At 42.0% G+C, this 130,160-nt stretch overlaps 5 protein-coding genes and 1 non-coding gene across 6 annotated transcripts; 5 read left to right on the top strand and 1 right to left on the bottom strand.

Moving 5' to 3' along the window:
• Positions 1 to 11,320: 11,320 nt before the first annotated feature.
• LHX8 (LIM homeobox 8) lies at positions 11,321 to 21,687 on the top strand. Its single transcript, XM_056497697.1, has 8 exons — positions 11,321 to 11,505; positions 11,636 to 11,794; positions 14,372 to 14,493; positions 16,151 to 16,371; positions 16,907 to 17,010; positions 19,037 to 19,132; positions 20,212 to 20,395; positions 21,092 to 21,687. Exons 1-8 carry the CDS (start codon positions 11,425 to 11,427, stop codon positions 21,166 to 21,168), a joined length of 1,044 nt encoding a protein of 347 aa, XP_056353672.1. The 5' UTR covers positions 11,321 to 11,424; the 3' UTR covers positions 21,169 to 21,687.
• Positions 21,688 to 26,368: 4,681 nt separating this feature from the next.
• Positions 26,369 to 88,725, bottom strand: SLC44A5 (solute carrier family 44 member 5). Its single transcript, XM_056497651.1, has 22 exons — positions 88,511 to 88,725; positions 61,606 to 61,654; positions 60,454 to 60,527; positions 58,003 to 58,087; positions 54,061 to 54,145; positions 51,561 to 51,689; positions 50,731 to 50,791; positions 49,085 to 49,208; positions 48,116 to 48,199; positions 45,467 to 45,579; positions 44,907 to 45,038; positions 44,101 to 44,200; positions 41,432 to 41,524; positions 40,385 to 40,472; positions 38,717 to 38,979; positions 37,642 to 37,736; positions 37,106 to 37,209; positions 35,789 to 35,862; positions 33,872 to 33,942; positions 32,894 to 32,982; positions 32,195 to 32,279; positions 26,369 to 31,226 (listed from the first exon to the last, which is right to left on the bottom strand). The coding sequence occupies exons 1-22, from the start codon at positions 88,545 to 88,547 to the stop codon at positions 31,111 to 31,113; spliced, it is 2,151 nt and encodes a 716-aa protein (XP_056353626.1). The 5' UTR covers positions 88,548 to 88,725; the 3' UTR covers positions 26,369 to 31,110.
• A 5,446-nt stretch (positions 88,726 to 94,171) lies between these two features.
• On the top strand, positions 94,172 to 107,385 carry ACADM (acyl-CoA dehydrogenase medium chain). The gene is made up of 12 exons (XM_056497650.1): positions 94,172 to 94,349; positions 97,499 to 97,598; positions 98,380 to 98,477; positions 98,593 to 98,662; positions 100,597 to 100,697; positions 100,784 to 100,864; positions 101,703 to 101,833; positions 102,941 to 103,049; positions 103,914 to 104,054; positions 104,132 to 104,227; positions 104,929 to 105,177; positions 107,083 to 107,385. Exons 1-12 carry the CDS (start codon positions 94,326 to 94,328, stop codon positions 107,152 to 107,154), a joined length of 1,272 nt encoding a protein of 423 aa, XP_056353625.1. The 5' UTR covers positions 94,172 to 94,325; the 3' UTR covers positions 107,155 to 107,385.
• Positions 107,386 to 109,980: 2,595 nt separating this feature from the next.
• On the top strand, positions 109,981 to 119,312 carry RABGGTB (Rab geranylgeranyltransferase subunit beta). Its single transcript, XM_056497648.1, is given in 10 exon segments — positions 109,981 to 110,286; positions 110,787 to 110,894; positions 111,890 to 112,087; positions 113,067 to 113,172; positions 114,618 to 114,670; positions 114,798 to 114,908; positions 115,403 to 115,528; positions 116,293 to 116,404; positions 116,407 to 116,441; positions 118,338 to 119,312. Coding segments are annotated over 10 exon segments (993 nt in total). The 5' UTR covers positions 109,981 to 110,283; the 3' UTR covers positions 118,479 to 119,312.
• Positions 111,051 to 111,133, top strand: LOC130256524 (small nucleolar RNA SNORD45). Its single transcript, XR_008841139.1, has one exon. It is a non-coding gene; the product is annotated as a small nucleolar RNA SNORD45 (small nucleolar RNA).
• A 1,768-nt stretch (positions 119,313 to 121,080) lies between the features above and the next one.
• On the top strand, positions 121,081 to 125,725 carry NAA20 (N-alpha-acetyltransferase 20, NatB catalytic subunit). Its single transcript, XM_056497649.1, has 6 exons — positions 121,081 to 121,349; positions 121,488 to 121,512; positions 121,601 to 121,691; positions 122,894 to 123,029; positions 124,012 to 124,157; positions 125,402 to 125,725. Exons 1-6 carry the CDS (start codon positions 121,297 to 121,299, stop codon positions 125,485 to 125,487), a joined length of 537 nt encoding a protein of 178 aa, XP_056353624.1. The 5' UTR covers positions 121,081 to 121,296; the 3' UTR covers positions 125,488 to 125,725.
• Positions 125,726 to 130,160: the final 4,435 nt, after the last annotated feature.

Here is a 130,160-nt window from a genome sequence, read left to right as displayed (position 1 = left end):
TATACATATATAAAGCCCCAGTGAACCCCAGCCCTGCCACTGCAGAAAGCTGGAAGGTGGAGGTGAGAGTAGCCTCAAAGGGTTAAGCCCAGACAATACTTTCCTGTCCTGGGGGCATCAGCCACAGCCTGGGAGAGCCTGTCAGCCTTCATTGGCCACAGGTAATGATACAGGGCAATTTCTCCTGATAATGTCACCGGAAGAGGAAATCCTGCAGACTAAACTCATTAAGGTCTGAGGGGAGCACTGAGGGGCTCTTTCTGCAGGAAGAAGGGCTGTAGGCTGGGCTTGTCTGCCTGGGAGAGCATCTCTTGTGGTGTGTGGTTGGAAAGCTCTCAGGGATTTTCTTTGGCATATGCCAGCCTTCAAGTCCAAATTTTCACTTCGAAGGCAAAACTCATCCCTCTTTTCAAAATGCAGCCCTGCAGGGAAAACAAAAATTCCACAGCACATGGTAGATGGATGCTCAGTTTAGAGGCATTTAAACCACTGTCATTCATTTACACTCTTCTATCAAGCAGCAAATAGACACTACACTGCTGTAAGTGCTTGTTCCAGTAAGGGTTGGAATCGACTGGTAATGCCTTGAGCTGCTGAAGGGCAGCATCATCTGCCAAAAACAAGCGCTGCTTTCCTTGGAGGCACCTGAGGCACACACAGGATTTGGCACAAGCTGTGCCCTGCTGTGTGATGCCAGGTCTGGGGAGTCCCTTGTGGCACGGGCAGGAGGGGCTCCAGGACACAGGGCTGTTCATTGGGAGCACCCGTGGTGTGGGCAGCCCTGGCAGCCATGCAGCCCTGCTGCTCTCCCAACAAACTGCACACCCTGGCTGCTGAACCTTGGCCCATCCTGCTCTCTGACACTGAGGTGCTGCCCTCACATCAGCAACAGGCTTGAGAAAATGTGAAGCTCCTTCTCTTCTGAGAAGCTTGGGACAGGTTATCTACTCAGCTCGACAGAAAATGCCCTTGATTTCAGGATCAGGGCAGCCTGGTCCCTGGTCTTTGACAGGAAAATATTTTGACAGTGTAACAGATGAAATTAGCTAAAGCTAGGATGATCGGCACTTAATCTGATAATCCCTCCAGAAGCAATTACCTCGAAAAGATCTGATAAAATTTGTTCAGTGTGTTTGTTCAGTGTGGAGGCACAGCCCAGCTGGTGTGCAGCTCTGACCTGGCCATCTGGGGATGGGACAGTGTCCTGCTCACCATCCTCTCCTGCACTGGCACAACCCTCCCACCCCTCCCTCCACAGCACAGGTGGTTTCCACACCTCTCGAGAAACATGGGACCTGATACAGGCAAAATTCTGTTAACTGGTTAGAGAACTTCAGCTTCATCTCAACACAAAAAACAATTGTCATTTTATATCAGCACCAGTCAGGAAACATCTGATGGACAAGTACTTTAAAATTAAAATTTAACTAATTAAAAATTAACTAATTAAAAATTTAAGTAATTAAAAATTAATTTGTCACAAGTGAAACAATTTAGAGAAACAATATGCAGAGGAAGATATTACACCCCTAACTGCATCCATCATTCTTCCAAAGCCTTCCTAAAATAACTGTTTTTATTTGGGAAATTAAATGGAAGGAGGCATACATAAGTAGTGCAAAATTTATTTAATTCATCACTTCTAGGCACTGAGCTGGTCTAATTCTGTTTCCTTCTTCATTCCTGACCAGGGACTTTGAAGCCTTTTGCTGCAGATCCACAAGCCTGTGCTTTTGCCCAGGTATTACCTCACACCTCAAATGACAGAAAGAGAGTTGCAGACAGACAAATCAGCAATGTGACCCATGGGCACTCAGTGCAGGAGGACAGTTCCTCAGGTGAAGGAAGTGAGAGCTGCTCTCTGCTGGCCCAAGCTGAAAGGAGCTCCTGGTCTGCACCTGGCCACAGACTGACACAAACCCTGAAAAACGCATTTTGTGCGAGCAGATGATCTCAGCTGAGCCTCAAGATGATGAACTTTTTGTTGCCTGATGGTGTTAAACTGTTCTCTGAAAGTGAGAAGGAATCTCTTGCCTCATCCCCAGTGAGAGAATGAGAAGTGTTGTGGGCAATGAAACCACAGAGATGTTCTTGGAGAGCAGGCTGCCCTCCCTTAACTATCAAAATGCAACTGGTGCTTACACACAGTGGGCAAAAGTACCTTCATTGGCCAAATCAAACTGGTGAAAACACACTTGGTTCTTGATTTTCTCTTGTAGTAAAGTTTCTACAAACCCTGAAAGACAGCAGAGCTAGAAAAAAGGGATGCTTTAGCTGCAGCAAGCAGAACTCTTCAGTGATATGAACTTCAAATAAAACAGGTTCCAGGAATATGTATAATACAATTTATTAAGACTGAAAATAAATTCTATTTCTCTTATATACCTATTTTAAGGCATATTTTTTTCTACTCAAATAAAAGTGTTTCTGTATTTGAGGTCTTAATTATATAATTAGTAACAACAACAAATTAAAATGAATTAATTCCATTCTGATTTATTTTGCTTGCAGTGTTAAATAAAAGGTACACAAAACACAATTAAGTAATTTTAAGTCCTCTCTTTAAACCCTAATCAGAAATTGCCACATCTAGATAAAGCCAAACTAAAACAAAGCTTTTCATTTGTTATGAGCTGAGAATTGTGTAAAGTGCACAGTGCCCACTGACTCCAGGATAAATATTTCCACTTCTTCTTAGGATTTCTGGCTAAAAATGTTGCTCAACAATTTCAGGACTGTGCAAAGATGATTACACAGGATCTGCTACTCAGAATGAGCCCCCCTGTGCACACAGACAGACAGACAGACACCAGCTACCTGCCTCAGACATACACATCCCACCAATGCCCTGACACCCACGGGGAACTCCTGGTGCAGCAGCTGTAACCCTGCCCCAAAGCAGAAAATAAATACCACATGGAGCAGATGATTGTTTGGATGGCCCAGCTGTTCTCCAGTTACCTTGTGCAGTTTGTGGGTCCCCTTCTCATCTTGTTTTTCTCCAAGTGGTGGCCAGACTTTTCCCCTGCATGGTGGACAAACCTCTCCCCTGACGATGGCAAATGTGACCCTGCACTGATGGGCTGCTCCTAAAGCCTGATGACAGCCAGAGCTCAGCTGTGTGCAGCACAAATGAGAAGTTTGGGAAAGGAAATCTCCATAGCTGCTGCTTTTCAGGCAGCCTGAGCACCTGAGAGAAGTGTTGTTCCCCTGGAATGCACCAAAGATACAACCAATGCTAACCACAAATCCTCTGCATGGCAAAAACCAGCATAAATTAAACACTGCAGAGAAAGCTCTCAGCTATTCCCAGGGCAGCAGGCAATGAGGAAAGTTCCTTGTCTGTCACTTTGGCTCTGTCAGTGAACTGTGTCACCTCCAGAGCTGTCATCATAGACCACACCCAGTCCCTCTGACTGCAGGGATGAGCCCTCCCTAGTGCCTCTGTCTGCTCCAGAAGATGTGTTTGTGGTTAGACAGGCACTGCACATTTGACATTTTCATTTCTCTGCTGTGCCAATCAACATTCTTAACCTCCATTCCCTATTCACTCAAAAAGGAAAGGAGTCCATTGTACCAACACCTTACCTTCTTTGGTCTTTAGATGTAGTAGCTGTCTGGTCAAACTCCTTTCTTCTCATACATATCATCTAGTCACATGTATCATAGCTGAATAGCACATTCACTGCCTCTAGCACTGAATAGAATCCATATGTTCTCCGTTTGTACTCCTGCAGAGATTTAGCTGTCTGAAATACTTGCCATTTTACACCAACATTTAGACATAAAGCAGCATCATGAGAACGTGGGGAATAATCAAACATCAGTATGAAAATCCCCCAAAACACTGGCATGAACTTCAGTGAACACAGGATAAATGTAACTTTTATTTCTGAGCTCTCTATTATTTTGGCTCACCAGAAAGTGCAGATTTCCATGGTAACATAAATATAGCAAAAAATGCTGCAGAGTACAACAGTAAACAAGGCAGAGAGGGGCCATGCCTCCCACTCTGCTTGCAGCTATCCAGGAGGCAAAAGCAGACAGACCCTGATGACCTCACACTGCTGCTGTGACGAGCACAAAGCCAGCAGGCATTCACAGACTTGTCTCTCCTCTTACCAAAATCCTGGGCTCCAGCCTGACTGGGCTCCACACACTGGGAGACTTTCAGTGGGCAGGAGCATGGCAGTGCAGGGGCTTCACCTTTCTGACACTTTGAGCCACAAAACGCTGGGCAGGGGCCCATTGCATCCTTTGTTTTGTAAATCTGCCTCTCAGTGTCACCACAGGCTGATTGAAGGGGTTGTAGTGTTTGGATATTTATTATAGAGCAGTAGAATCACAACAATATTATAGTCTCTATAACCCTAAAGGTAAGTCAGTGTTTCACTCAGTTCTAAGGTTTTTTTCATCCATCAAACCTTCCTGAGAGTTGGTGAAATAATTTTTCTCCTGCTCAAGCACCAATATTCAGATTGGAACAGCAAAACATTAAACAAGTGCTGTTGTATGTAAATCCTTTTTTCAGGTAATCAGCCAGAACTGGCTCCTCTTTGGGTGTTTCCTTGTATATATTAAAACAAAGTTGCTTTTAAAATTAGTGGTTCCTTCTGTTACTCTCTTCTCCTTCTGCAATCTCAAGCTGAAGTAACAAACAGAAGCTTCTCTTAGACGACCAGTAGAAGAGTTCATTTTCTGTGGACTTTGGTTGTGGAGTATGAAGAGTACTGAGAGTGTATAATGAGAGCACAGTATCTCCTGAGCCCCAAAAATGGAATGAGTAGCTTTGTGTAGAGCAGTGGGGTGAACAAGACTCTGATGTTAACGTGCTGTTTAAGTAATCAACCTTTTTCTTTTTTATGTGTGCTCAGTGAAACTTATCCTTGCTGTCCTTCAAAAGCAAAGACATAAGAGCTGGGCACTGCTGACTGCAGCAGGACTGCGACTGGATTCCATAATTATAACCAAGGTACCATGGAACAATGATTTTTCCTACGGCCACCATGTGCTCACAGATCAAAGATGTATTTTAAATCCTAACCAGTGTCTTTTCCTGTGTGAGCAGGCAGTTAAACTCAGAAAACAGCTCAAACCAAGAAGGCTGACAAAGGGAAGTGTGCTGAAATTAATATGACATTTTCCCCATTTTGTCACCTGCCCAAAAGCACTGGACTGCTTTCAGGCACTAAACTCAACGAAAGATGTCTGAACAAAAACGAATCGTTCAGGCACTTCATTCTCCTCCAGATCAACATCACTCTGGCACCAGCTAAAATTTCCCCACTCAGTTCTGTAAGTGTCAGTCAAGATTTAATGTTTCCAGATCAGTTTAAAAATTATAAGCACCAAGAAGAACAAGATTTCTCATTTCTATTTAGAACTCTGCACTTCTTGCTACTTAAAACCTGCAGGCTCTGCACTTTCCAAATAAACGTGTTTTATTTCGGAGCATTACTGTAGCACTTTGTAAACATCAGTTACAAAAACTGTAAATCTTGATTTACTTGTAGACACATGCAAGCATTTCGTCAGTTGTAACCTGTGGGCAGCAAACCAGGATCTCTCTTCTGGAGGCTCTCTGTGTTTTTCAGACCTGGTATGAATGGATCACCTTTCGTTCATGAGTTGCCCTCCCAACCTGCCCACTTACTAAACAAAACATCTCTAGCTCGCTAATCCCAAATCTGCTCGATTTTTAACAGATATTTTCACTTTAACACACACACTTAACACTGTATGAACACGCAGTCACAAATTGGCTGGGGAAAAATGTGAAAGATGAATCTGCCGTGAAGCGCTGATTTTTCTCTGAAAAGGATTCGCTGTGCTGTGGGGAAGGGAGCTGTGGTTCCTCACCCCGGTGCCCGCTCGGCGGGGGCTGCACCGAGCCGGGCGTCTCGGAGCCCAGGGCAGCCTCGTCCGAGGGGACTCGCTGCCCGGCCAGCGCTCGTCTTTGTCAAATCCCGGCCGGCTCGAGTCCTTCCTCTCGGGGCAATCGCCAGGAGCGGGCTGCGGTCCGGTCCGGCCCCGCTCTGCCCGGACAGCCCAGCGCCCACGGAGCCGCTCCGGCAGCCGCCGCGGGTCCCGGCCCGGCCCCGCTCGCCCGGAGCTCTCCTTGCCGGCCGCGGGCTCTCGCCTCAGCCGCTCCGCACATCCTTCCCCGCCGCCTCCGTCCTCGCACCGCCGAGCGCCGACAGCCACCGACAGGGCTCGGCCGAGTCCCGGGGCGTGGGCGCTGCGGGACGGGGCCCTGAGAGCCCGCAGCGGCGCGGGGCTCCCGGTGCTGGCGATGCTGGCGGTGCTGGCGGTGCCCCCGGTGCTGTCGATGCTCACGGTGCCCGCGGTGCTCCCGGTGCTGGCGGTGCTCACGGTGCACCCCGGTGCCGGGCAGAGCGCCCGCCGCGGGGATCGCGCTCGGCCGGACTCGCTGACCGCGCCGCCGTCGGGCGCGACCCCGGGCCCACCGGGAAAGGGCTCCGAGGAGCAGCTGGGAGAGCTGAGGGTTTCCACAATACCCGCGCGGGTCGCGGCGCAGCCTCCCCCTGCCCCTGCTGTGCCGTGTCCTGCACAGCAAGCTGCGGGACGAGCACGACCGCCCTCGGCTCAGGCCCAGGACAGCCTGCGGGGGCAGAGGTGACTCCTAGGGAAGCTCTCCTACTGCCGCACCCCTCGGGTGTTTCCCGTCCAGGGAGGGGCTTCCCGCAGTGCCCTGTCGGCACGGACGGCGGCCGAAGGAGCCTAAAACCTCTCGAGGCTCCTGCAGCCCCCGCCTCTCCGCACGGGCTGTCCCGCCTGACGGCCCCGGTCTCCTGCCAGACAGTGATTGTTCACCGTGAACAGAAGCGAAAGCAATCGGGCAGGCAGACCCGGTATCTTTCGGGCCCTCCAGCGTGGAGTTACCGTGCTCACCGAAGCCAGGACATCCTGGTTGCGCCTATCTATTCATAAACAACGGGCCATGGTTTCCACTTGGCTTTGCCTTCCATTACGTTAGGGGCAAAATGCTCTTTTACATAATCTGATCGCTGCTCTAATTTTTCTCTGTCCCCAGCACTTTCCCTGAGTGACGGTGTGACACAATTAGTATAGATGCTTATAAAGTCAACTTCCACATCAAGTGTTCACCACGATTTCAGGAACGCAGAGATGCAGCACTTGATTTGAACAGGTACCGCTTTCGTCTCCAGATTGTATGTTCAGAGTGCAGAGACCAAGAGTTGAAATAAATGAAGAAGTTCCACGCCGGGATGTCAAAATTACTCCCTGCAATTCTGCTCGCAGTGCAAGGGCCAGCACTCTAAAAACATGCAAGGCTGCATCTCACTGACTCCCCTCTGCCTCCCCACCCCAAGCTCCCTCTTGAAGGGAAGGGAAAAAAATGCTAAAAAATAAACAAAACAAAACAAAAAAGCCCAACAGAACAAAACAAAAATCCAGCAAATTGCATCAAATTCTTGGTCTTGATAGGGGAAAAACAGCCTCAGGAATCCCCTTAGGAAATAGGAAATTTTCCTTTTACTGATCTTGCCACTGACAACTAAGCAACACAGAGCTCTACACTGGAAGAGCCGTGAACGAAAGCCACATGTCTGCAGCCCTAAAAGATTCTAGACCCGTAAACCGGAGACAGACAGCCTGACCCAAGGGAAGTGCATCGCATTGATTCGGAAAAGGAGTCATTGGTAAGAGGCTGGGTTCGTTTCCTTCCCGTTAAATCAGCCCGGAGTCAATTACTCAGGGCTAGTCCAAACCCTGCATCTGTTACCACTGTCTGGGATCAGTGGGCGTGCAAACTCACAGATAGCAAGTCTGAGGGCGCTGGCTGGGTTCTTTCTTCCACAGCCCACGGAGGCTCCACAGCCCAAGACACTGCGATCTACAGATGAAAAACCTCTGGATAATTGCGGGTGTACAAACACGCAAGTAGTGCAAAGAGATGGTAGACACAAGAGGAGAGTTTCCCGGGAAGTGAACCTTGTCCCTCACGGGTGTCGGGCTTCCCTCCCCGCGCCGTCCCACCTCTCCGAGCTCTCCTGCCTGCCGCTGCTGAGGGAGAATGCGGTGGCTCTCGGCTGGAGGGACGGCGCCTCCCGCGGTTCCCCTGCCCCGGAGGGAGCCGCTGGTGAGCGCCCCTCGGGCACCGGCAGCGCCGCGCCCAGCGGGACCCGCTTCCCCGCTGCCCTGCTCCCCGTGCCCGTTTTTCGTGAGCTGACCACAGTGGCCGTGTTCAATTCTTACAGAACTCGTTTTAACGGGACAGCCGGTGTCGCTGAGGAAGACTCCAGAGAGAAGCGCCCTGCCGCATGCACTTGCAGCACGGTGCAGTCTCTGATGAAGGAGTCAGTATGCTTACACCCTCTCGTTAAAACAGCCTTAATTCTCCGCGTTCAGTATTTTCTTCGCGCTATATCGTATCGTCAAATATTTTAGAGATCTCTTCTGCGTGTAACTGGTAAGCGCTCCCACCTACATACATCTTGGTATAACTCCTGAGAGAGAGGAATCAGAACCAGACAGTCCCCGTCGGAGGGTCCTGCCGGAGTTCCCCGCTCTTCTCCGCTCTCAGCCTCAGCAGGATGAGGCCAGGGCCACCCTGCCCGCCCCCGGCAGGTTCTCGTTCCCTCCCGTCTCTGTTGAGAGCGCGACGACACTCTGCGGGGTCCTACCGGGCGCCCCAAAAGGGGACATATCCTTTCGATGTGCACAGAGACGGCAGTGGAAGAGCAGGGTGCGCAAGAGTCGGGAGTTCTCTAGAGCCTGCGTTTCTGGCCGTTTCCATCTCTCCAGAAAACCATTCAGGGAATATTCACTTAAATATCGAGGGAGTATAATTTAAGCGATGAAGTTCAGACTGGACTTTGGAGAGATGAGTGATAAAGGTGCACGGGCCAAGGTGTATCCCGGATAACCAAGCTCATATACTTCCCACGTCCACCCTCTACACATTATCGCGTTTCTGACCTCTTCTCAGAAATAGCGTCTCTCTCCCAATAGCTCGGAAAAACCGCTCACCTCTTGCGAAGCCCCTCCGGCCACAACAACAACCCGGATCTGCTGACGGACTGTTCTCTGGGCGCGTTTTCCTCCTGGCTCGCCAAACGCCCCGCTCCCCGGAGCGGCCGACCCAGCGTGCGGCTCCGCGCAGCCACCGGCGAGGCCGCGGGTGAGCCCCGCCGAGCCCGCACCCCGCGGCGCGGCCCCTGCCCCGCCTCCGCTGAGACCCCCGCTCTGCGGGGCCGCTGCGGGGCCTCGGGGCGGGCGGAGAGACCGGGGCGGCCGGAGCGGCCGAGCCCGCCCGTCACCTGCAGAGCCGGCTCCCGACTAGCTACGAAACGTGGGCTTTTCCTCCAGCACCGCAGTATCAACTACCGCTGCTCGTAATATCCCGATCGCCGAGGCAAACAACGCTCAGATTGACTTTGTTGACTCCTACCGCGGTATTTCCCGGGAGAAAAAGCGCATAGGAACGGGGTTATTTCATAGAAATCTAACCCACAGCCCTCCTCGCAGCGCTCACCAACCTTATTAACAATCCCCTCGAAGGCGTAAGAAAAGCACCGACGATCAACAGCCTCGGATTGCTCCCGGCCGTGCCCGGTCCGCCCCGTCCGGGCTCACCGCACTACGGCGGCCCGACCCCGCCACAACGCTTCCCTCGGAGCCCCCTGCCAGGTGCTCACTTTCTGTCGTGCTACCTGCGACAGACGACAGTGGTGCTGTCGTGCCTCTGTCGGTCACGGATGGGGAGATCGCGTGGGGGGCAGGATGCGGGCTCGGCAGGATCCGCGCCGGTCCCGCTCCGAGCCGAACGTTCCGCTCCGCCCGGCCCGCGGCGCCGCTGGCGCTCCGAGCTGCGGAGGGCCGAGAGCGCGGCGGAGAGGACCGGGTACTGTGCGCCTGCGGCGCGGGTGCTCGGGCCGGTCGGGGCCCGTATTTGGGTCGGGGGTTGGCTAAGCCCGCGCCGTGTCTTCTGGGGAGGCGGCAGAAAGCCGGCTCCGGGCCAGCATGGGTGTTGGTTGGGCTGGGGCTCGCAGGGGCCGGTGATGTCCGCGCTCCCTGCCGCCGCTCGGAGCTCCGGACCCGGACCCGTGGCTGGTCGCAGTGCCCCGGGCCACGCCGCGGCCGCGGCTCCCCAAAGCCCGGCTTGCCTCGCAGAGGCGGCGGTGTCAGGGACACCGAGACTGGATGTCAGGGGGATTCTCCCCACGGTTAGGTCTGTTGAAATCGCTGGACAAACGAGTAATTGACGGGACATCCCGGCTTTACCGGGGTTCGGCACGGCTGAGTTACTGTTCCGCAGGATCGGGTCCTGGGATTTGAAACAACGATCATTCTTTTTAGACGGAGAACAATAAGGGACTTCTCTTTTCACACAGCTCCTCAAGCGCGGTATTCTCTTTTATCAAATCCATCGTGTTTATAAACTTAGGGGCAATTCTCTCAGATCGCTTTACCGAGGCTCTACAACATCGGTGGTGAGGAGAGGCTGAACCATAGAAGTGAGAGAAAAGATGGAAACTAACGACAAGTTTAATTAAAAGCAGCTGGCTTGTTTAAGCACGTGCCTAGAAGCAGATACCCTGTTATTCACCTCACGTGCGAAGGACAAGCTACTGCTTTATTCCCCGCTAATGTTCCGAGAGCACCATCAGTGTTTGGTGAGAGGGAGCTCTGAAGACAAGATTTGTGATCGTGGAGAAAGGGTGCCCACAACCCACAGCGTCTCCGCGGAGAGACGCCGGCTGGTTTTGCAGGTAGTGAGGGGCAGCCAGGCTCTGCTCTGCTCGTGGTGCCACCGGGATACCGGTGTTAACCAGCAGCACCTGTGGGAGCTGAGAGCCGGAGGAACTCCCGCAGCTCAGGTCCTTCTATTTTAGCTAATGAGAAAGGTTTTATTACGGGATTTCAGAGGTGCAAGCAGCAGGTGAGGTAGTGAGATGGGCGTAGGAGCTGTGAGTTTGAGTTACAGCATTCTCTTGGGCTTTGGGATTCAGGAGTGTGGGAAAATCCTCTCGTCACACGGGCTCTCGCTTTCCTCCGTGTTTGTTTTCTCCGCTCATAGGGAGGTGTAACTGGAACGAGTGCTTAGACTGGAGTGGTGGGGGAAATCTGTGGCAAAAGATGTGACAAATGAGGGGGTTCTCGGGGCGGGGGGGGTTGCTTTTTTTGTTGTTGTTGTTGTTGGGGTTGGGGGGTTTCCGTGCCTCCTCCCCTCACTAAGCCCACACGGGCTCGCTGGTGGAGGTAACGGCCCCGCCGCTCTGGAAGGCGGGTTCTGTGCAGGAGGTGAGGCCAGCGGGGCAGGTCCACCCACTTGAAAACAAAACTTTTTTCCTGCAGGCGCTGAGAGCAGAGAGCGGCGCGGGGTCCCCGGAGCCGGCTCGCCGCCCGCCTAGGGCTGGTATGTGCTAGGGTAGGGCCATGTATTGGAAGAGCGACCCGATGTTCGTCTGCAGGCTGGAGGACAAGGACCTGCCCGCGCTCGGCGGCCCGACGGAGAAGGTGTGCGGGCGGGGGGGCGGCGCACAGCTCGGCGGCTCCGGCGGGACCCGCAGGTGTCGGTGGGGCGGGCCGGGCCCGGGAGGCTCCTGGCGCGGCCGGGCGCTGACCGCCTCTCCCCGCGCTCCCGCAGGCCAGCCCCGCAGCGGCTGACGAGGACTCCTGCTCTTCCTCCGCTGCCCTGTCGCCCTCCTCATCGCCGCGGTCCATGGCCTCGGGCCCGGGCTGCGCCCCCGGCAAGTGCGTGTGCAGCAGCTGCGGCCTGGAGATTGTGGACAAGTACCTACTCAAGGTAAGGGCGCCCGAGCCGGAGCCCCCTTCGCCTGGCTGCTTCCCTCACCGCTGAGGCGGAGGGCGGCCCGTTCGCGGAGAGCCCGCCCGGGCCGCGGGCAGTGCCCGGAGAGCCTCGGGGAGCCGGCCCGGTGGGACCGGAGGGTGCAGCCCTCCAGCCACCTCATCCTGGGCTCGGCCCTCCCCGGGCGGTGCGGAGCCTCCGCGGCGGTTTGTTGGCGGTATTCGGGCCGGAGAGGAGCCCGGGCTGCTGTCGGTGTTTCGGGTGATGCTGCTTGCGCCGGGAGAAGCGGGGACGGGAATGGGAACGGGCGGCACCGGCGGCGGAGCGACCTGCATTGCACTGAAGTAGGTCCGGGGAGAACGTCGTGAGTCTCAAAGCCAGGAGTGCCTCTTGAGAAACGTGGAAATAAGTTATTTCTGCGAAAGGTGGTCAACTAGCACATCTGAAAGAAACGAGCTGCCGGCTCTCGGAGCAGTTCTCTTGTCTTAGCAATCAGGACCGAGTAAGATAATTTGAATACAAGCAAACAAAACCAAGTGGCTTTAAACATGAAGCGTTACTGCAGGGAGAGGGAGGGGTGTGGGGAGTTTATTTGCCTTTTGTATTAGAGCCGTTATAATTATTCAGATTTTTTTCCGTCTTTCCTTACAAAAGTGAGAGTAACAATCATGGCAGAAGTCGGTCGGTTCCATCAGCCTCAAACAAAGTTGCGTACTTGCAAAGTGATAGTGGCTGACAGCCCTGGAAGCATAACTGGTGTTACTAAATCATCTGCTTAGGTCTTGGTTGAGGTGAGGAGGTCCAAGGAAAATGTCTACTGCCACGCACCCCTGGATCCGGAGACCCCGTCCCCTTTGCAGTGGCCTGGGCTGGCACAGAACGGGTGGACCAGCGACAGAACTGACTCGAACTCAATTTCAGTTCTGTTAGCTCCCGTGACGTTTTGGAAGCTCGTTTATGGTTTACTGATCGCTGCTGTCTCCTATTTGAACACCCAGGATAACGGGACTTGGAGCAGAAGACTTCTAAACTATTTAGCCTTGAGTTCAAGCTAGCTGTTACTGCTTTGTGTAGGCAGAGAGGAATTGATGCCGGTGTGCTACTGTCCAGCATCAGCACACCTTTCCGTTTCAGCCCTGTCGATGGACGAGCAGGAGCACGGACAAACGGCCCCAAACGGGACGGGGCGGGGGCTGCTGCTGTTCCCCCCTGGAAGAGCGCTGATCTCCGCAGGAGGGGCGGCGGGCTCTCGCTGGCCGCGATGCCAGCTCACGTCGTGCCGGGGCTTGGCGAGGCCCGGGGAGCCTTGGCGCGGCAGGACTGTGGAGGGCAGGCTCAGTCTGGCTCAGCGCTGCCCCTCTGCTCGTCCTAATGGATGGTTGGGAGGGTTTGGTGACAGCTCTCATCTGCTGTCAACAGCTTCATATATTGTGGTGTAAACTTGTCAGCATATGGGAAGGCGCTTGCCAACAAGGATAAGGGTTAGGAAAGCGTTGGGCAAACTGCAATATTGCAGCCTGAGGAATAACTGACTGAAATGGGGGATCCCAGCAGGAGTGTTGCAGTCCACGCCTTGCCTTCTCTGTGGTTTGTCTGGCCGTGCTCTGATGAAAGGCATGTCCTGGGTTACCTCAAATCTGCTTTCCCATAGGTAATATATGGGCTGTTTGGTATGAGATTAGTAATTGGTTCAGTGGGGAAAAAAATTTATACTTCATCATTGGTTTTCAGAATTCCTCCTGTACAGTATGGGATTATCCAGAGGGTTATTACTTAATTTTTGTGGTCACTGGGAGTCTTGGGTTTTCAAATTATTTATTTAGGTGATTCACAATGTTTGCACAATTAAGATTTTCTTTTATAGGAAAGCAGAAATTAAAATAATTGCTTTAATTTTATTTATTTTATATGCCCCAAAATTATATGTAGGTTTTCAAAAATGCTGATTTCCACTGCATTCTGTGACTAGGTTTAGTTTTGCTGTGGACATATTAAAGAAATGTCAAATGCACTATTAAAACACCTGCTGCTGTTTTGAAACTAGGATGCTATTCACCAATTTTGCTTTTACAGAAACGTGGCAAATGGAGGAGTGGTTTGTGGTGTGTTTCTATCTGACAGGCTTATTTTTTCCCTTCAATACATGTTTTAAAATTTTAAAGAACTTTGCAATGTTTGGTTTTTTTGTTAGGCAGGAATTTATGCAGACTAGGAAATAGGCAATTGTCAGTTAGTTGTCTTCCCAAGGTCACATAAGGCCAAAACTTGCTCTCTTACTCTAATGCTATCAGAACAGAACTGGGCACGAAATACCTGCATGGAACTTGTATCTCTTGCTGCCTCTTCTACTGTTTTTAATTACAAACCAAAGAAAGCTTATTTTGAAGACCTGAATCAGATTAATTAACCTTCAATATGCAAGCAGTTCTGTAAAGAAAATGTTTTGCGTTCAAGATCATTTTTCTGTGAATCAAAATTTCTGACCATTTCTGGAAAAAAAGCAGTGTTTGTAAATACAGAATGCCATCTTGGTAGCACAAGTATTGAGGGGTATTTTTTGTTGGGTTTTTGCAGGTAAATGACCTCTGCTGGCACGTGCGCTGCCTTTCATGTAGCGTTTGCAGGACATCCCTGGGAAGGCACACCAGCTGCTACATCAAAGATAAAGATATCTTCTGCAAACTCGATTATTTCAGGTATATCATCCAGGGATGTAATTTATCAGATAACTTTTTATACTTGCTTGTAACTTTTCACAGCAGCCACAACTGAAATTCACTTGAGGCTCTTCCTTTTTCATTTGTTAGGTTTATATTCAACAGTTTAAGCTCTGACTTTTCTTCAGGAGGGAGCCCTAAGTCTGTGTAATGTGCCTGCTAAGTCTCCCGTCTGCCCTTCCCCTGGTGTGCACAGCTGCTGTATTTATACCATTACTTGTGTATGCACTGAGGGGAAAAAGTCCCAGTCCTTGCCACGGTTGCAAAGCCATTGTATGTGCAAGGAATCGTCCTTGGGAAATGCTGGCTGAGGATGCAATGTAAACTTGAGATGATCTGTTTGGAGTAGTGCTTCACTGCTGTGGGGCTTAAGGCATCACAAGGAGCTGCAAAATCAATCCAGAATAAAACCCATCATATCTAAAAGAAGCTTTCAGCAGATGTACCTTTCTATCATCAGTTTGATTTAGAATGTGATTCTTTCAAAATTACATTATAATCTTGCGATGAAGGATATTGTTTGTGTTGTCAATGTAGTGCTCTGGATGCAATGCCTTGGATCCAGAAAGCAGCAAGTATTGTTGCTGGTACTTCTCTAGTCGGATTGCTAGACCAAACTGTTTCTGGGATTCTCAGCTGGGCAGTGAACCGATTGCATCCAGCTAGTCAAGTTTGACACAGAGTGGGAGGGGGAAAGCTGAGTGCTGTATACTTCTGGAAAAACTGAATTTTGTGGGATTTGAGAAAAAATTGGGTCTGCAATGATCTTCAGGACAAATTCTTATCTAAACAATCAACATATTTTGGTGGCTAGTTTCCTTTTCAAAGAAAAATTTTCTAGTGTAATAATGTAAATTCAGATATATTTTTTTTAGTTTACTTAAAAATCATAATGTGATGCGAATTGGGGAAATAACTATGAAGGTTTCCCCCCTTCTGCTGAAGATGCTGGAAGATTAGTAAAGGGGTAACGTAGCTAAATATGTTAGCTCAGACTACCACTTGAGTAATGTGGAATACATTTGAAAAATTGAAAGAGTTGTGAACAATCTGTTGTTTCTATCTTCCAGCTTTTAACAGTAATTATCATTATAAAAGGAATGATGAGGAGCTATGAATTCATGTTGCAGTTAAAAAATACTAGCCTCTGTATTTCAGTAGTGCCTTCCCTTAAGCTATCATATGGAAACTTGCCGATTTGCCTTTTTTTTTTTTTTTTTTTTTAATCTTCAATGTCAGGGCTTGAGTTTCAGCCGCGCTGCCGCAGCCCGGTGCCCGCGGGCCATTCCCGGGGTTGCCCGGTGTAGTTCCCGGTACGATTCCCGGGGTGTCCCGGGGGTACCGTGCCCGGTGCAGCTCCCGGGGTGGCGGGGTGCCGTGCCCCGGGAGTGCAGTGCCCGGGGGTTGCCCGGTGCCGTGCTCGGTGCGATTCCCGGGGGTTGCCCGGTACAATGCCCAGGGTGGCCCGGTGCGATGGCCGGTGCCGTGCCCGGTGCGATGGCCGGTGCCGTGCCCGGTGCGATGGCCGGTGCCGTGCCCGGTGCGATGGCCGGTGCCGTGCCCGGTGCCGTGCCCGGTGCCATGGCCGGTGCCGTGCCCCGTGCCCGGTGCCATGGCCGGTGCCGTTCTCTTGCAGGCGGTACGGCACACGCTGCTCGCGCTGCGGGCGACACATCCACTCCACGGACTGGGTGCGGCGGGCCAAGGGCAATGTCTATCACCTGGCGTGCTTCGCCTGCTTCTCCTGCAAGAGACAGCTCTCCACGGGAGAGGAGTTCGCTCTGGTTGAGGAGAAAGTCCTCTGCAGAGTCCATTACGACTGCATGTTGGACAACCTGAAAAGAGAAGTTGAAAATGGTAATGCACTGCTTGTGTTAAGAGCTATGCTGGTGGTTCAGGTTTAATTAAATTGTTGGGGTTTACTTCATTTTCCTTTCAGAGAGATATTTGCTTAGCTTTTGCTAAGACTGGAAGCACAGGTTCTTGAAGCAAAATAATGGTAAATTATTTCACATTTGGGGGATTTTGTTTGTTTTGGTTTTGTTGCTTCTGGGAGTGGGTTGTTGTGGTGGTTTGTTTTTTTTTGTTTGTTTGTTTGTTTTTGTTTTTTTTTTTGTTTTTTTGTTTTAATCTGTAGAAATTCTTTTGTATCCTAAAGACAAGACAGCAACAGCATATCCTGTTTTTAAAATATCATGTTAGATTTATTTCTTCCTTCACTTGCAAGGGAGTTGTTTAGGGCATAATGTTTTGTGGTGCTAGATCAATTTAACTTCGAATAGAACATGGTTTTTTTAAAGCTGAAATGCAGCAGACCAGCTGCTGTTGGTTACTGTCTGACTTACATCATTGTGAATGTTTAGAAGGTGGTGTTTTCTTTTCAATGTTTCAGGTAATGGGATTAGTGTGGAAGGAGCATTACTAACGGAACAAGATGTTAATCACCCAAAACCAGCAAAAAGAGCTCGGACCAGCTTCACAGCAGATCAGCTCCAGGTAGAGACAGTGCTAAAAACTTGTGTAGGTCAGGTTTATGCAGGGCATGGGTGCTGAACCAACAGAAAATTTTATACATACGGGGGAAAGAAAAGCTTGAATGCTTTAAATTATTTCATAAACTATCAAGACACAGCATGTTTCTGGAAGTTTAACATGAAATAGTACTCCTCAAGGTTTTTATTTCCCTGGGGCAGATTGTAATTCTGAAGAGTGGAAACAAAAAGTGGTTCTATTTTGATTGCTTGATGAAATCTATTTAATCAGCCATTTACATCACTAAACACAATAAAGACAAAATAGTTTTTAGATTATGTAATGTGAATAGTTGTACTAAAGATGGGTTACTGTATGTGACTTCAAGATATTAATAGGATGGATGTTGGAATTGTTGTAATGCATCTCTTCTGCTTTCCAGACTTCTTGTCTTTTTGTTGCCTTGACAAGGGTTAACTCCTATTGAGACAGTCCAGAGCTATTTCAAACTCTACATAACCACTTCACTTAAATTAGCTTTCTAGGGAAAAACATGAAGATAGGGCCAGCTTCCAATGAAAGAGGGGATGGGAGACAAGATTTAGAGGTTTTAACTTGTAGTGAGAAGGAAGATGTGACTTTCTACTTAATCCTGGTTGTACATCCTTGCCTTGAGTTTAACAGGAATTGGAATTTCTGGTCACAGTGTGAGTTCTGTTTTGTTGGCCTGTCATCTTATCCATAGTGAAAGCAGTTGAGAAACTCATGTTGAGGTGTAATAACACGTGAGGTGTTAAAGAGAAGGGGTTGTTCGAAGCTTGGGTTCCTGTTACAGTCATGACTGGAGACAAAGTGGTGTTAACACACCCCAGGCACATAATCCAGCCAGGTGCACAGGGCTCTGGGCATGGAGCCTGAACTTCTGCAAAAGGGAACTTTTCTCCCCAGTGGAAGCTGAAAGGGAGATGGGAGCTGTATTCAGGGCTTCTTCCTAGCTGCTGCCATTGAAACTTCCAGCTTCCCTTCTTCCCTGCTTAAAGTAGATTGTAGCATACTTCAGCAGGTGTTTGAGGTCTTTGGCATCTTGTTATTTAATGATACTTTCTGTCTGCTTGTTGCCCTCGGTACTTTCCACCAGGCTGCTCTAAGGTTCCATCCAACCCAAACCAGTCTGTGATTCTATGAAAAATTGCAGATGTAAATAGTTTCTGAATATGGTAAGTAGCAGCCTGAATCTTCAAAGATGAAGCCAGGAAAAGTTTGGTGGGTCAGAAATCCAAAAGAGAAAATAATTCTTTGAAATTGCTGAAGATACCCTGCAGAAATCCATGAAGCCCTTTCATGAACAGGGCAAATCCTTAAAGCCTGTGAAAGTCCTCAGTATGCAGGCCAAATGGACATTTACTTCCTCAAAAACGGGGTAATTTATTTCCTGAAGACAAGTGCTGACTTCAATTTTCTGTCCAAAGATGAGTAACCAAATCATCAAAAAGGTCAGGTCAGCCAAGGTGGAGCTTCTGTTTCTTGGGTTGGTGAAAGGCAAAGGAAGCACAGAGCATCCAAGCATCCTCCATGGAGAGGAAAGATCAGTTACTCCATAAATGTATGATGCAGAGAGTGATTGACAAGTTCACAGTGCTGGATCATGACTCCTGCCTTTTTTATGCTGTGTTCTGCTACTGTAGCTGTTTATTGAGCATATCTGAGTTGCTTTGCAGTAAGTTTTCTTCTAGAGTTCTTTTAATGCAATCTTACAGAGGACCTCTTCCAGCTTTTATTAGTGCCAAGCTGATTCCATTTCTTCAATTTCTGGTAAATGTCATAGCTCAGTCTAGCATAGCAAGGACTTGTACTTCAGCTTTGGGGTTGTTCTTTGGTGGTTTCTTTTTTTTGTTTGTTTGTTTGTTTGTTTTTTATGTATTGAGTATGCTCTAAAGACTAATGATCACAAAAAAATCCCAGTTTCCTGAAGACAGGCAAGGAGTAGTCTGAGAAGACATCTAGTCTTTCAACATAAATGCTCCTGCAATCTCCTATCTTGCCTTTTCAGGTTATGCAAGCACAGTTTGCTCAGGACAACAATCCAGATGCACAAACACTTCAGAAACTGGCAGAAAGAACAGGCTTGAGCAGGCGTGTTATACAGGTAACAGTGTGAAGTTCCTTGGCTCACAGTCTGGTACTCGTCCATTGGAAATGCTCGGTCACAATTTTCTCTGAGATTATTCTAATGTGGGAAAAGATCTTAATCCTTTTTAACTTCAGACAACATCCTTAGTCAGGAATAGGCCTAGAACAAGCATCATAATTTGGAAAACTTGCTGCATTCCTCTTGCACTTTGTGGAGGATTAACTGTTCCAGGAAGAAACATCTCAGCCTAAACAGCATAGAAATTGGCACTAAGTTATTCCAAATATGTATTTCTGACTATTGTAGTATATTCCTAAGACCTGAATTCTTTTTGAAAGTGTGTTGTGGTATGACATTAGGAGCAAGTGAATATCTAGGATATTATTCTAGGGAGCAGAGTTAAAATGTATGCACATGCCAACCAAAACTGAAACACAAACTTGGAATCTTTGCTTGACGATGTCTCTCAGCAGAGACATTGATGCATTTTTATATGTAAATATGATTTTAAAAATATAATACAAGTTAAATATTTATACATTAATATAAATAAAAATAAATTTTGAGTTGCCTTGGCTCATTTTAGCCTGGAAGATTGACAGAGTGTTTCTACAGAAATGAGGTATCTGGCTGCTGCAATCAGTCCTTAAAAAATAAGGAAACTTGTGTGCTTTTCCATGTGAAAAGGCAAGCAGGTAGCATATGAAAAATATGCTTTGCTGTCAGTAGTTCCAGGCAGGGAGAGGATTGTGTCTGGGATGTGCTGGGTGGGGCTGCAGGTGATGCTGCTGGGCCTGGGGGGGCACTGGCCCAGCCCTCACTGTGCCTGTTCCTGTCCTTGGTGGGCTGCTGGCTACTAAAGATGCATTCCTGACTATAGAATGGTATTATAGAAAATATATATATATATATATATATAATGGTAGGTTTAGAATGGGTATTTCTCCATTTGGACTGTCAGCATTGTCAAAGGCCCAATTAACAATGCAAACTCAGCCTAAGATAAGGTTGTTGTTGTGCTGGTATTGAATGTAATCTGTCAATGTGATGGGTTGATGACATGTGATCGATTGATATGCTTCCCTTCTCTTCAGGTGTGGTTTCAGAACTGCAGAGCACGCCATAAGAAACACGTTAGTCCTAATCATTCATCTACTGCTCCTGTGACAGCAGTTCAGCCCTCCAGGTTGTCTCCACCCATGTTAGAGGAAATGGCATACTCTGCATACGTCCCCCAGGATGGCACTATGCTCACTGCTCTGCATAGCTACATGGATGGTAGGTACAACAGCTTTGCTCTCTTTCTCCTCATAAAAACATTTTCAGCTGTAGCAAGAACAGTTTACCCAGTTCTGATTAAAGAAACCTAATGGGTATATCAACACCATACATGCTCTCTACACCTCATTAATATTGCACCTTCACTGCAATAGCATGGCTGAAGATCTGAGTATGAAGACAGCCATTTGTGCTTTTTAGACCATTAAAACAAGAATAAAAAAAATCCTGATTTAAATATCTACTTCACATATTTTAGTAATACATACTTTTAATGAAAACTGTTTGCCACCTGCTCCCTAGCTTTTATCCCATGGACTGTGAGTGCACTCAACCCAGCAAATTCTCTGAGAGCTTCAGCTTCCCTTGCAGTGACATACAAGGGGAGGGAGGGGGAGAGCCTGGTGGCCAAAAGTGCTTCAGTCTTTGGTTATCTTATGACCCAGCAGGTCAACAGCTTTGGCTCCTGTTTGTTTGGGAGGGACTGTGGCAGTTTTGGGAGAACCAGGCTGAGCCACATGAGCTTGTTTTCCTCCAGAGCAGTGGTGCTGTGGGTGGAGGAGCACAGGGGCTGGGTTAGGAAAAACAACACGCTGCAGGGCTGGGGCAGTGAACTGCCACTACCCGCTGGAATTTACTGACTTATCTTTTGCTTCTTTCAGTGAAGCTGACTGGTAAATGTTTCTGTTTTTGTAGCTCATTCACCTACAGCTCTTGGACTTCAGCCTTTGCTACCCCATTCAATGACACAACTGCCACTAAGTCACACCTAATTCCTTTTCATCAGGGATTGGAACTATTAAAGATGTAACCTTAAGTCATAGTGTATTGAAAATATAATTGGAAAGATATTAATGTTAACTTTTTATTTAACGCCCAAAGCATTTTCAAGATAATTTTTGCCCAGGTATGTACGTCTATTTAGCCTGCAAGACACTTTTATGGATTCTGCCTAAGTAACTATTCCATTGTTTACAAGCCTTATTAAACACCTTTTTGTATAGTCTGGAAGTAGTCCACTCTAGTTATGTGTGTGTTAATTTATTTGTCATCAAAAGAGCACTTTGCCTAAAAGAAAGGACTGACAATTGTGCAAAATGTTTACAATTCTTTGTGAAATTGTAGTTTATCATTAGTTTGTATCTGTAAGTTATTGCTAAAAGTATTACCTGTATTTGAGTTGTCTACAGCCTATATGTTAAAGCTTATTTCTGTGAGTTTACAAAAATAAATTTTGGTTGCAAATATTTTCAGAAATAACTGAATAAAGTTTCTGCTGTAGCATGCCAAGCAAGAATGTTGCTGTGTCTATGGCTGAACTGTAATAATTTGTCAAGTGCTTGAGTCTTCAGTTTTAAGAGAAGAAGGTCCCTGGTATACTGAGGAACATTACACTGAAGTCTTCAGGAGGGCTCATGTCTATTTCCATTGATAGTAAAAATCATTTAATGGACTTGGATGGGTCTTGAAATGCTCCAAATATTGATATACAAGTGGGTACAGTGCTGCTCGTGAGGGTGCACCTGGTAAGAGGGAAACTGGGGACGTGCAGGACAGTTTAAACTCTGACTTGGTAAGTGGAGAGCCTGAAGTCGCATCTGCTTTAACATTTTGAATTTTTCTTACTTCAGCTTTTGTTTTCTTCTGTGTTTTTTATCTTGTGATTTTGTTAAGCAGGGCGATAAAATAGGAGGCAATACTTAACCAGTCTGCTTTTCAAAAGTAACTTTTAGTTTGGCATTTTAACTGACCAGTATCAAACTGCACATGAACAATGGCTGGAATTCAGTCAAATGCACTACAGTCTACTGGGTGTTTAAAGCTGCTAAGGTGCTAGGACTTATTAGTAGAGCATGTTTTGATACACCAATTTGAAGCACAGAAGTTACTGTAAATTCAGCTGATTTTTGTCTTCAGAGGTTAGTTTCCTTCAATGCTTTAAGAGTTAGATTCCCCCTTGTTCACTAAAACTTTATTTGCATCAGAAGGAAACCTACTTTGTAAGGGTGTTTGTGTCCATATCCCTTTTTTTCTCTTCCAACTATGCATTAGTGTCTGCTGTGAAACTCCTTAACAGTGCTGGTCAAACCCCTTCAATTTGGAAAAGGTAGTGTTCTCTGTTGAAGACTTGTGAGCAGAACTTTGAGGGCAAGCTCTGAATTAAGTTCTATAAGTTAAATGCTGGCACTGTTATAAGTGCTGTTTACAGATGTCTGAGCTAATATGAGTAGCCAAAGCAATCTCACTGGCACAGTGGTTTATCCAGGCTTTTATTACCCATTTTATGCCTTTTTTTTCCTCAAAACACTCAAGATGGGGGCTGTGCTGGAACTTGACTGACCTTACTTTTTATTTGAGCATGCACAGCTTCCAAGTTAAATGCCCTGGGTAGAACACTGAATTCCAAACGATATTTTCAGTGCCTAAGCTAGCTCCAAATATCTGCATGCAGCCACAGTGCATGGGTAGCAGTAGACAAACTAGTTTTTGCTCATTTGTTTGATATGCTGAAGTTTTACCAGTTAAATGATAAACAACGCTAATTTAGATGTTAATGTAAATTGGTAATTGAGCCCCTTTAAAGAAAAGCAATTACTCACTCTTATTTGAAGAACTGAGTCGCTTTGGGTTGCCCAAAACAAAAGCAAGTTTAAGCTTATTTATGAACACCTCTTTCTGTTCAGCTTCAGGGTGAGAAAAGGGTTAAAGTATAGGGGGAGCAATTTACCTCTTCCCCTATGAACGTAGGCAGCAGGAGCTTCCTCCTCTGCCACTTTTGAGTGTCTGAGCAGATGGGTGGGGCTGGGAAAATAGGAGACTGCAGCAGAGTGCCTGGGCTTCGAGTCTTCCTTTGCCAGACCTGGCAGCAGCTGGTGTTGGGCTGAGAGAGTTTTTTAAAACTCTGCCATACTGCAACAGAAACCAATCCCCTTCCTGAATGAGAAAACAGCTGCCATCACAAACTGCACCAATATTATTTCCTGAGTTAATCTCACGGGAGAAAGATGTCTCCTGCTCCAAGCTTGCCAAGAACAAAGGTTATCACCAAAACAAGGGAAACTTAGGACAAGTAACAGTATGCTGTATATAAAAAATTTGCATGTTTCTTGTTTTAAAATTAGGCCATTGCATTTTTAAGATAGCTACTGTATTAAAAAAAAGAATCACACAGGAAAACACTTGAGTTTTTTTAATACAAGTTAGCAGGTCATACAAGAAAGTTAATCATAAAAATATCATTGAAACATTATGTAAGCTGAAATATGCTGAACACAGGAATCACTAGCAGCTACTTTTTCTTACTATTTTCAGAAAATACCAGCAGAATTACCAACATTCCTATAATGTGGATCCAGGCACTTAGCCAAACTATGATTTTAAGATCAAAGGAGCGTGTATCTATGTTATGCATAGTTAAATGCATAAAAATGTTACCTTTTTGCACTTTGATCTCCAGTGTCTCTGCAGGAATTTGGGCAGGAGACTGGGTATTGGCTGAGATGCTCGCACATGCTCCATTGATACAGTCCAATGTGCCAGTGCAGGTTTATCACAACATCAGTTCAGAAAGAGTTGCAACTGCAATATAAGAGCTACTAATATAAAGCTCACAAGGAGTTCAACAATTTTTTAAAGCCCTGGCGACCCAGAACCACTGCAGCTGACTGTTACACTATGACTTGTTAATCTGTTTTGGAACATTGTTAGCATTCTCACAAAAACAACCCACTTGTGAGTTTAAACATACCAATGTAATGACTGTTCAAACTGTCAGTATTTCTATAAGAAAGTGAACTTTATAAACTAAAGCAGAAAGTAAAATAAAAACTACAAAACCCTTTTGACATTATCATTTGGAGTAAAATAAGTACAGACCCTTCTCCTGGGAGGACTTTGATTCTTTTCCAAACTTAGCCTCTTTCAGACTCCAAAATTAAAACAGATTGCCCGCAGAGCCCAGCCAGACCAACAGAAATGAGAACCTGGGACTTAATGAAATGAAAGTTGATTCAAGACAGGAAATTGAGTTGGTCAGATGTGTTGAAAATGATGGCAACCAGAAACTACATTATGAAGCTCTGTATAAAACAATCCTTTCCTTCTCCAAGCCATCTGCAGATGTGTGGATTTGCAAAGGAACATGCCAGGTTTTTGCAGAAAATGCACCAAAAGCAACATTCATCTGCAAAGTCCAACCACAAAGATGGTACGCATCAGATGCTGGCTGAGACAAAACCAGAAATATTTTCATCCCATATTTATGACCAAAGTCTGTTTGACTGTAACAGGCCAGTTATGTTACCATTTCATTCTTTAGCAGAAATTTCGGTCAGAGCACACCACCGCTGTTACTGTGGTGCTGTAACTGCAGCACAATGACAGCCTGCTCTTCCCTCTCCCTGAGCAGCAGAGCCAGGAGGACACCCCCATGGGCAGGGTGCTCCAAGCACGGTGCTTCCCAAACCAACCTGCTCCTGCAAACGAGCAGCCCTGTGTTCCATCAGGTGGTGTCGTGGGTCACTGCTCCAGGGCTGCAGGGAGACCTGCGCAGCACGGCATTGCTCTTGGCTAACCAAAGAGAAAAAACTGCAAAATAGGATCCCCAGAAAAGACTGCAGAGCAGACTGGTACGTGAGAAAAAGATCCAGATAGGCTTTGAATTGATCTGGTTGTGGATTAAAGTTTCTGTGGTCTGCAGCCAACATTAGATTTAAATGTAATGTGACTAGCAAGAAAACCATGTGAGAGAAGAAACACATCAGCCTGAAAACAAATTTTAAAAGAGGCAAGAAAGCAATTTTGTTAGTAAACATGATGTTTTCTGAAGGAGGACAACATAACTAATAGCTGCAGTCAGTTCCAACAGGCTGCACGTGTTAACGGGAGATACTGATGTTAGTTTAAGAAATAAAAAACATCCAGATTTTAATCAAAATAACAACATATATATGAGACACATAGTAAAGGTCCTTTATGCTCCAGAATCCCCTTAAAGTAACTTCTATATTGCAATTGTACCTTCCAGTGTCTGGGTGCACTATGTTACATCCTGAATGGCTATACATGATCACTTGAACTCAAAAAATGTTCTTTAACCTACACAATGCTTTACTGCTGTTTTTACCTTCTGGCATGAAAGAAAAAAAATTGAGCTTTACAGCAAAGCTTTACAGTACAAAAAGCATGCAGGTTTTATTTGCATCTGATTAAATGTTAAAAAGAAAAAAACCCAAAACAAATAAAAGGTAAACAAAAGCAAGTATGGTTTCATGGAGATTTTCCATACTCCAGAAGTGTCTTTGATCCCTTCTGAGCCACTGTGACGTACCTGGTCCCGTGTGGGGTGGCCTCAGTCAGCCCAGCAGCCGGCCTGGCTCGGGAAGCCGCAATGTTCCTCTGAAGGTCCCTCCTGTGGCTCACCGCTCACTGTCGGGTTGGACGGGACTGGCCACACCGGAATCTCCCGGGCTGCGTCACTCTCCTCTCCATGAGCATTTGCTTTCATTGAATCACAGAATATTCTGGGTTGGAAGGGATCTTCCCCGCGGTACCGAACCGCACCCCATGGTACCGAACCACACCCCGTGGTACCGAACTGTGCCCTGTGGTACGGAACTGTGCCCGGCCAGTACTGAACTGTGCCCTGCGGTACCGAACTGTGCCCTGTGGTACCGAACTGCACCCCGGGGTATCGAATTGTGCCCTGCGGTACCGAACTGTGCCCCGTGGTACCGAACTGCACCCTGTGGTACCGAACCGCACCCTGTGGTACCGAACCGTGCCCCACCGGTGCCAAACTGTGCCCCACCGGTACCGAACCACGCTGTGCCTGTACCGAACCGTGCCCTGTGGTACCGAACCGAACCGCGCCGTGCCCTGTGGTACCGAATCGAACCGAACCGAACCGCGCCGTGCCCGCCCCGCCGCTGCCGCGCTCCGCAGCGTGCCGGGTCCCGCAGAACGCACTCCGGCTTACATCGAAATTTTTATTAGAACAATCCCCAAGAACTGTAAAACGGTGAAGTAACAACAAAATTAAGCTCTTCCGTTATCAAAGATATTTAAACAATGGGATTATATTTCTGCATAGCAGAAGCAAACAGGGTTTAGAGCTCAAATCACCATTCTCGTGTTAATTCGGTTTCAGCAAAACAATACAATCTTAAGAATCATATTAATGAAACAGTAACCTACCTCTCATTTCTTAAACCTCAAAGAGCCATTTTTATGGTTTTAAAATTCATTATTTGGAACACATGCATGTAGACATTTTGTAGCATAGAGTAACAGACAATTTTAATATTAGTAGCACTAGTGTTACTTGAACATGAAGAAACACTCATTTTCTAATTGCTTACAGTGAAGTACAAATTACATACTACCCCAAAAATCATTGCCTGTATCAAAAGTTAAAAAAATTTAGAACAATTTATAAAACAGTTCCAGAGTAGGAAATTATCAGTCTTGAAATGGAGAAGGATCTTAATGCTTATAAACAGGCAGATAGATATATTACAGTAATATATATGTAATTTTCAGCTTTACTCCTTCTGTTGTAAGTAGCAAGAGCCCAGTTCTACCACAGTTACATAGGTACAACACACATGATCATTGTAAAGAAAGCAGAACGGGCCCTACTCAGAAGTCCACTATACCACAAATTAAAGCTATTTAAAAAAAATCTGTAAAAAAATGGAACAGTCTTGCAACACTATTGTCATGTTTTCTTCCAGACCACACCATCAACTTTCCTAATCTGACAATAGCAACAGGGAAGTGATGGATGCTGCATCACACAGTGCAAACACATCCGACATCCTCGCTACAGTTTTTCTGTTAGTCAATTTGAAATAAAATGTTTGTTTTCCTCTCCAGCCTTTTCTGTTTTGTAGTCTACATGATATAAATGAATTTCAAAATGTAAGCCAGGTAAAGTAACAGCCAGTAAGGCACTTTGTCTGCAAGGACACAGCTGTCCAGGCTGAGCAACTGGTCAAAGGGAGACATTCTGGGTTACCCAAAAACCAGTCAGTTTATTCCTCACAATCACTTCTCTGACAGCCTATTTGTGGAAGAACACTTCCTGACTATTCCAGAATCAGCCTGACGTTGCATCCACTAAAATATTTTTCTTGTTCTACAGCAGAACATGCAATAGTAAAATATTTCATTAAATTCTAACATTTAAAAGAATACTCAGCATTCTTGGACCACCCAAGAATCATCTGCTGAATACTGTTTGGAAAAAAAAAACACCTCAGCAGAAGAAGTTATCCTATCTTCTCGTTTCTGTGTTTAGTTTCCATGGGGTTATTTGTTTGTTTGTTTTGCTGGGTTTGTTTTTTGGTTTTTGGTTTATTTTTTACAAAATTTGAAGGCTTGACATTAAAACTTTGGTATAAAACATGTAAATGAAAGCCATTCAGTAATTTGTAGGGAGAGACAGTGACTCCAAACCAAACTAAACAAAGGCGATTTCATGGAAGTGATAGCAGGTGCATTCTACTGCCTTGGTTTCTACATTCTGCTTGTTCCTGATCTTGACAATGTTCTTTTTTTTTCTGCTCATGCAAAAGGGTCTTTCCTCAGCCCCACGGGCTTTTCCCAGCTCCTCCCTGGGAGCAGGAGCCCCGGGAGCCTGTGGGCACCGAGCACAGCACGTCTGACCTGCTCCACCCCGGAATTCTGGATTTTATACTAAACCAAGCAACAAAGTCAAAGTCCAAATCCATAAATGTCAATATCAGTACCTCCACTGTGGTGCACATCTGCAGACTCTGGCCCACAGGACTAATTAGTAACCATTATAATAAGATAGCCTTGTAACATCTTAGGTGAATCTTTCCCAAGTAAACATTTTCATTAATTTTGACTTAGTAATTATTAGCAAATTATTTTTATAAAGCCAATTTTAATATTAAATAATTACTACTTACTTATTGAATTTATTAATTACAAAATCTACATGATATTGCTTTGTATTTTCACAGTTCTCATAATTACATCATAAGATAATGGCTTTTAAATTTTCTTCTCAGAAAAGATGATCAGTTACATTCTAAATACTTTCACAAAATAGTGAGAGGAGCAAATTTATCCATATATATTTTTTTACCATATATAAATAATAATACAATTTAAAACTTTCACTTTTAGAAATTACTTTAGTAAATGCATAGGTTTGTTACAAAAGTTTTCTAATCAAATAACTGTATACTATTTCTGTTATGTTTTATTCCTAGTGAACTCTGGTTACATTCATATGATTAAAAAAACAAGCTATATTCAGAAATATGCTTTTTCAGTTGAGCTCCCAGTAAGACACTCAAGTCCAGTAGAAATATAGATTATGTAATGCAGTTTCTTTAGCTGAAAATTAATCAGTAGTATTAAAAAAAAAAAAAAAAAAAAAAAGCTTTGGAATATGGATTGTAATGACACCAACAGCTTTTTTAATCACAGAATGGTTACACATACCCCCAAAAGTTACTGACTTAATTTTCAGAAAATATTAGAATTATGAGGGGGGGGTGTAATCCATGCCATGTACATAATGAGAAAGGAATGATGATGATGATGATGATGATGATGATGATGATGATGATGATTATGATGATAATGAAAAACTTCATCCCTCAAAAGTCCTTTTTTTTTTTTCCCAAAGGTGGGATTCTCAGTCCTTTCCAAAAGTCAAGTGTATCTAGGGTATCTCAGGAGGGGTTACTGAAATTGAAAGGTGCCTACAGTCAGTAGCTACATTTGGAGCTGTATGCCTTTATTTTACCTTCTTTGAGTCTTAAACTGAATCCCTCATTTTTGCTTCAGGGAAAAGGCTCCACCACCACTGCACCACAGAGAAAGCTTACAAGGACACTCCCACTTGCACCTCAGGTCACTGAATTTCAAGATCTTGCCATGGCCACGACTGCAAGCATGTGGATGGTGGTCACTTGTGCATCAACATGACCCCAGATCCATGGCATGAAGGACAGTGTCACTGCCTTTGCAGTGACCACAGCCAACACAAACCAGAGAGCAAAGTTAGAAAGAGAGCAAGTTAGAGAGTAAAATCCCATTGGGATGTGGATGGTCAGTTTCCCCAGAAACTTGGCTTCAAGTCATTAGGAAAAGAATTTGTATTTCTTTTTGTGACATCAGTGGACTTCTAGGGTTAGCAAAGTATTTCCAGGTGCTGACCTCCCATCACAGAACTGGCAAATGTATGGCACATGCCACTCCTGGAAAGTGGACTGTAGTGGAATAACTTTTCAGTATACTGGAATGCATGAAAACTAGGGGCAGGTCTCAGTATGCCTGAACCCTTGGCTCACCCAGGAGGCTAATAAATTAATAAATTAAAATCTTTTTAGCTCAGCCTTGGCAGTAACAGACTTGAGAAACTCCCCAGTGTTAAGACTTTTTCCATCAGCAGAGCAGTGACAGTTCCACCTCTGGGAGGGTCATAAACCACACCAAATGTTAATGTGCTTTCTACCAGCAGGTCTATCAATGACTTCATACTAATGACTGGGCAAATTTAACAATCAAAAAGCAAACTAAATCTTCTGGAGCATCTCTCAGTAATTGAATAATTCATCCTGTTCCATGAGAAGACTTGAGTTTGGGGTCCCAGTGCCTTACTGTGTGAGCCACCGGGAGCCACTGGGACCACGTGCAGGAGGCACAGCCCTGGCCCTGGGCACCTGCACAGTCACTCCAGTGTCTTGGGAGGAGCCCTCCTAAGCCAGGCAGGGTCAATGGAACTCCTTGTGCACATACACAGAGCAAAGACTTTCAATGAAAAAGAGACTGCATTTAGTTTTGCTTTCAGTGAGGATCAACTTTCTTGTAACACAGAATGCAATCAGAGACTTGCCAGAGATAGGGGGATACTAACACATGTGCATCTCTCTTAGACATCAGCTAAAAACTATACATTCACCATCTTGTACCAGATGAAACCTCATTTGTGTGAACCACAAATCACTCCAGCTGCAGTGGGACCTTCTCTCAGTTATATCATCTTTTAGGCACAACTCCCAGAAAACTTCACTTTAAGCAGTATCAACTAAAGTCTTTTCTGATTACCTTCTTTGGGACCTGCAGGGTACCATCATGTCTTAAAAGATGCAATTGTGGATGTGATTAAAATATCACTACATTTTTTAGTTTAGGGAATCATTAATGCATGTATAATCACAGTTTAAATAGCCGTGAAATAGCTTGTACAAAAAATACAATCATAGCACCATATTTACAAATTTAGTACCATCTCCTCATTAACTAGAGTCTCAAACTATCTTTTTTATGGCTAATTAGGTTATACATTAGTGCTTTTAAAAATTGCCTGAATTTCTTTTACAAATATACACTTATAAGAAGAAACATTATATCAAAACTGCTGTCATCTAAGGCAGCAACTTGTATTACAAAAGTTATTAAAACATCATTATACACTTATAAAAGTTTCAAATTTACATTTTGCTTTTCATAGGCACTCTATAAACTAAAATGTGGCCATGTTTTCACAGCTGTTAGTTTAAGCATTTAAACTAGATAAACATTACCAATGTTGCTCTTTTTTTTTTTTTTTTATATAAGCAAAAGGAAAAAAGAATCACCCATTAACCAAAAGCATCATTTACAGGTTTTACTTTTGCCTACTTTATACACGTTTTGCTTAGAAAACACTTTTTGATGTTGAGGTTTAGCATTCATGATTCCACTGACTTCTTAGGGCTTAGTTTCTTCTTCCCTAGAATTCGGTGGAGGCTAGCTGACATGAAGTAGGGTTTTGCTGTAGATCCATCATTTCTTTCCAGGTCTTCACCTGAAAAGCAAAACCAGTCAGAAAAGAAAACAGTACAACCACACACAGTAAAAGAAACAAACCAACAGCAAAAGAAACTCAATCAAGGTAATTTAGCTTTATTATTAAGTTGATGACGGACATTATAAAATTTCTATTTTCTTAGACCACAAGAGTGTTTACATGATGCAGAGACACAAATATCTTGCTATTTTTTAACTATAGCAATATATTCTTTTTATTCTCCAGGTCTTTGGTTTGGCAGTATAGCTGGAAATTTTCAGACACTGACATTCCTCCACTGAACTCTGGCATCTTGGAAACCTCTTGCTAGAAAATGTGTCAGAAAGACAGCCATGGAACCAAGCACTTTCTAAAACTGGACCATTTTTCACTGCCTAAAATAAAGTTCATTTGAAAACTTGTTGCTGTGGACGAATAATATTCTATCTGATCTATTGTTCATTACTTAATGGGAGCATGGGAAGCAGAACAGAATATGAATTTAAAACAGCAAGGCAGACATTACTTTTTTCCCTGCAGAAGGTCATGACTCAATCACCAGTCAGGGCTCAGCCCAGCTGGTGCCATGCAGCAGTGACAGACCAGGGAACAGTTACACACCAGTGGACAGCTGGGAGGGAGGGTCACTGAAGCACAGTCATTGTGACTGCAACCCTGAAGAGGCAGACAGCTGGATCTGCAGAGCCAAACCCAGAGCCTGAGCTGTAAGGAGCAGCCAGAGAAGCTAGAGGAGGCAAATCTTAATAGATCTCCATGGCAACACATACCATATGTCTCTGGAATAAACTAACAAGAAAATATTTTGGTTTTTGAGTGCACCAACAAACTTGCTATAGTCCAGTTCATTGTAAATAACAAAGTAAATGACCATATCACAGAGCCAATATGAAAAGAAGAAGCTGCTAATTTTTCTAGGCCTCCTTCCATGAATTGCAGGTATGACTGAAAGAAAACACAGTACTTACAAAAGCAGAGGAAGAGCGTGTCAACACACATTGCATAGACGCTGAAGAACCCGTGTGCAACTAGGTAGGAGCCAATGATGACTGTCTACAAAAAACAAACCACAATAAACTCCCAAATTTCCTTCAGCACCACTGTGGTAGTATTAACACAGGTCAGAAGCCTGCTCTGCTAAGCAGATTTAGAAGAATTTAATGTCAGCTCTGTATTTCTGCTAAAGGTTACTACTGCTGTGGACAGGGATCACAGGTTCAAGGCACTGCATTCTAACATGCACTAGCTTCTAGTTTTCCAGCTGGAAATAGTTCCAAACTGGAACTATTTCAACCTCAGAGGAGAATATCTGCCAAGAATATTCTGAACTCCTTCAAGAACCACTCAGCCTAGCAATGTTCTGAAGCTTAAGGGGTTGGGGGGGCTACAAAAGGAGAAAGAGATGCATTGCATCCCCTCCCTTCCCTTAGAAGCCATACTGCCATCAGTGCCTTGCTGTCTTGGAAGCCTGAGGAGATGTGAAACCCAATTTTTCTGAGGATTCAGAGTCAGTGCAGTGCCACTTCTGCCAGAAGGATCCCAGGGACTGGAGTGCAGCAGCTCAGTCCTCCCTTGAGTGGACCAGAGAAGCTGTCAGCAGAACATGCCCTGAGTAGCCTGAACCTCCAACTGCCCCAAGCATTCAGGAGATTAAATGGTTGCCTTACCAACAATGGCACCCAGTAGTAATTTAGTGTTGGCACTTCCTGTGCAAAGACTGGTATTCTGTGTGTGAAGAAAAAGAATGCAAGAACACCTGCAAGAAGCACAGGCAGTTAGTGATTCCTTGCTAGCTCTGATTTCCAAGAATCTAAAGAATGGATAAGACAGACAACAGATCCAAGGCTGGTTTCAATAAAAGCTTGTAAACAATACATTCTTCTGTACTAATTATCTAACAGAAGAGGTATGCATATTAATCAATTACCATAAAGATATAAATGGGCCTGGAAAGACTTTAATGAGTTATTTTGTTTCACCATTCTACTGAACTTAACAGCAAAATTAATAAATAATGTAATTCTACAGTGATGACAAAATACTTTAGATCAGCTCTTGATACTAGCTTTACTTTTGACTAAAATATAATTAGTTAACTTTGCAAGTATACAGAATGCAAAATGCAGTTATTTGTAAAATAGCTTTTTGAAACTGTTTTGAAACAATTTGGAAAAACCAAACCACAACAGAACACTGCCAACCTGAATTTCTAAAAGTGCTTCATTTAAAAAAATAGAAAATCACTTTTCTGTCACAGAAAACCTTGTCTGCAATTTTGTTCAGTTCTTGCAAAAGGAGAACTGACTGTGGCTGACTTACTGGACATGAATTTGGTCTGATTCAACTACGATGCTGTGGCTGTACAAGTCCTTGCACCAGCCACACATTCAAGAGCTGTAAAAGCAATTAAGGAAAAGATACTGTCAAGGCAAACCAGGTGATGGGCAAGGGGGAGAAAAGGGGGAAAAAAAGAAAAAAGGTTTTAGTTCAATCTAGCAAATCCTAGAAACACAGAAACAGATTTCCAAATAGTCAGACTAATGAGAACCTCCAGCTGCTAACTAAACATATAGGAATATGGCAGGCATGCTTGTGGGTACCAGAAAATAGAGCATACAATTTAGAGAAAAAACCAACCAGCTTACCTACACCACCAGCAACAAGGATTTTCCCCAGAAACAGAAGGAAGTCTGTAACTTTGTCGAGAACTGCAACCCTGTTCAGCAAAGGACAAATGATACATAATCATCACAAACCCAACATTTTTATTCTTTCTCCTTAAATCCACGGATAATTGCAAAACATGACCAGAAGCTGTCTTCTGCTGGTTGTACAGGCTGACAACACAGCAGCACAGACAGGCAGTGCTGAGATGGGCGTTGCTACAGCATCATCTAAGCAGGAAAAAAGCACTGAGCCTTTGTTAAGGCCTTAAGGTAGCAATGCTGCTACAGGACTGACATGAAGACTGCTCATTCCTCAAGCTGGTTTAAAAAATCAACCCAAAACTTCAAAATATTTTTATTTCAGCCTTACTTCTAGGGCACAGATAAGCCAGGCCAGAAGAGGGGAAGTACACATTAGAACAAAAAGCAATATTTATGTATGTAGGCCTCCTTTTCACTTGGTCCTACCTGGCCATCTTTCATGACCCCACCCATAACATGCCACATCTGCTGTTTTAAGACATCATGGTACAACACAGAAGGCAGGAGACCTCAAAGCAGGAAGGTAATCACAGATGAAAGAAGGTCACAGAAAAGCTGACAATAAATCTGCAGCTCTCATTGAAGCACAGCAGGGAGTTTCTGCTCAATGTCCAGCCTGTCTAATCAGAAACTACAGATAAATAATGAGATGAAAAATGAACTCTGTATCATGAACCTCGTGACAGCACCGAGGGTTATATTCCCATTATGGATATGGTAATATACAGAACTGTGAAAAATAAATGTCAAGAGCTACTAAAGAGACAAATCATCAGTAACCTGTCAGAATTCGGATTTAGCAAAATACACAAGATATAAACATCTTTATTTGAAACAACAGAATTATATGTCTAGCTTTTAACTATTGTTCTTCCTGACTAGGAGCAAAGTCATAAAGGGTAGAGAGGTGATAATTCTGTAAGGAAATTAAGGCAGCTTCTCTTTTCTATTCTTTTTCTATTTTCATATTTCTATTTCATACAGGCATTACACAGTATGGACATCACTGTCCTGATACCACTGCAGGTAACACAGTGAATGCATTCCATCTCCCAACTCCAGTCCTCTCCTTTCCTTTCTTAAGCATCCTTTCCACTTTCCTCTTTCAGCCTTCCCCTCCATTTCTCTCCTCCCAGTCCTTCATTTAATGCCTCACACCCCTCACCAGTTTTACTGAGTCTCTTGCTTGGCAATTAGATTGTGTGCTATTGCATCCATACAGCCTTCTCCTAAGTTATTCTCCTATTATTTTTTGATGTTACAGTAGCAAAGAGGAGCCAGAAGCAATGAAGGAATGTACTGATGAGGACAGGGAGTTTGGTGACATGCTTGGTAGTGGTGAAAAGGGCCAGGAGATTTCCAAGCATCAGAGGAGATCTGGTTATGTTAAAGACAATCTTTTTGAAGGCAAAGTATTCTGCCTTCTATACTTCCACTCCCTGACACCTTGTAAGATTTCTGAATGACTCTGAAGACTTAGGTTTTTCTGCTTTCCCTTTCTCAGACCAAGTGGACAAAAGCTCAAAAAACAAGCAAATGGCAAATGATGAGCACCCCATTCCCATTCCCAGATCTCCTCTCAGGGGCTGCACTTGTTTCTTGGAGGCATTATTACAATGTACTGGGTACTGAGGAATTCAAAGGACCAATCTTGAAAGCCCATGAGATTACACCAGCTCTGCAGAGGTTACTGCCCTGGACAGCCTGCTGTTTTACACTGAGTGTAAGGAGTGAGGCCATGTCTGAGGACAGAAGCAGCACTTGGAGGAGACAGGGGAGAGGCAGGAAGCGTGCCCACAGAGTGCAGCAGCAGGAACTCCTGACATTTCCAAGGACTGGGAGACAGGCCCTTACCTCACCACATTCCTCATGAGCAAATAGAATGCATCCTTAGCCGAGGTGCAGAAGTTTTTACCATATATGGCAATCTGCAAAATAAGAGTAGCTGTTAAGTATTTTCAATAATTAGGATACCTTCTTGTATGCCAGGATCTACCTGCATGTAATGCATAATTCTCCCAAATATGTGGCCTTGAAACTCAGATGGACATAAATCACTTTCTTCAGTCAGCTGCTACTTCTCAATGCTTCCCATCAGGCTGGGACAGAATATTACCAATCTTTCCCCTTCAAATCACCTGGTGATGAGCATGCCACCCCTGGTCATCTCACAGGTAGTAGACTCAGTACTGAGTCTACTGAGTCTGCCAAGCAGAGCAAAAAAGGTACTTGTTGAGGGATTCTTCTCCCTTTGCTAGTTACCTACACTGTATTTATAGTCAGTGGAAAAGAATAGGCACTTGTAGAGCTGAAGTGAGCTGACCCCTCTAGTTATCTCCTTGGACCTGATGCTGCGTTCCCTGAAGAAGAAATCAGCATAAAGTAAAGGAACTAAAGTTATTCAGGAACAAAACCACTTCTTCCTGGAATACTGTCCACCAGGGTAAGATACACTAGAACAACTCTCAGCTCAGACAGTTTATGAACTGAAAGAAGAAAAGAAAGATTGTAAAAAACAACACCAAGATGGCAAAAATTTGAAACATCAATTGCATCAACACAAGTTGTAATGGACCCACTACAGCCACCTCCTTTGAGACATAAAGTCTGTGACTGTACCATGCAATCATTGAAATTGCTTCAAGCCAGAACATTCCAGGCTGAAATCTGTGTATGTTAATTTATGTGAAGATTTCTCTTATCTGGAAGCTAAGAAGGTTTGAGAGAAATATCACTGCTGCTGCTAGTAGAATTTGTGCTTTTAACTTCCAGGTGGAAATACAACTATCACATGCCTTCTGATCTCCTTATTCAAATATCACCTCCAAACAGAAATGTCATCAATATGCAATATGAAATAAGCTAATATTCTTATTGAAATCAGGATATCAATTATTGAATTACAAGGGGAGTTAACCAGTTATTCCATCCCTTCCTACTTATTTTGGGGGTGAGGGTAATGGACAAAGACAGGAAAAAAAAAGAGGCTGAAATTATAAGGAAAAAAATCATCTTACTTTTTCATGGTAGAACCACATGCATTTACTGAAAACTCCCATAAATCCTGTTTATTCAGCAGGTTCAAGTACTGCTGGCTTCTGATCAACTAGTAGTGTTTAGGATATTTTAGTGTCCTAGATAGGGGAGGCCACATGCAGACACAGGACATACCATGATGTAGGCATTTCTGTTTATAAATTTTAAGAATTTTTCCAATAACCAGAAACAGCACTTGAGGCAGCCGAGAAGGAATCTAGTGAAGGAGTTCTGAGTACCTGAAAAGTGCAGGAGAGGGTACATCATACATAGAACTCATGAACAGTCTTCAGTATATAGAAAGAAGAAGAAGAAGAAGAAGAAGAAGAAGAAGAAGAAGAAGAAGAAGAAGAAGAAGAAGAAGAAGAAGAAGGAGAGGATCTTAAATTGTGACATTATTTCTTTATTTCTAGGTATGGACTCTCTCTCTCAATCAAATTTAACTCCCAACTTTCAATTAAATCATACTCATATCCCATCTGAACTTTGCATTAGGTTCCCAAGAACATAGACTCAGTTCAAGTAAATGAACATAAATTTTCTGGCTTCAGAAGAAACTACAATGGATAATGTGGAATTAGTCTCTTTTCCTTGCTAAAAAACAGCTTGGGAAACGAAGAAAGTAATTTAGCAAAGGTCTTAACAACTTAGGGCAGATTAGTAAATCTCACCTTTCAGTTTGTGATCCAGGTACTCCAGTATTATTCTAATAAGTTGGACAATTGCAATAATTAAGGCTCCAAATGCCAGTGAACCTGTATGGTATCTAAAAACAAAACATTTGACTGTTACAACATGTGCCTACCTACATGGATGTATGTATGCACATGGGCATGCATACACAAATAAAACAGCAAGTGAAGGAAGGTCCATTAGTGGGAATTACATAAAATTAAGGGACCTTCACCCTGATCCACCACAGAGGAGCAGGATAAAGCCATTGGTGCTGCTGGTGTTTGTGAGGGCTGTGTCTGCCTCTCAATCTGGGTGCACATGTGTTGTATATATGTATTTCATGTGTCTGTCCACTCAGAGTACCTGCTCAGCATCACAACTGGCTGGACCTTCCCCAGATAACCACATCTTCCCCATTGTGCTGGTTGGATGGACTAGAGTTAGTCTTTTCCACAGTAGCTTGTGCTATGTTGTGTTCTGGATTTTTGACCAGGACAGTTTTGGAACACTGTTTTAGCCACTGTTGAGCAGCACTTGCTCGGCACCAAGGACTGCTCTGCTCCTCACCCTGCCCCACTGTAAGCAGGCTGGGGGTGCATGAGGGGCTGGGAGGGGACATGGCAGGACAGCTGATGCCAAACAACCCCAGGGATCCCTCACACCACCCTGTGCTGTGCTCAGCAGTAACAGCTGATGGAAGAGGGCTGGGAGAGGAGCACCTGGAGTCACAAAGTTTGTCTTTCCAAGACACTGCTATACACAAAGCCCTGCTGTACTAAGAATGGCTGAACACAAGCGTGCCTGGGGGAAATGGGGAATTAATTCCTTGCTCTGCATGCTTGTGCATACAGCTTTCTTTTATTGATTAAACTGTCTTCATCCCAGCCCATGCATTTTCACATTTTCAGATTGTCTCCTCCGCCACACTGTGGGGAAACAAGCAGGCAGCTCTGGGGGGCTTGACTGCCACCCAGATTAAACCACAATGCTGTTCTCAAACTGGCTTCCCTGGACGTAAAAAGGGCACGTGTCAGAGACATGCCAAGGCTCACCCCAGCTCCACAGCCTTACCGTATTGCTCGTCCGAACGAAGAGAAGAGTGGCCACAGTGGAATATCAGCTGGTTTTTGATAGGCCCAGTAATAAGAGGCAAAGGCACCAGCAAGGGTACACTGACCCAGTGCAATTGCAAAGTTCACCAGCCAGAGAAAGACAAAGGCATTGGCTAACTGGAAGATGAAGATGTACTTATGGTACAAGCTTTCTCCTCCATAAAAAGCAAAAGTACACTGAGCACCTGGGCACAGTTTAGTCACATTGGTTGTGTTAAAAGTCTAAATAGAAAGAAAATAAACAACACAGTCATAAGCAATGAATTATATGTACATAGCCTCTTGAAGTTTAGCAGGTTAATACAAATAACATAACTCTGCTTGATGTTTCCTTATCACAGTCAAAACTACAACACCATGTAACCTGTTTACATATTTAAGGCTTCATATCAAGGACTTACACAGTCTTATGCAAAGACAACTTTAAACTCAGAATTAGCAAACAGGGCTGCTCACCACATCCTTGAAACCTAAATAAATGGAATTTGAATTTCAGGAATCTATTTTTAAGATAGATAAATGCTTCATTAAAGAACATCTGCTCAATTAGGAAAAAAAAAATTACTTGAAAACTAGAGGCCAAGTGGGATGTTCAGGTAAATCACCATGGTTGAAATGAAAAACTGAGCTATACAATTTAATACAAACTGTGGTTGTGGTCACAACTTAACTTATGTATCTCAGACTATTAAAAAAGGGAGTAATCTTTACACTGCATTACTTTTCCTTATTTCTAGCATTCACTTCATGCATTTGCTTGGTTTGGACATGAAATGAAATCAGATCAATTCTAATTCCTTTCTCTTGTAGTATTTAGACATCAGCAGGGTGTGCATCACCACTTCAATACAATAAAATTTAATGCATCAGTTTCTGCTCATGCCCTTCCCTGCACCCAGGGACAGACAGGGACACCCAGGGACAGCCAGGGCTGAGCCCCTCTCTCTGGGCTCCTCTCCAGGCTGAGCAGCCCCAGCTCCTTCAGCCTTTCCTGGCACAGAGATGCTGCAGCCCTTGCTCAGCTCCAGGAGCTCCTGTCCTGCTGTGCTGAGGATGCAGAGCTGCACAGAGCCCTGCAGAGGAGCCTGGTGCATAATATTTGATAAATATTTCCAGTTTTTAAAGAATCCTTGAATTCAAATCCACAAGTAAAAAATTTGACTGAAGGCCAAATTAAAAAAAAAAAAAACCAAAAACAACCAACAGTATTTTTTGAGCTTCATAAAGGTAATTACTGTGCCAGAAGAAGCTAAGCTTCTGTTTCAAATCATGGCTAGTCCTTGAGCATGTTTGAGGTGCAGCTTTCAAAGTTTGCCACTGCCTTTGGAAAAACAAAAAACAAACTCCTCACAAATTCAAGAACATCTTTCAAAAAATTTTATTTTAATCTCTTCCTTTCTCACCCTGTAAATTAGAATGTTAATATTTACAGGACAGTTTAGCAGAAAAACTAGTTTATGTCTGTTAAATAAAATAGTGTTACCTGAACATTAGGTAATATTTTCAGATATAACATTGGGACTCATTACTTAAAATATGCACATTTTTTACTAGCAGTGCATTTAATAGTGATTAAGAACTGCCATTAGTATAGCTCTCACTATAGGTTAATATTTGTCACACTTACCTCCGGGTCACAAGTCAGGTTTGCATACTTGCACAGTGTTTGATTAGCCATTATTTTATATATAGGTTCTCCTGATGTGGCCAGAAAACTGAAGGAAATATTTTAAGGAGAAATCACAGAACTGTGGTTTTTGAGCAGCTTAAGATTCTGCACTGGGTAACCACTAGCTCTAAAGAACTTGTGTAGACAACAGAAAAACTGTTCTTGCTCTGCAGGGATGTATCTGATGGGTTGACAGACAAGACCAAGCACTCTCATTAATTAGAGACATAAGGCAAACTCATATCTGGAGCTGCAACAACCCCTGACCAGAATGGTTTTGTAACCTTGAACATTGTCCCCATCTCTCCTCCACATCTCTCTTTGACAAGGCAGACAATGAAGTAATTCTTGTATTTTGGCAGAAGCAGATATAGAACATAAGGATGAATTAACACTGCCCTGAACAACAACAACTGACCCTCTTTGAAATATGAAATAAGAATAATATATGAAATAACAGCTGGTTTTTAAATAGCAGTTTTCCCCTTTTTTTAATCCTTAGCAAACCCTTGCAGTTCAGGAACAAACAGTGGTTGCTATTAGGCAATTGAGAGAATATAGTGCACTGCATATTCTCTCTCTCCTTTCTCATATTTTTCTGAACAAAACACACAGAAAACCCACTCCACCTCCAGTTAACTAAGCAACCATTAGCAGCAGGCCTGTGGAGCACACGGCACATTAAAGATCAAACTCACTCTTGGCTGAGGCCCTTTTTACCCTCTGGAGTCAACCTTATGCAGTGCACAAGGTTTTGTATGATTCCCCTGCCTCAGCCTGAATTTTAGCCCAGTTTTTTTTTTTTTTTCTGTTCAAATAAAATCACTGTCTGGTTCATACATCACACACAGATGGGCAGTGTGGAAGACTGCATCAAGAAAAGTAAGTGCTAAGTGACCAAACAGCCCTCTTAATATTGGTTTAATTACTGTGAAATAGCAGAAAATTATCTAGACTTGCAGACCAGAAGTCTTGCTCCACATAGGTACACAGACAGAAGGATACACAGCTGTCACAGCCCAGTAGGAAATACAAATTGCAATGAGTAAGAAGGTGACAATTGGGTAGAATAGTGTAGACATTATATAGCCAATTGCCCTATAAAAGAAACAAAATATACCAATAAGCTACAACAATTCCAGAAACAAGCTTTTTATCAGTCCTCTTCTAGCAATTTTACTTTCAGAACCTTGTTGACACTCATAGCATAACCTAGTACTGGCTCTCAGAATATTGCAGGAATTTTTTTCATATGTTTTCAAACCTTGACTTAGTCATTTCTACCACTCCACTTTTATCAATTTGTCATGTTCCAACCTGTCCTTTGCTTTGACCTTCTTCATGACTGCTTTGGAGATCCATCTCTTTCCAGACCATTAACTGATTTCCATGACATCCTCTTGCTGCAGACATTACCCTTAATGTGCTTATCCCCCTCTGCTCATCCTGTGTTCTTTCATTCCCACAGACCTGAAACTACCTTGTTCTATTTTGTATTTGACCCCTCTGTTCCCAGAAACATTCCTGAGTTAAGTGCTGGCTATTCAGAGGCAGAGACAGTAAATTGTCTTTGCAATGCAGGGACAGACTGACAGCTTCCTGCAAATATGAGACTTTCCTTGCACATGCCACAGGTAAGTGGTGCTCACCTATGACTACTGGAAGTCAAAACAAGTAATTGCCTTTACCTGTTGACAGCTTAGAGAGCCTCTTTTAACAGCAGGGCATATGTAGACTGATATTGCACTGCTAATTCCTGTGGCTAGAATGTGACTAGTGAGCAGAACTTGAGCATGCCAGCTCCTGCCCTGCCAGGGCTCATTCCCTGTAAGTGGGAGTTGATACCAGCCCTCTTGGCAAACCTGCTGCTATCCCAGAAGTGAAGTATCTGACTGGATGTGAATTCAGAAATGTGCTTTGTTCACTGAAACTGACAGGCTGGCTCTCTTTATCACAAGCCTTTTTGTCTAGTACTATTTCCTACAGTATTTCTCCTACGACTTAGGGCACTTCTGATGCTATTTGTTTTATAGGATGCAGTTTCCAGAATGCAAAAGGAGAAAAATTTACTCAGTTTCTAAAGGTAAAGTAGTAAATGCTGGCAGGAATGCAAGGAAACTGTCATGTGCAATCCAGAGGTAATGAGCAAAACATCAATTGTTGTCTGAGTCCAGGGACAAAAAAGTCCATTATGGGTCACACAGGAGAACACTGCCTTATGCTGTCTGAAAAATAATCACAACGAATTAGTTGTGTTCAGCAGTTATTGGCAGGCCTCTTAGTTACCATTAAGACCATGGCCTATCACTCCAAAACACCGAGTAACAACTGCTGTTCCCAACTATGGATTTCAAGTCAATTGTTGGCATTATAACTGCAACATTTTTGAAAATGTAGCTAAAAGGTGTTGAAAAACATAATTTGATATCCAGTCATTAGCACCATACTTTTTATCTTCCCAAATCCAGGACGTGGTCTGTTTGGTTTACAGTAATTACATACAGTGTTTCACCTCACCCATTATGCACAAGAGAAGAAAGTTCACCTTCAAGTGACCTTTCCATGGTGCTGGAAAACTACAGAATGTCATTACTAGTCAGCAAGAAGTTTATGAACTTTCTAAAATCCTTCCACCTGTCAAGATTGTGAACAAAAGTTCTGAAGAATGTTAAAAGTGTTCCTGGATTTTAATGAACAGGAATTAAAGAGTATAATTTAGTGATGCCTAAATTAATTGCTATGCTTTAATTGCACAGATGAACTGAGAGCTAATTCTATGTGCTCTGAGAACACAGCCTTGCTTTCAGGGCCTATGGCACCATAGCCTATTTGCAATGAAACCCAAGGGCCTGATGTTTTAAGTCAGTCAGTTTTAAGTCCATTTATACTTTGCAATATTCCCATTTAAAAAAAACCAAAAAACAACAAACCAAACCCAAAAAACCAAAACAACAAAAACATTAAATGTTCACACTGTGTAAAACAGGAACCACTGTGAACAAAGCCTATACAGATTTCAGGAAACACACAATGAAGAGGTCCCTTAGGCCCTAAGCTCTCACATCCTGCTCTGCTTTCTTCTTTACTCAGAGCAAAAAAGAAATATCTTAGAGTGCACCCTCTTACAATGTCTGGTCACAGAAGTCTCCTTTTCTCTCTGCAGATTTATGCCTGTCCACACAAAAGTTTGACTGGAGCCAGTAAAATCTCCTAGTCTTTCCTAAATAGAAGCCACAGCCAAAACAACACCAACCCTCCACCACAGGTTTATGAGTCCAGAGAGAATCCAATGACAGAGCAAAGTTGGCCCTTGTAGGTTCCAGGCTCCTATGACCAGAACAGCACCCTAGCTTTTCTGCTGAGACGGCTTCTTTGCACTAAGGATATGTGGTAACACAACAGTGTATGTATTCTTCAGGCAAGAAGTGGAGAGATAAAAAATTCCTTACTTTAAAAGAGAAAGCTCTATTAAGCACAACCTCATGAAAGGGTAACTGGCAATCCCTGAACGCCTCCCTTGAACTCCTTATTGAACCCTTCTGGTTCAACAAATGCAGTGTTGGATTTTAGACCCCAATTTTCTGCCCTTGGTAGAGCAAGATGGAGCTCAAGAAGAGTGTACTCTAGAGATAATTTAATAAAATTCAACTTATATTAAGACCAGACTAACCTACCTACTACCTTCCTCCAACAGTGCAATAGCAATCCGGATCCGATTTCTTAGGAAGATCAGCATCAGTATGATTATGACCTCAACACCACAAAGTATTATCACTGCGAACAAGCAAATAAAGAAGTTAGATTTATCAAGAACCAATCCAATATGTTGCCTCTGTGTTTTTTCTTGTAATATGAAGTATTATTCATGAATTCTGTAAAATTCTCTTTCTCCAACTGCACCTGCCAATCTTCAATCCCATTTCATAGGTTTCTAAGTTCCATTGTAAAAAAATTCTATATTCAGAGAGTTAGAATGTGTATGACCCTGATATTGATATTTTAACAGAAAAATGGAACCTATATAATTCTCAGAAAACACAGGTAATTTTACGATTCTAAGACACAAAGAAGTGTAGTTATTAATGTGACTTATTAATCTCATTTCTGGGGCTCTCAAAGAAGGAGAAAAAATAATCTGACAAAGAAAGGTACCCCTCCTTATGCAACTTCATCATGATGAACTTAATTATTGCCTTCTGCTTTCCCCATGATGAAGACTGAACACACAGGAAGTAGAATGCTAACAACAAAAGATTTTTTCACTCTTATCACTAGTGTGATTGCATTATCTCCCCTTACAGATATACCAGTCTCCTTGAAAAAAAACACATTTTTACACAATAGAGAGAAAGGGATTTCTGCTTTCTTTTCTGAGCATCATGTGTGGAGGAGGAGATTTAACAAGGCAGAAAGTGCATCAAGACACTGAGTGATTTTCCTGAATCCCCATTAACAGATAGGAAATTTAAAGGGCACTTACTAAATGCTAACCATGTTTGCCTCAGTTGCAGGTACACTTTGAAGTCTGTCTGGAATCCAATATCATAAACAGTGAGGTCAGATCCAGGTATTCCTTTAAGATGATCATATTCCCAGTAACAATGCCAGATGCCTTTCAAAAAACAATCAATATAATAGGAGCATGTCTGAAGAGTGCAAAGACAAATTTAAAAAAAAATCTTACAAGCCAAATGTTTTGCTTTTGTATAAGCCTGTCAGGTAAGCAAAACCCAAAAATGCATCACTATGAGACTAGTCAATTATGATATCACATATTCAGGAAAGAAATATCAGTACAAGTGATTACAGAACAAGCATACTGTGCATGTAATACAAGTTACTACATATGCTGCTAAGTATCAGCACAGCTGAATTCTTGCCACATTTTGCTGCTATTTATGTCCTTCTCACTTAATTGGGCCTAAAACTAGGCATTAATTCACCCAATTGTACCATTTAATTAAAGTAACTACTGATTTTCCTTGCCCAGACTTAAGCAGTAAGAAAAAATAGTCTCAGAGGCCAGAAAACTACACCTACCATATCCTATAATTCCAATCACACCAAAGATGAAAATCCAGAAGAGAACCCCAGCTGTGAACCTCAATAACACAAGGAACAGCAGACTCAGCAACATTGCAATGAACAGCCCACTAGAAAGTGAAGAAACAAACACAGGAAATACGAGTGTGAGAATCCATTCACTTTCTTGCCTTCCTTTTACTCCAAATGAGGGTCACTTCATTTCACATAATAGCACGGTTTGCAAAAATGTATCTCAAAAGCTTTGTCATGAAATACATTCTGATGGCTTTTTACATTATATATGATGATCTCACAGGGCCTGAAATGTTTATGTGCACTAGGTTCTCAGGCTGCTTGAATGGGATTAATATAATGACTTTTTGTCACTTAGACCAGCTGAAAACTCACTGCCTTCTTCAGGCCACAGTCTAATCTACAGTACAGAAAGTTAAATTGGAGGAATACCTATGTATGGGGAAGTTGCTGATTTATGCCCTCCACAGAAAATCCCTGCTTGCAAAGAAATAATGTTAGTAAACAACATTCTAGGAGCTTCCTAGGAAAAACAAATAATTAAATTTAGGAGGAAAACCATCAGGAGGTTAGGAGGACATAATTTCTACTCATCACAGCTTCTATTAACAAGAAGAGGAAATGATCAGGGCACTGATGAATAGACACTGTTAAGAACATTTCTATGGAGGCCCTAGGAAAGACATCTACAGTGCCTTCTCTTCATCAAGATAATTAATATAATATAATATAATATAATATAATATAATATAATATAATCTTTAATTTCACTCCTAGAAAGCAGGTCAAAAAGGAAAAATTATTGCAAAAGGCTTTTTTACTCCATGAGACTTTCTAAAAAATTATGAAGAAAGCAATATGAATATTAATCCCATCAAACAAATATCCAGCTCAGGTGCTTCAAAGAACACTTCATGTCTCATTATTTTCAGTAGGTGTTACATCAGAATCTTTTATTTGTACAGACTCAAAAAAAACTTAAACCTCATTCCTGCCTGTGTTCAGTAACTTTTCTTCTGAATGTTCCCAGCTTATTTAGCCAATAGACAAAGCTAGAAAATGGAGCAGCCTCATCATAAAAAATCACATCAGCTTATTTAGTTAAACCTTTGTAAGCCTGCCATTGCTCCCACTCCTTTAAAGGCTTCCTAGCCTGATGTACTTTCTGAATTATTTACTGCATTCCTCAAGAAAAGTTGTAGTTTTGGAGCTCCATCTTGAAAGCAGTAAATTACCTTTATCTAAAGGTCTCTTTAGCTATATATATGCTATATCTAGCTATATGTGAGTCTGAGTAACACCAAAACTAAGTAGCAACTGTTATCAAAATTCTAGTTCCCTTAGACTGAGGCTTGAAGCTCTTTTGGGGTATGTTATAATGACTACAGCAATTTCATATTTAAATTTTAATCCAGCCTCCCTTCACCATCAAGCCTTTATTGCCATCACCCAAACTCTGGCACTTAAATACATTTGTTTAGAAATCATTCGATCTATGCTGCTGTTTGGTGAAAAGTGTGAAGAAAACTCTATCCGGCTACTTTAAAGTGGCAACACTTCCTTACAAAAAAAAAAAACCAAAACCAACACATCTGAAGTGTAGAAACTTGCCTCAGAATTTCTATTAAAAAATGGCCACTTCTCTGTCCAGTGTGTTCAGTGGTAGCTCCTTTGAAAGAATCTGTGCCATAAGCCTGACCTCAGTAAGAGACAGAGAGACCCAAGCTGGCTGAGTATCTGTGAGTTTCCTGCTACTAAATATTGTGAGCTGAGTGTCAGACTATGAGAAACCTGTCTTTCCACCAGTGACTGAACACCTTTAAAAGCTGACAACTCGTGTTTCTGAACTAATTAAATCTCCATATTGTTTTCTAAAGTATGCATTAATTGTCGTGGATTTGCTTTCAGGATTGACTAACGTGCACGTTCTAGGTTCTCACCTGGCCGTGACTTCTGTTCCTGTTTAAACAGATCAACACACTGGCTGTGCTGATCATCCAAACCAATAATAATGGACTAGGAATTCACAAATACTTACATACTTGCTTCAGCAAAGTAGCTACTTCTCTTTTTTCAGTGTTGCATTTTAATTAATTGGTGACTAATGAATATTAACTGCAAGATAAAGTTAATATTGTTCAGTAATTTTTGTCCTTGATATTGCTTTGTCTGCTGCATTGGATTTATGGGCTTAAATTGAACTTAGGTTAATGGCTTTAACTGTATATTGCTTGCACAAATTCAGAAACTATTTGTTTTATATATCTACTAGTGATACTTGGCAACTGCAACTAGCTTAAAGGTCACTTAATTAAGATTTTTCAGTTTTGGAATTGCCACACACATGGGTGCTGCAACAGAACACTGCACTTCCTGATTTTCTCTCTGGCAGGACATTACAAAGCTATTCCAGACCAAATGACACTCGATGCATGTATGCTACACTATCCTTACCTCAGCCCCAGAACTGTAACAACCTTATTATCACATGTGATGAAAGGAAATTACAGTTGCTCCTTGAGTTTTAAAGTAGGATTTGTACCATATACATACACGATCTATTTTTTTTTTAATTCCCTGCGGACTCCAAAATGAGTTTGGAAACACTAAAAATACCAAAAAACCCCTTACATTAAAATCCAATACCAAGAAATGGCATAGTCTTCAAAAATTTTCATTCCAACTGATCTTGCATCCAGGACAATATTGATGCCACTGAGAAAAGAAAAATCAAAGAAAAGGTTGCTTCAGGTTGAAAAGGATAATTTATTTAAACGACAAATAGGATCAGTGAAAGAATTTGAAATATCTATGGCAGTGGTAAGAGTACATTAAAACTTCTCAGCTCCACTTCTGTCACCAAGCCAACATCAATCAGTTACAGTGAAGAAAAAAACTGCATAAGAATGTCTCTACAAAAAAACTTCATTAAAAAGGCTTTATTGCCAGAATTGCTTATTAAGTCATTAAGTGTATACTATCAATATCTGCAATGTCCCAAGGAACAAACAGCTGTGACCCTAGAACTGCTAACAGCACAGAACCAGAAAACAGTGAAGAACTTCATGGAACTGTTTTTCTATCCTGCAGAATGCTTGCCCATATAATTGCTTTCTGAAGAATATCCCAATAGATTCTTGACTAGATTTTCTACCTCCTTTCCAGAAGCAGGAGCACTCTGGGGAGGTGAGATGCCTGAATCACCAGGGCAGCCCACGGCAGAGGGAAGGTCAGCAAAGAGCAGGACAGCCAAGGCCATCACTGGCTGCCCGAGTCCTGCAGCATGAGCACTGCATTTTGAACCTCATTTAACTTTCCTCAAAAAAATTATTTTCGCTGGGAAAAACCAGAATGATTTCAACAAACAACTGAGACCATCAGACTAAAACTGTTTGCTCTTTTTGCTCCTTTCTGCACACCACAGCGCTTGATTTCCTTAATGGAACTTTGGAAGTGCTCAGGCACAGAGAGATCATTTACTGCCAAGTCTTGCTTGGGTACCCTCAGTCAATTGCTACAACAGATTCTGATTTTTTTTCCATTACTAAATTATTGCACAATCTTAGAATCCAACAAAAACTGAAGAAGGGTAAAACCTACTTTGCAGCTTCCCTGAGATCAGTTACATTTCTTGTTTTCCCTCTTCCATCTTTGAATGTAGTCTGATTTGCCACGGTCAACACACCATTCTTCGTGGAGAAGTCTGGGAAGCATCTCTTCAGAACTATTCAAAATATCAAAACAAAGCCTACATATTACATTTCATGTCAAGCTCCGCTTTTGTAATGTATGTTTTGTAATATATTTAAATAATTTCAGATTCACAGTCAATTGTTTTTCAGCTGATTAGCTAACAATATGTTAACTTTGACAAATCTTGGAAGAGCCATTACATTCAAGATTATGATTTTTATGCTCTGGGGATTTTTGCTCAGGCAGGGTGGGATCACAGATATCAACTGGAGATTCTAAGTCCTACCAAATAACAACTGCACTAGATGCAGGAATTTAAGAATTTGTAATAAATGTGGAACTTACTCTCTGACAGTATCTGGGCAGCTTATAAAAACTGCAGCTTCTCAAATACACCATTTTATGGCAATAACCAGACCACCTCCCAGGAACAGATTACACTTGACTGGTCACTAACCATATCAGCCCCCAAAACAATATATAACAGCAAGTGTCAGCTCCTTATATGCCAGATGAGCTCCAGTACCAGCCACTAGATATTGCTGGAGATGAAGCAATGGAAAAAAGACAGAAACAACTGGTTAGAGAGAGGGAAAAGATTATAAAAGAGAGAGAAAAGGAGAGATGTCTGCATGCTCATTTGCACTGCTCTGCTCTTTGCTGCAAAATGTCCTTGGTTTCATTCCAAAGAAAGGAACAGCTGAGTCCTGCTTCAGACCTGTACCTCACATAATGATTCAGTGCTTTCCTTACCAGATTCCAACAAACACCAGGGCTCAATATTCAGTCTCCCCCAGCAATTACTCTGACTGAATGATTAAGTAACATATCTTAACACACATTTCCCCCCACCTTGATGTAGTCAAAAAGAATATAAGAAACTTCTTTGTAAATTATCTAGCCTTTTGGGTCAGTACTTCAGTTTCCATACAAATTCATACTTCATTTTAAAAATACAATACACATTTTGTCCTTTTAATGACCCATTCCTGGTTTACATGATCCCTATGTATGGCAAAAATAAACAGTAATTTCTTATTTCCATAAGAGTATGGGTCAGTACTACACTTGTGCAGCTGAGATGAGCTCTGAGATCATGAACACTTGCTTAACATTGTGACATTTCTTGCCCCTAAATTCTTCTGTATGCCCCTACATAGCCAGCATTGCACTGAAACGAGAGCTGCATTGTAACTGGGCTGAACATTTGAACTTCAACAGCTGGCCATATGATCTTTCCAAAATTCATAGCATTTTCTTTATACCAACGGCTTTGCCTGGTCTTGTTTTGGAAGGCACAATTTGCATTGAAGAGCTTTTGCTATCAGTGATCATTCAAGAACAAAAAAGACCCAGATGACTGTTAGAAAAAATATTAATTAACATTTGTATTTTCAAACTGAATTGACTTATACTTTAAAACCGAATGGATGTCAGTGTCAGATAACAGACATCTCCTAGTGACGTCACAAAATTCACTTCAGGCTGGAGTTGTGCTTTAGTAAGAATGCTCACAGACTGCTAAGGTGTCTGTAAGAAGTAGAGCCACTCACAAGGCCTGCTTGGAACGATCATCGAAGGACAATCTTCATCACGTAGGACTTGAGGAGCAGACTGAAAAGGGGGAAAAACAGGAATGCTGAATACATAGCAGTATAACTAGTGTTTGTTTCTCACCAACCTGAGGGAATGCCCCAAGCTGGGCTTTGTAACCTCCTCCCCAAATTTCCCTGGTGGAGCTGCAAAATAAATTTGTATCTAAGTAAGAATCCAAACTGTCACTGAGATTTGGAAAAAGACTATTCTTTTCCTTTCTAGTGACATTAAAGAAAAGACCTTTGGATCAGCATCTAAGCCAGAACTGACTGGGCAATTGTTCCTTGCCTACCCCTCACCTTTTCTCTTAAAGTAAAGTTAGAATTTAACCCAATTAATATACCTGAATTGCAAGATATTTTAAAGATGGGAGAAGTAATGCAGCACATTTGAGTGCAAAATCAGTTATATGAAGGACAGACTAATTTTCTTAGCTAACTTTCCAAGTAGCTATAGATGACTTAGCCTTAAGAATTGGTTTGAGACACTGCACTCTACCTCTGTGGGGTACCTAAGTACTAAAGGATGCTGCTTGCCACAGTACTGCAACTACATGAGTAGCTGCAGGTAGTCTTTTAAGCAAACAGCAATCATTTGAAGAGTGGGGGATGTAGTGAGCATTCAAGACTTCCAGCCTGGATTAAACAACTGTCAAATCACATAAACGGGACATCTTCTATGCTGAAATCAGAGTAATTCAAATCTTTGATGCAGCTCAGTAAAATCATGCACATTACATACTGCTTGAAGAAAAAACAGCCTTTATCTTCTAGAGATACATACACACCTTGCGAGGATTGTTAAAACCAGGTCTGCAGAACTGCCTGAAGTAATTCCACTGATCTGGTCTATATCTGTACGAAGCCTGAACATCAGAGTAGGTTGCAAATCTGTCTGGGCACTTTGAGACACAAAGCTGCAATAAAAGAAAAAAGTAAGTAAAGATACAGGCTGGGTAGAGAAGGGTAAGGAAAGTCGGTGTAATGAAAAAGTAAGAAAAATGTCACTGCCTTCAGTAATGTTTACTGCAGGAGCTAGAAAGGATATGTTGTCATTTTTATTCCCTAAATGAATACTTCCAGAATTCTTTGATAGAAAACATTTTCAAAGTGTGCTCTCCTCATATCTGGCATATCAAGCCCCTCTCTCTGTCTTAGGTTCTACACATTCTGTTAGGTAAGAAGAACTTTCACTCTGTTGAAGAGTATTTCTTATCTTTTTGGACAGCAAGAAAAAGCCTGTCAGGTCCTCCTCTACATATACCAGCAGCAGTATACATGAGCAAGGTGGTGTGACAGCTACTTTCACAGGATACATGCAATTTCTTTCTACTACATGTGTAAGGAGAACTTTATTTAAAGAAAGTCTCACTAAAATCAAAAGTCTCAGGTACTGTTGTTTCACCCTTCTACAAAACCTCTTCAGCCAATTACATCTCTACAAATATTGTCAAAAGTTAGGTGTAAATCACTCAAAAGTGAATTTTAACTGCGGACTAAGAACGGATCTCTCCTAGTTACAAAGCCAGGGGATGCACATGTCAAGCATGAACTTCACATGAACCAAGGTACAGTCATTATAAGCTGGATTTATGTGAGAAATCAGGTGAGGACTGGGGTTTATTGAATACATCTACTGAGAAGTGATTTAGATTTAGGATATGGAGAAGTGGCTGCCCCGATAAACAGGCTCTGAAGGTTTTGCTGGTCCCTGCAATCATACAAGTTGACAGACATTCTGACTCCTTAGCATTAAGACTGTGAGGTGGTTTGAATTCCATCTTTGCAGCAAGTTTCAGCCTTTTCTAGAAGGCAGTTTGTTTCCAAAGCTGTGCTATCCAAACATACTTTGCAAAGCTCTGCTGTCTGGGTACCAGAGAGGCAACAATGCACAAAAATCGTCTTTCACATCAAGGGCATTCTGTCATAAGTAATTCAACCCAAAGAATTTTGGGAAAAGGTCTTGTACTGATCATTAGAACAGGGGAGATGCTGCAAGAGGGTCTTTCTAAATGAGTATTTCAGTCCTACAGACTACCCACAGGACAAGGAACAAAGAAAGAAGAGTTTTGTCCTTGCTGGGGCAAGGGGTGACTAACAAGTACACACTTTGCAGTAAACTGTTTGCCATCCATGAAACAGGGAGTGAAATGTGCTGTCTATGGATCCAATGGACTGTAATAATAGTTTTCAAATCCAGTCTTATTCAAGAACTGAAGCTCTTCTCATGTTAGTTCTTGGGGTTTTTTTCTCCTCCAATTTATATGTATAGGTCAGGAATGAAGGACTTTGCAGCTCAAAAGAGGAACGATCAAAAAAAAATTTCTCCATCATTTTCCAAAAAGACCAGTAATTTAACCATCTGCATTAACAAACAGATTTCAAAAACAGCATTCTTGGTTTTGGAGTTGTTGCATATCTGAAAATGAACACAGTAACTACTCTACTCCCAAAAACTCCTTCAACAAGTACTTCACCCTATTTGATTTACGGCCATTGCCAACTTGACCACAGCACCAGTCAAATCCCACACAATGACCTCATATTTCTGAACAGACTGAGCTGTTCTAGTTAAAGACTGCAGGGTAACAGTGTCAGTGTCTGCATGTGGACAGATGGGGATTCCTGAAGCAGATCTGCAGCTGATGGAGCAAGTTTTCATCCTTACAGCAACTAGCCAATGTTAAGAGGGTGCTTGCTCTTCCTTGTTGCAGATTTCCATGTTTTATGCTCAGGAAAAGAGTCTTGTAAGAAAAATTGGGAGGCTGATCTTAACCCACACAAATGCAGTGGGTTTATTTCACACCTTCATGAGGAGTCACAGCACATCAAACAGAGTACAAATTGTGGCATTCAAAACAAGCTTTCAAAATCTTCACTTTTGAAAGAGCCATAGGCTCCAACCACACCCAGATACTCCTATCACTGGCAATATGCACAGATTCTTGAACATGCCTAGTTTTAACTTAGGTATAAATATTTTTTGCATGCACTGAATACTATTGGATAGCTGCCTGTGATGAATTCATAAGTAAAAAATTGCTGTATTCAAGACAGCAGAATTTTTTTGTCTACTCTTACCCAAAATACAAATCTTGTGCATTTCCATTTCATTTTTCTGACCATCACATGCTACAGATAGTGTGTGGTAAAAGTAATTTATAAAACAATCATGTTATATTTTGAAGGACATAAACAACAATTTTTAAATCCAAACAAATACGTCTCGTTTTTAAGCACCAAGACTAAGATGGAGGGAAAATATTTTATCTCTACATTTTCACTCACCTGTGTTGTAGGGCACTGTAGGTTTATTATCACTACGGGGCTGGCACATTTCAGAATGTTGAAGTAAAACAAAATGGTCTTGTTCCTAGGAAATGGATATAAGATAATTATCACCATAAATATAGGTGCTCATACATCCTACCATTCCAAAATTTGTAGCATTTATTGATATTTAAATCCTATTATTGTGAATACCCATACGATCCTTGCAAACACAAGACAAAAAAATTCCCAAGCAGACCTTGAATGTTTCACATCAGGACATCTATGAAACTAGAAGTATTTGCTCTGAAGAATACTAATTTGACAAGCTTTTCTCCACAGCAAGATTTTAAGCTGAAACAACCCATGTATCTGTAGTCCTGCCTCGAGAGGGTAAGGTTTGTAAAATAACCCTGAAAAAACACCACAGCATGCAAACTCACCATCAGCAAATGCTTCACTGTAAAATCTGCCTAATTTTTGTTGATCAGAAGGTGGCACCAAAATCAATCAGAAGCTTTTTATGGTTGGAAACCAAAAGCAGTTTTCCAGAAAATAGAATATAATAGCATTTACTAATAACACTGACAAGATGCCCCTTGATAAAAGTAAGGGTCAGTCTGTCAGTCCCACGTAATTGAAATCTACTGGAACTTGGAGCCTTGTGGTAGCTGCCACTTAAGTCTGGATTTGCTGGAAACTGAGGACCCCAAGATCTCTTTATTTAACGATTTGGGTTTTGAAGACAGCAAAATGTGCTGCTAGTCTTTTCCATGTCAGAAAATTATCAGACAGCTCTAGCGAAGATAGTACAGCAGTAGACCTGTTCTTTTTAAACAGGACTTCAAAGCCAGCTGCTCGGGGTTATGAGTGTCCCTGAGGAAATGGTGCACATGCCCCCCTGATGACCATGAAGGGACACCAGGCTGGTCAGAGAGATGCAGCACCTCTCCCATGAGGAATGGCTGAGAGAATTGGGATTGTTCAGCCTGGAGAAGAGAAGGCTTCAGAGATGTCCTAAGTGTGACATTCCAGTACCTGAAGGGAGCCTACACAAAATACTGAGAGGCTATTTACAGGGACCTGGATTGATAGGACAACAGGGAGTGGCTTCCCACTGACAGAGAGTAGGTTTACATGGGATATTGGTAAGAAATTCTTGGCTGTGAGGGTGGTGAGGCCCTGGCACAGGCTGCCTAGAGCAGCTGTGGCTGCCCCATCCCTGGAAGTGTTCAAGGCCAGGTTGAACAGGGCAACCTGATCTACTGGAAGGTGTCACTGGCCATGGAACGAGGGTTGGAACGAGATTAGCTTTAAGGTCCTTCCAACTCAGGCTACTCTATGCTTCTGTGATGTGCAAGAAACCCCACAAAGCAGTGTTTGGGCCCTCACTGACCTTCATCATGGCAATGCAGCACAGTGGGAGCTGTGTCTGTCAGCAGGATAGCAGAATTAACAATGAAGGGTGCTTGAGCTAACAAGGCTACCCCTCTTCTATCTGTCCTGCTTCAACACCAGTCCTGTTTCTACATCTCACTGTATCCCCCAGTCTGGGACATATCTCTGCACTCCCAGCAGCAGGACAATCCCACCAACTGCTGAACAGGGCTATGCCTTCAAAGCCATCACACAGCACCACTGCACATTCAAGCTCCATTTAAGACTGAGATTAACTCAACTGCCTGACATTTTACAAGGTTAACTTGTTTTCACTGAGGTATATTCTGCTATGCACTGTTTAAGAAAAGATGCATCCTGGCAAAACTAATTCACCATCATTAGTTGCTATTTCTTTAAATTAATAGAATACAATTTTGGACTGAAATGTCATAATTCTTCAATAGTTTCTTGAAGGTATTTATGATCTGTGAGCTACTCAAAACCATTTATGATTTTTTTTTCTTAGCCCACTTACTGGTATTGACAGCAGAAAAGAAAGTTTAAATATACACATAAGACATGAAAACACCCACTGAGAATTAGGTCTGTATTCTGTATAATGAAACTGTGTTGTACTCCATTAGTACATTATGCTCTGTAGAATGTAAAACAAGTTCAGAGATTACACAGCAACTAATGGAGACAGATCACAAGAAGACATGAAGAGGTATAACAGAGACTTTCATGATGATACAAACAATTTATTTGACTGCAAGGCATTTGCTGGAGCTCAAATGGGTTTTTGCACAAGTTGTGAGTGCTGGCTTTGTTCCTAACTTGTCCTTTCTACTCCTCTGTGAGATTGTTGAAAATACTTGCTACAAGGACAAGATTCAAAACATGAAGACTGATTACTTTCTCAAAGAAATGTCTCAGACTAAACCCTTGGGGACTTCAGAAAACCATAGCTCTGGGTTAGTTTTTCCCACTGCTTACTTTCAGGGAATCCAAAAAGCAATGGTACTGATGAAAGCCTCACAAGCATATCCACAGCCCCACTCCAGGGACCAGAAGGACTCATTCAGAGGAGTGTCCTACTGCCATAAACACTCCTGCTTTTCTGGTAGGTTGCACTATGTGTCTTCTGATTTATATTTTTATAACAATCTCCTCAATGTACCAAATAAATTCCAAAATGCAGTCTCAGTAGCTGTATTATTCTCCAGCAATCACATATGGGGACAGTCATTTGCAAAAAGAAACCAAAACTACAGTGTAAGAAATAACTAAAGGGAAGACTCAAGTAACAAAAAGAAAGAGGGAATGTGAGTGAATGGTAAGAAACACCTGGCTCCACATCACACAGGATATTGAAGCTGTGTGTCTGAGACTCCCAAAGCCATTTGTCCACTGCTTCCCACTGGCAACAGAGGGGACAAGGACAAATTGGCAGCGAGGTGGGGAGCAGAGAAGGGGTGTGGTGAGGGGAACAGACACACCACTACAACTTTTTCTTCTTGTTTTTCTTCTTCAGGAAGTTTGACTCTTCAACAATTGCTGTGAAGCATAGTCAGAAAACAGTTTCTCTTTCACTACCCCGTTTCCCCTGTACAAAAACTTGAGAGTAAACAGAGCCCTAGCTCTACTTTTGTTCCAGTCTCTATCTCCTGCTCCTCCCCTTCTGAACTGCCCTTTGGACAGTGGCTTCCTCATTTTGTTCCTCAGAAAGCTAAATGGGAAAAGAAAGAAGCAGAAAAGAGTTGTTATCAAACACTAGCATAGCATCCAGCTTCTTGACAGTGACAAGGGCATAAAGCATGCCTAAAACTTACCTTTTGAAAGGAAGAAGGTGAGTGAAAAAGCAAACATCTTTACAAAATTGTTTCTTAAACCACTTAGATTCTCAGAGAAAAAATCGATGCAACATCTTTCTTCCTTGAGCACAAGCTATCTTCATGTGTAAGTACTCTGTTGGTATCAACTAACTAATTTAACTCTTACAATTCAAAATCTAAACTGACTGAATACCAGAGCTAAGTTAATGGAGCCATTTAGCTGTATTTACCTCCTGTTTACCCAAGGAGGTTATGGTTACAGGTGCCTGTCTCCCAGACTACTTAGTCTCCTCTCTATCAGCACCAGATAAGCACCAGAAAAAAACCAAGAGCCTTTCACTACAAACTTTTCTGTTACCTGGTGCATGTTGACAAAACTATAGACCAGACTACAATGCTTTAATACTCTTATCCCAAGGTGGATGAAGAATTACTCAACAGGTTATGAATCACCCAAACTTTGGCAGTTAGAAGCTGTGCCAGCTAGTCACTTTCTATGGAACTGCTGATACAATATTTAAGTTATAATGATACCTTACAAAAATATTCTCTAAATGACATAAACAACTACATTACAGCAATAATTTGGATCTGGATTTGCACTGGGCAACTAACATGTTTCTGAGCTTTATCTGGAATAAATACAGTAAAAGTGTCACTGTCTCTTTGACAGAGAGATTTGAAACCTCACATGGTATTCACAGTGCATGAGTAATAAAGGTATATCAATGGATTTAGTACTCACTCATTGGGGGTGTCTCCCTGACCACAGAACTGCCCATAGCTGTCAGTTGGATAAATCACTTTCCTGGGGTCCCCGTGCACCCAAGCTGCAAAATATAAAATACTTCTTAAGATTTTAGTCAAGTGCTCACAGTTAATGATTAAAACTAGCTAGCATGAAAATGTATCACTTCTAAAGCACCATTTTTTTTTTTATACTTTGTTGATCAACACTGAAGAATTCTGATTAGCAGGTTTCCTAATGAAAAACTAAAATGCAAAGCACAGTAAGCTATACTACAATATGGATTAAACTGCAAGAAAGCAATCCAATGCTGCAAGCCCCCTCCAGCCTGACCTTGAACACTTTCAGGGATGGGGCAGCCACAGCTTCTCTGGGCAACCTGTGCCAGGGCCTCACCACCCTTACAGGAAAGAATTTCCTCCTAATCCCCAGCCTAACTCTGCCCTCTGTCAATTTAGAAGCCATTTCCCCTTATCCTGTCAACCCATGTCCTTGTGCAAAGTCCCTCTTCAGCTCTCTTAGAGACCATTTAGGCACTGGAAGGGGCTCTAAGGCCTCCCTAGAGCCTTCCCTTCTCCACACTGAACATCCCCAACCTGTCAGCATCTTCACAGCAGAGGGGCTCCATCCCTCAGAGACCTGCTTCAGCCTGTCAGCCTCTCCCTGTGCAGGGCTCCATCCCTCAGAGACCTGCTCCAGCCTGTCAGCCTCTCCCTGTGCAGGGCTCCATCCCTCAGAGACCTGCCCCAGCCTGTCAGTATCTACATGGCAGAGGGGCTCCATCCCTCAGAGACCTGCTCCAGCCTGTCAGCCTCTCCCTGTGCAGGGCTCCAGCCCTCAGAGACCTGCCCCAACCTGTTAGCATCTTCACAGCAGAGGGGCTCCATCCCTCAGAGACCTGCTCCAGCCTGTCAGCCTCTCCCTGTGCAGGGCTCCAGAGGCAGATGGGGTCTGGCAGGAGCAGAGCAGAGGAGCAGAATCCCCTCCTTCCCCTGCTGACCACACTTCTGTCAGCACAGCCCAGGATACATTTTGCATTCTGGGCTGCAGGTGCACGTGGCTGGCTCGTGGCCAAGCCTCATCAATCAGCATTGCCAATTCCTTCTCCTCAGGGCTGCTTTCAACCCAAACTGTTTTCATCTAGCTTTTCGCCAGAAATTTTCCAACAGTTACTTTATGACAGCAAACTTATCAAACCATGTAATTTTTTTGAACACACTTAATTTTGCCAGGTATTTTTTTATCAGCAAACACATGGCTTTGAACTTCTCCCGAATTGCCTGCAGGGAAGCAGCTCATCAGAGAAAGACTTGGGGTCCTCAGGGACAACAAGTTTTCCCTGAGCCAGCAGTTTGTCCTGGGGGCCAAGAGGCCAGTGGGATCCTGGGGTGCCTCAGGCAGAGCATTCCCTGCAGGTCAGGCAGGGATCCCACCCTGTGCCAGCCCTGCAGGCTCCTCTGCAGGGCTCTGTGCAGCTCTGCACCCTCAGCACAGCAGGGCAGGAGCTCCTGGAGCTGAGCAAGGGCTGCAGCATCTCTGTGCCAGGAAAGGCTGAGGGAGCTGGGGCTGCTCAGCCTGGAGAGGAGCCCAGAGAGAGGGGCTCAGCCCTGGCTGTCCCTGGGTGTCCCTGAGTGTCCCTGGGTCTGTTCCTGTCTGTCCGTGTGTGTCCCTGAGTGTCCCTGGGTGTCCTTGGGTGTCTCTGAGTGTCTCTGAGTGTCCCTGAGTGTCCCTGGGTGTCCTTGGGTGTCCCTGAGTGTCCCTGAGTGTCCCTGTCTGTCCCTGTGAGTCCCTGGGTGTCCCTGTCTGTCCCTGAGTGTCCCTGGGTGTCCCTGAGTGTCCCTGTCTGTCCCTGTGTGTCTCTGAGTGTCCCTGTGTGACTCTGTCTGTCCCTGTCTGTCCCTGGGTGTCCCTGTCTGTCCCTGGGTGTCCCTGAGTGCCCCTGTCTGTCCCTGGGTGTCCCTGAGTGCAGGGAGGGGGCAGAGTAGGAACCAGCTCTGCTCTGGGGGCCCGGATATGGCACCAGAGGAACGGGCAGGGACTGAGCCCAGAAAATTCCACATGAATATGAGGAAGAACTTCTTTCCTGCAGAGTGATTGTGCACTTGAACAGATTGCCCAGAGAGGGTGTGGAGTCTCCCTCACAGAGGATATTCCAGGACCATCTGTATGCAATCCTGTGCTATATGCTCTGAGATGACCCTTCTGAGCAAGGATGTTGGACCAGATGACCTACTGTAGTCCCTTCCAGCCTTATCCAGTCTGTGATTCTGTGAATTACAATAGATACTGAATGTTAATTCATTATTTGCTTCTACAAAAGGCATTACTTATTGATTGGAAAGCTTTGCACAAATACAAGCAAAAGGAACATTTCAATTAAAAATTCTAACGTTCACAAAGCTGCCTCTCTCTATATGAAAAGGCATTACTAGACCTCCATCTACTTACCCACAACTCCCAATGCAATGTAACCCAGAATGACAACTATGAAGATCACACAGCAAATTACGTCTGTGCAGCGTCTAGGGGCAAGAAGAAAAACTTTTTGAAAATAAGGCGTTTAATAGGACCCTTCAAAACCACTGATTGTCATAGGGTGTTTTAACATCTGAATGAGATGTCTGGACCAGCATCTTGCAGAAGTTTTAGTCACAAACTCACACTTGAGGTGTAAGGTCCTGTTTTTGCAGCAAGACCAGCAAATAAATGCATATGCTTTTTTCACTGCAGACAATGAGAACATATTGAGGAACAGATTTAAATATTGTTGAAACAAGTGAACCCATGAGATCCCTTATCATATAAGTGATCACATAAGTGGCAAGATATGCTACAGAACATCTGCCTCAGAATTCATTTTTAGCATCTGCCATTCTTTCTGTTTTCCAACCCATGTTTCCTCTTACAGAGAAACATTTTTAACATAAAAGAGATTTAGAGATTTTTTAAACAGCTGGAGAACTTGAAATATGTTACCAAGTGTGGACACTTCTCCCTTCACAGAGAGGAATAGCTTTATTATCTCACTGAAATAAACTTTCAGTGAGGTCGAGGTGGTACAGGATCCAGGGTCAATATGACAGTAACCTAAGATAGGACAACTGCCCAAAATTGAAGAAGCAATGCTGAAACAATGCTTCTTATTTTCCCAGCTTCCATTCAGATGCAATTCTGACACCAGTCAAGCTTGGCTTGACACACCAGCAGCATTATAAAGATACTTCACAAATAAGGACAAACTCCCTAAACAAGTACGTCTATTTATTTCTAAAATTATTAGTTTTCAGAAAGGAAAAAATACATCCTTCATAGAAGAGTGCGTGTATTCAAATGAGAGTATGGCAAGTCTGCAGTGATCTTCTCTATCATAAATTTATTCCTGAGAATGATAAAACCGAAATAACTTGTGGTTCTCTAATTTATTCTTCTCAGTAAGGACAGTATATACTTGTTTAGAACTTAGCTCTCCGCATCTGGAAAAATACTGAAAAATTAACCATGGTTAAAAGATGGACTTGATCAAATTCACAAGTTTTGCTAACAAACATTTTTAACCTGTGTTCACCAAAAGAATTTAACAGAATAGATTATGATATTTACCTGCTATGAACAGGTCCTCTGAACTTTGGGTCAAATTTCCTTGGTTCACCTGCATTTAAAATAAAACAGTATAAAACCATGTCATTATTTAAAATAAAATTGTGGGGGAAGGGGGGTGGTGTTAACACTGGCCTTTGAAGAGCATCTGCCATACATTTCTATTTAATCAGCTTTGTTAAAATAATTTCATATGGGCAATACCAGTAATTCACCAACAAAATTACCTAGATTTTGTATATGAAATTAAGGTTTTTTTCTTCTAACTTAAAAACACTGAGGCCCTCATATTTACCACATGATAAATTACCTTTAAAGTACATCCTATGACTACACCTATGCTCAGGTTCACAGTGTATTTGAGAGACAAGGATTATGTCTCCCAGTCACAGGCTAAGTGTGTCTGACAGCGAGCAAATGAACCTACCTCTGCAGTTACAGACTATGTGCTTCTGATTTTCCCCTAGAATCATAGAATGTTCAAGGGTTACAAGGGATCTTCAACATAATCTAGTCCCAACACCTCCTGCCACAGGCAGGACACCTCCTCCTAGACCAGGCTGCTCAGAGCCCCACCCAACCTGCCCTTGAACAGTGCAAGGTTTGGGGCATCCACACCCTCCACTGACAATCTGTTTTTCATGTGGCTATCCTGATTAGCACAGCTACTCTACACACAAAAAAAAAAAACTGTATTAAAAACCTACCAAATACAAACCCACCAACCTGTGCTTTCAATGTGGACCAGGATATGAGAAATTAAAGTATGATCTCACTTGGTAAACAATAACAAAAACTTATGGTCAAATTAAAATTTTCAAGTTTTGAGCTACTGTATGAAGAGAAACAAGCAGTTTTCCATTCAGCAGACCAGAATTTGGATTTTTCCTTTTGAAGCTAGCTATCCAGTTTTATGGGACTTTTTCTTTACAAAGTTCAGTAATTATGAAGATTTACTGAACAAAACTCTGTGCAATGAAAAATTAATTCTTCATTCAAATGTCAAAGTTGCAGTACAAATTACTGCTTCAGGGTGCTTTGTCACTGCTTTCTTAAGGATCTCCTCTTCAGAACATCCCTGGTATTACATGGTGCTACTGGCCTAAATTTCCTCCCCTGGGCCTCAAAGTTTTGTCAATTAGAGAACAATTCAGCAACTTCTCAAAAGCAGAATCTGCTTATTAACTAAATGCCAAACTTTGTTCTTGGTTTGTATTAGAAAAAAACCTTATCAAAATATACACAGACCAGTACAATAAACACAGCAGTTAATAAAATCCTATTTGCCCTTCATCTGAGGTGCTCAGAACCACCTTATCAAGTTCCTGCAACAAGAATATCCTAATACAGAAGAGATCAAAAAATTAAAACTTTAAAGAAGTGATGTATGATAGCAATGCTAGGGAGTGGAAGAAGCTATGTTTAATTTGTTTAATCTAAATTTTCTAACTTAATTCTAAATTAAATATAAATTCCCTACTTAATTACTACTATTCTTTCCAAATTCTGAAGATTTTTTGGGGGGTGAGGTGGGAATTATTTCTGTTTCTAATATCTAGATAGCTCCTGGTAGAAGCAAAGCACTTCCCCAGCTACAAAAGTATTTAGAAAGCAAATTCCAAGCTTCAGGAGTTCGGCAGGCATAAGGAAGAAAGCAGTGGTGAGGGGGGACAGACACCTTTTCCTAAGATTAAAAACTGTGATTATATTTGTTCTTTGCAGATGAGACAGATCTATTTCACAGGCTGTCTTATAATATAAAACTTGTGTAAGTTGAAGTAAAATATCATTACAAGAAATAAGTCACAAGATATTTAGGAATTCTGACTCCAAACAGCATATGAAGTGAATTGTTACACTTTACCACTGTAATAATTTTAAAAAGCAACTCTAAACTACTTACCTAAAATAAAAATCGACTATATACACACATAAAATTTACCTTTGATGTGCAATTTAAATAAACTAGCAAATGACATGCAGGAAAAAAATTAGAATATTCCTGATAATTGAAGAAGTTACAGAAAATCATTTGAGTCTGGATCCAAGCCCATTTAAGTCAATTGAAATAACACAGTTGAAATATGTGAGATTTAGATCAGCTGTTTTGAATTGTTCCAAGAAAGCAAGTAAATTACCATGTTTTCCATAGTAGTTTTCTTTGTCTCTATCCATGTTCCTGTACCTGGATCAGTTGAGCGAGCTCTTTGTGTGAGACACTGACTGTGTATTGCTTTCCCCAGCAAGCAGAGATACACAAAAATACTATTTAAATAGATTTTAATGTAAAGCTGATTGTCAGGGACTTCTCCAACCAGAATAGAAATTCACAAAGTAGGCAGGCCTTTCTGTGAATAGAAAGTTATCAGTGCCTTGTCCACCTACCCAAGCCAGTCTGCACAAAGAGGAATGACTCTTATCAGCTCGTATTCACCTACACTGTGCATGCAGAAAGGGAAATAGCTCCACCTGAATACCCTCTGTGAAATAAACACATGGAAGTCAGTACAACCGAAAAAAATCCTGATGATTTGCTGACTGAAAACAAGGTATAACACTGTTGGCTACATTTCTGTAGCCTGTGCTACTATGATACAGTCTTTACATCCAACAGGTGGCCACATTTTTCCTCCTCTATACATATGACACCCCAAAATTCAAGTCATGTAAGTTTAAAGTGTAAACTGTCTTCTGTATATCGAAATTCCAATCTTGTCAAGTGGAAATCTATTTGTAAAGTAGTCATAATTTACTAAATTATTTCTTACTAGAATGTACCTTTTGTATTTCTGCACAGCACAAAAGGGCAGAACAGAAGACATAGCACAAGAGCTCAGCACTGTTACATTGATACTGTAATGTTTTTATAGTGAAATGAAGTACAAGGTATTATACTCAATATGTGAATCTGAAAGCCTGTGGCAATCTCTCATTTGAAGCCACATAGGAACAGAATCTACATGTGGTGATCCTGACCAGAAATTTCCATTCTCTGTGGAATATGATTAAAACACTAATTGTAGAGCTCTGCAATGAGAAATGTGTACACTTGTACACGCACTCCTACGATAATGTACAAGATAAGGCTTAACTACATGCTGGAATGCCAAAAATGACATTTTAAAATCAGTACTGTCACTGCATAGTACACAATGACAAAGAAGAATAATCTCATATGACATTTAACCAATGATGCCTGTGATATGAACTCAAAGCCCATTTTGTTATTACAGAACTTAGCAGCAATGTTCTAATGTTTACCAAATTAGATATTTAATATAACCAGTATCAGGCAACCAAGGCAAAAGTAACACATTGAAGATGTAGACTGATCTGCTGCAAAATATTAACTGTTGACTGAACCCTTGTACTTAACTACCTCCCAAGACCTCCTGTCATTCTTAGGCAGGCAGAAAAAAAAAAGAAATGCAGTGAGGCCAAATGACTGATTTTACTGTGCTCCCACTCAAGTTTGCACCTCTGTGAAAGGCTTCTTCACTAAATATCAATACAGTAAAGGAACAGAAGGCACTGAACAGACAGTGCTAAGCAAAAATGTATGCTAACAAACATTAAAATAAAATGCTGCTTCTAGTTTGATAACTATTAGTTTCTTCTTCCCTGGTGTTTGATCAACAATTACACGTGCCAGTGACTAGAACAGGTAGTCAACAGCCAAAGGACAGAGAAAAGTTTTTTATTACCAAGCCGTTGGATCTGCACGTGTAGGAGCTGCTCCCTTCTACTGGAGCACATCAGTTCAAGTAATTCAAAGTATTTCTAGAAAAGGCCTCAGCAACAGCAAGGCCTCCATGTACCTAAGCTGCTAATTGAATGCTCAAAGATGCAAGTGCACAAGACAACGAATTCGGCTGCTAACAAATGCACGGGGTGCAGTAGGATTGAAAGATGCTCGTCCCAGTTCTGTTTCTCTAAAAAAAATCACATTAAGATTTTGATGCTTCTGCCCATCTGTTCTCAGTAGGATTATAAAAAAATCCCAACACAAGTTCCCACACAAGTTCCTGATTGATCCTTTTCAGAAGCAGAAACTTCTTGAATATATATAAAAGCCTAAACTTTTCAATGTTTACAGTCTTAATTTTGCAAAGAATCCAAATAAATATTTGAAATGTACTGCTGTTTCGTGGTAGCAAATTTAATTTTATTTAGAATATTTTTTTAGGCAAACTTAAGGTACATTTTAAGCCACATTCAGTATTCCTTATGCAGATACAGCCTAATAATCCTAGTAATGTAAAATAATACATTTTTACTGTAAAACACACAGTGTTGAAACAGTCTATTAAGTCTGACATTAATTAAAATTAAAATGAAAAAGCTTGACATTTAAAAGCTTGACATTAATACAAAAACAATTCTTTCAGTAAGTCTTGTACGTGGTTTACCAGTATCCTGGGGTTTTTTCCTCTTTGAAAGATTCAGGTGTAACTTATTTCTTAGAAGATCATGTGCTGCATATAGGTAAAACCTCATAAAAAATAAGGGCCTTGCTACCCTTTAAAATCATGGCTCAGACCTGCTGCTTTGTCTAAGTACAAGAGGACTACAGGAAAGTGACTCAGCTGAATTGGAGGTAGAAAAACCAGTTAAATAATCATTACACGTTCATGTGGTTGGTTGGATTATGTTTGTTATGTTCTAAAACTGTGTAACTGATGCTTCTTGCAATAAAATGGCTCTCCTCTGCACCTGCCTGGGGTCCCTTTGTATAACTGCATAAACTGCAATTATAATAAAAACACACTTATGATTCCTCTCTTGTGTAACAAATCATACTAAATGGTAGCTACCTTTGAAGTATCTTTTAAGTGCCAGTATAAGGTTCTGGACTGCCTTTATACTTTGATACTGGCTCATAACATGCAAAAATAGAAGGGTGAAGAGGGAAGAGGAGTGGTAGGTAAGACAAACAAGTCGCCTCATCACTTAAGTGTTGTTTTCTTTACAAAGCTGCAAAGACAGAGATCTCAACATGCAAGTCAGTTCCCACCCACACCTAGTCCAAGTTTCAAAAGTGACTATTGCTGAGCTAAAGTGAAGCTGAGGGCATTCAGCACTGCTCACAAACCAAGTGCCACTGCTGCAAGTCTTACCAAAGGACACAGCAAAGCAATGTGGGTAAAAAACACAACACAGTGAAAGGCAAGGGTTGAAGGTTTTAAGCAGACCAAACTGCTATGTACTAGCTAGTTTTACCCATCATTCAGACTCCTTTGCTTCTCAAGAAGTCCAGGGCATGTGCACCACATAAAGAGAATTGCCCAGGAATTCTGAGAGTTGTCAGTTCAGTGGAGATGGCTGACTGTTTTTCTAGTGTGGTTAAAAAACCAAACACTAAATCAAACTCTAAGAATGAAATTATTATCATTGCAGTCTCCTAATTAGTCATGTAGCTGGAAAAGTATTATGTACTCCATGTCACAGCCACAAGACAGTGAACAACAACATATCACATTCCCAAATGAATATCAATCCAAAGACTGTGCAGTATTTTTCCTGATGGTGACTGTACAATTAACATGCTGCTCATGTTCACTTAACATTAGAAAAAACATCACCAGCATGACATAAGGTCCACATCTAACATTCCCCTAATATTAGTGGCAGCACAGGCTGTCAGGCAGGTATTGAAATATATCAGTTGTCAAACAATTACTCTCAGAAAGCAGACTGAAAATGTATACAGTTAATGTATTACATGCAAATTATCACTGAACTGCAATTCTGCCACGTGATCAAAAACACCAATAGCTATTGGAAGTTTTACAGTTCTCTGAAGAACAAACAAAATGTTTCCAGCAGTTTGGGTCACACACAGAGCTTCATTATGGTTTCCATTTCAATATGCTTTCCATTTCAATATGCTTATTAGCTGCTCCCCCATATTCTTCTTTGGAGCTGAAATTGTCTGAGTTTTTTTTTTTCCTAGCTTCCATTTATCATTCTTGTTCTGGGACTAATGAAGTAACAAGCTTCACGGGCTATCCAAGCAAAGACACAGCTACCAAGATACTTCTGAAATTATATGTCTGTGAAGAGTACTTCTCTGGAAACTCAACTATCCAAAAGACATTTTTTTCAAAATGAGGTTGGGCCCAGGAGACTGGGTGAACTCTAGAACAAAGCAAGTTCTGTTTGTTAGTTATGTCTGATGTAGCTGTTTTGTTAAATATTTCCTTTTCCCAACATTTTGATGTATTAATCCAGCTAGAAAGGGCTCTTGGACTTGGAACACACTCTCACGCTTTAGGAAAAACAGCATCTAAAACACAGCTTTGATAATGCTTTACCCAGGAAAAGGAATGTTTTGAAATAATCAGATGCTTCCTATCCAGGATCAAAAAATGTCAGAGTTTTCTGTTTCTACGCTGCTTTATTCCAGCTAATCTAGAATGACAGATGGCAGCTAATGATTTTTTCTCCTAGCAGAGTCTCTAACCCCAAATGCTTTACACCATTACACATCATTGCAATCTTTTCTAGTTATTCTTATTCAGTAAAATGCTGCAAGCAGATACCATACCAAGACTTTTTCTATAAATCATTAAAATAGCACTTTGATAATCTCAGAGGGAGGGGTATCTTCAGCATTTACCATTGATAATCACAACTTAGCACTGTTGCTACTGGGAAAAAAAGTGCAACTATACACATTTTTTATAAATAAAAATGCCAGGTGGATGAAACAAGAGCTGGATTATTCTGGATTTTGTGTACATCATCTATCAGCCACTATTTTATTTGCACAAATGCATTCAATTACTTTGGAAGCAAGAGAACAGTCAGACTCACAATCTTATGAATAAACTAGTGTCTAATTCACAAAAGCCATGTTGAAACTGCAGTAATCAGAGCCTTGACCACAACGCATAATTTTGAAGACCTGTCTTTCTCTGTTTACCAGGCCTTTTCTAAGAGCTGCAATGATGGCCAATAGTTGCCTGCATTTGTTTAATGAGCTGACTCTTCTTTTGAAAGCTAGACACCAAAAATCCTAATGTAACATGTTTGTACAATGTCCAGTATAAAATGAGCATTGCTATGTCTCAAGCTGTTCCATAATTCCAAAATTTTTCACTCAGTATTACTTACACAATTCTCAGAATACTAAGATAAGGTTCTATCCTTTCTCTCCCCTCCTCCCTGCACAGCCTTTTTAAACATTTAAAAATGCAGCTTTTGTCTTGAAGACAATGAATCAGGCATCCAAATTTTAAAGACAATTACCTGTTTTATCTCCCCTTATGGTTCTTCAGGTCCTGGAGACTCTATGCCTGGTGTTCACTACTCTGTTCCTGATGTAGTACACATGCATGACACTTTCACTTCAGCAGGATGTGCCTGCTGAGCACATTCAGAAACTGGCAAGTTCACCTGTACAGCCAGGACCCCACTTTTAAGAGGAACTGTACTCCTACAGGTAAACATAGTAATTTGTACACAATCTTTACACAATTACAGAATGTATTCAGTTGGAAGGGACCCTCAAGGATTATCGACTCCCACACCCAGCCCTGCATAGGCACCATCCCCAAGAGTCATATCATATGCCCAAGAGTATTGTCCAAATGTTTCTTGAACTCTGTCAGGCTTGGTGCTGTGACCACTTCCCTGGGGAACCTGTTACAGCAAGCAATCACTCTCTGGGAAGAACCTTTTCCTAACACCCACCCTGAACCTCCCCTAACACAACTTCAGGCCATTCGCTCGGGTCCTGTCACTGGGCACCACAGATGAGATCAGGTCTGCCCCTCCTCTTCCCCTCATGAGGCAGTTGAAGACTGCAATGCAATCTCCCCTCAGTCTCCTCTTCTGCATGGAATGGACCAAGTGACCTCAGTGGCCCTTCACATGGCTTCCCCTCAAAGTCCCTCCCCATCTCTGTGCCCGTCTTTGGATGCTCTCTAAGAGCTTGGTGTCTTTCTCATACTGGGGTGTCCCAAACACGCTGCATTCAAGCTGAGGCTGGTGCAGAGCAGAGTGGTACAATCCCTCCCCTTGCCCAGCTGGCCATGTGGCCTGATGTGCCCCAGGCACAGCTGGTTCCCCTGGCTCCAGGGCACTGCTGACTCATACTGAACTTTCTGTCAAGCAGGATGCCAGGACACTTTTACAGCACTGCTTTCCAGCATCTCATCCCCAGTCTGTCCGTACATCCAGGGGTGCTCATTACAGGTGCACAATCTGGCACTTGCCCTAGTGCAACTTCATATGGCTGGTGGCTGCTCAGTCCTCTAGCTCATCTTCTGGTTTTCCATTCAACAGCAACAAAACTCCCATCACTACTATTACAGAAATACATGAGTCTGATACTGAAATCAAACAATGGCGTAAAATAATTAAGAGAACCTTTAGCTCTAGAACAAGTTATATTTTGTTAAGGGGAAACCATACTTTTAATAGCAATTCATTTTTGAGACTAACAAAATTTATACCACTGAACCTTTAGCACAAGGTTCAAATTCCACAACATATTTACATCTCTGTAACTTGGCCCTATATGATTAATTACTACAAAATGTAGACAATTCATAGATTTGTCACAATTTTCCATTAAGAACTAAAAACAAATAATAATTTTAAATTGTCTTTTATTTCCTATTAATTTTTATACTAACAAGTATCTACTAGAAAACAACTATTACAACCTATTTAGAACCTTCCATTTAAAACTTACATAGTAAATTTAAAATTTCTTTTAGATACAAACAGAATACTGGAAGTCATATTAAAAATTATGCTTTTCCTTCTTTTGAAGTAGAAGCTTTTGAATAAGAACGTCGTAGCATAGGTCAGTTTAAAACCAGAGAAATTACATGAGAGTATTCTGTAAAATAAGTATACACATAAAGCTCCACTTTTTTTTTTTTTTTTTTTTATTATAAGACAGACATCCTGATTCACTCAAGACAAACTCCTGTCTCTCATCTTTAGTTTTTCAATAGAATATACAAATATCCACTCCCACAGTCCTTTATTCTGAGGGAAAAGGGAACACAAATCTCTGAAGTATGGTTTTAGCACAAAGTCTCCGGGACAATTATCTCTAGCAATTAAATGAACAGCTTTCAGAAACTCTTAGTCCTACCATCTGTGAGAATCTGGCATGGGAACTGCACTGAGCTATGATGGCTGATTACTAGAGAAGACAGAAAAGCATCCAGAAAATATCCTTGTATAACTCGGAGAATTAGTAAAATTTAATTCAGTTTCCTTAGCAAGTCCTTGGATGACATTATTTTACGACAAGCTGTTGCAACACGTTTTCTGTGGGTGTCGCCACCATTCTCCTTGCATTTCATACCTGAAATAAAACCACTCTTGCTTAGAGAGACTGGAATACTGAAAGCAGAGCAAGGCATTTTGTGCCCTAGTTCAGGTCTACGCCTCAGGAAACCTCTTTCGGCGCACACGGGAGCGAGACAAGCGCTGGCGCCCAGCCCGGCGCGCTCTCCGCTCTGCCGCGGACCGGGCCCGGCTCGTCCCCGTCTCTGGAGCAGCGAGGTGGCCTCAGCCAGGCCGAGCGCCTCCGGTAGCCCCGCCCGAGCCGCCACAGCCCGGGCCGCTCCTGCCCGAGGCCACGGAGGCACGACCCTCCCGAGCTCAGGCGGGCCCGTGGAGCTGCGCCCTGCCCGCAGCGCCGGCGCAGCCAGCGCAGCCCGGGCTCACTCGGAGCTCCCGGCGCAGCCAGCGCAGCCCGGGCTCACTCGGAGCTCCTGGCTCAGGTCAGCGCAGCCCGGGCTCACTCGGAGCTCCCGGAGCAGGTCAGCGCAGCCCGGGCTCACTCGGAGCTCCCGGCGCAGCCGGCTCAGGTCAGCGCAGCCCGGGCTCACTCGGAGCTCCTGGCTCAGGTCAGCGCAGCCCGGGCTCGCCCGGAGCTCCTGGCTCAGGTCAGCGCAGCCCGGGCTCACTCGGAGCTCCCGGCGCAGGTCGGCGCAGGTCAGCGCAGCCCGGGCTCACTCGGAGCTCCCGGAGCAGGTCAGCGCAGCCCGGGCTCACTCGGAGCTCCCGGAGCAGGTCAGCGCAGCCCGGGCTCACTCGGAGCTCCTGGCTCAGGTCAGCGCAGCCCGGGCTCACTCGGAGCTCCCGGAGCAGGTCAGCGCAGCCCGGGCTCACTCGGAGCTCCCGGCGCAGGTCAGCGCAGCCCGGGCTCGCCCGGAGCTCCCGGCGCAGGTCAGCGCAGCCCGGGCTCGCCCGGAGCTCCTGCCCGCAGCCAGCGTCAGCCAGCAGGTCCCGCCAGACCCCCCCAGCCCTAACACATGCATGACACTTACACTTCAGCAGGACGTGCCTGCTGAGCACATTCAGAAACTGGCAAGTTCACCTGTACAGCCAGGACCCCACTTTTAAGAGGAACTGTACTCCTACAGGTAAACATAGTAATTTGTACACAATCTTTACACAATTACAGAATGTATTCAGTTGGAAGGGACCCTCAAGGATTATCGACTCCCACACCCAGCCCTGCATAGGCACCATCCCCAAGAGTCATATCACATGGCCAAGATTTTCACTTTAAGTCCTGCTACCCAAATGCACGACCAACTTTTGCACTTGGTTACTAGAACTCAGTATGATATTAGAATACAAAAATAAAACCATTCAGATGGGGATTTGGTGAGTCATGACTATTGCTGCTTTAACAGAGATTAAAATGTGTTTATTTAACATTGTACATAAGATGCATTATTATGAATGCCTGTCTTTCTGAACAGGCTCTGTACAGCTTACTTTCTGGTATAATGAACAAAGCACCAGCTCTCCCTGGCTGTTTCTGAACCATTAGATATGCAGTGACAATTAAGAGTTTGTAAGGTTATGTCAATTAGATCCAGTATTTTAACAGGCAGGCACATTTTCATTTATTTTGCCTTCATTTCTGCCACTTACTGTAAGGATGTGTTCTGTAGTCTTAGCAGTGTTAACAATGGCTCTGTGACTGGAACAGTGAATATATTATCAAAATTGTAATATAGGCAGATGTAATTGAAGCATTTATTTGAGCAAATACAGTTGCTTAGAAAGGGTCAGAAGTCACCCTTTATTCCCAGTTTTTTCACTTATTAATAAAAACAGACTTCCACTGTATTCTCTATTTTGTCTTCATAAAAGAAAATACTCTGGAATCAAAAGCTTGGCTTTACACAAAGCCAAATGCATTCTTAGACAAAAGAAGAGGACTGTAGCTACTGATGTTTTCTGTTTCTATAGGCTTCTAAAGGAACAGCATATTATGCTAAGTTGGTCTGTATCCTTTGAGCCAGGTTCAATTCCTAGGACTGTTAGCAAATAAATAATCCAGTATTAGTTACAAGTTTTTATTCCTCCAAGTAAGTTGTCAGCATTTCCAACAAACACAGTTAATCAGAGATTGTTACACACTATTGCAGAAAACGATGTCTCCATACATTTCATTATTAGGTGTAAAAACAAATAAATTATTATTTGAATGGTGATCTGAAAACTGTCTGAATAATTTTGGATGTAATAGAATTAAGTTTGGAAAATTTCATGTTAGCTAGATATCTGTAAAAACTGATACACAGGGACTCCTAAACCTGTACACAGACTGAGCTGCAATGGTACTATACCAGGCGCTGTGCAATATGAGAAAAGGTTGTTTCTGCAGAAGTAGGTGTCAAGTTAGTGTCTAAAGCACAGAACTGGCTCAGAGTCCCCCTCAATTTCAACAGAAAAATAACACGATATGCTTACTGTATAAGACTACATTTATTATAACTAGTTTGAAGATTTTCCAGTTTGTGATGGGTAACCTAACCCTAATTTGAAACTTGTCTTCTATTGCTGGTAGTGTATCAATTTAGAACAAAACAACTGAAAAGCATAATCCTAGATGTAAATCCACAGACACAGAGGCATTAACAACAATCCTGAATGCTCAGTCTAGACTGAAATTATTATAGGACTAAACCCCATGCACATGAATCATTAGATATGTACCAGCTATTTGTGGAATTAATGAAGACGTGATCACAAAAGATAAAATCCTCTGGGAACATTTTGACAATGCTTGTTGTTCAGAAGAAGGGGTAGTCAGTGATAACCCAGCCCAATATCTGCTTCACTATAGGAATGGGCCATGGGCCTTCCTAGCATCTTAACAAGTGTTCAGGATCCAAAAGCTGGGCATTTGGGTAAATACAGATGCTGCATCAGACCCCCACTCTTTTCTAAGAGGGAGGAGATATCCTTACAGAATTTGCAGCAGCTCCATAATACGACACACTCATTATACATAAATGACATGAAAAGTTTATTTCAGCTGCTGGAGGGAGAGGGAGGAAGTAAAGAGAGAATCGGAGCCCACTACAGATGTGAACATTTAATGTCAATGTTGAACACATGAGTATTTAACAGACTGACAAGTAACTTGTGTAGAAGAAACATCTCAAAGACAAATCAAAACTGGACCAATATAGAAGGTAAAACATGATTTAGGGGATTTGGGGAGATTTCTCAGAATAGGTATTAATCTTAGCAACACTGAGAAAGCTTTTAAGAGAGTTGTGAAAAAATATGAGAAGATTGAAGCTGTATAAATAAGAATTTGGTTTACTCTGATAAAAGATCAGAAAATTCCTTCCCAGTCTCAGAAGTAGAACAAGTTTCACCTCCTTATAAAAAGTCACAAAACCCAAGCATTTTACAGTCCTAGACTCAGCTTTATGCACTGCAGACGCACCTTAACATTTTGAGAATAACAATAAGCAATGAAATCATAATGTATATAAGAACTTGCTGTCTGGAAGGTATCATTTTCTCGGTTAAAAATGCTTAATATTAGGCCTAGATGCCTAAAAGTTAATCTCTGGTTTAATCTCCAACTCATTCCTAGAAAATGATGTCTTATTTTTGATAAATATTAATATTCATGTAAATTATAACTAGAAATAGTTTCTGCTCTTATATGTGACAAGGTTGTAATATCCTGTGAAACCTGTGAAATCCTAGGAACTGGAAGCAGTAAATATTGAAAATTGAGCCTTTAGCATTACAGTTTTATTGTTGAATCAACTCCAGTGCTTTTTTCTTAGAGTTATCTGGGATTGAAAAGTACAGTCAAAAAATATGATACTGCTAATAAAGAACTAATACACTGTTATTATTGCTGTTATTGTTGTTGAAAGTCCCCATTAAAACTGCATTTTTTAGTGTTACACTTTTCTCTGAAATGTATGGAGCCAGATGCTAGTGCACAGATACCAAAGAGGTGGACTGGAAGCACATAAACTTAACATTCAGCTATGAAGATGCTGCTAACATGCTTTGCTACATGGAATTTATAGCAGTAAGGTTTCTGTGGCTAGTAACTCTGCTCCTGGTGCCATGAAGAATTCTACTCTGTCTTTCCTAATGGTACTCTAAGCAAATGCCCTCAGGACACATGTACTTGGTGCCAGTGCAGGTCACAGCACTCTTTATGTTCTTCAGATACTGTGCCTAAATTATGACTGAGCCTACAGACAGCATTGCCACAGGACACCTCATCTCATCTCAAGACCTTGAGGGAACTGCACACAACATAAATGTCACGGTGTGCAGTCTGAGTTTGCCTGCTCCATGAGCCACCACAACACAGTATTCATCCTCTGGTGATGCAAACAAAAGCTATTGCAAAACTGAAGTGTCAGTGTGTGCAGAGAAGACTCCACAGTGCATGCTTGGACCCTACTTTTTCCTACCTTCTGTTAATCCACTTATCTCTTTAAAGAATGGAACGTGAAGAGAAAGACATTATATCTGTACTATATTATATAAAAATGTGAAATATGTAAATTTATTATCAGCACTCATTAAATATCCCAAATCTCTGGAGAAACTAAAACACCCCCAACTATTAACTAGCAATTTTGCAACAACTGTATTTTACGTACTGTTTCTTTCCGTGTGTGGTCTGTGAGTAAACACATATATTCTAAATTTTAATTAGAAGGATTTTCTTCACTGTGATTCTAAACTGCAAGATTTTAATACTCCAGGGTGACATGTGTCCACATGTTATTGCAAAATAACACTTTTTGTACCTTTATTTAGCTAGCATGCTGCATACTTCGTTTGCAGTTGAGCAGACTGTTCTGCTAAGAGAGCAATCCCTTTGTAATAGGGAGACCTTCATGGAATTCTGCTGGCTAAAAAATAAGTAGAACATGTTCAAGGATTCATAAGTGCTATTTCCATTATCTGTGACCTCCAATATTCAAGGTCCTGTCATATATTTCCTTCTGTTCTGTCAATGTCTTTCAACCCTCATTTCCTAGTTCACATTCTTAAGTAATTCTCCATCCTGAATCCCAAATTATTCTCCCTTCTCTTCCTATCCACATTTTTATTACCATTTTGCTGCCATATATGAAGTGAGTCCACTCCTGAATGACAGGTTTCCATTCTGTTCACCCTTAGAGATAAAAATATTTCATACTTTTTTAATGTGGAGAGCACATCCAAAATCAAAAGGTTACCTAAGAAGGTACATAAAGAGCAAATAAATCAAATAAAGGGAATACTGCATACTAAATCTGCTTTCTGTACCTTAGAATGCATAGCACTAATTAAATATCTCAGTGAGCAGTAGCATTTGTCTAGTCTCCTCTGAAATGGTGTCATTTACACTGCACCATCACCCGTTAAAACAAAATTAGCTCTTCATGTCCCCTAAAACATTTTGCCTGTCAAGAGTCAATCTGTTTGGAAACCTATCACAGAAAATAACTGCAAAGAGTAAAATCAACATTCCAACAATATTGTAAATTATGTAAGCTAACCAGAAACTAATTAGAAAAAAAGAGATGTTATGTAGAAACAACCCTGTCTTGACAGAAAGACTAATAAAAGGAAATGTCAAAAAAGGGCTGTTTATGTTATAAGAAGAAAAATATTCATTTTGATATACATTCCTTTTCTGGATATAATTTAGCACTATGAATTCAGAAGTTGAGATTCTAAATCTTGCAAATCTTTTTTAACTTGCTCAGTTAAAAAGACAGGTATCTCTATGGATTCCAAAGGAAAAGGCCCAGACTAAGTCTTTCCTGTAAGTTGAATGAGATTTGAACTAGTCTGAAATAGTGGTTCATAAACTTCATCTTTCTCTACTGCTTCTAAACTGTATCTTCTCGTTTGCTTTTTTGTAAGACAGATGGAGTTCTTAAAGAGCAACCTAAATTTGTGTGGCAATTACTACAGAAATTCCAAGAAAAACTGCAAACATATGCACTGAAAATAGCAAGAAATTTTGAATTTCTCTCATGTTTTAAGCAGCAGACCTTATGCTAGAGAAACTGATGCCAAAGATAAGTATCAGAGGTTTTTTGACTGCCCTTTTGCTATTTTCCGGAAGGTTTTCTCTACTCTAGTAATTCAGTATAGACTCACCTAAGGTGAAGAGACATCTATAAACTGAACTAGGGGCATAAAAAATGTAAATAAGCAGACTTAAGGGATCCTGATACAAGCAGACCACACAGACAGTAATTTAAAAGTTGAGATCACGGTCAGTAAGCCAAGAGGAAAACAGGACTGGTCGACAGACTTGCCTGGTGGGAGAGGCTTGGTTTCCAATCTCAAAGTACTAATTTTATGTTAAAGAGCTTTCAGAAAAAAAACTCAAAATGAATGAACAAATCAAAGGGGGAAAAAAAACCCCAAACAAATTCACAAACAAAACAAACAAACAAAAAACCCAACAAAATCAAGCAATCAACCAACCAAACCCCCCACACACAAAAAAAAAAAAAAAAAAACACCAACCAACCAACCAAAAAAAAACCTCCAAAAAACAAAACCCCAAACTAACTCGTTCAGGACTCCCCTTGCCCTTTTAGCCAGAGCATTCCCATACAGGAATTACTCTGTCGAGATTTTTACAGCAGTAGAGCTCTTCTGAATGTTTGCCTATTCAGATTCCCCAATCACCTAAACAAGACTTATGTCATTGCTAAAAAAACATGTGGTCTGCTATAGCAGTGTCTTTTTTTTATGTGCTGATTCCAGGATGACAGGATTGTGGGGTTTTTTTGTTTGGTGCTAGTTTTTGTCTGGCTGGGTATTAAAATTGGACTGATCAAATGTTTTAGAATGATTATGTTTTCGGCTTTCCAGACTTCTTTCCCTGTCAATGCAACAACAGAAATATTTGTTCTTGAGCTTAAAAGACACAATACCAGATGCCCATCTAAACTGTGATTAATGGGGCTTCATTAACGATTAAGTAGAGTAAAATAATCTTCTGGAAGGGAAAAAAGGAAGGAATGAAATAAAGAGTGGAAAGCAAGTGGAAATGGAAACAATCAGGTAAAGTAAGGGAAACAGGAACAAGATGATGTAGAAGAGTAAACTGAAGAACAAACTGTAGCACAAGGGTAGGAGTTTACAAGACTGATCAGGTATCCAAGAACAGCAGCAAATTATCCATTATCACTAAAGAAAAGTCCAGCACAAGTTGTATTTAGTCAGCAACCTAAAAGCATTTAGTTAAAATTGGACTTCGGTTTCCTGACAGGTACAAAATGGAATAAACTATTCAAAAAATCAATTTATGAATCAAAATTTTGAATCTAAAGCACAGGAATTTTGTAATTAACAACAGTGTGAACTGAAAGAAGTTCAAATCCTAGCAAGTTTTCAAGATATATTTCATAATATGATTTACAAAGGGTTGTTTCTTGAATCTTAGGTATCAGCAATAATTTCTTTTAATGCATTTAACAATTTTCTAACTAACAATACACTCATCCACTGAATCCACTGAAGTCAAACTGTAACTGCAGTAAACTGTGAAAAAATGAGAATTTGATAGCCACAATATGTTACTACTTGATTTTGATTTCTGGATAATACACTAATTAAATGATTCCTGAATGCTAACAACAAAGACAGAACCCTAAAGGTAATGAGCATATAGTGGTAAAATGCAGAATGAAGTGACAAGATGTGTATATCCTGAGTGCTTTAGAAAACGCAATAAGGAATGTGACTGAAGGAAAATTACCTGAAACATAATAATGTATTTTCCTATTATTAACAGACAAAATGAAGGCTAAAAAATGGTTTTCTTCTTAGAGTACCTTTTGTGAGACATCTCAATTACTAAATCTAATCAAAGTTTCTATACAAACTGAAAGGATAAGTATAGATTAAATGGGACAAGTGGGGAATACTAGGACACAGAAGACTGACTTTCTGGTCTCACATGCCAGAAGGCTGCTCCAAGTTATTATTCTATTCTAAGGATTGAAGCCAATGCTTTTCAATTCTGGGCTTTTTTAGACATACCAATAATTATCCTCAGTCTCTCTTCCTGCTTCACTACAGGCTAGGAAAAAAAGTTTAAATTTGCTTCAGTTTGATTACTATCCTAATAGGAAAATTACATCAGTTTGCCAGTGACTCTGTAGTCTTACAAAACACTTTTAACTATGTGTTTGCTGATTATTTTATGCCAAGACATGGTTCCCCTTTCCCTCGCTGTGATTTGGATACCTACCCGGCTAAACCCTACTTTGTTATGCAACTTGTGCTGCAACACTGAAGCAACTGTGTGTCCTTACAGAACATAAAAAGCCATCATTCAGAGTTGAAAAAAAAAAATAGATGGCAGTAGATTGGCCCCCCACTCTTTAATACTTTCCACCTACTAGAGAATTCAAGTGAAAAATTGTTCCACAGTGCACATTCCATCCTACTGGTATCCCCAGAATAGAAGTGTTTCAACTGTTCAGCACAGTGCATCACCAGGAATAAATACATCAAGCCAAGCAGAGCTTGCATTAGGTATTAAGACCTATTATTTCTGGGATACTCTGACATTCTGACATAGTATCAATACAATTACATTTACAATTGCTTTGAGTGCTACTGGGAAATGGTCTTGAAGCATGAACAACTTCTCACACATTCTGCAAGTCTCCCATCTTGAGCACAAGTCATTTAAACTTAACAAGAGGCTTTCTTTACCAAATAAACATTTCCTCATCTTTTTCTAACATGATAGTACATGGCAATGTTCTTCTTAGTACTTCTAGAGGAAGATTTTCTGATGGCCAAAAGATTTCTTTTATTACAGATTCAGCATGTTAACTCAACAGAAGATTTGGAAAAGATTTGCAAACAACTTTCAACTGCACAGAAAATCTGCTGCAAAGTGCCTTCTACCTAGTTCTAAGAAAGCTGCAAAACAAATTAACAAAATCACCTCCAACAACTTCTTGATCAATGTTTATCACTACTGAGGTTTTGCCAAAGAAAATGGGAGCTTTCCTACAGGGGTGCATCAAGCATTACAGAGGATTCACAGCTGGAAGTCAAGTATAAACTTTTCCTGAGAGAAATCTTGTGTTCTAAATACAATTATATTTTAACAATCTGCAATTACCTCCAAGAAAGTTCTGATGGTGAAATATGCTGCAAATGTAACAGAGAAAAAAGCTTTGGATTCCTTGCTTTTTGCTCATATTTATTTTGATGTAGGTCAGATTTGTAGAATTGAAACCATTAGAGTGAGAATAGGATGGAAAAATCAAAATTTCTCTAAAACACAGGACAACAGTGAAGAAGCATGTGATAAACTAAAACTGCATTATGTAACAAAAAGACAGATTGACAGAACAGAGAGAGAAAAACAGACAATAATGAAAGACAAAACAGATACTTCAGATGCCAAATGCATAGATGATGTCTAATAGATGCCTGTAATGACAACATCTATAGTACAGGAAGTTGACATCTGTACTAATAATTTGCATAAACTTTCTTTATCCTTGCAGGGATGCAACCTCACAATTATTTAGAAGCATCTACATGAGTAACATTAGCAGCATTTGGTTGAGGGATTGTGTCAAATGGTCAGGAGGAAGCTGTGAGTAACCACAAGGTAACCTACCACAGCTTTTGTAGTGCAGCCAAAGCAGCAGAGAAAGACAACATAATATGTAGCTGTCATCGAATGTAAACATAGCCCACAAAAATATAAGTACATAATTTAATCTTCTAATCAAATATTTAGCTTTCATCTATCTTAGAAAAAGAAAAGGTAAGGACACGGGTGAAGAATAAACCAATCCCAGCTGTAAGTGGAAATTATGTACAAGAGAATAGCAAGGGAAAGCACACACATATGGCTGTGCCCTTTATGACACTAATCATGACTGATATCAAAGTTAAAATGCACTAACATCAGGAAAACATGTTTTAAGGTATCCCAAGGGTTTGCAAGTGCTCATCAGGTCTGCATGAGAGGATGAGCAGACAGGCCAAGACAGTGTAAGCATGTTTGAAAGGTCAAAAAAGGGCAAAGCTATACAGACTGCAGCTGTAAGTGCCCCAGAAAGGCTCTCGGGGTCACACAATGAGAACTGGATCCACTTCCTCTTCCAGTTTCATTTATTATGCAGGCTACTAGCAGAATTTTACCAATAAACAAGAGAACCTTTCCAAATAAATAGCAGTCTGTATTAAGGACCACTGTCATTCAGTTGTCTTAGTTTGGTTGGACAACTACAACTTACTATTTTAAAGGCAAAATCAATACAGGCAAATTCAATACTTTAAAGCCAGTTCACTGCAGGATGCCTTCTAAAGATAATCTTTGGTAGAGACATAAAACTATGATACTTTGCCTCGAAGTATAACAGAAAATGGTTAGAGACTACATAGTTTAGCACGTGCCCATTAGGACTAGTCAAATCTAATGAACTTTAATTCCCACACTGAGTGCAGTATTATCATTAACTGGTCCCACTAACTGAACTGACCCAACAGCTTAAAACAAGTCAAAAAACAGGTGAGCAAAAATACATTAACTGACCATCGACATCCCCCAGGAGTCACACTGTGGGGACAAAAAAGAAACACTTCCCCACATTGTTCATTGTTCCTTTACCATGCCATCCTTTCTTACTATATTTTTCTTATATTTTGAGTGACACAGAGCACAAATAAACAACATTTGTAGGTTTTCTCATATATCTTATTCTGGCAGTGGTTACAGTGTACACAACAGGGAAGAGTCTTGGAAGAAAGCTCTTGGAGGTTGGGGCGTTTTTTGGGTTTTTTTTGCTTGAAGAGCCACATTTCCAGCTGTACTATACAGTTTCATTGATAGTCACTGGCTCAGAATTCTAGTGCACTTGTTTGTTTATTTGTTTACAGATTCACTTGATTTGGGGTTACTTTCACTTTGCTAAGAAATTTTCACAGATTTCTCTTCCTATTCTGCTTGTCAGTATCCCAAACCACTCATTCACTGTCTACAGATTTTTGATTCCCCAGTTGAAAGGAAATCTTTCATTATAAAAGGATTAGAAGAAAAAGACAAGTTTCCAGTAGCTGAGGTCTCTTTATTATCTTCTCTATAATTCCAAAATAAGCTTCCAGACAGCTGCCAAGATGTTTGCTTTCCTTCCAACAAGAGACCAAAAAGGTGGCTAACCTCAAGCTTGTGGATGGTGTTACATGGCTCTTGCCACAATAATTAGTCACTTGTGAAGAGCATAAACTAGCAAGGATCTGCTCTGCATGAACTACATAACTAGAAATACAATATAATGTAACATTATGTTACTTGCTTTCCAAATGAAATAATGCATTCCTAGTTACAATAATTCTGTTAGCAATATATATATATGCATATTATATACATATTTACCTAAACACATGCACAAATATATATATATATATCTGTATGAAACAACTGTATTATCTCACAAATCCTACACAACCTTTAAATTACTTATGGGGTAAATATATGAGTTCAAAAGTATTGGTCACAGGGCACATAATTTCCCTGTTTATAGCAGTTGCCTAGATGCTAGCACAGATATTGCATTGTACTGAAACCAACAAAAAGGCACATTCACAGATACAGCTTATTGCCTTTTGTCTGACAGAATAAAGCAACAGCATAGGAATTATTTAACATTCTGCCAGGGAGGGGGTGGAATCTAAAAATAAATACTGTATTTTGCTACACTTAGCTAGCAACCTGATCATCTCCAAGAAATTATAACTCCTACAGAAGAATATCAATGATGAAAATACCAGTTAATTTTCACATAATATCAACTACAAATAATCTTATATTATAAATACCAGAGGTATTATTCCACATATTCATTTATTTTAAAGTATACAGATTATAGAGGACACCAATTCAGCTACCAAATTTCACAGCACATCAGCTTGTACAAGTCTAGATGATCGGCATGCAGCACTTACTTTCTTCTACATACAATCAGCTGTGCAGAAGAGATAATTATGTGGTATCCCAGCCCACTCATGTTAGAGCTCCTCTTTCTGGTGAAACATACTCCTAAAGCACAAATGGGTTCCCACCTTATCACATCAGAAGCACACACAAAAGCATATTTTAAAAGATATCCACTGGTTAAAAGTAGGTACAAGCATGGGACTTCCTGCTGGAGAAGTAGCCCACCAAACATCTTTTGGGAACCTTAATCAGTGCTCCTCTTTAGGGAGAGAATCGCTTTAGGCAAAACTTCCTTTTCTTGGCAGATGTCACAGGTCAATCAAAAGCACCATTCCAGGTTTTAGTAAAACAGAAGACCTTTGACTTCACAGTACAGTCACTTGATGCAGCTCTCTTCAGCACAATCTAGGAAGGAAAGGATTATTTCATTTATGTGGAATGAGGCTGGAAAAATGCAAATATCCCTTAGTGAAGGAACAGTCAGATGTATCCCATCTCTGCCCATGAAAAGCTGCCCATAATCTGTATGGGCTTGTGGACAGCACTGAATTTCTACATCAGCAGTAGACTCTGTGTGATTATCCCACAAGCGAGAGAGATTCCCTCCTGGCTACTTTTATTTCTGGGTGCTTATAGCATCCCAGCTGCTGCATAGTGCTACAGCAGATGAATGTGAAAAGAGAAAACTCTTGGTGCTTCATATGGATTGCTGCTCTATTATTCAGAATGGCAGGTATAAAGCTATTTACATCTATACCTGAAGAGAAGTAACTTCCAGAGACATTCCAGTATCATAACAGCTTGGTACCAACAAATTCAGACTGAACAATATGAAAAAAAAAAAAAAAAAAAAAAAAAGCAGAAATATTCTGCTTAAACTTTAAAGATGCATGGGTATTATGTCCAAAATTATTCTCAGTCACTGTTGGGATCTGTTGGCTAAGAATACTTAGATATCTAAGACATCCACTTTAACTGTTGTCAGGCATTTATTTCCCATCATCCTAGCAAAAATAAAACACAGGTTTATTATAAACTTACTTTTCCTCCTTTTTTTTATTAGACTTGCCACCACTTTGCTACATCATCTTCATGAACTTTGAGTTCTGTGTATCACACCACCTACCAAGTAAGTACACACAGAAAATGAAATTGGAAAGAACTTTGAGGTTATTCTGTTAGTCTTCTTACAGGATTTCTTGGGTACTCCTTCACTGTTTCCTCAACCTCTGACTGAAACACCTTCTTCAAAGTCTCAAGTGAATCAGTGCAAGTTACACATGTGGAAATCTAAATGTCCAGGTTCACTTGTATGTCGTACAGTGCACAGTCATCTCATTTTCCTTACCTTCATTGTAAAAAAGTAAGGTTGTTAAAACATTTGGGTATTTACCTTTCCTGTATTAAACAAATCAGAGTATTATTCCATAAAACACACCTTGCTCATTACCTCATAGGAAAGCTCTTACATTTATGTGCTTTACTAGTGCTAAGTTAACATAATTTACACTATCCTGATAGATGCTTCTGTATTATTTTATTAGAATATAATACAGTAATGACACGCTGACTCCCTGACATAATACCCAGATGCTAAGGAATCACACTCGCAGATTTTGTAAATCTGACTGGCTCTGAGCCAGATACTAGCTACAGGAAACATAAACACTGTTAAGCAACTGTGAATGTGACGTGCCTTTACACTTCAGGAGTGAACGCAGAGCAAACATTTTCTCATACATAAGTGAAGATCAGTTTCTGAATTTACTAAATCACCTCCACATTTCTGTGTTTAACTGTAGCGCCATTTTTTCTTCTGACCAGATGATTATGGCAAATTTATTTTACTTCTGCTTATTATGTAACAGCAATAATTAATTAGCCGGTGCAGAATGAGATATTTATGACTCTAATATAAGGATACAATGTAAAGAAATACAGGCCTGGTGGAACAGGAGAGACTTTGAGAAGCACAGGTGCAAGATTGCATGATAATATACTATACAGGCTTGGGATAATAGTAGAAAGATTTTCCCCTCAATTATGTATTAGTTAAAAGATATAAGCAAGTTTAATTAGTCAGCAAGAAGCCTAGCTTATTAAATTCTTTCAGGATAATGTTCAGTGACAGTTATACATAACCCACCCAATAGCGTATAACTATGCGTAACAGTTCCATTAATCTCCTTACTTAGAGATGTTCTGGCTGGATCATCCTCGCTCATGGCTGAGCCAATACCTTACTACCAAGAATGGCTCAGCTTAAGTCAATAAGCTAAAAGATGTACAACATTCAAGTGCTAAAAGAATAACAAATGCAAAACCTGAATGCTTTCAGATACTCTAGAATCTTAGTTGGACTGGAATCTGCAGTAATTAATTTGGCTCAAGAAATATAAAGAAGTGCTAGAGCACTAGATGAGGAAAAATTGTACTACTTAAATCCTACCAGTTTTATTGCCTATTCACTTACCCACCAAGGCGTCTCTGGAATGCAATACTTTTCATATTTTCTTGGAACCACAAAATGGTTTGGGTTGGAATGGACCTTAAAGCTCATCTCATTCCAACCCTATGCCATGGGCATGGACACCTTCCACTAGACCTGGTTACTCAGAATCCCATTCAACCTGGCCTTAGACACTTCTAGGGATGGCACAGCCACAGCTTCTCTGGGCAACCAGTTTCAGAACCTAATCACCCTTGCAAAAAAAAATTTCTTCTTTATGTCCAACCAAAATCCGCTTTCAGTTAAAAACCATTGCCGCATGTCCTGTCAGTATAAATCTTGGGGAAAACATAAAAAAACAAAAAAACAAATGTTTCTCTATCTTTCTTTCAAACCCCCTTCATACAGATCAAAAAGCTGAACAATCTCAATTCTTTCGGCCTTTTTTCACAGCAGAGGTGCTCCAGTCTGCTAATCATCTTTGTGACCTTCTTTGGACCTGCTCCAAGATCCCTTGGAATGCTGGAGACAGATGCAGTACCTTCACATGGGGTCTTACCTGAGTGGAGCAGAGGGGCAGAATTACCCCCCTCAACCTGGTGTCTCACTTCTTTTCATGCAGCCCAGGACACAACTGGCTTTTTGGGTTGCAGGTGCACACTGCCAGACCATGGCAAATTTTTCATCCACCAGTACCCCAAGTCCCTCTTCTGCAGCACTGCTCTCAAACCATTCATCCCCCAGCTTGTGCTGATAATGGGGATCCACCTGACCCAGGTGCAGGACCTTGCAGTTGGCCTTGCTTGACTTCAAGCAGCTTGCAGATCCTCAAGGCTGTCATGGCCCCCCCTGAATGGCATCGCCTCCTTTTAGTGGATCAAGTGAATCACTCACCTTGAAGAATTTGTCTTTGTTGTTTATAAGTGCTGTGAGGAATCCTTGAGATTCCAAGGAAAGAAGTTTAGGGCATCTATTCCTCTGAAAAATAACCAGTGGCTGGCAAAGACAACAAACTCAAGAGAATAACAATTGCAGCAACCTAATTTAAAAGGAAAGCCACATTACATAAGCTTAATTTGAAAATCCTGCACTTTCTGCTTTAGAAGTCCTTAACGTCATGGGGTCTAACAAGGGAAAGAACCTTGCTTCCCAACCCAAGAGTAAAGTAATTGCTCAGGATTTCTGCAAATGTAGCAACACAATAAACATTACAACTATTAATATCCATACATGCAAATGATGTAAAAGGAACTAAACACACTGATGAAACAGCTCAAATAGCAAAAAATCTACAATTCTTCAAAACGCTGCCTTCCTCCCTACAGGTGCATAAAAATATTCACCCTTTCTTACCCATGCAACATATTTTCAAAATTAAGTTTAAAAGATTACTGTATTATGACAGTAAAACACTTGGTATCACTCATCATGACTTTACTAGAGTGTTCTTGCTTCAGTAAGTGTACTTACAGAACTTTATTAGAAAGCTATTTTCCCCTTCCTGAATACTGTGTTTCTGCTCTTCTTTTAGAATAATACTTCCACTCTTTCTGCCATCAGTGCTGAACATCTCTGATCCTAGGCCTACATTCTCTCTCTCTGCAGTAACCTGCAAAACCATTTGAATTCCATAGGAGTAGAAAAAGGTTATCTCAAAAGTTAAATTACTTCAGAACTCACCAATTTTTATTTCACTTTAGCCTTGTGCCTTGTCTTCTCTTCCTAAAGGCTTTTTTTTTTTTTATTTCCCTTTTTCAAAGGAAGCAAAGCCATGGATTTTCCTTTAGTCAGATCAAGGTTCAGACCATAGCAGTGAAATAAGAACCCAGATTTTGCCAAGGTGTAAACACGTCATACAGCATGCCTGTGGTACCGTAGCAAAGGCTGCTTCACCAAGCCACGTTTACTCTTCTGTGTAACTCGGCTCATTGCTCACCCTGGAGCAGCAGACCCGTCCTAAGGAGGTTTGCTCATTCTGCACGATTGTTTTGCCACGCAAATCTCGCGCACACTGGAAGAGGAAATCGGCTTTATAGCGACACCTTCAAACAGGCTGAGCGGCTTTGCAAACCCAGTGTGCCCCATCGCAAATACATCGCCTTCCAAGGAGCAATTAAAGCAGAGCGCAAACACCCTGATGAAGTTCTGTCCCCGGTGACCTTCCCGCGGCGCCGGTTGCAGGACCAGCGGGAAGCTCCCGCTGCACGCGCCCCGAACAGCGGCAGCCACAGGTACCGCGGCTCAGCGGGCTGTGCCCCGCACACCGCTCCGGGCACATCCCGGCCCCGCACACCGCTCCGGGCACATCCCGGCCCCGCACACCGCTCCGGGCACATCCCGGCCCCGCACACCGCTCCGGGCACATCCCGGCCCCGCACACCGCTCCGGGCACATCCCGGCCCCGCACACCGCTCCGGGCACATCCCGGCCCCGCACACCGCTCCGGGCACATCCCGGCCCCGCACACCGCTCCGGGCACATCCCGGCCCCGCACACCGCTCCGGGCACATCCCGGCCCCGCACACCGCTCCGGGCACCCCCCGGGCCCGCACACCGCTCCGGGCACCCCCCGGGCCCGCACAGCGCTCCGGGCACCTCCCGGGCCCACACAGCGCTCCGGGCACCCCCGGCCCCGCACAGCGCTCCGGGCACCCCCGGCCCCGCACAGCGCTCCGGGCACCCCCGGCCCCGCACAGCGCTCCGGGCACATCCCGGCCCCTTACACCGCTCCGGGCACCCCCCGGGCCCACACAACGCTCAGGGCACCCCCGGCCCCGCACACCGCTCTGGGCTTCCCACGCTCGGCTCGGCCCGGCCCGGCCCGGCCCGGCCTGCGCACCCGCCGCCCGGCCCCTCTCTCCCCAGAACGCGGACAAAGCGGCCACAACGCACCTGCTCCCGCGGCGGGGGCGGCGGCGGAAGCTCCAGGTCTGCCCGCCCCCATCTCTGCGCCCGCCGCCTCTTTCCCTGAACCGATCGCCCTGCTTGCTCCAGGCCGGGCCAGGTGCTCCGGCGTCCCGGGGTCTACCTCCGGCACGGGAGAGCCTGCGACCGCCGCGCTCCCACATTCATCAAGGGAAACAAACTCCGTGAGCCTCTGGCCGCCGCTGCCCGCCGGGCGTATCCGCGCTGTAAACAGGCCGGAGGGCAGTCCAGGCGCCGGCCGCCCCCGCCCCAGCACCTGCGCTCGCCCCGCCGTGCCCCGCGCTCACCGTAGAGATGTGCGGAGGCTTCGCCCTTCCTCGCCATCGTCTCCCGCCGCCCTCCGCGCTGGCACTGCCGGGGCACAGCCAGGGGCCCGGCGCCTCCGCCCGCCGCTCAGCGCGTTCTTTGTTGCCGTGAAGGCATGAGAGGCGGCGGCGGCGGCCGGGCAGCCTCCGCTCCGCTCTGCCGCGGCCGCCCGCAGCACCGCCCGCACCCCACGCCCACCCTCCCGTCCCGCCGGCTCCGCGGCGACGCCTGCGCCGACCCGCGGGGGCGGTGCCGGTGCCCGGGTCGAGAGGAGGGGGAGCGCAGGCGGAGCGGCCGCGCCGCGGGCCGGCGAGAGGAGCCGGGACGGGCCACGCGTCGCCAACTTCGCTTGGGCCCGGCGGCAACTTCGGCATCCGGCGAGAGCGGGGCCGGACCCGGCGGGGCCGTACCTGGCTGCGCGGTTTCCATCCTCCCGCACCAACCGCCGCTGGCCGCAGCCGGGTGCGCTGCCCGTCTGTGCCCCTGCCGTGCGCGGAGCCCGGAGGTGTTGCCGCTGGTGGGGAGCGGCCGGCCGGCCCCGGAGCCGCTCGCCGCCCGCCCGGGCCCCGCCGGGACGCAGCTCCCTTGGCGGAGCTGTCCGTGCCGCCCGTGCTGAGCGCCGGGCCGGCTGGGCCGCCCTCGGCAGCAGCCTCGTGCCCAGCAGCCGGCACGGGCTCCCGGGCCGCAGGACGGCCACGCGTTCTTACGTGCTCAGCGACAGACGTGCGTCCGTCTCCCGACGGGGGGAACTGTGTTGGTTCTGGGTTGGCGCATTTTCATGATTCAGTCAAAAAACACAATCAGTACTGAGAAATACGTATTTCAAGTCATAAACTTTCCATCAGTTGATATCCTCCCCCATGCGTTTTATCTGAATGGGGCAACGGCCACTTAGTCTGACTGCTGAAAGTCATACAGCACAAAATATCCCTACAGCAAAAGGCCACTATACGCAGATGTCATGATGCTATTAGTCTGTTGTCACTAAGTCCAACACAAAGAGTATTCGGTAAGGGAAAACATTCTGAAATGACAGAAGTACACCTGGCGGCCATTACTTATATTTTCAGATGTGAGCCTTAGAGGAAAAGTTACTTTCCAAGGCTTGCAAATAAAGGTATGCTTTCAAAAATTTGCTCAAGACCTCAAAAGCACATGGCTCATTTATTTATGAGTAAATTAATGCCTATAGATCATGGCAGTTGTTGCTATGCTTGTATGGAAATATAAACCAATCACCTGTGCACTAGTGAAAGTATGTTTTTCTTACATACATGATCTGTGTATCATCAGGTCTTGTAGATGTAGCTGCCTTGGCTAGTTTCAAGAAAACTAAATCAGGCATATGTACGGCCTTATCCATCCTCCTAGAGGGCTCAGTTCAGGTTAGTCACTCCAATAATTACTGAATTTCACATACGTAGTTTTATCTGCTAGTAGTGGAAATACTAGGGGGAGTCAGTCATCCTATTCCCCCCCAGCCCATATATTGAATTGTTAGAATTTATACTTTTAAACATTATATTTTCAAATGAGTACTTGCTTCCTTCAGTCATCCCACTTCATCAGAGTATTACCTGGGCAGAGGTTTATGATTCTGTGCACTGCCTGTGATCTACAAATTTAACAAGAGTTCCTTGTTAACCTCATCCCCCTATCCTCTAGGCAACTTACCTAACCTAGCAACCCAGGATGCCTGTCTGTGCTCCAGGAAATGGACCTCAAGTAAATACCTAATGTGGAAAAGGGTTGACATATTTTGCTATCTAAGAAGAAATTCTTATTTCATCTCAGTGATGTGGACTAGGAAAAAAATTCAGACAATCTCACCTACAGAAGAAAGAGCTTCTGGTGTCAAAGACTGAGTCAAACATGAGAAAAGTGGCATAGGACAGCTTTGTAAGAAGGAAGGAGGTGTACTAATGTTTTCTGGCTCATTCTGATAGGCCATGGCAACTTAAAGGTAGCAGGGCATGACCAGATTTGATAGTCAGAGCTTAAGTAGCAAACTTGAGTTCTACAGCTCAGTGTTCTTCTGCTCCCCTTGTGCAGAGAATGTGTCTATACACAGTGTATTGGTTTGGCATGGCCTTGCACTGGCCTTGGGCCAGTGTCAATCCACAACAATAGCCTACCTTCAAGAATGAATATTGGAATCTCAACAATAAAATACACAGGTAATACATGTAGTATAGCCTGTTGTACAAATAAATATATAAAATACATAAGTATCACATATGATATATATATCATATATATAGTACAGAGCATATACAATGCCTATCTTTTGTCTATATTACACAGTTTATGTTAAATAGTATTTATATCCTCCAGGAGAAGAAGTAACTTTTGACTTGGTTCTGACTACCAGAACCAAGGATTAACTTAAAAATACTCTAAAATAAGAGAGAAAACTTGCTAAAAATAATTCAAAAGGTTAGAACAGTGCTAAAAACTACAAGACATCTATTCAGATAGATAGAAGGCTATGTAAGGAGACCACTTTGAGACACAGCAGACCATCTTTGTATATTCATGTTTCTCCAGAGAGCCTGAGAAAGGGCAGAAGCAAGTCACCAGGACTAGACAAAATTAAAAGGGCAGTAGCTATAAACAAGGAAGAATATTCCTATATTCCTGTAACCTATCAAAATAGGGAATGGTTGTGTTCAAGTGAGTAAATGATAAAGGATCACAAAATCCACAGATACATTTCCAACATTATAAACCCTCAGGTTTGCATCTTATCAGGTGTAAAGTCCCAGTTTGCCTGCAGTTTATTGAGAGGCAGTTTGTTTCTTGTCTTTGTCACTGTTATCTTTGACTGTCAAGTTTGTGTCTCATCCCTGACTCCCTTACCATTTGTCAGTCAGGTCTCTGTCTCTTCATGTTCTTGGTTGTGGCTTCCTCTGTTTCTGCACTGCAAAGTTTCATGATCAGATATCCCTAAAGAAGCACACATGTTCATTTCACATATCCTTATGAAAAATACTTTTTAAAAATCTGAAAACTAGTCAAAAATTTGTTAAATTGGTAGGGTCACCCATGGAATCTCAAAAGCTTGTATGTTGGGACACTCATTCTGGATACTCATCAAAGATTTAAAACAGGAGAGGAATACTGAAGTGGGAAAATTTGATGCCAATAGTTACGGGGCTGAAAGAATTTCAGGTAAGTTCAGGGCAAATAAAATGTAAAATGACATGGACAAGGGGTGCAGAGAAATAATTATGTACAAAGATGAGCTTTGAGTTGACCATTACATTCCACATCCTGTTATCAGAGATAATATTTGAAAATTTTCACTTCGGTGTTCAGAGGTATTAAAAAAAGTGTAACAGAAAATCACACAAAAAGACCACAGAAGTTATACTTTTATCTTTTTGCAAGAACATGAGTGACTCTATGATTCTGATTCTTTGACACAAAGCTAAGACATTGCAGAAAGTACTCAAAGATGATTATTCAGCTCAGAAAAGAAATTGCTATGGGGATATCAACACTTTTTCTTTAAATTAAATCTTTGATCCAAAGAGGATGACTGCCTCAAAGATGTTATGTTTGAATGTGCCTGTTTGAATTCCAGTAGTAGGGGCCAAAAATGAATTTAGCAGATGTCTGATTAAAAAGAAGCAACCTGAAGTGGTTCTTCATAGTGTAGTAACTAAACTGTGGCTCCCAACACATTTAAAAAGTAACCAGTCAAGTTAATGGAAGAGACATCTATGAAGCATTATCAAACACAAAGGTATCACCTCCAGCTCAGGAAACTTGTAAATTGAAAAATGTTTGGAGTGTAGAAAAAAAATTAGAAAAAAAAAGAGATAAAAATTATCACTATGTTATTGGTAAATTATCTGTTCTGGAAGCATTTCCTGACCATTCTTCATTGCACTGCCATAAACTGGATACTATGCCAAATGGGTCCTTGGTCTCACCTAGTCCAAGTTTCAGCTATTCATGTTGTAAAAGGCCTCATTGTTTGTCACATGAATGTTAGATGAAAATCTCAATCGCCACTTCTTGTGCTTGTATTCTCCTTCCAGAATCTCCAACCCAAGATTCCTCCCGTTCTTAACTTTTTCTCTGCATGTGCCTCAATAGGGCTATAATCTCAGCTAGTGTTTCTAAACTTTACCTTATACAATTCAACAACAAGCAACAGCTATAGTCATTATTGAATTCTGTCCTTATTATACAGGCATAAGTTCTGACAGCTGTTGTAGAAACTGAACTCTTGTCATTTAAGACATTGTTTTGTCATTTGCTGCACTTACTAAAAATAAGTATACACGTTTTCCTAAAAAATTAGTGTCTACTAAATGCTGCAAATCAAAAATTAAAACTTGAAAGCTTTCAAATGAGATCAGCATATTTCCTTATATATCATCACAACATAGTGTGGTGATGATAGCTAAACTGAGGAATCCAAAGATAATGTGTACACACAAACTGTTAAATAATATATAGACAGAAAATTGACTGTTCAGTATGGAAATTCCCACACTCTATTCGGAAACATGACCCTATATAAAATGGAACACAAAATGCAGACTTTGAGTGCTGGTATTTAAAAGCCCCACTACAGCTTTACATTCCAAAGGTATGGTATACATGAAACAGGAACATACTGAATCTACAAAAATACTTAAGCAACACGTAATTATAAATTATACTTATGTCTTTTACTCAATTACCCTTAAAGTACAGAAAAAAAATTTCTACTGATATTAGAGTGAAAAAGCAGCAGTCCTGAATCAAAGCTGCCTACATGCCTCCCTTAGGTAATCACTTGCAATCACAATAGTATGAAGTCTACAAAACATTGCAATCATCTCCTTTCAGACAGTTGATAAATATGTCTGGAAATAACCTTTATATGGTTAGTTTTCTATCAAACTGTTTCTTTGGTATTAACTACAAAATCAGTACTCTCAACTATCACAAACAAAAAAAGCAATTAAGAGCCAAACATAAAAAGGCAACAATGATGAAAAAATATTTGTTGCATGTTATTTGGTATTATTATGCAAAATAAAACATTATTCAAAATCCAGCTTCCAGAAAAATATTTTGTAAATTCTGTTAAAATTTCACACCAAATAAGGAATTAACAGAAAAATCAATGGCTGCCATTTTTCTTGAAATCCTTGTTTTAACAAACCCCTAAAAAATACTGCTGTGAAACAGTGAAACAATGATATCCAAAAGCGTGTGCTTTTACGCACCACAGGTAATTTCCAAAAGCATTGCTCTTCCTTTAAAATACAACCGGAATTAAGAGCATTTACAGGCACATTTTATGTAACTATCAACACGGTAACAATTCCCGTGAGCCAGGCCCAGTCGCTCTCAGCTCCTCGCACAACTCCGAAACACGAGTTTATGATTCCCCGAGGCGCAAATCACAGTAAAACTGCTTACACTGGCTTTTCTGCTAGGAGGGGAATGATGTAGGTGATTGGAGCCAGCCTAGGACACTCGGCAAACAGGCAGCAAACCGGCCACGTTAGGGCACGGACACTGCCGCTGCTCGGGCCGGGCGGGGCGCGGCTGCTCTCGCAGGGCGGCCGGAGGGGAGTGACCAGGCCGGAGAAGAGCGACCCGCCCGAAGGGCAGCGACCCGGCCGGAGGGGAGTGACCAGGCCGGAGGAGAGCGACCCGGCCAGCGCTGCCCTCGCGGGAGCGGAGCGAGGCGGGGCGGCCCGTCCCGCCCAGGGCTTCCCGCGTGGCACCGCCCCGCCCGCCCGAGCACCGCCCCCGAAGCCGCTGCGGCTGCCGCGCACTCCCGCCGAGATGGCTGCGCTGAGGGCGACGCGGGTGAGTGGCTGGGGCGGGCGGGCGCTCGGAGGACGCAAGGCTCGGGGGAAGGCGCGGGACGGACCGAGCCGAGCCGAGCCGGGCCGAGCCGAGCCGAGCCGAAGCGAGACGCTGCCGGCGCTGGCGGCCGAGGCAGCCCGGGCGGCGGGGAAGGGCCGCCGTGTGGCAGAGGGCGAAGGGCGGAAGAGGCAGGGCCAGCCCGCGTTCCGCCCGCCGTGGCCGTCGGGACAGCTGCGGGCAGAGGGGCTGCCCCGCGGGGACAGCCGGCGGGGCTGGAATTCGCCCGCTGTGCTGCTTTTCCTGCCTCGCAGTATTACCCGAGTTTATTGCCTTATTCCTCACGGTTCGAGTGGGTATTGCCATCTCATGTTCTTCAGTGGAGTTACTGCACAGCCCTGGAGTTCCTCATGTGGCAGAGGCCGCGTCTGGCACCTCCCGTTTAACGGTGGAGACAGCTTCAAAACACCGGGGTTAGAGTTCAGAGCATTTTATCCAATGCATTTTCTTTAGCCTACGTAGCTGTACTACCTATGTTAATTTTTTAAAAATATGCGTGAAATACAACAGTTGGTTTTCTAAAGTACAAACTTTCTACTGTACTGAACCACCAAAAACCTCACAGCTTCAAACTAGAAAATAAAAACTATTCAAAACACATTTATCATTTACACATGTCTTTTTCTGGATTCCCTATTTCCAGGGGCATTCTTGAGTCTGAATTCCTTGAAAGGCCCTTCACAGCCTCCTTAGCAGCAGTGTTAGTTTGCCCCAGATTGATGCAGCTTGGCCACGGCTCACAAGTGTTGCTGTGAGAGTGAGGGAAGACGTCTCCATCTGAAGTTGGTATCTTATGGATCAAAAGTAATGCTTTAGGCAAAGGAAGCCCATAGGGAGAAAATTATTATTTCAAGTTCAGCCTTCTGACATGTTGTCCCAGCAACAAACTGCTCTTAATAATTCTTTTCGTTTTTGCCCTGAGATACGTGAGGGAGAATCAAGCTTATTGTTGTCCCACAGAACCTGCCAAACTGGTACTATAGTTCTTTTGGCATCAAGGTAATAAAGAGATTGCATCCCTTTTGTGAGTAGCCTTGTCATACCCTTTTCCTGACAGCACATTCTTCCAGTGTCAGTCACACTACACTGATGACTATATTTGTAATTGCAACAGAGTTTATACAGTAGTGCAAGGAAATGCAGTAGGAGTTGCATCTGAATTTGTCACTGAATCTAACTGTTCCTCAGAGTCAAGCAACAGGAAAGTTGAAAAGTAGATACATGGTCATCCAAATTCTTACATGTAGCAAACCCTCATCCTTTGTCACCCATATCAGCCATGCAGGTTCCAGTCCATATTTGTTTGTGGGAGTATTGTTGAGCTTTTCCAGAGTAATCTTCAGTGTTACTTTGCATACTATATCACAAGAGACGTAAGTTCGCTGGTTTAAATTTTACAACTTCTTCCTTGTAGGATATCACTACTTTGTGCATTAGTTTGAATCCAGTACTTTTCCAAGTTTAGGAAAAACCTTTTGGTGGCAAAGCTATGCCTTAATCTATCAATGGCTGCTCCTTAAAAAAAGAAAATAAAAAAAAATTACAATCATCTGACTTCTTTTCAACCTCATCTTGTCTTTTTTCCTGAAAAAATAAGGTGTAAATAATTCTGAAGAATCGAGGTCATTCTAGATTTTTTGTGGTATTGTTTTGTTTTTTAACATGAGACATAGCAGTAACAGAAAACATAGCAGGATACTGTTTTGCAATGTCTATTGTTTCTAAAAACTTGAAATTAATACTGTATTACCTACTACCAAATGCAATCCTGAACTATTAAGAAATTGACATTACCAGCACAGTTTGCAAATATGTTATAGCCTCTCCCTCTTCTGTGCCTACTAGTGGTACTTCTGCATTTCTTTACCTTTGAGCTTTATAGATATTTTTAGTATCCTCCAGAAATACTTTTTTCACTGTGTTGAGACCTATTATTGGCAGTGTTCTTCATGCTTCTTGTCCTGTGTTATAACCATCTATCATATAGCATGACTATTTTTAAGAGCACAGTTTATCTGCCATAACTTTTTTGAAGATACTTATTGCCTCCCCAGCTATGTAACTTTCTGAAATGTGCTTGTCTTCCAGAGTTCCCAGTAAAATTTCTGTAATATTTTTTGCATTGCTATCAATAATTCAATTTTTTTTAATGCTAGGAAATAAGTGACTGCTCCGATCACAATTTTAAAAAATAAGTCTACATTTTCACAGAAGAAAATAAAGAAGAAGCCTTTCCTTAGTGTTCAGGCAAATTTGTTTTTGCAATATTGATTTGGGTAATTCTAAAAAATTATCCAGTTACATATTTTTCACTAATTTCCAAACATTTCAGAGGTTCATAGCTCTTGAAAGAGAGTAAACCACCCTCTTAAAACAAATTCAGACATGTTTTTGCCAGTATTAACACATTCTGAAAATAGCTGTAGCAACAATATTTGGGGTTCTAAACTTAAAAAAGCAGAGAAAGTATTTACAATGAAAAAGAATAAAATTGTGATAAGTATTAGGAGGAAAAATAAACTTCAGATAGTCTGCTGTGTTCTCTCTGTGTTTGGAGGGTCACCAAGTGTCAGTGGCAGCAGCATATTAAAAGAAAGCAGAGATAAGTCTAGGACATTATCAGAATATTCTGATATATTGGCTAAGAGGTACGTTGTTTTTAAAATCTTGCTAAATCTGCATGTAGGTAAACATTGAGTAATAGATATTCACTAGAGGGCCAGAAAATGAAGTTTGATGGGAGTACGTATAAATTAAAGAAATATATATTGCTATGTCTCCGTGAACATAAATTTTCATTATGCTTAATAATTTTTAAGTACACAAAAAGTGCATACAGCAGTCACTCACTCTTGGTCCTGTTACAGCCTGAGATTCCTAGCAGAGGTGTCAGTTCATGTAAGTGCTGCTTGCCACAGGAGGAAAACAACGTAGCCAGTAATTCTTTTATCACTGTAGTAATTGTATTCTACCTGATGTGATGCCATTTCTAAAGAGTGAGTCTACATTTAATGTTCTGCAGCAGATAGGTTAGTAGTTTTAGGAGCCTTGAGTTGTAAAGATCTTACACCTCATGTTTTTTTCCTCTTTAGCAAATGCTTCAAACCATTGCAGGGCAGGGATGGAGGTCCTATTCTAGTAAACCTGCTCAAAACTTACATGTAGGCAAACCTGGAGCTGGCTTTAGCTTTGGTAAGTAACATAGTTTTTGAAAGAAATGTAACAATCAAGCAAATTGCAGAGTTAAAAATAAACAATATATCCGATACTATAGTTCACCATGATTTTGAAATGAAGGTGTTCTAAATACATTTCTATTTAAAAATTAGTTTAAAAAACAAAGTAACTTTGTCCTTTGCTGAGGCAAGGCAGATATGTGTAGTGTTCTTAAGATTTTTTTCTTTTTTTAACTGATGTCTGTCTTAAGAATTTTTATTGCCAAAGTGTCTTACCTTTGAATACTTACCTCATATTGCTGTTTTCAATGTTACAGTACCTAAATGTAGTCATAGTTGAACTTGGTTATCAAGAAATGTAAAAAAAGAAATTAATCTTCATCTTAGCATATTATATAGAATATATATACAAGCAAATGTAGAGGATCAGATCTAGATGTTTGAAACTGAAGAGTCAGGATCTTTAGGCAACCTCTCTTTTTATGCATTTAATTAACACAGTATTCTTTCTTTTGGTAATACATTTTATATTACACTTCTCTACTTTGTTTTCAATATTTTATGGATAATTTAATCAGATGTAAGCAAGTGCATGTAGGGCTGATCAGAGAACAGTGGAGGTTTTCTCCCAGGAAGAAGAGGACCCTGAGTTTTTTCTTCCTGGGGTGCCCCAAATTGTGGTGGTTTGGGTTGTCCTGGGAGGATGCTCATTTTCTTTTTAATTGTAGTCTTGACAATTGGCAAAATAAAAGACAGCAGAGGATTTATGATCTTTTTCACTTCCTTTTTAAAAATAGAACTTACTGATGAACAGAAAGAGTTTCAAGCTACTGCTCGTAAATTTGCTGTGGAGGAAATTATTCCTGTTGCTGCACAATATGACAAAACTGGAGAGGTAAATCTACCATAGTGTAAGGGAAAAACTGGGAAAAAACAGACTTTTATCTTAACCTGCATAAAATTTAAAGTTTTGGTTGTGGTGAATCAGAAGGTGATTTTCTCTGTTTCAGTATCCTGTTCCACTTATAAAGCGGGCTTGGGAGCTTGGTCTTATGAATTCACACATACCAGAAAGCTGTGGTAAGTAAACATTCTTTTTAATCCATAAAATGAAACAATGAAAAGACATTAGATGAGATTCTTATGTGTGATTATGGATTCTGTACTGAATAAATAGTTGCATACTTGAATAATCTAAATTTAATCAGTAGGCAGGTTGACACACAAGTGTGTTACTAGGTGTGGGTGTAATCAGGAGACAAATTAGACAGATTATCGTTTAGTAATTTATGACCAGATTTTTCTACCGTGATTACAGCTGCTTAATGTTCCCCTGCTGCAATGTCAGCTGATTAGGCAGAGAAATTAGAAGCTCATTTTTTGTTCTAGTCTCTGATACAGGCTGAAGCAATTTAAGAGTTTATCCCAGAAGGACAGTTTTTCAGTTTAGATTAAGTGCAGTACAGCAGAATCCTGGCTCATAAGATGTATGACTGATACAGGCAAACATGATGTGCTAGAGAAGGATTTTAGTCAAAGGAACTCATGCCTCATAAAATCATTAGAGTTCTCTGAAGTAGCTAATAAGTGTGTGAACAAGGGATTGCAGGTTGATAGAGAATGCCTGAACTTCCAAAATAAGTTCTAAGAATCATCAGGTTTCATACTGGCAAAATTAGCAGCACAGCCTTGCTAGGTCTTGTGCTATTTTGGATGTCTATAAATAAACTGGAAAAGGGCATAAATGCAAAGGTGATAGAGTTTGCTGATAATACTGAGTTATTCAGTGTAGAAAAGATGATCTGGTTCAGAGAGCTGCAGGAAAAGGTCATGAAACAAAGTGAGAGTTTAAATGGCAATGTGATTCCAAAAAGAAAAAGTGATGCACATGGGAAGGGAAAGAAGCAAGCTAAAGTTCATAGAGAAAAGGTATGCTGTGCATTAAATACTGCCTGTCAGAAAATATATCTTTGGATCCTGTGAACATGAACATAATTCTCAGAAGTGGTCAAAACTGTAAAATCTAAGGTCAAGAGGGACCCTTAAGGGAATGAAGAAAAAAGCAGAAGGCATAATTATGCTGCTTCCTAAATCCGAATTGCACTTGCCTCTTTAAGTCATTATCCAGTCAGATCCTTCCATCTCAAGAGAGCATTGGGGAAGTGGAGAAGGTTTTTAAAAGGATGACAAAGGTTATAAAAGTTTTATCTTCTGTGTGAGATGTAAATTCTATAGGAGAAATGACTGAAATGTCAGTGTCATGGGAGTGTGAAAAGGAATTAATGGTTCACTGTCCCTTTCAATACAATCAGAAGGCATCAAATTATGTCAGCAGATGCTAGATTCAAAACAAGTGAAAGGAGATTGTTCTGCATGCATGGAGTTAATTTGCAACTTATTGCCCCTGTGGGATATAGATGCTAAAATTTTACATAGATTCAAAAAGAAACTGGGCAAATTCACGTAACAGATGTCTGTCAAGGGTTGGCATAACAACGATACCAAAGAGAATTATTTCTTTGACCGAGGAAGTCACCTGAAAGTTCAGGAAAATATTTTTGAGGTAGTTGTTATTGTATTTGTATGTAGTGTAGGCCAGTTTCCCCTAGTGTTTGCTTCTTTCAGAAACAGATTACTTCACTGGTTGTCTACTAATAAGGACACTTCTTTGTTCCCAAATGCTTTTGGCTCAGGAGCCTCTTCTCTGTTTCTTAGGAACTCTTTATTCTTGAATGTACAGTAGTAAAAAAACATGAGTGGTACATTCTTGCACTTTGTGCAAGTTGTCCCCCATTAATGAAACAGTAACTCTGGACACATGACACGATTTCAAATCACCTGTTACTCTTCTGATGAAGTTTTATTTAAAGAGCTTGCATGAGAATGCCTAACCAAACAGAGTACACAATCACATGTATATGAAAGAATACATTTTTGTTAAGTATGTTATGTAAATCACTAATATTAATATGCTATTTAAATCCCCTTGAGTAACTTAAATACTTCAACCATAGGTGGCCTTGGCCTTGGCAGTTTTGAAGCATGCCTTATTACAGAAGAGTTAGCTTATGGATGTACAGGGGTTCAAACTGCCATTGAAGCAAACTCCCTAGGGGTAAGTTCTGTCTTTTCTTACATCCCTTAAACTACAATCTTTTTCCTTGAAAGAGCCAGATTAACGGTCTAAATATTTACTTTCAGCAAATGCCAGTTATCATTGCAGGAAATGAACATCAGCAGAAAAAATACTTAGGAAGAATGACAGAGGAACCAATGATGTGTGTAAGTATGACTGCTATATTGTAGAATGTTTCTAAACCATATTAATAGTGTTACTCCTTTTTTTTCTTTTTTTTCCCTCTTTTTTTGCAATTTTTTTCCCCCTAACACTTACGTGTACTCACAACTTAGCCCTTTCTGATTTGTATGTAAACAGTGAAATTTACTGAAAGGTAGCGAGTACTAGTGAGATACATCCAGTAAATAAACAGAAGATATTACTTGGAAAATTATCCTCATGCTAAGACACTTACCAAAATTTAATAGTTTTTACTTCCCTTTCAAGAAGAGTTAAAGACATTAAAGAAAAAATACAAGGTTTGTGTAAGGAGACCCTTAAATTGGATGGGAATGAAACCCTACCTGTGATCTTAAATATTACATAAACAGTACTTGTCACATAGAAGTAAAGATTTTTGTGCAATGTATGTAAATCTACAACTAAGCCTCCTAAATTGAAGGACTCAGAAAATATAAAATGTTACTCAGTGGTCTTATTTTCAGACTTTAAAGATCCTCAGCTTTCACATCAGAATTTTTGAAGCCTAAGGAAGTAATAACTTACGGGTTACAGAATGTTTATGTGATTAAAAGCCAATTTTATGTATTATTACGGATGGATAAAGAAAATGAACCCTTACCTGGCCAGCTGTTTGCAAGGGGGAGGGGGCTGTGTGTCAGGTTGTTTTGAGGTTTTATTGGGGGATTTTGTTTATTTGGTGTTTGGATTTTACCATGCAGTTCATTTAAACCTTTGACAACTAGTTTGATGCACATAATTTGTAGTTGACTAAAGATAGAACTTTTATTCTCCAAGATTTTTCATCTTCATTTCTTTTAGGCGTACTGTGTAACAGAGCCTGGAGCAGGCTCTGATGTGGCTGGTATAAAAACAAAGGCTGAGAAGAAAGGAGATGAATATGTTATTAACGGTCAGAAGATGTGGATCACAAATGGGGGGAAAGCAAACTGGTATGTCAACTGGTGTCATAGTTCTGTGCTGTTACGTAGTGGCTTTACCCCACCTCTCCACTCAGTTAAATTCTTTAAAGACCTGTCCTTTAAAGACCTATCCTTCAACCTATCCTTCAGATAAAAATCTGAGCGTTCTCTGTTTTTCAGCAGACTACATTTTAATCTCTGTGAAGTTTATCAGGATAGCTATCAGGATAGCATATACAAGTGCAGTCTTGAGTGCTATGGAAAGCCTAAAAAGGAAAATGAGTGCTGACATCATGACTCCACACTTAAGAATGGCCTCTTGAATCTTGTGGCTATCAAAATTAAATGTTATTCTACTAGAAACACCTCTTACTCCTAGTGAAGCTAGAAACACTGTTGGATTGTAGTGTTAGGTTTTATTTTCTGCGAAGAAGACATTTTCCATCTGTCAAAGTTTGCAGATATGGCTGTCTTGTCTGGAGCATGCTTTAACAATGTAAACCTCTTAAATTATATCTTACATCATGCTGAGGCACAATACAGAAATTTCCCTGAATTCAAGTGGAAAAAATTTATACACTTACCCAAAACCTAATTTTTTAGTTACTTTCTTATTGAAGGCAGACCCACCAAAGACAATCTATCAGATTTCTTTTTACGTTACTGAATACCATAAAAGTGATTTACAGCTGTTCAGTTTCTAAGATAAATACTTATTTATAACATACACTTAGAAAAACAAAATCAAGATCTTTGAAATCAGGTGACAACTTTTACATCCAAGAATGTATGTCCTAAGCACTAATCTTTATGTACATGCTCTGAATTAGGTTTCTTTGGTCCTATTAGGGAAGCTGTTAATATCATAAAGACTTAGGATACATGGAAAAAGTAGAATATCTTTGCATATTCATCCTAATAATGTTATTAAATTTTATGACATCTTGAATCTTTGAAAATTCTACTCTTTTGTTCCTTCTCCTCTTAATTTCAGGATGGCAAGAAAGGAAGGTTGTTAGCTCACAGACAGAATTCATTATATGGTAGAAAGGCACATAAAAATGTTTAAAGTGCTAGATAAATATATGTTGTTAATTGTGAGGATAAACTGCATCCATCTACTTTGTTTTATACTAGGTATTTTTTGTTAGCACGTACCAATCCAGATCCAAAAGCTCCTGCAAGCAAAGCCTTTACTGGATTCATTGTGGAAGCAGACAGCCCAGGGATCCAAATTGGAAGAAAGGTAAATATTGTATTTCTAGTTCGACAAGCCAGGAATTATTGTTCAGTTCTAAACCAATAATAAAACAAATGTACTACTAAAGAAAAAAGACTTACACAACTGAACAGTATCATATGCTTATGTACAACCATCCTTTCATTTTCACTACATAGAGGAACTATTCATAAAACACAATTTTAAAGCTATTATTTCAGAAAAGGAATTATTCAGAATGGCGTAAAGTAAGATGACTACTTTGAACAGCTTGTCTTAGTTTGGACATCAAAGAGTCTTTGGGAACTACTGTATTGGCAGGTGCCAGTGAATGAGGAGTAGTATGCCTTGACAGAATAAAAAGCAAGTTGGACAATTTTGACTATAAATACACACACAGTGAGTTTTAATTTTAGCTAGTGCCGGTCAAAGAAGAGGCTTTAGATATACTGATGCTAGTTCTCTCTTTACAAAAAAGTACTATTTTTAATAGTAGGCGACACTGAATGTTCAACATTAGGCAAGAAATCTGAAAACTTGAAAAGCTCATTTATTTATTTACTTACTTGTAATATACCAGAATTTCCTGCACGTTAGATTCTTTTCTTTTCCCACTTGCATCTCAAAGATAGTTGAACTAGAAGAACACAAGAAGACTGATTACAGCAACAGAACTAATTTCATATAAGGAGAAAGTAAACTGCCCAGCTTAGATAAGTTAAGGGCATGCTGCGTCTGGAAGTACAAAACTAGAATTTGTCTTATATGTGGTAATTTTTAGATTAAGTGCTTTGGGGAAGAAAAACTATATGCTTTGAATGAAATAATGAAAACATACTGTACCTTAGAATAATCCAATTTAGTAGCACATCTGTAAATTTCCCACTTCAGGAAATGAATATGGGTCAACGCTGCTCAGATACAAGAGGCATTGTCTTTGAAGATGTGAGAGTACCAAAAGAAAATGTATTGATAGGTGAAGGAGCCGGCTTTAAAATTGCAATGGGAGCTTTTGATAAGACCAGACCACCTGTAAGTATCAGAAAAAACTTGGTTATAAAATATAGCAGGAATTTCTGATTTTTTATTCTGGCCTGTATTCAATTTAGGTAGCAGCTGGTGCTGTTGGATTAGCAAAAAGAGCCCTCGATGAAGCTACTAGATACGCTTTGGAGAGAAAAACCTTTGGGAAACCAATTGTTGAAGTAAGTGTAGGGGCAGACAGAATATAATAGAAGTTTATGTTTTCACTCCAGATATACTGCTACCAATTATTCAAGGTTATTCCTTGATATTTATATTTACTTAATTTTTATATAATACCTCTTCTATTTTGTGGTTTACAAGCATATAGGCTGCACCATAAGTAAACTTAGCTATGTGGTAACTTCAAGAATTTTTGGTAATTTATCAATGGTAGTAGTAAAAGCAGAAACAAAACTCTGCCCAGAAGCTCAGAACTTATATACCAGCAGGGCATACTTAAGTTTTTCAGTGCTAGTAAAGAGAGATTTTCAGGGGACAAGAAAACATCTGAGGTATGTGAAACAAGACATACAGTATTAATGAACACCAATAGACTACATTGTCCATCATGCTGCTTACCAGTTTTGAAAAAATACAAATAAACAGCAAGGTAAATACCAATCTCATAAATAGGAAAGAACAACTTCAACTGTTGTTTAATCAATATTTATTCCCTATGACTACATGGATTTAGAAATTGAACACTTAAGGCTGTAATTCAATATATGTATATGAGAGCATGATGCATATGCTGTAGAACTTCTCTTGTACAACTTACTGAGTTTTTTGAAAAAAAATCACTGTATTAAGGAGATTACACCTTTCTTGGATGTCATAGAATTTAAAGCAGGCAATATTAATGTAGTTTATTTCATCATAGCATCAAGCAGTGTCTTTCCTGCTTGCTGAAATGGCAATGAAAGTTGAACTCGCTAGGATGGCTTACCAGAGAGCTGCATGGGAAGTCGATGCTGGTCGCAGGAATACCTACTATGCTTCCATTGCAAAGGCATTTGCTGGTGACATTGCAAACCAAGTAGCTGCAGATGCAGTACAGATTTTTGGAGGAAATGGATTTAATACTGAATATCCTGTAGAAAAGCTAATGAGGGATGCTAAAATCTACCAGGTAAGTAAAAGAAAATATGATAATGCATACATTTTGTATAGAATAAACTAATAGCTACTTACTTCAAGTCGTGTTGTACCCATTAAAAAAAAATTAGAATGAAAGCAGTAATCCGTCCATTTAAAAAAAGAGTCATTCAAATCAGGAAATTATTTCAAATCAGAAAATTACTTCCATATAAGAGTCATCACACTTGAGGAAAAGGGAAACTGCATAAGAGAAATAAATTGTTGTGTGTTTGGGTTTTTTTGCCTCCAATGTGGTAACTCGTTGCAATTCTTGGATTCTCAATTTTGAAGTTTTTGAACTCTTAGGGAAAAGATCCTGATCAAAATACCAATGCTTGCTCTGGTGTTCTGTAAGTAGAGGTGGTTTACATATCATACTGCTCTTGAAAACCTTCAGAGATGCAAATCTTCTGACCATCTATCTGTATCCTGAATTGATGTCTCTTGCAGTTCAGCTGTCTTCTTAGCCTGAACACTAAAGCAGTTTCTTAACCCAACAACTTATGAGGGAAGAGGTGTTTTTCATTTGGTTGGGGTTTTTGTTTTTGTTTTTCTTTTCCGTTAAACTTTCTGTTTCAAACTTTGGTATTATAAGCCGCTGTAGAATACTGTGGCTGAGGTATCAGGGGTACTGAGTCTCATGGTGTTGCAGTTTAACCCCAGTGGGCAACTAAATTGCCACACAGCTGCTCACTCCCTTCTCCTCCCTTCTCCGGAGGGATGGTGGAGAGAATTGGAAAAAAAAGTAAATCTCATGCATTGAGAATAAGAACAGTTTAATAATAAAAATAAAGTAAATTATAATAATTAAAGGGAGAGACAGACAGGAATAGAACCCAAGAAGAACAAGTGATGCACCATAAAGCTGTTCACCTGGTGACCCTTGGAATGTATGTCCCTGATAGGCATCCAGTTGTTAGGGTCCAGGTGCAGGCCTGTACCATTATGGCTTTTCTAGGGATTGGTGACTGTTTAGTATGGAGAGAAAGCAGAGCTGCTATTTCAGTTGGTTTCAGAAGGTACCTGTTATTCATGAAACACAGTCTGCTCTGTAGACTGGATCAGCATGGGGTAAGCAGCAGCAGAGAATTCACTTTGGGGATCAACACCTTGTTCTGAACCAGAACATTAATGTGAACACAGGTTATAGCATTCTTATTTTTAAAATGGTTCCTGGAAAGATTATTCCTATAAGTGAGTTTATTTTCAACAATTTGTCAAACCAAGTTCTGGCAGAACTGGGAGCTGAAACATTAAATTATGTTGCTTAAGCCCGTGCATTACATTGCAGTATGCCTGTGGAGCATACCTCTTCCTTTGGCATTAGAACTTTGTAGGTGCTTTTTTATCTATTTTTGACTTTGCTGCCAGCAAACAAACAGAACAGAGGGATGATGCAGGCTGTTTCTAGAAGAAAATGCAAGAATAAAGAAAACCATAAACAAAACTGTATGGGAGAGAGTACTAGTTAACAAGAAGCAATGGAAATAAATGGATCAAACAGTATATGGTATAACCTTGAAAGGCTAGCCAAAGAAAACACTTAAGGACAAGTCATCTCTTCCCTTTCAACCAGGATTTCAGATACTACTTTGAGAAAACTAAATAATGTATTTTCTTCCTCAAATAAGAGGAATGTTGTCACCTGTCTATTTTCATGAGAGCCCTACTGACTGAAGAGCACCTGAGAGAACAAGACTTTTTCAGTATCCTGTGTGAGCTACATTTCATTTAGCCCACTGTAAATACTCTGTCACACTGAAATTTTCTCTGTTTTTTTCTGTCTTCCTGCACATCCTAATCCACGCTGGATTAGTGCCATGGATGTTTACAAATATATACCTGTTAAAGCCTTTTTTAAAATTACCAGTAACCTTATTGCAATTCTTCTTTGCAGATTTATGAGGGAACTGCTCAGATTCAAAGGATGATCATAGCTCGTGAACATGTTGGCAAATTTAAGGCTTAAAGAAATGTATAAAGTGTGTCTGGCGGTGCTGTAGTGTTCTGTGGTTATATGGAAAAATATTTTAGTGTGTTTCTCAATAGAATTAAAAAGGGATGAAGAAAAAAAAGCCTTCAAAATATTATTATTCTGTTCATTATTAAGCACTGATTCTGTTCTCACCATAAAATAAGATAATCAGAATGTAATTTTTGACAGTCAATGCTGCATTTTATTAAAATATTTTTAAGAGAAGTGTGGTTGGTTTGTATTCATTTTGCTTGTCGTATCACTTACACTGGAATAACTAACCCAAAATACAATTTCTGAAGTAGGTTAATTAGCTGTATTTCAGTTTCTCTATGCTCTTGCCCCAAGCAGCTGAACAGCCCTTCCAGTTGACCAGCAGGAAGGCCTGCATCACTATTGTCTGTGTGTGTCTGTGCTGAGGATTTATACACTATCCAGCAGAAGCAGTTTCAGCTTGAGAGAATCAGGCCTTCACACTCTGAAGCGTCTACCTATTAAGTAAGGATGAATCACTTCAAGTGAAAATGTGTGGCTTTCCCTTAACTATTACTTCCAATATTTTTTTAATCTAAAATCTAGTATATTTAAACACAGAATCACAGAGTACACCAAGTTGGGAGGGACCCACAAGGACCATCGAGTCCAACTCCTGGCCTGCACAAAAATCCCACCCTGTACCTGAGAGCATGGTCCAAATGCTGCTCTGGAAGCCTTGGAGCTGCGATCACGGCCATAGGGAGCCTACTCAGTGCCTGACCACCCTCCGGGGGTAGAACCTTCCCACAATACCAAACCTAAGCCTCCTGCCTCAGCTCCACCATTCCTTTAGCCACTGAGCATGAGACACGAGATCGTGCCTGCCCCTCTCCCCTCACAAGGAAGTTATAAACTGTGATGAGTCTCCCCTACAACTCTTCTTCAGGCTGAACAGACCAAGTGACCTCTGCCACTCCTCATACAGCTTCCCCACAAGGCCCTTCACTATCTTCATTGCCCCCCTTTGGGTGCTCTCTAATAGCTTCATGTCTTTCTTGTAAATATAAACCTATTGTTCCTTTCCATCAATGTATATTCTTAACTATGTTTGCAGCAGGAACAGCCAAAAGAAGGAATTAGATTTTTTTTTTAAACCTTGGATAGACCCTTCTTGGCAATGCTGGCAGAATGGACATTCCCTGGAATTCTTGAACAAAATACTGGATACATGAGACTGTACTGCATCCAGTTCTAAGCTCCCCTGTATAAGAAAGATGGGGACTTAAAGGAGGGAGTCTAGCACATGGGCATAAATATATTAAGGGCCTGAAGCATCTGTCATGTGAGAAGAGACTAAATGTGCATAAATACCTGATAGGATGCAATGAAGAGGAGGGAGCCAACCTAAGTAGTACCCACAGCCAGGACAAGAGACAATGGAGACAAATTAAAATACATGACATTCCACTGGAACTCTATTTTATTAGTGTGAGAGGTGTCTTATGCTGGCAGAGGAGGTGCAGTCTCCATCTGACACACGAAACTCAACAGGCAGTGGTCTTGAACAACCTGTCTAGGTAAGCCTAGTTGGTATAGGTGGGTTGTGTTCCATGACTTCAATAGGTATGTTCAAACCTCAATAATTCTATTAATTAATTTCCAATTTCCCTCCAAAATGTCTTTGCTCTGCCTGGTCTCTTTCATGTCTCATCTGAATTTAGTGCTGGATGGTACTATTACTGTCATCAGGTATAAGCTCTGCAGTCCTTACTTCTTGGGTAAGCTACCTGGAAGTTAGTTCTTTAAATAGTCTCTATAAATTGCCGACTTTCCTCCAGGAAAACTCATAATGCAACATCTTTGATAAGTATTTGACATACATAATAAACACCTTATTTTTGACTGTCCTATGCAACCCAGCATTATACATATTACTTGTTTGACATTCCAGCCTGGTATAGCTCAGGAGGAACATGTGCCAGCACCAAGAGTTGGTAATCGTGAACCACCCGACTGTTTTAATTAAGAAGCAAGAGAGACGGGTTTTGAGCAAAAGGACGGTTGTCTTTACCCGTTTTACTTGTGACTAAATTATTGGATTTGCTTTTCTATAGAGCTGAGGAAGGAGACCGAAGTTATTCTAAATGCCGTCTTGTTTGCTGTGATGAAAGAAATTGCACAGGAGGAGTTAGTGTAGTTTAAATTTACTACCCGTTTCAGAACACACTTTATGAGCAGGACGCCACAGGACCGCAGCAGCTCCCGGCGGTGAAGGACCCAGAGCAGGCCGCGGCCCGGGCGGGCACAGCGCGGCTCGGGCAGGCACAGCACTGCTCGGCTCCGCGCAGCTGCGGGCGGGCACTGCACCGCTCGGCTCCGCTCAGCTCAGCCGCGGGCGGGCACAGCTCAACCGCGGGCGGGCACAGCGCCGCTCGGCTCCGCTCAGCTCAGCCGCGGGCGGGCACAGCGCCGCTCGGCTCCTCGCAGCTGCGGGCGGCCACTGCACCGCTCGGCCCCGCTCAGCTCAGCCGCGGGCGGGCACAGCTCAGCCGCGGGCGGGCACTGCACCGCTCGGCTCCGCTCAGCTCAGCCGCGGGCGGGCACAGCTCAGCCGCGGGCGGGCACTGCACCGCTCGGCTCCGCGCAGCTCAGCCGCGGGCGGGCACAGCGCCGCTCGGCTCCGCTCAGCTCAGCCGCGGGCGGGCACAGCTCAGCCGCGGGCGGGCACAGCGCCGCTCGGCTCCGCTCAGCTCAGCCGCGGGCGGGCACAGCTCAGCCGCGGGCGGGCACTGCACCGCTCGGCTCCGCTCAGCTCAGCCGCGGGCGGGCACTGCACCGCTCGGCTCCGCGCAGCTCAGCCGCGGGCGGGCACAGCTCAGCCGCGGGCGGGCACAGCACCGCTCGGCTCCGCTCAGCTCAGCCGCGGGCGGGCACTGCACCGCTCGGCTCCGCGCAGCTCAGCCGCGGGCGGGCACAGCTCAGCCGCGGGCGGGCACAGCGCCGCTCGGCTCCGCTCAGCTCAGCCGCGGGCGGCCACAGCACTGCTCGGCTCCGCGCAGCCGCGGGCGGGCGGGGCCCGGGCGGGCACAGCGAGGCCGCGCAGCCGCCGCCGCTTTCCCTCGGCCTCTTCCTGTGCGTGCGGAGATCATGGTGGGTGTCGTCCGTGCTGCGGCTCGTCTCGCCTGCGCGAACGTATTGCTTTCTAGCGCGTGGCTGTATTCACCTTGGAGGAACGCGAGTCGCAGTGGGGCCGCTCGGGGGACGGGGCTGGCACTCGCCTCTGCAGCGGCCCCGGGAGCGAGCGGGCTGGGCCGGGCCGGGCCTGGCCTCTCGGGGCCGTGGGGGCGCGGGGCGGCACGGCCGGGCCCGGGGAAGGGCTCCTGCGTCCGGCACTTGAGGTTATTCTTGTCGAGGTGGTGTTATTTTTTAGCTTTATTGCAAGGTTTGGTTTGCAGCCTTCCCCGGGGAAGGGTTTAGCCGTGCTGAGCAGTGATGGCGTGAGATTCGCAACCTGACCTGGGCTCAGAATAGTTAAAGAGATGTTTGGTTTTTTTCCCCAGATTCATAGTCACCGGTGTTGGCTATATTGTACCAAGTTGCTAAAACGTTTTGACATAACTTTGCGACTGACTTCTTGGTGGTTTTGACAGGGGACACCGCAAAAGGATGTTATAATAAAACCGGATGCCCCAAGCACATTACTTTCAGAAAAACATGCGGATTATATAGCTTCATATGGAACAAAGAAAGATGATTATGTAGGTATCAGTTTGTTACAGTATAGCTGTGGTTTTGTTAACAGTAATAACCTTTATTTATTGGCTCAGAGTTTAAGGTTAGATGTATGTTGACAAGCTAATTGTTTTTTACCCTGCAATCCAAAATATAAAATAAAGGTGCCTTTAATTTCTCAAGGTCTGTGATGAGTCTTGGCATGTATTATCAGACTATAAATTTGAAGATTATCATTTTAGCTCTAGAATTACTCTGAGACCTGAGAAACAAGCTACTAGTTTCTTCATCCACTAGAATGCACAAATAGAGTTGCATTTGCATGTTACTTTTTTGATGGGACAACTTATATCAATTTTATAGTCATAAGTGGTCGGATGTAGCCCACAACAATGGGATTCCACTTCCAGAACGTGAAAATTGTCAGTAACGGCTTATGTGAAGAAAAGTTGCAGTTACCTTTACTGTTCATAAAAGCACACCAAGCACTGCTGCTTTCGACTGTACTGCATGTAAAAAATAATGTTTATGTAGTGTAGGTGAGGTAATCAGTGTAAGAGAATTTATTATAAAACTTCACTTGCTAATGCAGCTTCAAATCATGAGAGCCTAGCACTTGGAAATAATAGACTTGTTATTTTTTGAGACTAGTTGGGGTGGCAATTTGAGGGCTTCTTTGAATGCCAAGATAATAGATGATCTGAAGTGAATTAGCACACTTGTTTGTGCCTAATTTGACATTGAGCTTGATGCTTTGAAGTAGAAAAATACAGGGAGGAAGGGAGTGCAGTCTGTGTTGATATCTACATATCAACAAGCACTTTCCTGAATGTATAAGTGTATATATACACACATGTATGATGTATAGAATATCTGTGAGTGGCTGGTGCGTAGTTGCTAAATGGATGGAAGATGGTTGACTTAACTAGAAGCTGTTTGTGAAAGTTAACTAATATATTTTCATTGCGCTATATAGATGGTGTGCTTATCTGATCAAGAACTAAAATAATGCACTGTTTAGGAATACTGTATGTCAGAATATTTGAGGATGAGTGGTGTGTACTGGGGATTGACAGCAATGGATCTCATGGGGCAGCTGCACCGAATGAACAAAGAAGAAATTCTGTCATTCATCAAATCGTGTCAACATGAATGTGGTGGAATAAGTGCCAGCATAGGTCATGATCCTCATCTTCTGTATACCCTCAGTGCTGTGCAGGTAAGTGTAGCTGGGTAATTTTAGAAAAAAATTGTTTGTGATTAAGATTTTGATGGTTGCAGATTTATGAACTAATTACCGTTGGAAGTCCATGGCAAAAATTATTTCAGTGTCTTATTAAAAAAACCCCAAAAACCTAGTGGACAGAACTGTAGGATTTAGCTGTATCACTTTCTAAAAATTGTTGTATTTGGGAATGTTTTACTTTTAACTCATGAAGTCAGATAGGGCTCAGAATCAGTATTGCCGTTTTTACATGAAATTGCATCATACAGATTTGCTGGTTTAAATCAATGCTGATTTGGAAAATTGTATTCCCTACTATAACCTTTCTTTTTCTTCCAGAATATATTCACTGTACAGTTGGTGCAGTCGTTATTTAAGAAGTAATGTATAATCATAATTTAAGAAAAGAAAAATTTTTGTCTTAAATGATTACTTCTATTGGTTCTATTAGTTATATTTTAAAAATGTAAATGTAAATAAAAAATAATAATTTGAAACTAGTAACTGTTGACAAGTTTGTACTGTAAGTGGAATTAGTAACTAGCATCTTAACGTACACATATCCAAGTAGCCACAGTGCAAAACTACAAATTGGTACATCTAAGGTGTCATTGTCCCATTACAATATTGACCATAATCAAATCTCTGTTCTGCATATTGCTAACATAAAACAAATAAACCTGGTTATGCTTTTGAAAGGAGACCTCAATACTGGAAAGCAACAAAGCATGAAGGAGTTCTGTTTGAATTGTTTATATCTCTATTTGAGAATGTCCTAAAGTTTTTAGACAGAGATAATTTACAGTGCAGAGATTAACTACAACAGTGGAAAAAAAAAACCTTACCAAACAATATTCAGAGTTAATTAAATCAAGACTTTTATAAATCCTTTTTTTTTTTTGGTTAAGAAATAGACTTTAAAGATTCTTGCTTCTCTCAGATTGTTACTGTGTCCTTTTTCTTCTCCTCTCAGATTCTGATCTTGTATGATAGTCTCCATGTAGTTGATGTAAATAAAATCGTTGAATATATACAGAGCTTGCAGAAAGAAGATGGATCATTTGCTGGAGATGAATGGGGTAACTTTTAGATCTTTTAAATGTAGTGTCTAGGTTGACTTGTCTAAGTCTGTAAACTTAAGTTTCCTTGGATGGTCTTTTTGCACATGTATTGTATGTGAACACTCTTATTTTCTGAGTCATGATAAAGAAGGACGGGACAGAATTAAGTTTCATTCCTTTCATAAATATTCTCAACTTCAGTTCCATTCTTGTACTAAGAATAGTGTTCAGTTCTTAAAGAAAAAAAAACGTATGGGCATTTTTAACTTAATAGTACTTTGATATACTAGATACAGTGTTTCATAAGGAATGTTCTATACTTGCTATTTGATGGTAGTTAGTAATTATCTATATCCATGTCAACCGTGAAAGGATTTTTCCCTGTGTGGGCGTGAGAAAAACTAGGTTTGTACTCATGAACTTCTGTTAATACTGATTTTGTTTCTGGATATAAATTCTTTATGAACAAACATGGCATTTTTAAGCTGTGGTGTAAATATTTAGTCACTCTAAAAGTATTTCTCACCATTGAAGACCTAAATTTTAAGAAAATCTACTGCATATTGCTCTTCTTCAGGTAAAATTCTGCAACTGAGATCTTAGCAGTGTATGTATGCTATTGTAAAGGTAGATGATATGCTATGTGCTAAATTGGTTCACAGTTTGCTGCGTTCTTTTTGCTGGAGCATTGTCATAAGTGTACTGATTACACAATGGATTGACATTATTTCCAAGAGGTGCAGCTGAAGGACTGGGTTCCCTGATGTAGTACAGAGCAGCAGATATTTGCCTTATGTGTTTCAGCTTGTGAATTTCTTAAGAAGATAAGTCTTGCATAAGTTTGAACAAGAAACTGAATGTTTGCAGCTCAGTTCAATTTTAAATTGTGACTTCAAGAATTAATTGCCTGGAGTTTGTGCTACAAGAGTTAAAATGGACTTGACAAGCAATCATTCTGTTATAGGCATAGGGGCTTTGTTTTTTCTTCTTGGTCCGAATATGGAAAAGAAACCTTGTAACTTTAATTAGATTTCACTAAAATCAAAAAAACGGCTTCTGCTTCTGGCTGGATTTAAGGCAGAGCAAGAGTTGTCTGATTATTTTAGCATTATTTCCATTGCTCTGCAATTATCTGTAGAGCACTACAGATAAACTAAAACGGTTACTTGTAAATTACCACTAGCTGAATTGATTTGGACATACAGCTGTCCAGCTCTACATGAGTTGTTAACTTTTATGCATAGTAAAACATACAGATCACTTAAATAGTAACGTGTATTTTCTAAATTACTTGGGAAATAATTGATAAGCTGGAAAATTAAATTGCTTGGGGTTTTTTTAGCTGATTTTTGTTTTTTGATGTAGAACCTGGGATTTTAACATTTTGTTCCATATTTTCAGTAGTGATTTAAATGTATGTTTGTTGAAAAAATAATCTTTCATTTCTTACCCCCACATTATAGGAGAAATAGATACAAGGTTCTCTTTTTGTGCTGCAGCAGCTCTTGCACTTCTGGTAAGTCCTAAACCATCACCTGCACAAGTAGGGAATTGATTGATACTGCTCTTTGGAACTGCTGAAGTTTCTGCAGAAGATCAGCTTGGTAGAATATCAAGTGCATTAGTTACTTTCTGACTTGCAGGGAAAGCTGGATGCTATTGATGTGGGAAAAGCAGTAGAATTCGTTTTGTCCTGTATGAACTTTGATGGAGGATTTGGTTGTAGACCAGGTTCTGAATCACATGCAGGACAGGTGAGTTTCTCTTTATATAGAAATATTTTAAATTAGCAAGCATCACATACCGCCTATACATGTTTCTTTGCAACATGTATCAGTTATGACAATTGATGTACGTCTTGTTTCCCAAATGCCTGATTTTAGTATCTTAGTTAAAATAAATGAACAGAAATGTAACCTAATCTGAGAAGGTGAGTCGAGACTTGAGAATTTAGTTTAGGTAGGAAAAAAGATCATAACAGAACAGCTTTTAGGATTGTATTTCAGTCTTCACGTAGTGATTTTGAAATTGTTAGCGTCAGAATTTTTAGAGAATTTTAAATGGGCGTCAGTGGAGACGGCAGACAAGATTTATCACTACTTCTGACACAGATCATAATCAAACATAAGGTCAATCATATCGTATGTTTGAGATTTATCAGCCAATGAACCCAAATAAAAATGAGACATGAATCTGCTAAACCTGTGTAATTTTTAAATACACACAAAATTTATGTCTGTAATTTTAGATCTATTGTTGCATAGGATTTCTGGCCATAACAGACCAGTTACATCAAGTAAATGTTGACTTGCTGGGTTGGTGGCTTTGTGAACGTCAGTTGCCTTCGGGAGGTCTCAACGGACGACCAGAGAAGGTATTGTGTGGCTTCTTTTCTTTGTTCAAACCTCAATAGAGATTGTTTTTTCTGAAGCTGAACTACTTCTGCAAAATGTCATGACTTCTATAAAACAGTTAGTAAACTTTTCAAAGAAGTCAGGCCTTCATCCTGATTGTTTCTTTTGTTACTAACACTTGTCATGCAGTCCTTAGATATGCTTCGTTTGAGTTCTCAGTATAGGAAAGTGCACATACTGAAGCTTGTCTTGCTGACCACTAGAACCATTATCCTGTTAAACTGGGTCTTTAATATTTTCTGACTTTGGGAATAATCTTTTCTATAGGATTTGTATAAAAATTACTGTTTTACTGGATGTAAATCCAGAGTGTCATAGTGTTGCACATCACACTAGAAATTTGTGTAACCTAGTATAATCTCTGCCAAATAGATAATCAACCAAATGATTCCCCTGCTTCCCCCCTGCCCCCAAAATACAAATAGCTGATATTAACTTCTTTGTATTTCCTCTTGAAAAAAGTGTTTTGGTTTTTCAGCCTCTTTCACAGAAGGTGAAGTCTGTAAAAATCACATTATTGCGGTCTTGTTTCTTGAAGAAGGGAAGAAGTTTGTAAAAGATACTGTCCCTTCTTGAAAAGAGACTCTGTCAAGACACTCTTAAGTGTTGTGTCTCTGCAAGAGTATTATGACAGCATGCCTGATAATGTGCAGAATTACCAGTAAAATTTGCAACATTATGTTTTAAACCAAAGCAAATATTAATCTTCTTCTCTGCTTGCCAGTTACCTGATGTATGTTATTCATGGTGGGTGCTAGCTTCTTTGAAGATGATTGGTAGGATACAGTGGATTGACAGAGAGAAACTGCGCTGCTTTATTTTGGCTTGCCAGGATGAGGAACTGGAGGATTTGCTGACAGACCAGGAGATATGGTAAGTAATATTTTTTTCTGAATAAAATACACATGGAAATTTCAACTGGAAGTTTCAGCTTTCTTTGAGTGTAACTCAACTCATGGTCCAGGTGGGTTTTGCAAAGGCTGCAGTTTACTCTGAAGGAAGAACAGGGCAGAATTGCCATTGAAGGCATACTTGGGGAGCACATTCTTTACAATGGCTTGTATCCCCCAAGGAAGTCAGTTGCCATTCCATACAAAATCTGGTTCGGTTCGCATAACACATACAACACAAACCATTTCTCACAAGACCCTTTGGAAGTTCTATGTAAAAACACTCTTTGGTTGTGGGTTTTCTGGTGTGTTTGTGGGGTTTTGGGGTGTAATATTTTGTTTTGTGAAAAGATCTGCAACCTAAATTCTGGTAAGTAGGTTAAAAAGTCTTCAACTCTCTTGGTGGTTTTGTCTCATCTAAAGAAATAATGAGTTTTTATTAAGAATCCCTACACAGTAACTTACTTTGCTAGCCCAGCCACTCAATAAGTCTTGTAGCTGGTGTTTGTCTGGCAGAGGGAGGAAGAAGCTTTTGTGATAACATCGTCAAGAGGCTGGTGGTATGGACTTTTTGCTCATTGAGAGAGCAGTTATGATTTAGCCGGTCTGTTTTCTCTGGTTTCAAGAAGGAAGTAATTGATATTGTCCCAGTGAAATGGCAAATAAAGTTTGTATCTTCCAAGAGTGCTGGGCAGATAAAATAAAGAGTATTATGAGACTTCACTGCAGTTCCTATCAAACACTTGGCGTATTTGTTAATGGTCTGGAGAGGTATTAACTGTTTTTGTTGCAGCTGCCCATGTCTGCTCCCTTACCCACAAATGCATTAAAAAATAAAGTAACTTCTGTTTTTTTGCAAGCAGCTACTTTATTCCCACTTTGAGAAGAAATCTAATAACTCTGACCTGTCATTTGGAAAGTGTTTTTGTGTTCTTAAAATAGGAAGAGTTTTGTATTTCTAAGGAGCTTATAGGAAGACCTTTTCCCTTTTCAGAATTCTTCAAGAAAAGCCCAGAACTTGAACTCTAAATGTTTTTCTAGCTTTGAGTATTGAAATATTTGTGTTTTTTTTGAAAGAGCAGCTCTGCAGAGGCTCTTCTCTATATCTAAGGAGAGCACCTTTGTGAGAATTTTTCTATGTTATATTAGCAGTCATTTAATATTATTTTTACCTGTCTTTGCTGAAGTGTAGAAATTTCTACTCGCTGTAGAAATGTTGATGCTCATGTTTTTGATTTATTCCCGCAGAAACTCATTCCTAACATTCCTTGTTTTGGGGGATTTTGTGTTTGGGTTGTTTTCATTTGTTTGTTTTGTTGGGGGGAGAGGGGGTGGTGGTCATGTGGTTTTAGAAGTAGAAGCTTGGGGCGATTTTGTTTTTATTTATAGTTCTGGGAGGTTTTCTAGCAAAATAGGTTACTGCTTCCCTCTCAAGGTTTTACAGCATGGCTCTGTATTTGGAGACCATTAAAGAGCATTATGATGTTTTTGAAGAACAAATGGGGAATTTATGGAAGTGGTACCTGTAGATCAACCAGTTTACTTTAAAATGCTAATTATCTTTGTGTCTACTACACTGAGATATTGAATACTAATAGACAAATGTGAGTGCTTTCTATCTAACTCAGAGTTGGAAATCATCTTAGCAGCAGATAACTGACAAGCATTCCTGAGTAAATCATAGTATTGTAAATGCATGCTATGGAAATTGTCTTGCCTGTCAACACATGTTAGCACAAATGAAAGTTTATTCAGTTGTATTGTCTTCCCCAGCCATAGAGATTTTCGGTTTTCTTGGTGGCAAACAAAAGTTTTATTCCACACAAGTGAAAAACCGATTGATTTTGGAAACAGATGCAAGCTTTCTTTTTTCTCCCAGGTGGATCCATTTCACACCTTATTTGGTATTGCTGGACTATCTTTATTAGGAGAAGAACAAATTAAGGCTGTCAATCCTGTCTTTTGTATGCCAGAAGATGTCCTTCGAAGAATAAATGTACAGCCTGAGCTTGTAAGCTGAGCCTTGTAGAGACAAAATGTTTGTATGACCAGTTGCTTTGGTTTTACTGATTTATAATCTCATCTGTGAAACTGTTAGCATATTCTGCCTTCAGATGTGTTTACATCATGGAAGTAAAGCAATAGCTTTGCTGTGGACTTTATCACTTTATAAATTGTATCAGAACAGGCTGGTTCTCATAATCTGAGTGTAACGTTCTTTGGTTGTATTCCAAGATTTCAATTCTGGATCTAAAGTTATGGGCCTTGGCTTTTTTTTTTTTAAATATAATATTCAAATCAAAGCTTGACTCTGAATGCTTAACTTTTCTATTCCTGTAATATCAACCATGCTAGCGCTGGTCTTCATACAGGCCTCTTTTGATGGTGGATCATGCAAAGCACTTAAAAAAAACCAAAACAAAACACAATCCTACCTAAGCCATGCACTTAATACCACACATCTATGTATTTGATTCTTCCTGTTCACATTTGCCATCACACTTCTGTACTGAGAAACAGCTGCTTTTTCTCACAGTAATTGATACCAGTAAAACCAAGCCATATAGTACCAGTAATTATGGTTCTTTTAAATATATAAATGTCTTCATTTATTGATGTGTCCCTTATACAAAATTCCACTGATACTCGAAATACAGCATAGCTTGACTATGTATAGTGAAACTTGCAACATTAAACATTCCAGAGGTCTCTGTTGGACAGTGACTTGTAATTAAACATAAAGTTGATTCTAAATTTGTTCCTGGATTGAAACCCTGCTTTTGTAGCTTTTAAGACAGTAATTGTCAACACTTGATCATGGTGTAATTGAAAATAAAACAAGCTGTGGAAATTACTTGTTCTCTGAAGGGTGAAATCCTAGTGCTAAGATTGCCTCTTAATTTACATTCCACACATCCTAGCTGAGACTGAATGATATTCCACTTGTAATATACAGTAAAAGGTAATTATGAAGGGGAGGAAGTCTTTGATAATCTCTGTACTTATGCTTAAGTAAAGGCCTAAAGTTGTTTCACGTGTACTTCACTCAGCAGAGATAGCCACCCAAAATTTGGCCTGCACAGTTTTCATACTAGCAGAACTATATATTAATATGTAGTAATTTAAAATAAAAACCCAAACTCACTGAATAGAAAATTTGTTTAGGCTACAACATTGGGAATTAATGTAATAATAGTAAAGACTACTCTAGCCATGACCGGCTTTTGAGCAACCTTCAGCCACAGTAACAAAAGTGCCTTTCAGCACTTCAGAAGTAAAGTCTTTATCTTGAGTACAGCAAAACAGCCCAAAGTCCAGTTTGTATCATTCTTGTAATTCTGCAGGAAAAGAATGCCTGAAGCAGGAGAGGGCTATAAAGCTATACATTTCCTAACACCTGAAAGGACCAAGAACCAACCTTAAAGGGGCCTATTCCTTCTCCCAAATTTCATATCCCCCCTCACACTTCCACCACCATCCTGAAAAGCATAGTCTCTTCCTGCTTCTGTCAACTCTAAAATCCCACATGACTGTTGTACCACAACTACAGACCTTACATCAACTTTCTTCTACCAAAACATTAAATTATCAGAACTCTTGACAGATCTTGAATGTGATTGGCTACGCTCTGTCTGGTGTAGCCTTGCCAGCATCTCCTGATTCTGAATTCTAGGTCAAGGCATCCTTCACAATGTCCCAAAACATGTACCCCAACTCCATTCAGTGCATCTCATGCAGAATTTTCAAAGAAAAAAAATCAAACCCACAATATAGCCTCAAACTTTTGAGCAAACCTTGAAGCAAACCTTCCTTCAGAATAACCAGAGAGATCTGGGTCTCTTGCAGTGGTAACTTTGTTCAGAAATAGCTCAGCATTTGAATTATGCCAATGGAGGTAAGAGGAATGGCACAGTGGGCCATGTGGAATAGGTGAATGCTTATGGGCGTAGTGGACATCAGGTCTCTTTGGTTTTTTGGGTGCCACAGGAAATGCTGTGCAACACATGAGTGAAGTATTGTCCACTACTGAGGACTGCCTTTGTGGAAGAGGTCAGTGTTGGCTGGCATGACCTCCAGCCCTGTGTTTTTGCTAATGATGAAGAAGCACCTACCTGCTGGTGGCAACAGCGTGCCAGTTAAATCGATGTTGTCCTTCTTGAGCAGGGATTCTGACGCGCAGCCCTCTGAAATTGAGGGGCCAGTGGTCTGGGGGTGTAAAGTGGAGAGGCTGCAGAGTGGGACGGGCGAGGTGCTTAAATCAGTGCAGTGGTGAGGGGCGTTCAGGATCAGTCATGTTTTGGTTCTGGTAACAGGTGTGGGACTCATTCCACGTGAGGAGAGAATGTGCATGTGCACGGCAGTTCTTGCCCGTGTTCGGCCTCGTCCGGCGGCATCTTTCCAGATACAGAGTTGTTTTTTCTGCGTGTGGTAGTCTCGCACATTGCGGTCACGTCACGTTACGTGCAGCCCGTGTGCGCTCGGGGTGGGTCTGCACAAGCCCAGGGCCCTCCCGGTACCGCGGCCCCGCTGGGCCCCGCCCCACCGCGCCTCACGCCACTACGGGCCAGGCCGGCCGCGCCAGCCGCCCGCCCGCCGCTGTCGGCCCGGCATCCCGCGCCGCCCCCGCACGGCACGGCCCGCTGCGCCACGTCCCAGGCACGGGCCCGGCCGAGGCCGGGACGCTTCCGCGGGGCGGGGCTGTGTAGGGGGCGGGGGCTCCTCGTCTGCCGCCTTTCCGTGGCAAAAGTGGCCCTTGGGCTCGGGAGCGCTTCCGGGGCAGCGTGGTCGCCGTCATCCTCACCATCACCCTCACCGGCATCGTCGTGATCACCGTTATCATGACAACGCTCCGCGCCTTCACCTGCGACGACCTCTTCCGATTCAACAACATGTGAGCGCCGGCTGTCCCCCCTCCCTGCCCCCGAGCCCCTGCGCGCTTCCCCGCCCCGCGGGATCCTCGGGGCGGCCCGCCGGCCGGGCGGGCCAGAGCCCGGGCCCAAGGTGATCGCCGCGCTCTCTTCCTCCACAGCAATCTGGACCCGCTGACCGAGACCGTATCCTTCCCGCCGGGGCAGGGGCGCGGGGTCGGGCGCGGGCGGCGCAGCCGCGGCGGCCGCAGTTGCTCCTTAACCCATCGCGCAGTACGGGATTCCTTTCTACTTGCAGTACCTCGCCCACTGGCCCGAGTATTTCATCGTCGCCGAGGCGCCCGGCGGGGAGCTGATGGGTTACAGTGAGTGCCGGGTGTTCCGGCGGTAACGTCTCCCTTCGTTGCCTATCTCGGGGATTATAACGCGGGAGCTTTTCTTACTCTTCGCGTTTACCAAATGTCCAACATGGAAAAGGAACGTTGCGTTGCATCTTCCCGTTTCTTAAATGTCCTAGGGTATAATGCAGGATTCATGGCTGTAGCTTCCAGTTTGTGTTCCTAGTGCTACGGGGAGCCTTAGCTGTGGTAACATCCACCCTTATTCGGTGAATGGGTATTTCGCTAATCTGAAATTAAGTCCCTACACTCCCTACACACAGTGAGTAAAAGTGCTGGGCTTGTGTTTTGCATTTCCCTGTAAGGGAAAGCTCTGGGCCTGGATGTAATTTGCTAATTTGTTGTGGAATATTTGTGTTTTTCAGAAATCATGCCAAAGAGAGCTGGCAGGAGGCAGGGTGGAGCAGAGTAATGGTTTTTGCAGGGGCCCAGGAAATAAAAGTATTTGACATGCTAAAGCTGAAAAAGTGTGTGCCGTATAGAACATTTCTCTGTACCTACCACACTTGTTGCTTATTGGCAATGACTGTGATATCTATATCTCTATAAGTATATCTAAAAGATATACTGGAAGTGTGAATGTTTATTAATAAACTTACATTGGATTGGCCCAGTGTAGAGAGGAGAGAAACTAGAAAAAAACTACCATCCCTATCTCCACTTTTTTTTTTTTTTTTTTTTTCTTTTTTTCCACCTTGAACACGTCGTGTTTGTAGGGCCTTAGCTTTCTATTGCCAGATTGGTAAAGCTTCCTAAGCTCTATTCCCCCATAATCTCCAAAAGTCTCAAATAGTTGCTGGAACAGTAGTTTTGGGTTTCTAACCCTCTGTTCCTCCTCTATTTTAGTCAGAGATTAAATTTTGGTTCAGTAAAAGATTTGTGAGAATTGCTTAGAATTTGCATTTAGAAGTCACCTCAAGCAAGGGATTTGCAAAATTCTTGGGTGTTTGTTTACACTAGTCAAGAAACTGCTGTAATATTTGATCAAAATGACGTTTTTAGTGGCTGCTGAATCATAGACTGAAAAGGTAGACATCCCTGTTTTAGTCTCTACAACAACCATTGTAATGTGTGTTTATCCATGGTTTACTCCTCTTATGAAGTTGTCTGGCTACAGGCACTGCATTACTCCAGAGGTGCTGCTGTGCTGATGCTCTGTATGTTCACAGTTATGGGCAAAGCTGAAGGCTCTGTGGCTAGGGAAGAATGGCATGGACATGTTACTGCTCTGTCTGTTGCACCAGAGTTTCGACGGCTGGGTTTGGCTGCTAAATTGATGGAGCTCCTGGAAGAAATTTCAGAAAAGTGAGTAGTATGTCTATCTTTAAATTTATCTTTTAAAGTAATATTTTAAAGTAGTATTTCTACAGACACCTGTCCCTGGTTTATGTGGTAGAACTTTGCTTTACGTGGTGTTTTGATTTTCTAAAATTCCTCATAGTTGGAGAAAAAGAGTTATGAAAGTTGCTTAGCAGTTTAAAATCTCAGGGTTTCTGTGAAAGTTAACATGCCAGAGTGAGAAGGACATAGCCTGAATTCCAGTAGAGATACTGTATAAAAGAACATTTCTTGACAGGAAAAGAGCTTTCTGAAATGTCAGCACTGTTTCCTGTACGGCCTCCAACATACTTGTTCAGTAACTGTGGGCTTTGTGCAATGCCCTCAGACACTATCCTGAAAAAATGTTGTACTGCAGACAGTATCTTAGTTTACTTGCCATCCCGTGCTTGATTACTTGTACCTGAGAAAATTTAATTTAGTGTCAGATGAACCCACTGGGAAATGTCCTTAACTGATTTTGGTAGAGCAACTCCACTTTGGTTGGGGAAATTGGAGAATAGTATGATGTATTGAAAAATTTGCCTTGTGAAATTAAGGGTCTATCATCTCTTGTTAGGCAACTGAATTTTGTGACTGATTGCACTCATTCTAATCCAAGCAATCTAAAATGTGAATACTTTTTAAATCATATCTCATGGATTTATGCCAGTGGGAGCATTTAGCATGTCCTGTTCTTTCTCTTCAAACTTCCGAATCCACCGATTGGTGTAGAAGGGCTGTGTGACAAAAATAAAATGAAATCCGTGTCTGTATTTGAATTTTCCATTGGTAAAGGAGTGTATCTGTTATTACATTATGATACATTACATGAAAGATGTTTGATTAGCATACTGCATTAGACTTGCTTTGGTTTCATTACAATTTATGGGTTGTTACTTAGAAATACATTTACCTTCTATTCCTTAATGTGGTTTTGTTTGTTTGTTTTTTTCCTCCCCTCATAAAGAAAGGGTGGATTTTTTGTCGATCTCTTTGTGAGAGTATCAAATCAGGTTGCTGTAAATATGTATAAGCAACTAGGCTACAGTGTGTACCGGACAGTCTTAGAGTACTACTCAGCTAGCAGTGGGGAGCCAGATGAAGATGCTTATGGTAAGTTCGTGTTCAGTCTCAAATTGAATGGAACGATTCTCATGTTGTGGGTTCCTGGGCTTATTATTATTATACAATTATTATTTTTTTGGCTTATGAAACAGTTTCAGATTGTTGCAGATTAATGAGATTTATGTATCTTCCTTTAGATAACTTTTCTTACTTAAGATTATATCAGTCACAAAACTTAATCTTGTCATTTACACATTTTTTACCATCTCTGGCAAAATCAACTGCAGAACAAGAATAAACAAGAAGGAATGTCAGTACTTTCTTCCTTTCATCCCATAACAGGGACTGTTTTTCTCACATGTCTGCCTATAAATTAACAATTGGCAGTGTTCAACAATGACAGAGAATTGGGTGACATTTTCAATTTAAAAGGGAAGGAACGTGGAAATTCAAGCATGTTAATTATGTAAACGAAAGTGAGCAATCAGGTGCATCCTCTTTCTAGATCCTTTTTAAAATTATCCTCCCAAAGGCTTACATGGCCAGGCTGTGTATAATTTCTGTTCTTGCACTATTTATTTGTTATGTAGGAGTACCATGGAATACAAGGGCTAGGATAGACACCTACCATTGCTGCAAATATAAATCATATATTTGTCCCTTTAGCCTGTCATTTTCTTTCCGTTCAGCTGAGTTTCATGCAGTGTTTTATATCAGTTAATATCATTGCCATTGAGCAACACTACGGACACTAGTGTGTCCTGAGGAGAGCAGTCAAGATGGTGAGAGGTCTTGAGGGCAGGATTTAGGAGGAGCAGCTGATGTCCATGAGTTTGTTACACTTGGAGAAGAGGAAGCTGAGACACGTCCTCGTCACAGTGTGTAGAGGACAGCAGAGGGGAGTGTTGGTCTCCTCTCTCCGGTGACCAGTGACAGGACAGGAGGAGATGGAGCAAAGCTGTGTCAGGGAATGTTCAAACTGGACGTTAGAAGGCTCTTCGCTGAGAGAGTGGTAACTGCAATGGTCTCTCCAGGGAAAGGGTCATGACACCAAGCCCATCAGATTTCAAGGAATATCTGCACAATGCTCCTGATCATACAGTATAGTTTTAGGTAGTACTATGTGGAGCAGAGAGTTGGATCCTTATGGGCCCCTTCCAACTTGAGGTAGTCTCATGATTCTAGGAAATTTTCTTGATTAAAAATTATGTTATTTTAATGGAGAATTTACCTAACATGACCTTTTACAATGACTGCATTACTATTACAACATTTTTTTCCTTTTGCTATAGATATGAGAAAAGCTCTTTCCAGAGATACAGAGAAGAAATCAGTTATACCTCTGCCTCATCCTGTGAGGCCAGAAGACATCGAGTAACCTTAAGCTGCGGTTCTCATGCAGTTTACTAAGTGTCAGGTTCCACCTCCTATAACCCCCAACAACTCATGGATAAGAAATTTTAGGCAGGATTTTTTTCCCATAAAATACTAAAAAGCAGTGTTGAGAAGCTGACTAACACTGCTTCTATTGGTAATGGCTGTATACTGCCACACTTTGTTATTTTAACTTTCACATAGTGGAGATTTGGAGGTTATTAAAATGGAATTACCTCCTGTATGGTCTTTTCTTGATTTTCTTTGAAACCAAAATACCTGAATTCAGTAATAGTAAAAACTTTTCAAATGCATCTCTGTATGACCACTGAAGATGCTGTACAATACCCAAGAAACTTAGCACCACTGGAGCCCTAAGCGGGTCGCCTGGGACCGGTGCCACATTCCCCTCGGTCCCAGCAGCTCCGGCTGGGTCAGGTAGTGGGAAGCTGCTGCCCAGCTGGCCACAGGACTCATGGCACAGGTTTGGGGGAGCCAGGGATGGAGAAGCAGCAGGCCACTACTTCCATCTGGCACAAGATGGATGTGTCTCCCAGACAGGGCTCCTCTGCAAAACACATCCCAGGGATGGGAACACATTGGTGGGCACTGGGATGCCCTGACAGGATGGGCACAGATAAAGCTCTCATCTCAGCTCCTCAGTGATGGGCTGTTCTGAACATGCACCTAAGGTCTGTCACCTCAGACAGATCCCACCAACACCCCAGAAACACTCCAAGAAACCAGCTGGCACGTGGGAATGTCAGCATGTTGTGTTTGTGGAGGGAACAATTCACAGTGCTAACCTCTCAGAGCTCCCACACACTCACCCAGGTGTGTCCTACCCACCCCGAATCCCTTTCTTTTTAGCCTGATGACATCACACAACAGCAGTGTTAAAGCCAAGGGAATCTTCCCTCACAGAAATTAAATCCCAAGCAATATCCCTTGGAGATGCCTTAAAATAGAAGTTCAAAATCTGACACAGTTTAGTTTGGATTAAGTTTAGAGTGTTTCAGGAACCCAACCAGAACTACAGAACTGATGGAAAGTTTTAACAGGGATGTAAGACCTAAGGTGCCCTGAAGGTGGGTATGTGCATCTCTTTCCTCAGGGAAAAGAATCTCTGGAGGCCACTCCTCAGGCTCTGAAATTAAATCAGCTTTCTGAACTGGGAGTGCATCTGGCTACCATCTTCTGCATAAAAATATACACTGGAGCCCGACCTCAGAGTGGGTGAAAATCAGCTGCATTCCAGGGATCTTGGTCAAGTCCCCCTCAAGGACATCAGTGAGGCTGGATAACGATGGGGGGGGGAGGCTCCCTTCTATTCGTTTTGCTGTGCTAAACGCTTCTCACTTATCCCTTCTCCCAATGCCAGGAAACAGATGAAGCTTGAAGGAATTTGGATGTGTAAAAACAAGCTGAGAAGAGGTTCAGCGATCAGTGTGTTCACTGGCAGCACAAGCTGAGCCAGACCAAAGCTGGAGCACCCAAAAAAATATTCCCCCAAAAAATCCCCAAAAATTACCAAAAATATCCCAAAAAAAAACCTCCCCAAAATCACCTGCAGCTGGCAGCCAAAGTGAGAAAAAAACCAAAAAACTACCTAAAAAAACAGCCAAAACCACCCCAAAAATATCCCAAAAAAAAAAACTCCCCAAAATCACCTGCAGCTGGCAGCCAAAGAGAAAAAAACCAAAAAACTACCTAAAAAAACAGCCAAAAACACCCCAAAAATTCCCCAAAAAAATTCCCAAAAACCCAAAAAAATATTCCCCAAAAAAATTCCCCAAAACATCCCAAAAAATTTCCCCCAAAATCCCCCCAAAAAGTCCCAAAAAATCCCCAGAAAACCTCCAAAACACCCAAAAAATATCTCAAAAAAATTCCCAAAAACCCCCCCAAAAAACCTAAAAACACCCCAAAAAATTACCAAAACCTCCCAAAAATCACCATAACCTGGCTGCCAAAGGTAAGGAAAAAAACCCCAGAAACACCCCAAACATATTCCCCAAATAGTCCCAAAACCCTCCCAAAAATGCCAAAAAACCAAACAAATCCCCAAAAAACCCACCTAAAACCACCACAAAAATATTCCCCAAAAAAGTTCTAAAAAATTACCAAAACTCAAAAAAAACTCCCCTCAAAAATCCCCCAAAAATCCCCAAAAATTACCAAAAATATTCCTAAATCCCCCCCCCCAAAATCACCTGGACCTGGCTGCCAAAGACAAGAAAAAAACCCAAAGAACATCCCAAAAAAACAGCCAAAAATACCCAAAAAATTTCCCCAAAAATATCCCCAAAAATTCCCAAAACCCCAAAAAAATTCCCAAACCCCCCCCGAAAAAATTCCCCAAAACACCCCAAAAAAATTGCCCAAAAAAATCCCAAAAAATTTCCCCCTAAAAATTTCCTCCCAAAATTTCCCCCAAAAAATTTCCCCCAAAAATCCACCCGAAAAGTCCCAAAAAAAACCCCCCAAAATATCCCCAAAAATTATCAAAAACCCCCCAAAAATTTTCAAAAACCCAAAACAAATTCCTAAAAAAATTCCCCAAAACATCCCAAAAAATTTCCCCCAGAAAACTCCCAACCCCCTCTCACAAATATTCCAAAAAAACCCCCAAAAATTACCAAAAAACCGTGAAAAAAATTCCCCCCAAAAAACCCCAAAAATCACCTGGAGCTGGCAGCCGAATGTGAGAAAAAAAACCCAAAAAACACCCAAAAAACCAGCCAAAATCATCCCAAAAATATCCTCCAAAATTATTAAAAATGGCTAAAAGTGATGCCCCTTTCACACCACTGGTAGAAATGGCACAATACCAAAAAAACCTGTACCTGTTCCATTTTCAGACTGAAGCAACAGGATATTCCTGGATTCTAATGCAGCAGGGAAGGGAAATGTTTGGGTAATCCTTTCTTCATTTAAAGATTTCTTCATGAAAGCCATCACTGCCCTCAATCGGGACATCCACCACACCCAGGCCATCTAAAAAATGAAAAAAAAAAAAAAAAAAACCTAAGCAGAGGATCCAGACCACTAGGAAAAAGAAGAGAGGTAGAATGCAACACTGCAAGAATACAAGGCATCCTTCTAATTTATCAAGAAATAAAAAAAAAAAAAATAAAAAAAAGGTGAAAGGCACCTTTGTCACACATACATACAACGTTAAGTGCAACACAAACATCCCTGCTGAACCTTCACTCTGCCTTTCAATGCTGCTGTCCGGCACAGAGAAGCTGCGGCTGCTGCTGGATCCCTGCAAGTGTCCAAATCCAGGTGGGACACCGGGGCTCGGAGCACCCGGGGCTGCTGAAAGGCATTTCTGTTCATGGCAGGAGTGGAACTAGGCGAGCTTTAATGAGCGTTCCCACCCAAACCATTCCAGGATTCCGTGATTCTGTGAACAGACCTAGGCAGAAGGGCTAAATTTCCATTTTAGTGCAAGAATGCCGCTGCAAGGGCATGAAGAGGGATTTTTTCCCCGTACGGGCCACCAAATTATTTGTGCAAGTTTAGGACAAAACTGGGGAAAAGCCTCCAAAGGAGCCCCCCAAAATAAACCCCCCTCACAATTCCTCCCCCCCACTGGGCTCGGAGAGAATTTTACTCGGGGGGAAAAGTGGAAAAACTTGTTTATTAACAAACACAAGAAAAACACTTCCCAGCAACAGGAAAGTACAATCCCAGATGACAAAAGAAATGTTTTCACCGAAGTGAGAGACGGTCGCTGCTGGGAAGGGCAAGAAGCTTCTTGGGCAGGCTCCGGAGGCAGTCTCTGATGCTCAGGTCCCGTCCGGAGCCGGTACAGATCTTGGAGCTGAAGGAGAGAAAGGGGGAGGGGAAAGCAGCAGCAGCCAGGGCAGAGCCGGGGCAGCAGCGGGCAGAAGCAATAGGGCAAAAGCAGCGGGGCAGAAGCAGCGGCCGGGGTAGCTAGCGCAGCAAGCAGCAGCAGCAGCCGGGGCAGCAGGGCAAGCCAAGCAAGCACAGCCCCGGGGCACCACCCCCCCGGGGGGGAGAAAGGGCACCGGCGGCAGCTCCATGCAGACAGCGAGGTGTGGGAGCGGGAGAGGAGCAGACATAACACCAACCCAGGACATACTGTCAAAGCGGCACGGCCACATCAGAAATTACTTACAGATGTAAAGAATTCTCTGCCTACGCTGGATAGAAACTCCCTGGCAGCGCCAGAGCGGCGGGTTTGGGAGGTGCCGGGGCCGGTTCCCCTCAGCGCGGGGAAATCCCCGCACCGCCCTCCCGCGCACGGCCGGCGGCACGGGAGCCCCGGCAGCAGCCCGGAGCAGCAGCGGCAGCGCCGCGCGGCCCCAGCGCCCGCCCCGATGCCGCCGGGTGCCCGAGCCCCACACTCCGCCCGCCGAGGGAGCGGCGGCACCGCCGGCACCCGAACCGGAAGCGCTGTCACGTTAGCGACCGCACGTCAGCGGCCCGGGCTCCGCCCACGGCCCCACACGTCATCGGGTCGGCCCCCCCCGCATCACAGCCACGGCCACGCCCCACACGTTACAGTGACTGCCACGGCCCCGCTATTCTCGTCACAGCCGCGGCCCCGACCCTCCCGTCACAGCCACGGCCGCGCCCCTCTCGTCACAGCCGCTGCCTGCCCCCCCTCACGTCACCGCCTCGCCACGCTCCCGCGCGTCATAGGGT

This window comes from Oenanthe melanoleuca, chromosome 8 (assembly GCF_029582105.1).
Source record: "Oenanthe melanoleuca isolate GR-GAL-2019-014 chromosome 8, OMel1.0, whole genome shotgun sequence".
NCBI classification, from domain to species: Eukaryota; Metazoa; Chordata; class Aves; order Passeriformes; family Muscicapidae; genus Oenanthe; species Oenanthe melanoleuca.
The sequence above is the reverse complement of the archived record's forward strand: the minus strand, read 5'-3'. Positions and strand labels throughout refer to the sequence as shown.

What these genes read in the sequence shown, in the direction of transcription:
- ACADM (XM_056497650.1), top strand. Translation starts at nt 94,326, where the DNA reads ATGGCTGCGCTGAGGGCGACGCGG. An exon ending in GGATCCAAATTGGAAGAAAG is followed by an intron (nt 103,050 to 103,913) that starts GTAAATATTGTA and finishes TTCCCACTTCAG; the next exon opens with GAAATGAATATGGGTCAACG. An exon ending in TTGGGAAACCAATTGTTGAA is followed by an intron (nt 104,228 to 104,928) that starts GTAAGTGTAGGG and finishes ATTTCATCATAG; the next exon opens with CATCAAGCAGTGTCTTTCCT.
- NAA20 (XM_056497649.1), top strand. Translation starts at nt 121,297, where the DNA reads ATGACAACGCTCCGCGCCTTCACCTGCGACGACCTCTTCCGATTCAAC. An exon ending in CTCTTCCGATTCAACAACAT is followed by an intron (nt 121,350 to 121,487) that starts GTGAGCGCCGGC and finishes CTTCCTCCACAG; the next exon opens with CAATCTGGACCCGCTGACCG. An exon ending in CTGGAAGAAATTTCAGAAAA is followed by an intron (nt 123,030 to 124,011) that starts GTGAGTAGTATG and finishes CCCCTCATAAAG; the next exon opens with AAAGGGTGGATTTTTTGTCG.
- LHX8 (XM_056497697.1), top strand. Translation starts at nt 11,425, where the DNA reads ATGTATTGGAAGAGCGACCCGATGTTCGTCTGCAGGCTGGAGGACAAG. An exon ending in TCGGCGGCCCGACGGAGAAG is followed by an intron (nt 11,506 to 11,635) that starts GTGTGCGGGCGG and finishes GCGCTCCCGCAG; the next exon opens with GCCAGCCCCGCAGCGGCTGA. An exon ending in GAAAAGAGAAGTTGAAAATG is followed by an intron (nt 16,372 to 16,906) that starts GTAATGCACTGC and finishes TCAATGTTTCAG; the next exon opens with GTAATGGGATTAGTGTGGAA.
- SLC44A5 (XM_056497651.1), bottom strand. Translation starts at nt 88,547, where the DNA reads ATGGCGAGGAAGGGCGAAGCCTCCGCACATCTCTACG. An exon ending in AGCCTCCGCACATCTCTACG is followed by an intron (nt 61,655 to 88,510) that starts GTGAGCGCGGGG and finishes TTTTAAATGCAG; the next exon opens with GTGAACCAAGGAAATTTGAC. An exon ending in ACAGAAATGCCTACATCATG is followed by an intron (nt 35,863 to 37,105) that starts GTATGTCCTGTG and finishes CTTATTTTGCAG; the next exon opens with ATTGCCATATATGGTAAAAA.